Here is a 144,179-nt window from a genome sequence, read left to right as displayed (position 1 = left end):
ACCCTATTGTTAGAAGATGGTGAGCAGAGGTAAACCCACATAAATTTTTGCTCAAAGACCTAGAGTTTACACTCATCTCAACACAGCATGGCCTTCCAGATAGAGTCAGAGAATTCTGCACTAAGAACAGGCCTTTTTAAAAGCACAGGTAGGAGAGCAAGCAGGTGATTAGTGAGGTCTGTATCCTCAGCCCTGGCTTGTTCCACTGCGGTCAATTACCCAGCTGGTTACAAACGTGTATTTGCACCTGTTCAAGCCTTTAAGTGTGCTGATCTCACATTAATTAAACAACTCCTTAAAAGCAGCTTAAAAACAAATTAGACTCTGCCACCCTGTACCTAGTCCAGCCTTCCCTCTGTGGCCCTTCATCTACAAGGGATCATCTGCAGAGGGTAAAGAGCAGTGTTTCTTTGTAATTAGGGCGGGGCTCATTATTCCGCATCAATTAATGCTGCCACCACTTAGTGAAAACAGTTGTTGGTACACAGTGCAAATTAGTGACTAATTAATAAGGGTTTATTAGCTAAGCTCCCTCATAAGGTAGAACAGACAGCAACTACCGTCCACATGGGACCATTGATTGATTTATTAGAAAGAGGATATCAACAGTCTAAAATGAAAGGCAGGAATTAATATTGACCCTCATTTTTCTGAATAGGTTATGAGACAGCAGACTATAGCTAACCAGGAAGTACATCTTCCAAATGTAACATTTTCAAATGAGGTGAGCTGCCAAGGATCTCTGGCCTAGAATCAGCACGAGGGGAGAAACTGGAGCCCTGACAGATGATGGCAGGAGCTTGTCTCAGGAAGGCAGAAAAGGTGAGCCTGTACGTGTAAGATACACAATTAACAATAGAGCATAGGGTATTCCGCTTAGTAGTTTTAAATGATATTTCTACTAGGGGCAAGGAATAGTGGGTAAAAATAAGAGACTGAGATTTGGGATCTGATTAGTTACAGATCAAGGAAAATGTTCATGTGTCTGTTATAGCAGTGACTGGCATGTGTCACAACGACCTGCTATATATGAATACATCACTAATACACACGAGCACAGCTTTTCAGCTGATAGTCAATAAAGAAATGTAACGACTTGCACTTGTGTCTTAATAACCTCATAGATTGCTGTGACTAATTTTTAAGTTTTGAAACTGTGTGATAGTGGAAAGCAGAGGGATTGTAGCAGGTCTGTCATTCATTCTCTACCTTTACCAGTGGCACCCCCAGAAAATAAAATGAAAAATATATAGTCATAGAGCACATGCTATGTGCCAGCATTGTGTTAAACAGCTGACTGTCTCTTGGGTAGAGGATATACAGTAAGGTTAGTGTAAAAAAAAAACACAAAACACCAGACTTACATGTGTGTAGTTGCAAAGAGCAACTGAACATCAAGTACAGTACTCTAAATATTGCAATGTAAGTCTCTGTTCCTCCAGACTTCTAGTACCCAGGCTTCAATGTGGACTTTTTTCTACATTATATATAATTTGTACTTCTTTTTTTTTTTTTTTTTGTACCTCTTAATTCTCTCTTCTGTCCTCTCTTTCTTCATCAGTAATACCTTAATACAGCGATGTTCAACTTTTTTCATCTCATGGTACATATAAACTAATTACTAAAATTCTGCGGCAAACCAAAAAAATATTAATTTTTTTGCTGATCTAACAAAAAAAAAGGTATAATTTTGGTTCATTCATACCAGATGGCTATTGTTATGTAGGCTGTTGTCATTTTTTATTTGACAAGAGGTCAGTGCTCCAGACTAAATAGTCAGATATTATATGTTTTAGAAATTAAAGAGGAACATTGGTGCACCTCTTGTGACATACGGGTTAAAATCGCTGCCTTAGTAACATGCATATTGTGTTATTATTCTTTGCCTATTTGGTAAATTTTTAAATGTACAATGTCCAGTTGATAAGGGTATAAGGATACAGGTACACTAATACATTTCCAGAGAAGATGTATATTGGAGAACAATTTGAAAATATATTGAATCAGCATTTCTACCCCTAGGAATTCAGCCTTCAAAAGCACTCTCGTACTATGCAAAGTTTATGAGTGAAACTATGTAAAGAGCACAAATTTCCTTCAATACAAAAATGGTTAAATAAACCAGTTTATTCACACAGTGGAACTCTTGGACACAATGATGTACAATTAGATGTGCTCATATAAAAATATGTCCAAGACATATACAGGGTGGGCAAAAGTAGGTTTATAATTGTGAGTATGCAAAACACAGAGTTAATAAAGCTATTGTAATATTCATAACCTGCATGTCTTTTTTCTTTTTTTTCTATTTTATTTATTTTCTTTTTTTATGTTTAATAAATCTTTATTGTTCAGATTATTACAGTTGTTACTCTTTTTCCCCCCATAGCTCCCCTCCACCCGGTTCCCACCCCACCCTCTGCCCTTACCCGCCCCCACCACTGTCATCACCCATAGGTGTATGATTTTTGTCCAGTCTCTTCCCACACTCCCCACACCTCCTTCCCCCTGAGAATTGTCAGTCCACTCCCTTTCTATGCCCCTGATTCTATTATATTCACCAGTTTATTCTGTTCATCAGATTTTTTATTCACTTGATTTTTAGATTCACTTGTTGATAGATATGTATTTGTTGTTCATAATTTTTATCTTTACCTTTTTCTTTTTCTTCCTCTTCTTAAAGAATACCCTTCAGCATTTCATATAATACTGATTTGGCAGTGATGAACTCCTTTAGCTTTTTCTTACCTGTGAAGCTCTTTATCTGACCTTCAATTCTGAATGATAGCTTTGCTGGGTAGAGTAATCTTGGTTGTAGTTTCTTGCTATTCATCACTTTGAATATTTCTTGCCACTCCCATCTGGCCTGCATAGTTTCTGTTGAGAAATCAGCTGACAATCATATGGGTGCTCCCTTGTAGGTAACTAACTGTTTTTCTCTTGCTGCTTTTAATATTCTCTCCTTATCTTTTGCCCTTGGCATTTTAATTATGATGTGTCTTGGTGTGATCCTCTTTGGATTCCTTTTGTTTGGGGTTCTCTGCACTTCCTGGACTTGTAAGTCTATTTCTTTCACCAGGTGGGGGAAGTTTTCGGTCATTATTTCTTCAAATAGGTTTTCAATATCTTGCTCTCTCTCTTCTTCTGGCACCCCCATAATTTGGATGTTGGTACGCTTGAAGTTGTCCCAGAAGCTCCTTACACTATCTTCATATTTTTAGATTATTTTTTCTTTTTGCTTTTCCAGTTGGGTGTTTTTTGCTTCTTTGTATTTCAAATCTTTGACTTGATTCTTGTGATCCTCTAGTCTGCTGTTGGATCTCTGTATATTATTCTTTATTTCAGTCAGTGTATGCTTAATTTCTAGTTGGTCCTTTTTCATATCCTCGAGGGTCTCACTATATTTCTCAGAGGTTTCTAGAAGATTCTTGAATAACCTTATAACCATGGTTTTGAACTCTATATCCAGTAGTTTGCTTTCCTCCATTTCTTTCATTTGTGACCTCTATCTTTGTCTCCACATTTTGGCTGCTTCACTGTGTTGATAGAGTGGCTTTGTGTGCTAGGTGTCCTATAGGGCCCAGTGGCTCAGCCTCCCCATTTACCTGAGGTGGACACTCTTGGTGCACCCCTTTGTGGGCTGTGTGGACAGTCTTGTTGTAGTTAAGCCTTGATTGTTGTTGGTATCACTGGGAGGAATTGACCTCCAGGCCAATTGGCTGTGAGGACCAGTTGTGTCTACGCTGGGAGAACTGCTGTGCTGGAGACACCCTTATGGGGCAAGACTTGCTTCAGTGGGGCTTTGGTGCTCACTGAGTCTGCCTCCTGAGTGTGTCCCTTATGGATCTGAGGAGTTGTAATCTGGATGGTCCCACTCTGACCACTGGGTACACTGGCTCTTGGATCTCCAAGGAGGTGCAAATTTAGCCTCTGCCTGAGGCCACCCAGCAGGAGCTACAGAGAGATCTGCAGATTCCTCTTCTTTGTTTGGGGTTTGGAGGTGCCCAGATGAGGCCCAGCTGTGAAGCAATGCAAGCTGCTGTGGAGCCTTGGGCCTTCTTTTGGAAGTTCTGGGGCTCTCTGACCCAGCTGCAGTTTGTTAGGTAATTTTAGATTGCAAAGGGCCAGGCCATTCATATGCAAAAGCCTATGTGCACAGCTGGGGTGGAGTTGTAAATTGGGTGGGGCGGGGTCTCAGGAAGTCAACAGAGTGGAGCAAACAGCAATGGCTGACCATCAGCCCTGCCTTAAGAGGCCCCCAAGTCTCAGTGTCCTGCGGTAATTGCTGCAAGCACCTCTGAGAGAAAGCCGCCCTTGTGTTCCAGCCCGATGCCAGACAGTCGATTTTCCCCCTGTATGGGTCTGGGTCCCCAGAGTCTTGTCCGTGGAGTTCAGAGCAGTCAGGAGCTTGTGTCTCCCTCCCGATTGAAAAAGACAACCTTGTCCTCAGTTGCCAGTCCCTTTCTGCGCGCGCCTCCGTACCTCCACACTTTACTTCCACACTTCCTCTGAGTCTCAGTGTGCTTTTCTCTTTCCTTCTAGTTGTAGAATTTCCACTCAGCCAGCCTTCTTGTGGTTCTGGATGATGTTTGTTTTGTCTTTTAGTTGTAGTTTTGAAGTGGTTGTGCATGGTGGCAAGTTCAGGTGTTTACCTATATGGCCATCTTGGTTTCTCCCTCCTGCATGTCTTTTTTTCATATAAACAATTGTAAATCAACTTTTGCGCCATTCTGTATATGGCTAAGTGAAAAGATAAATTGCAAGAATGTTGTTCCATCCCTGGTTGGGTGGCTCAGTTGGTTGGAGCATCATTCCAAACAACAAAAGTTTATGGGTTCTATTCCCAATCAGGGCACATACCTAGGTTGTGAGTTTGATCCCTGTCGGGGCATGGATGGGAGGCAACTGATTGATGCTTGTCTCTCTCTCTATCTCTCCCTCTCCCTTCATCTCTTTAAAATCAATAAAAATGTCCTTGGGTGAGCACTTTTAAAAAGTGTTATTCTTCCATAGCTGGTTTGGCTCAGTGGATAGAGCATCAGCCTGTGGACTGAAGGGTCTCAGGCTCCATTCCAGTAAAGGGCACATGCCTGGGTTGTGGGCTCCATCCCCAGTAGGGGGCAAGCAGGAGGCAGCCGATCAGTGATTCTCTCTCATCATTGATGTTTCTATCTCTACCCCTCCCCTTCCTCTCTGAAATCAATAAAAATACATATATTTTAAAAAGTGTTATTCTGCTGTAATACAAATAAGGATACTAATTAGCAACAACATGAAACATTAATACATGTTCCAAAAAAAAGAAGATATATAAAAATATCTCAAATGATTAAGCATGATTATCTTTGGAGAATGGTAATATGAAGGACTTCCATTTTTTATGTTATTTACTAAATAAGTTACTATTTGTAAATTCCTAAAACAGAGATTAAACATACTAAGTGCTATATAAGGTTTGTTGAATAAAACAAAAAAATATAACAATATGAAAAATATATAATAATGTATTATGCTTGTACTAAAAATGAAAAATGTGTTGTTAGAGCTCATATTCCTTTGAGTGGTAGACTGACTCTTTTGAATGATTATTTTGAATCTTGCTAGAAATCCTAATTATTGTTTTCAGCTTACCTCTCCATGGGAAACACCACCAAAGTATTAAGAAGGCTTTTCACACCTATACTTTACCCAAGAAATAATAGAACTCCAAGAAATGTTGTGAAAGGCAGTTAACTTATTGTCCTAGGACGTTTGCCACTCACTACTTGAGCCAAATCAAGCAGAGACAGGGTTGAATCATATATGAGTGTTTATTCCAGTACTGCCAGCAGTATGGGGAGAGCAGTCGGTCACCCTGGAAATTCTGCTCTGACCCCCCTCGCCAGTTGGCTGATTATATATGGAGGAAGAGAAGACAGCTACGTGCAGCTGTGAGCTGCAAGTGTAACATGGAAAGGTGAAGGAACGGTCTGCAGTCCCACCTTCAGGAGCTCAAATTCTGATAACAAGGTGGCTAATCTTCTGTGATGTTACAAACAGCTCAGCTGTTCCTGGGGCCAGAGAATGGGCCAGTGTTCCTGAGAAAATTCTCAGAGGGCGTCAGGGTCCAGGCACAGCAACCAAATCAAAGTATGTCCTGTCCTTGTTCTGTTTTCAAAATGGATTTCTCTTCTGAGTAATGGACCCATCGAGGCATCTTATCTTTTTACAGCCTTGTTTCATCTTCCAGTTCCCCAGGGTCTGTAAGAAAACTTCTTACCTACAGTTAGTAAGGTGAACAATTATTAAACAGCTGTGGCTCTTTTCTTATTATGTGCCCTTCCCCACTATCAGTATCAGTGCAATCATCAGCAAAATCAAATATATGTGTATATATACATGAATACTTACATATATATATATATATGTAAGTATATATATATATATATATATATATATATATATATATATATATATATATATATATGGTGTGCCAAAACAATGTATACACACCTTAACAGCTGATAGCTCAATTTTGAAAATGAAATGTATTTTAATAAACACTGCCTTTATAATTATTCAAAGTGTGTGTATACATTTTTTGGGACACCTTATATATATACATATGTATACGTATATGTACATAACTCCATAACTCATTAAATTTTATACTTTAGATAGGTGTAGTTTATTGCTTGTCAACTATACCTCAAAGAAGCTGTAATAGTAATAATAATTTATATATATATATATATACATATATATATATATATAACCCTAATATGCAAATAGACCGAACAGCGGAACAACCAAACAACCAAACAACCAGTTGCTATGACATGCACTGACCACCAGGGGGCACATGCAGAACATGGCAGTCATGGGCAGCAGGCAGCAGGGTGTGGAACATGGCTGGCATCATCCGGGGTGAGATGGTGGAGCAGGTGAGCAGGGGTGCCAGACCAAGGCGGGACACAGGTCGCTGTCATCTGGGCAAGCCTCTGATGGTTACTGAAAATTCTTTGCTCCCACACACCGCAGTCCCACCTGGCATTTGTACCTGCTGCCGGCACCCGGCGCCGGTCCCGATTGCTCAGTGCCATCAGCGGATGCGAGTGGTGGCTGCCGGCCCAATCGCCCCTGAGGGCTTCTCCACCTCCCCCTGCTCCTGAGGGGCAATTGGGGCCGGCAGCTACCACTTGCACCCACTGATGGCGCCAGCACCGCTCGCACCCACTGACAGCGCTGGCCCCAATTGCTCCGCGCAGTCAATGGGTACAAGTGGGGCCAGCGCTGTCAGCACATAGGAGCAGCGGCAGCCAGGGTGAAGCTGCCGGCAGACAGGGGACCAGGGGCTGCAGCAGGAGGGGCCAGGCAAGGGCGCAGAGGATGGACTGAGACCCGCCCCTGTGCCCACCGCAGGCTCTCGGCCCACAGTTCCTTTCAAGGTGCACAAATTCGTGCACTGGGCCCCTAGTTAAATAAATAAAATCTATGGGGGGAAAGTGAGTAAGATAATGTTCCTGCCTTCAAGGGAGACTACAGGTAATGATTTCTCAATGTGCACACCTAAAATTAGAAGTCCTTTTACCCTGAGAGGGGAATGACCTGATTAATAAATAGAGACCTGAACTGGGCCAGAACAATTCACCTTCTTTCACTAACTTGGTATGTTATTTAGGTCTTAATTGTCGCTCTTTCTCAGTTACCTATAGATTTTAGAATTCTGGATGCTTTTATTTTATTTTTTATATTTTTGTTATGTTCCAAGTTTTCCAGAATGACCATATAATCTTTTTAGAATAAAGGTATCATTTTTAAAATAAATGTAAAATGAAAAGACTAATTTAAAAGATCTTACAAATACTATCCTATCTAATATGCAAATTGACTGTCACTCCAAGACACAAGATGGCTGCCCCCATGTGGTCAAAGACGGCTGCCACAAGATGGCCTGCAGAGGACGGCAGTTGTGGGCAGTTAGGGGTGACCAGGCCAGCAGAGGAGGGCAGTTAGGGGAGACCAGGACAGCAAGGGAGGGCAGTCGGGGGACCCAGGCCTGCAGGGGAGGGCAGTTAGGGGTGACCAGGATGGCAGAGCAGGGCAGTTGTGGGAGACCAGGTCAGCAGGGGAGGGCAGTTGGGGGGGCCAGACCTGCAGGGAAGAGCAGTTGGGGGGGACCAGGCCTGCAGGGGAGGGAAGTTGGGGGGGGGGACCAAGCCTGCAGTGGAGGGCAGTTGTGGGGGGACCAGGCCTGCAGTGGAGGGCAGTTGGGGGAGACCAGGCCAGCAGGGTAGGGCAGTTAGGGGGGACCAGGCCAGCAGGGTAGGGCAGTTAGGGGGGACCAGGCCTGCAGGGGAGGCCAGTTGGGGGGGTGCAGGCCTGCAGGGGAGAGCAGTTGGGGGGACCAGGCCTGCAGGGGAGGACAGTTGGGGATGATCAGGCCAGCAGGGGAGGGCAGTTAGGGGTGACTGGGCCAGCAGAGGAGGGCAGTTGGGGGAGACCAGGCCAGCAGGGAAGGGCAGTTGGGGGGACCAGGCCTGCAAGAGAGGGCAGTTGGGGGGGACCAAGCCTGCAGGGGAGGGCAGTTAGGGGTGACCGGGCCAGCAGGGGAGGGCAGTTGGGGGCAACCAGGCCTGCAGGGGAGGGCAGTCGCGGGGGGCCAGGCCTTCAGGGGAGGGCAGTTAGGGGTAACCAGGCCAGCAGGGGAGGGTAGTTAGGGGCAATCGGGCCAGCCGGGGAGCAGTTAGGCGTCGATCAGGCTGGCAGGGGAGTGGTTAGGGGTGATCAGGCTGGCAGGCAGAAGTGGTTAGGGGCAATCAGGTAGAGGCAGGCGAGCGGTTGGGAGCCAGCAGTCCTGGATTGTGAGAGGGATGTCCCAGATTGGAGAGGGTGCAGGCTGGGCTGAGGGACACCCCCACCCCCCGTGCATGAATTTCGTTCACCGGGCCTCTAGTAAAACTTATAAGTTTCAAATGCTTAATAGTTGAATATTGAGAAAAAGTTTGTGCCTAAATATTGACATGGCACTATAGAAAGATTTTAGAAGAAACCATGCTAATCTAGAGGAAAGGGAATGAAGGAGAGCTTAGCATATAATTAATTTTCTTTAATAATGCTCTCAATTCCGCTTTGATACTATTTACCACAAATCCTTGCCTTCTCCTAATATGGCATGATTACCAGGGAATGGAGGTAATGCTGCTGCACCAGAGAAAGTCAAAGCAGCCTCTTTACCAAAGAAACCCAGGGGGCAGCAGGGATTAGTCAAGCAACTGCAGTCTTGGTTATTTGTGCACTATTTTGATGGGCACTGAGGGATGGCAAGGACAGTCTGACCTTCACAGCAGCGGCAGGCAGGCTCTAAAAGCAAGCTGCAGTGCCCTGCTGCTCCCCAGCTCTGGAATGCATGAAAAATCCTCATTAACCTCTTGAAATAATATCACCCTTTGGAGACACTGCTGCTTTATTTTATACTTTCACTACCCAGGTACTGCCTGCAGACACAGCACAAACTTAATCACTCTGAATCAATTCACCTTTGAAGAAAGTTCTGGTTCCATGAGATCCCACAAACCCCTTAAGAAAAAGAGAGACACTTTATAGAAAAGAAACGAGGGCAACCTGCTCCCAGCACACAGAGTTGCAGATCCTGAACTGTTAAAGGTAGGTGGGATCCAGTCACAGCCTCTTGGATCCAGGGATTTCTTCTCTCATTTATATCTGCCTATTCTTCTGAGAATAGTGGGAGCAATACCACTGGCCTCAAGGTAACTAAATAGCCAATTCAAATTTTGAAGACTTAAAATTTTTTTCTCTTTCAAAGAAACACCCATGTTGAAAGTTAGTCTCACCTCTCAACAAATCATTTCATCAACCTTAGTTTGCCTCACCACTTCTAAAATTGAAAAAGAAATTGCACCCCTCAAAGTGCTAGAAATTAGGGGATCCATATGCCCTCCTCCCTCACTCTCACTCCTCACTAATTTAACCTAGCTAACAAAGTTCACTAACCCAAATGGCAAGCTTCATTAACGGCTAATATTTAATCTCCTTTCAAAACATCAAATAAAAGCAGAGCACTAAGGCCAATGTACTTCCTTGTTGCATCTTCTCCTTGACATGAAGACAGCCAGACCTGCAGTCAAGGTCACCTTGGTAATGATGGCAGGTACGGGTAATGAAGCTGGGTCTGATGGCGAATCTGCTAAAGAGTAGGTTCTGTTCAGTCTGCTTTGCTCATAGAGAAAGACAGTGCTAATCTTCTTTGCCCTTACAGATTTGTAAGAAAAGCTGAAAGAGAGATATAACAACTCTACATGGCTCAATAGATTTACATGCATCAATTAGCTATGTATCTTCCTTTTAGGAGGGTGAGCAAGCGATGGTCAGAGAGACAAGAACTATCAAGAACTGAGGTGGTCCTATAAATGACTGGAGGCCTGGTAGAATTGGATATCTTGACACATAAATCATAAAGACCTTGCCTTGCTAAAAGGCCCAAAGAAAACATTTTCAGCAAATGTTAACAGACAACATCAAGTTCAGAAGATGCTAGGGGAGGAGACTTCTCAACTCTCCTCAGTTTCTGATAGGAGATGGGCTCAGGCTGGTGACGATGGTATTCTGCCTGTCCAAGGAGAGATCCTGCCAGGGTGCCAGGAGGCCTGTGACTATGAAATTCTAAGTACTTGCTCTGTGTACCTGTGAGTCTAACATTGGTTAGCTACATCAGCTGAATCTACCATCCAGTTCTAAGTGCGCTGATTAATAACCCCGTTGGGGCCATATTGCTTTACTGCCCAGAGACATGACAATAATAGATGGGCAGAAGCATGGCAGGTATGACATGACCAGTCCATGTGATTGCCCAGGCATCTATGAAGTATAAGAAAAACTGAGCATAGTAGACCTAGCCCCAGTTTATTATCCCCATTTTACAGATGAAGGAATCAAGGCGGGGGCGGGGGGGGCGCGGAGTAAAAAATTATGCAACATCTTAGTGTGTTGTAGAGCCAAAAACTGAACCCAACTAATAGAGTTCCAAAGTTCCTATCAACCTTTGCACTATGCTGTATTGTAAAACTGCCTATATATGTTTCTAAGGAAAATTACCCAATGCAGATCAAAACAAAGAATGAGCTTTTCTCTGGTTAAAAATATATATATCTAGCCTCCATTCATATTGTTACCTAAAGCTATAGACTTAGAATTAAAAAGAGGCTTAACCATCACCTTGTCCAATTTCCAGTCCAGAGCATAAATCCTTTCTATAAAACTCCCTTTCCTAGAACTGCCACAAATACAACCAATAAAAGATGGTATTTATGGAGCATATACCCTGCGCATGACTATTCTTCATTTAAGGTATCACATTTAGTCCATATCAGGTAAGAAGCACAGAATTCCCATTTTCAGATTTTAAAAAATTTAAAGCTGAAAGGATAAGTGATTTGCCTAGGATCACACACCTTGTATTAGCAGAGTTAAGACTGGCTATTAGGAAGGGATGTATGGGTAGAGATCGGGGTTCAAGCCCTTGCTGGGAGAGGCAGGCGTGCACTGTGCAGGGAGCAGCTGTCACTGGAGCCCAGTGTTGTGACACGTGTGCTCAGCAGGGTTGCTGCTGACGTCCTCTGGGCCTTCAGTTTATTCTTTCTGTGAGCTGCCTTTTTGCCTCCTCTCATTATTTAATCTCTCATTATTTATCTTTCTTTTATTTAACAGATATTTAATGAACACACACCATGAGACAGAGACTAATATAAGCACTAAGGATAAAGCAGTAAGTAAAATAGAATTCTTTCTCTCGTGGAGCTTACAGTCCATTGGGGCAAGAGTAGAAATACATAAGAGAGGCGGGCAGGAGTATGAAGAGAGAGAGAGGGAGAGAGAGAGAGACAGAGGAGAGAGGAGAGAGGGAGAGCGCTAAATATTTCTATCTACCCATCCATCCATCCATCTATCTGTCAGATAGATAACTGATGATGATGATGATGATGATGATGATGATGATGATGATGATGAAGATAGATAGATGATGATAGATAGATAGATAGATAGATAGATAGATAGATAGATAGATAGACCCAGAGAGGAAGAGGAGAAGGGGGAAAGCTTTGGTGATGAGTGTTATGATAATAAAGCAGACTAAGAGGGATTGAGAGTAAAAGTATAGGGAGTGAGGTGGAATCTGATATCAGATGATAAGAAAAGGTTTTGTTAATAGAGTGAACTGCAAGCAGAGACTTTAAGTATATATGTTATGTGCTTTTGGTTCCTTATATCAGGGAGGGGATGGATTCAATATGTCTGATCTTAACATCCCCAGAGAAGTGCCTACATATCTTCATTCATTCATTCATTCATTCACTCATTCATTTATCTTGGGGTTTCATTATGCTAGACTTGATGGAAGACACAAAGATGAAGAACAATAATTAGTTGTCTTGAGTTGGGTTCTCTGGCAACTAGACTCTGAGACAGATTTGTGTGCAGAAAGAAGTTTTATTGGGGAGTGCTTGGAGAACAAGATTGTAAGAGAGGGAAGGAAGCAGCACTGGGCAGAGAGGCATATTGACTGGTCTTACAAGGAGTCCTGGAGCTGAGCTGGTTCCACCGAGGCCTCACCAGGACTTTGAATTCCTGTATCACCCAGGCATTGCAAGCAGCCTATCCTCAAGGATAGAGCAAACCTGGCTGGGCTGCTGCTCCCTTCAGCAAAGGGCAATTGAAGGTGAGGTACTCCAATAACAATAGCAGCCAACGCTCATAGCAACTGTGGAAATGAGTGAATGAGGCCTTGGCACCAGGAGGTCTGGGCAGTACACACAACATCTACTGCACCAACTTTGCCCAGTGCTTTCCCAGTAGGCAGTATCATAAGAGGGTTAGGAACATCTTGAGTTAGAGTGCCTGCCTGGGTGAATCTTGACTCCACCATTTATCAGTTATATGACTGTGAGCAAGTTATCTAATTTGTTCATGCCTGCATTCCTTGTCTTTAAAATGGTGTCCATTTTCTAGGGATCTCCTCCTCCTCCTCCTCCTCCTCCTCCTCCTCCTCCTCCTCCTCCTCCTCCTCCTTCTTCTTCTTCTTCTTCTTCTTCTTCTTCTTCTTCTTCTTCTTCCTCTTCTTCTTCTTTTTTCAGCCTCACCAGAGGACATGGTTTCATTGATGCTTTAAAGAGAGAGAAAGGGAGAGAGTGAGAGAAAAAAATCAATGTAAGAGAGAAACATCAACTGGTTGCCTCTTGTATATGCCTGACCAGAGATTGAACCCCCCAACCTACTGGTAGGTATGTGCCCTAACTGGAATCGAACCCATAACTTTTCAGTGTATAGGACAATGTTTCAACCAACTGAGCCACAGACCAGGGCTTAGGATTATTCTTAAGATTATATGAGTCAGTGAATGTAAAATACTTAGAAAAGCACCTTGGTAAGCATCAAACAAATAATAGAATGTACATTTTCTCTTTCACTCTCAAAACACTCCCTGTACATATTAGTGCTTCCATTTTAACAAAGAAGTTTAGCTCATTCACTAAAGGAGCCTATCTATACTTGCCTACTCAGCCTTTCTTTCTCTTCTCTACTTTATAATGGGTACAGTTTTTAATGGGGCTGGCCTCACCCCTCAAGCTCTGGATTAGCACATGACTTGGGGCCTGGCCAATCAGAGCAGTGCCTTCCAGGTGTGCATCCTGGACCAGCATCCAACCTAAACTGAAATAAGAAAGCTCTCCTGGGGCTTCTGTTCTTTCATGAAAGCTTTTTCACTGAAAATCCTACCTCTAGGATTCTGAAGTTTCTAGGAATCCTCTTTTCTAAAATTTGGAAAGAGCTGGCCTAAAAAATATGTAGCCAACCCAAAAGAAACAATGCCTAATGACGTGATTGAGTTCCTGGGTCGTGTTATGCACTGCAATCAATGTTGTGAGTTTTGTAAGAACATGAATCAAGAAATTCCTTTTTTAAGTTGGGTTTGAGATGGACTTTTTCACTGCCAATATTAAGCTAGGTGAGCACAGCTGAGAGCACAACCCCAAGAGAAAAATCAGCAGTACTTTCTCCATTCCTTTCACTCTCCTTCAGGTTGTGTTCAGTTTGAGGAAGATGGTCCTTAATGTTCCCTTCAAACTTCTTTCACCATCTATACTAATAAGAGAGTAACATGCTAATTAGCCCGGGAGACCTTCCGGACAAAGCCAGGACCTTGGCCAGCCTGCAAACCACCCCCAAATGGCCCTCAGCCCCTCACCCAGGCCAGCCACGCCCCCCCGCAGGGACCCTCACCCCAATGGGGGCATGACCAGCCTGCAAACCACCCCAGGCCCTCGCCCAGGCTGGCACCACCTCCAGTGGGGACCCCACCCCGATGGGGGCATGGCTGGCCTGCAAACTGCCCCAGGCCTCTCGCCCAGGCCAGCCCCACCCCCCAAGGGGACCCCCACCCTGATCCGGGACCCCCTTCAGGGCAGACCAGCCGGCCCCCACCAATGCACCAGGCCCTATCTATACTAATAAAAGGGTTATATTCTAATTAGACCGGAAGACCTTCCAAACGCCCTTCTGGACAAAGCCATGGTGGCAGAGCTGAGGCAGAGGCGGTTAGGGGCGAACAGGCCAGCGGGGGGGGGGGGTGGTTGGGGTCAAGCAGGCTGGCGGGAGGCAGTTGAGGGTGATCAGGCCAGCAAGGGGGGGGGCAGTTGGGGGTGAGCAGGCTGGCAGGCAGAGTGGTTAGGGGTGATCAGGCAGGCAGGCAGGTGAGCAGTTAGGAACCAGCAGTACTGGATTGCGAGAGGGATGTCCGAGGGGTCCCAGATTGGAGAGGGTGCAGGCCGGGCTGAGGGACAACCTCCTTCCCGTGCATGAATTTCGTGCACCAGGCCACTAGTATAATATCAGTGTTTCTAAAGGAGTTAGCCTGAACTGGTTTCTCTCCCTAGCCTAGTTCCTTAAGTTCCCCCAACCTCATCCACACATGACTGTAGTTCTTAAACTTGAGCATGCATCACAACCACCTGAAGGACTAATTAAAACAGACTACTGATTCCTGCATTCACCGTTTCCAATTCAGATGGTCTGGGGTGGAGCATGAGACCTTAATTTCTAACAAGTTCCCTGTGCATTACTTGTGAAGCAGGATAGTAAGAAGCTAGAAAAATTCCTGGGTAGTGGAATGGGGAAGCTGTTAAAAATAATTTAACAAGGCCAAACAATTTGAACAACTTACAGACAGCTAGTGAATTGCAAGACCTTATCTTCCCTAACCAAGGACACTTGAGAGCAAATGGTTTATACCTCTCCTCCCTAACCAGAGAATAAACAGGTTGGTCAGGGAGACAAAGAACAGAGGCCCATTTAATGCCATTTGTGCCAGCTAAACCCAAACATGGATGAAGTCAGAGAACAAATAGCAAAAACCCAACTAGAGCCATACAGACCCAGAAGCTGACCAGAGAAAATCCCAAACTTCTCAGTACCTAGGCTCATTTTGCTAAATCAACATATTAAAGGACACCCCTGGAAAACTAATGAATATTCTGTTAAGGCCCTCCCCTGAGACCTTCCCTAGAGTTCCTGCCCTCAGAAGAGAGATGAAAACCCTCAAGACAAAGGATACCAGGGCAGGCTCCCTCTGCAGCACGCCCATGCCTTCCCTTGGGCATGAACTTTTACTTCCCTTGTCCTAAACTCTAAGGGCTCCTATGAGACCTGCAACCAGGGGAGCAGCAGGCAGCAGCTGACCCCTGAACCTGTCTCCAAGGCCCCTTTTTCTCTGACTTCCCAGTGAGCTAACAGCAGCCCCACCTTGGCTCCACTTCTTTCCTATAACATTGCTAGAGAGCCCAAGCACAGCACAGCCTAAGCTCACTTCTGTTGCTTCTTTACCCTCAGTCCTTTCTTAGTTTCACTGCTCCAGTTCCAATAAACATACTCTCAAAATCACCTGGACTCCTCTTGTGAAATCCTTCCTGCAGGAAGTCAAGAGCTACAGGCTGGCCTGAGGCAGACCCGCTCCGGCAATCCCTGTCGGGCGACACTTGGATGCTGCTGGTCCAGAACGATACCTTAAGGACCCACTGCATTACTTAACAGAGCTTCTTCATTCCACACTGAAGTGAAGAAATCAATAACCACTCAAACTCATTTTTCAACTTTATAAAGATTATCTCCCAAATGACCCCAATGTGGATTTGATGATTCACAGTTGCCTGCCTGTTTGACACATATAGAGACAGAATGCCAGCTGGATACTTGGTGCAAAAAGCTTGGTTCCATGGGATTTTATGGAATGTCACCCTGAGAAACCCAAGCTGGGCCTTCACTGGTACAGAAATCAAAATAGCAATTCTATAGGGAGTGGGGAGAGAGGTGAGATATTGATTTTAAAGTAAATCCTTGAATTGAAATTCCTTTCCCAAGCACAGTATGATGTTGCTATGTGAAAGAAACAAACAAACAAAAAAAGAATCTTTGCAAATGCTTTTCAAATGTCATTAAACATGCGAAGTGCACTATTCTCCTTTTAACATACATAATTGTCCACCGCCGTGAAAACCAATGGACACAGATTCCTTTCCTTTGGAAACTGGAGAAGTTGTGCAAACTCTGTAGTTTTTCAATTTCTCTTCTTACAGGTCCGTTGCTAACTTCAAGATACCAACTCTATTCCTCCATCTTTATCTTCTACATCTTACCCACTAAGTCCAGAAAAATCACTCCTCTTCTTCCTCCCTCTGTTTGTTTTAATTCTTAGAGGAAAAATGTCCAAATCTGCTAAGTAAAAGCTAGTCTTCAAACAGAAGGAAGCTACACATTTTGATTAACTTAGATATACTAGTATGAATCAGTGCCACCAACATCTCAAATTCTTGGAGACCTTCAAGCTTTTTCTTCTTCATGTTTCTCTAACATTGCATCTGCTCAAACACCTTAGTGACAGCTAAAAATATATTTCTGTTGAATTTTTTATCACCTTTATAATTTTGAATATTTTGGCAGCATTCTTTTTAGTTATTTAAATGATACATTTTGTTATTTAATTAGATCATGGGTTTAATAGATTTCAGAGGATTTATCTGAAATGTATTCATGATTTATAATTTTGTAAAAAAGGACATGAATTTCTGTCTTAACACAGATCTACAAGCCAATCCATTTCTTGCTCAAGAACTAATTGAGCCCTAACCGGTTTGGCTCAGTGGATAGAGCGTCGGCCTGCAGACTAAAGGGTCCCAGGTTCGATTCTGGTCAAGAGCATGTACTTTGGTTGCCGGCACATCCCCAGTAGGGGGGTGCGCAGGAGGCAGGTCATCGATGTTTCTCTCTCATCAATGTTTCTAACTTTCTATCCATCTCTCTTCCTCTCTGTAAAAAATCAATAAAATATATATTTTTTTTAAAAAAAGAACTAATTGAATTTCTTAAACCTGTAACACATATTTAACAATAGAGGCCCTTCATCTTGGTCAACTCATAGATTATCAAGTAGAAACATGTGATTATTTACTTTACAAAATTATTCTTTGCTTTTCAAAAGAATCAACCATAGTTTCCTTTAAGCATTTACTTGTAAAAACATATTTTGACTCACACACATTTTCATGCACACAGCTGTCACTAAAAGCAAATGTAGAAATGAAGTATCATCACTCTTATTTTAGGCCTGTAGACTCAGCCTCATTAGATTGACTCCCATCTCCTAACAGAAAGTCTCAAAACATTTGCCTTCCCATGTGGATGTTAGATTGAGCATTAACAGACACTGCTACAATCCAAGTAGCCAGCTAAACAATGATTAGCCAGGCAAACTCTAGGGCTACAGATGTTTAGTGATCTCTTCTACATAAGGTTACCAAGAGCAAGAATTAAAATGTCTAAAGAGCAAACTGTTTGTTTCCAATGATCTCCTCTGTAGCTTATCCTTAGAAGTGAGAGTTGTGTCTCGGGACACTTTATCCCAGTGGAAAATTATTTTAAAATTAGGATGCATGCCTGCCCCAATTTTCACCAAGGGTCCTGACTCTAATCCTAATTCTAGATATTAAGAATGGGGCCTATAAATGGATTTTTAACATTCTCTCTGTTTTATGACTTAAATGATCTTATCTTTTCATATGTCCTAATTATTCTTTTTTTTTACTGTATGTAAATTTTATTTTTTTTATAAATCTTTATTGTTCATATTATTACAATTGTTCCTCTTTTTTCCCCCCATAGCTCCCCTCCACCAGGTTCCTACCCCACCCTCTGCCCTTACCTCCCCACCACTGTCCTCATCCATAGGTGTACGCTTTTTGTACAGTCTCTTCCCGCACCCCCCAATCCCCTTTTCCCCCAAGAATTGTCAGTCCACTCCCTTTCTATGCCCCTGATTCTATTATATTCACCAGTTTATTCTGTTCATCAGATTTTTTATTCCCTTGATTTTTAGATTTACTTGTTGATAGATATGTATTTGTTGTTCATAATTTTTATCTTTACCTTTTTCTTCTTCTTCCTCTTCTTAAAGAATACCTTTCAGCATTTCATATAATTATGGTTTGGTGATGATGAACTCCTTTAGCTTTTTCTTATCTGTAAAGCTCTTTATCTGACCTTCAATTCTGAATGATAGCTTTTCTGGGTAGAGTAATCTTGGTTGTAGTTCCTTGCTATTCATCACTTTGAATATTTCTTGCCATTCCCGTCTGGCCTGCATAGTTTCTGTTGAGAAATCAGCTGACAATCGTGCTGACAATGGATGCTCCCTTGTAGGTAACTAACTGTTTTTCTCTTGCTGCCTTTAATATTCTCTCTTTGTCTTTTGCTCTTGGCATTTTAATTATGATGTGTCTTGGTGTGGTTCTTTTTGTTTGGGGTTCTTTGGATTCCTTTTGTTTGGGGTTCTCTGCACTTCCTGGACTTGTAAGTCTATTTCTTTCACCAGGTGGGGGAAGTTTTCGGTCACTATTTCTTCAAATAGGTTTTCAGTATCTTGGTCTCTCTCTTCTTCTGGAGCCTCCATAATTCTGATGTTAGTACGCTTGAAATTGTCCCAGAGGCTTCTTACACTATCTTCACTTTTTGGATTCTTTTTTCTTTTTGCTTTTCCGGTTGAGTGTTTTTTGCTTCTTTGTATTCCAAATCTTTGACTTGGTTCCTGCAATCCTCTAGTATGCTTTTAGGTCTCTGTATAATATTTTTTATTTCAGTCAGTGTATGCTTAATTTCTAGTTGATCCTTTTTCATATCCTCAAGGGTCTCGCTAAATTTATCGGTCTTTTCTAGGAAATTCTTGAAAAACCTTATAACTGTGGTTTTGAACTTTATATCCAGTCATTTACTTTTCTCCATTTCCTTCCTTTGTGACCTGCCTCTTTGTCTCCACATTTTGGCTGCTTCCCTGAGTTGGTGGATTGGCTTTGTGTGCTAGGTGTCCTAGCAGGGCCCAGTGCTCAGCCTCCCCAGTTACCTGAGGTGGACACTCTTGGTGTGCCCCTTTGTGGGCTGTGTGTGCAGTCTTGTTGTAGTTAAGCCTAGATTGTTGTTAGTAAAACTGGGGGGAGTTGACCTCCAGGCCAATTGGCTATGAGGATCAGCTGTGTCTTCACTAGGAGAGCTTCTATGCTCAGCTTGGATGGGGCGGAGTCTCAGGGCTGAGCAGACAGCCTTGGTTTCCCATCATCCCCGCCCTACAAGGCCCCTGTGTCTCAGTGTCCCGTGGCAATGGCTACACGCACCTCTGAGAAAAGACTGCCCTCGAGTTTCACCTGCTGCCAGACAGTCCAGTTTCTCCCCGAATGAGTCTGGGTACCAAAAGTCTCACCCAGAACTGGATTTCAGTGCAGTCAGGAGGTTTTTTCCCCCTCCTGAACGAGACAGCTAGCCGCGCGCTTGCTGCCCGCCCTCTCCGCATGCTGCGAGTAAGCCAGCCGCATATTTAACCACACACTTTCCACGCGAGTGGGTCTCTGCACCTCTGTCCTCCACAGCTCCTCTGGGTCTCTGTGTCCTTTTATCTTTCCTTCTAGTTGTAGAATTTCCACTCAGCCAGCTTTCCAGTGGTTCTGGACGATGTCCACTCTGTCTTCCAGTTGCAGTTTTGAAATTGTTGTGCGAGGCAGCAGTATAGGTGTTTACCTATGCCACCATCTTGGTTTCTCCCCCATAATTATTCTTTTAAAACAAAATTCAGCCTTGTTTCTAGAAAATAACCAAATTGCTATTTGTCTCTTAAAGGTGTATGCTCCACCATGCTCAGGACACCTGCCTCCATGGAAACAAGAGAAGAATTTCAGAGCTCACTAGCTGAGAAGGCTGCTGGCCAGCAGAGTGTTCAGCTTCTTCATCCAGATGCCACTGTGCTGAAACTGCACCATTGGTGCTGGATTGAATGCGTATTTGTCTATGCCTTCTGGGCAGCAGGTGTTTGCTAGGCTAGTGGCCTGAAGATGGCCAATTGCGTACCATCCCCAAGGGACTCAGAGTTTGTTAGAGAGATCCCCTCTTTGGGGTTAATTATTGTTCTTTCTATGTAGCCCTGCTTAAAAATGCAACTTCTCCTAAAGTATCTTTGGGAGAAGACCAGTTTTAAAGAACACAATTCTCACAAACCTCTAGAAATAAATACAGTGACCCACAGACCCCAGTTTGAGAAAAGCTCAACTCTGATCACATTCAAGACAATTTGCTAACCAAGAGCCACTCACCCACCATCACTTCAATGAGACACTAGATGGCACCAGAAAACTGCCGCATAAGAGTAACTGCAGCAGCATCCCCAGCTTACCTCTCCTTCCTCATCAAGGAGTCAGCACTTCATATACAGAGCCTCCACTTTGCCTCATAGCTATCATTTTCCTCAAAGAAGAACAAAAGCGATAAAAATAAACTGATATTCTAACAAAAGAAGCACCTACCATTACCATTGTTAACTGTCTGATTGAATGCCGAGGACCGAGGACCGGCAATGTGGCTGGGGGGCAACTCCTTGATTTTCCAAGCAACTCCAAGTTCTCATTTCCTCCTGTACTAGAGTCAGAATTTCATCTCTCTTCCCTGAGAGGAAGGTGAGAGAACCAAATGTCATAATGGGTCGGAAAGCGTTTTGTAAATGGTGGTGGGTTTTTCATTAATTAGCACACATTTTTCCCTGAAATCAGAGCTTGTCCTCAGGCAACACAGACTGAGGAGGGGAAAGCTGTTTCTCTGGGAAGGCAGAAGGAGCTCTGCCCCGGAATGCAGTGTTTCCACTGAGCTGGGCCAACATACTCAATGGCATACAGTGAAGGAACAGAAGTGCTATTCAGTTTCTGGGCACCGGGGATTTGCTCTCCCCGCTCTCTGGTTAAATTATCACCCTGACTTAATTCCAGTCACAGGCAGAAGCCCACCCCCCTCTACACACACACACACACACACACACACACACACACACACACACTCGTTCCTGGTCCTCTCAGCAGCAAACTCCAAGTGAAATGAAGGCTAAGGAAAACGGCGAAATGAAGAGAATCTCTAAAGTCCCCCTCTTCTCCCATATCCTGATTTTAACTTTTCCTCGCTGTTAATCCTGTGCCATCACTTTTATCCAGACTGCCCCTGTCTGATAGGGGAATGAACAGAAAAAGGAATAGAGGGCTTAACATGTTTCCTGTTCCAGAAACATCTATATGTTAAATGAAAACGGTAACAAAAGGACAGTGGTTCATCCAAAGAAATAGATCTCTAATGGTTCTATGTGAGGCACTGTGGGGGAAGAGGCATTAAGTTACCAGAAAAGTCAACTCTTGTAGCTTTTAATAGAAGGCCCAGGTACATTTTTCTCCTTCTGCCCTCCCTCCCTACCACCACCCCACCCCCCCACCCCCCGCCAACTTCTTCCCTCTTTTTCTATGCAACTGACCACACTTGAAATGTGCCTACTGTTCTCTTTCCTTTGCTCTATGCACCTCAGCAACTACACTTTTAAATTTGCAATGTTAAGGTTGTCTTCCCATTCCTATACACACATACGCAACAGAAATCAAACTAACCACCATGTAAGCACCAGAACTTCGCAATAATACTTTAACTCTCTGTACTATTTTATAGTAGACAAGTGTTTCTATCTAACAGGTAAAAGGAAGAAAATGAGATGCAGTAAATTGCCTGAGGTCCCGGGGCTAATGCAGCAAGATTCATACCTAAATGTAGAACCCTGACTCCAGGCAGCCCAAGGAGTGTTCTGAAAGCTATGGAAGAGGAGCCTGAGGAATAGAATGATGTGCCATGGAAACAACCTAATGCTCCACACCTACACCTCCAGGCCCACAGACTTTCCATGGGACCAAAGGCAAATCATACCTGCAGCCTGCGCTGGTATCATCGTTATTATTGGGGATGGGAAAGGAGAGCAGAGATAGAAGTACTATCTCAGCACCTGGTCACTGTTACAACTCTCTGAGTCCCTTAAATACTTAAGACAAATTCTACCATGAGCTGCACGGGACCCAGAGTACCATTCCCACGTCCAAATTCAACCTTGTAGCTTGGATACCTTGAAAAACTGTGAGCTAAGGGAGAAAAGAAGAGCTTTACAAAGCAATCGGGGCAGTAAAACCATGTTCATGATTCCAGATTTCTTGATCCTCTCTGTGGAAAGTGCTGTCTAGGCTATTGTAAAATAGGGGAACCACCACAAACTTTTTGCATTTTTACTGAAACCTTCTACTGTGACTTCACCGTACACCCACCAACACCCTTTCTTCCCATTAGACGGTTCCTACCGAGGCTTCCTCTTTGGCTAACAGCTGAGCTGCGGGGCCCCTCCTGACACACACACAGTAAAGCCTTTGTGTGAGCTGGCGTCCTTCCATGTCTGGAGAGCCTGAGGCCTGGGAAGAGATTCCCAGCCCTAAAATCAGGAGAGAAGCGTCCAGAACCATTCAGTCCTGAGTGTTTCAGCACAGGGAAGGATGGGGATTAAGAAGAATCAAGAGAGCTACTGAGAAGGGCCTCCCATCTTCTGAGGGTGCACAGTAGCCCCTTTAATAACTCTTCACTATCATCTGAGAGTGGGGAAAATGGCCATGGCTCCCCAGGCACATCACTCCCCATGCTACCCTCGGTGATAAATCTCATACCACAGAAGGCATCCGAGGGCAGAAACAGAGAAGGCCTGAAGTGCAGTCAATCAACTTAAAAACATCTCAGGAAGCCTTGTCAGCGCAAAGGTGAGGCTGTGGTTGCTGCCACCCTGGGACTTATCAACAACTACGGTTGAGAGGTTTCTCTGCAGGGCCTAGCACGGCCCTCTACACCCTTGCTTCCAAAGGCCCAATGGGTACCGGATATACATAAGCATATTTGTGTATATGTGTGTATGTATATGAACAAGAGGGGTTTGGACTGCCCAGGTCCAGGCATATGGCAGTGTTTTCTCAATAAATACAGTCTGATCTTCCTATCCTCACATGTGGTATCCTCACATGTGGCATTCAACCAAGATGGGATCAAAAACAGTCTTTTTGCATTCCCAACTGCAGATTCCCAACTGTGGGTTAGAAATACTGTTTTTCATCCCAGGTTGGTTGAATCCATGGATACGAAGAACCAACTGTAGTTAAGTCAAAAGTTATATGTGGATTTTCAACATTGTAGGATCAGCACCTCTAAATCCCAAAACTGTTCAAGGGTTCACTGTATATGTTCTGTGTGTATACATACATATATACATATACATATAAAAATACACAGTCCTTCATGCATGTGACTAAATGGGACTACAAAGGAAAAAAATAATATTCTACACTTCTATAAAACTTTCTACCTTTATCAGAAACTTGCATTATTACTATATTGTTTCATTCCTAACTTATATGAGGTAGATTGGACAGATACTATTATTAGTCCTACTTGACAGATGAGAAAAGTAAATTTCCAATACATTGTGCTGGTTTAAATCAAAATTAGACTCTGTGTTTAATGACATATCTGTATCACCCTACCTAACAGATATTTCTTAATAATCTATAATAATAAAAGCATAATATGCTAATTAGACCAGACATCCTTCCAGACGACCTTCCTGATGAAGCCACGGCGGTGGGGGCCAAAGCAGAGGCTGCCGCCAAGGCAACAGGGGCCAAGCCCCTTGCATGAATTTTGTGCATTGGACCTCTAGTTGTAAAATAATTGTACAAAGTGTTCAGTTTGGGTTATAAACTTTCAATGTTTTATAAATTTAAGAATAATTTTTTTTTAACCATGCTCTCCCCACTCCAGGTTGTCTTTTATCTCTATAACTAAAATTAAAGTAGGAATGAAGAAAAATTATTTGGAAGCTGCTTATCTTAAAATAGCTATTTGTTCTATTATTCTCAATCCTACCTGCATATTAGGAATCAACTGAGTATCTTTTTAAAAATATCAATGCCTGGGCTTCACTCCTGATCAATTGCAAACTGTCTTGGGTTGACAGGGCCAAGTAGTTTTTTAAACTCCATGTAGGACTTTAATATGCAACCATGGACTTAGATGGTATGGAAGTATACAATGTCATCCAAGTACCACCTGATGCTAGATCACTTTGTACATTTTGTGCATGTACATACACCATTTCTTTAATCCAAATGGCCCCAAGTTTACCAGCTATTCAGGAGTCACCCTTTTCACTAATCCTATATAATAAAAGCCTAATATGCTAGGTGTCCAGTCGTCCAGTCGGCCTTCAGCCAATCAAAGCGTAATATGCTAATGATAAGCTAAGGCTGCTCAATCGCTCGCTATGATGTGCACTGACCAACAGGGGAAAGACAGTCGACTGGTCAACCAGTTGCTATGATGTGCACTGACCACAAGGGGGAAAACACTCTGACCAGTAGGTTAGCTTGCTGCTAAGGTCCAGCAGATTGGGACTGAGATATATGGGCTGGACACGCCCTAGAACCCTCCTGCAGTCCCTCTCTGGCTGGCCAACCTCCTGTGTCCCTCCCCAGCCCCAATCGTGCACCTGTGGGGTCCCTCTGCCTGGCCTGAGCCCTCTCGCAATCCAGGACCCCTCAGGAGATGTCGGAGAGCCAGTTTTGGCCCGATCCTGCAGTCCAGGCAGAGGGACCCCACTGGTGCACAAATTCATGCACTGAGCCTCTATTATTCAAATAACATGACTTGAGCCACCATCCAATGTATGGTGAGAATCCAACTACCTCCCAATATTTTTGAGGAGTCCAGGAAGCATGCTCTCACTCCAAATTCCTGCTGTTGCTGGTTTCTCAGCCCTACTTACCCTTGCTTCTTGCAGATGCTCATCCATTTCTTCATCCCAACTCCTCTCCTTTGGCCACCCAAAACAATTATATCACCACTACTTCAGGCAACAAATTTTGCTAAAGCTTAGGTTTAATTTAATATATAAGAGGACTACAGCTCACAAAGAAAAACATACCATTGGGTATTATGCACCACTATTCTTGAAGTTTCTCAGTCTTCCACAGGAGATTCCTACTGGCTGTTTTTTGTGTTTGTTTGTTTGTTTTTATATTAGTTGTCAACAATTTCTTATGTTGCTGTTTCCAACTAGACTTTTTCTACCATTCTCCCTCCTCTCAGTGTGCCAGGGGTCCTTCCCACCTACACCCCAAGAAAGCTCACATTCCCTCAATTTTAATACACAAAGCAATTTAACACTTCAGACCCCATCTTCTCTTCTAGATCATTCCAGGAGGCATAACCATTTTTTTTTCTTTTACCAAAATGGCCCATTCAGGATTTTCCTAAATAAAATATTATTCTTAGGATCTAGTGGAGGCTTTGAAGATACTGGTTTTCTTTGACTTAGCACAGACTGCCAAGTAGACAAGCTTGCAAAACAGAGAATAAAAGAATTCTTTGGGCAACATGCTTTTCAAACATCCCCTTCATCCCCAAATTACAAAATCTTTCTAATTAGTTTTTGGTAGAAGAAGGAAGGCAAACTCCTACTTATGACTTTCAGTGTGTTCATTAATAAAACCGGCAATTTTCAACTGTATGTATTAGCATTTCTTGTACTATTTGGCAGAGTATACAACCAAATAAGAATGATTTTAGGAACAGGGTCACTTGCCATGAGGGATGACCTAGAATTTGGGAGCTATAAGAGAACTCAATAAATCATCTGATTCACCTCTTCATGACACTGATAAGAAACCCAGACCCAAGAAGTTGGTATTACTTATTGGGGGATCTTGGCTTCTTAGTGGCACAGCTGAGGCTCCTTGGTCTCCTGTCTTCCTGTTGAAGGACCTTTGTAAACACACAACCTGTCATAAAATATAACCTTAATTAATCTTTATTTTCCCTATTAGAGGAAGAAACCTTATGATGTAAAATTGACTATATTTCAATAACAAGACCATGATGGAGAAGAAATAGGTTTCCTGACAAAATGCCATTTCCTTTCTGGCTACACTGCCCACTTCTCCCTTTCTCCCTAATACTGTGCCATCCTCCCAACCCCACCCAATGCATATCACAATGCCTGTAGACAGAGCATCTCTTCCTACAACTGCCTGTGAAAACTGCCTAGACAAAGGCAATGTTCCAATCTACCGCAGAATTAATTCATAACAAAATTCAGAGCCCTGAACAAAACATGACCTTAATTTTGTTGACTTAAGAGATTTTACCCCAGCATATTTTCTAAACTTTATCACCTTTAGATCTGCTACTTGATCTGCTACTTGCTCTGCTATATGAGGTGAAATTCTTGCCTACTTTGCCTATTAAACCATGAGCTTATAAAAGTCCCGGCATTTTGCTAAAATCAGGTAATCCTCAAAGGAAGTCTATCTGAAACCACACACAAAAGGCAAAGACTTTCCAAGCTGGGGCACAGTGGACAGGACAGTGAATGGAGTGGGAGTCAGGAGGTCTACATACAAGGCCAGCTCTTCCACTGGCTGATATAAGACACACCCAGTCAGTGGGCATTGCTTTCCTTTCCTGAAATCAAGAACTTTGGACTGCAATCCCTGAAGTTCCTCCATCCACAAGTTTCTATGACTCCATATAATCATATGGATACATTCTGTGATATCCTGAGGGGTGTGACTTAGGATGTAACTTGGGTCATCCAGAAGATTGACATACTTTAATGGGCAACCCAGACAACGCATTTTAAGAAACTGAATGTTGCTAAGAAAGATTCATGTTGGAAAAAATAGGGTCACCCTACCTGGAGCGTGCTTTACTTGGAAGAAAAGCCTCTGAAGCCCAGCGGCCATGGCTCATTTTTGAGGTTGTGGGATCTTTTTTACCCACAGCCCAAATGCCTTGCCCAGCACAACAGGGGCCTCTGCTGATACTGGCTCAGAGGGCACTCACCCCATCCAACAACCCACAATCTGTTTTCCTTGGAACTTTCTCTATAAACACTTAACTACAGACCAGCCCTGCTTATCTTAAATTGAGTGTAGCAGGCACAGCTCTTGTTAGTACAGAGCCGGGAAAACAAGGAGATAAACAATTCCCAGCTATTTTATTGATGTCTTTCTGGGTCAGGAAGAAGAAGAGAGGAGAAGGCTCTCATGGAAGCTATCATTGAAAATACTGGTGAAAGAACCAAAGGAGGGGAAAATGCCAATAAATGTTGGCTATCATTAAGTCAGGAATAGGCAGTCAGTTGGGAAGCAACTGAGCAGCTGCCTGTCTACTACCCATATGTTACATTAATTATGAAAGCCAATAGGTAAGTTTTATGATTTGCCTAACAGAGTGAATGTTTCTCAAGCTCATGCATTCAAGAGGCCTTAACACTCAGCACATAATTGGGTGCATGGCCCTATGGCCTCCTTCCAACTTTACTGTCAGAGCTGCCATTTCAAAAATGGCAGAAATGTTCAAATCAGTATGGCCTTGAAAGAAGCGAACACATCAAATGATAGGAATACAGTATTTAGCATGCATCCTCTCCGTTGCAAAGCTCAAAAGTGGCAGAGGAAATGGAAGCTCTCTTATGGTTTTCTCTTTCTCCCTCTCATCACAGAACTTGAGCATACCAAGTATTATGGACTAAATGTGTGTGTCCCCCAAAAGTTTATATGTTGAAGCCCTAACCATCAATGAGATGTTATTTGGAGGTGGGGTATTTGAGAGATAATTACGTTTAGGTGAAGTGATGAGGGTAGGCTCCCAGGATGGAAGTAGTGTCTTTATAAGAAGACGAAGAGAGACAAGAGCTCTCTCAAAGAAGAGGGCATGTGACGTGACAGTACCCTACAAGCCAAGAGAAGAAACCTCAGAAGGAAACCTACCTTGCTAGCACCTGGATCTTCAACTTCCCACCCTCCAAAACTGTGGGAAACATACATTTCTCTTGTGTGAGCCACCCAGCCTACAGTAATTTGTTATGGCAGCCCAAGCTGACTAATACACCCAGACTCAGAACTCACAGTCTTTCAATTAAGTTTCTTACCAAGGCCTTAGATGAGTGATGTAGTGCATGGGAAGTCTTAGAGCCTGAGTTTAATCAATATCACAAAGCAAATCAATAAATAATCACAAGGGTCTCAGGTTGCTGGGTAGAGTTTTCAGATAAACACACCTCTGCAGCCTCCTTGTTCCTCTCTAAGTTCCAACATAAAGGCTCCTTCATAGACCACAGGGCAGGTCTGACTCCTCTGACTAACCTGGCTTTTCTCTCATGATCTGCAGCACACCGTGTAACAATGAGTTATGGGCCATCAAGTACTTTTCACATTTTTGTTCCTTTTTTTTATTTTGCTTCTCCTTGAAGATCAATTTTAAGCACCTAGAGTGCAAAGACCTCATCTCATTTATTTTCAGCCTCCACAAAGCTTGGCACAATATGTATTACATAATAGGGAATCAATATGTATTTGATTTATTGGTCAAATAAAAAGCAACAATTTTTGTGATCAGATGAGCAACCATTTGTTACAGGTCCCACCTGTGTCACGGAAAGCTGTCCATGTTTTATGAACAGGATAAAGAGCAGTGCTCTTACTCAGCATCACACCTAATAACAATAATTGATCGTATGTGTCTAGCACTTTATAGCACACCTTCAAAAAGAGGATTCTGCCCTGGCTGAAGTTTCTCAGTGGTAAGAGCTTGCACTGAAGTGTCAGTTTCTATTCCTAGTCAGGATGCATACCCAGGTTGTGGGTTAGATCCCCAGTTGGGGCACTTGCAGAAGGCAACTGATATCTCTCTCTCTCTCTCTCTCTCTCTCTCTCTCTCTCTCTCTCTCTCTCTCCTCTCTCTTTCTCCCTTCCTCTCTGTCTGAAACAATGAAAAAATGGCCTCAGGTGAGGATTTCTTTGAAACCAATGCCTGCAGGTTTCTTCTCATAGATCTAGCCAGCATCCTCCTCAGGTGGGAACCGCCCACCTCATCAAAGACCACCTACCTCTTTCCAATCCTCTTACGTGTTTGAGACCACAAAGCTAGCAAAATTTCAATGGTTAATGTAAAAAAATGCTGTTTTAAAAGTTATATTTCCTCACAGGTGGAGTCATAAGGAAGAATCTCTATACATGACCCAGACAAAGAAATAATTTTTAAAAGCAGGCATGATCAGGTTTCTCCCATTTAAAACTCTCGTGAGTGAGGGCTGGCTCCTGGGGATGAGACTACACACAAGTTAGAGTGAAAGGCTCCTGGAGATAGGTGAATAGTTTCACCTATTTCTTTTATGAACAATAGAGCCAGACAGCCTTTATGGGGAAAATAAGTCATAAAAGGGCAACATCATGTCCTCAGTGAGGAGGGTTTATGCAAAAAAGAAAAGAGGTTGTCAAATTTCTGTCCAAAGCTGCCAACAAAATTTTTTGTCCTTGTTTTTTCTTTTTAAATTTGATTTAATTTTATTTTTTCCATAACCATTTATCCCCTCTTCCACCATCCTTCCTGCAATCACTACACAGTTGTCCGTGTCCATGAGTTCTCTCTCTTTTTTTTATTTTTTGCTCAATCCCTGCACACACACCTCACCCCAACCCCTCCACCAGAACTGTCTGCCTGCTCTATCTATGAATCTGTCTCTGTTTTGTTTGGTAGTTCAGTTTGTTCATTAAATTCCACAAATGAGTGAAATCATATGGTATTTGTTTTTCTCTTCTTTTTGTTTTTGTTACACCCAATGAGTGCTTTCACTGTGCAGGCCACCCACATGGGAGGATCAAGACCAGTATTTTTTTTAATTGAATGACTAGTACAGATTACTTCAGCAGAACAACAGAGCACTTCACACTTAGTAAATGCGAGAATTGCTTCATGAAACTTTTGAAGTTTTATGTATAAAACTGTACTGGGTCTTTCTGTCATATGTATTTCTTGCTACAGCGGTGGACGGAAAGTTGGAGCGTTTGGCCCTGGCAAGGGTGCAGGTGGAGAAGCAGTATTTGAACTTTCTCCTTTCCTGGTAGTCGCACAATGAAAGCGCAGCGTTGTTTTCTGATAGAGCAGCCGCCAGGAAGGGTGGCCCAGCCCTGGACTCTGGCTGTGAATCATGGCGGCATCATTGTGGAGTAGATGGGCCTGGGGCAAGTTCCTTAACCTGTCCGAGTCTTGGTTTCTTCATCACTCCTTAGGATGACTACCTACTTCATCCAGGACTCCTGAGGACTAAATAAGCTATTGCCTACAAAGTACCTGCAGTGCCCCGTGGATGGAGATAGTCAATAAATGTGCCATCCTGCACATTCCCCCCTCCCCCCTCCCCCCTCCCCCCACCAGCCCTTCTGTTGAGTTTGTGGGATCACTGCTGCATTTCCCCACTTTCCTTAGGCGGGGCTTTGTGGGCCCTGAAAATGTTACCTAACAATCCACAGAGGCAGCTCCCAGAGGCAGTAGGCCAGTGTACCTACTCAAGTTTTTATAAACACATATCTCAAAGAATATCTGAAATACAAGGACTGTTATTTCTCTTGGCTGGAACAGAGTAGAGGCGTAAGAAAAATGTTTTGTTAAGTGAATGGTTTTAGGACATTCAGGGTCTCAGAAATACCGGCTTCGTAGTTTAAGCAATAAAAGCAGCCTCTGTATCTCCTTCACCTGACTCCACATTCCTGTGATCAGGGCTTTCCACGGCATTCAGGAAGGATTCTCAATAAACATTAACTCAGAAAAAACAGACCAGGAACACCTCACCTTTTCTGGCTTACCTGTTGAATTCTGAAACGTCAGAGCCCTGTGTGTTTCACCTGTAAACTTTTCTAACTATGAAACAGCAACTGTCCCAAATTCCAATGCCCTGAGGGAAGCAAATTAATCATAGTGTCACCTACCCTGGCAGAGTTTGTACAAGGACATTTCCTCTCATAACATTCTAGTTCCTCATCGGAAACAATACTCTCTCTCTATTCTCGCTGTCTCTTTCTCTTTCTCTCCATGTCAGTTCTTTCCTGAAACCTTCCCCATGTTTGCTGGTTTTGACATCACCTGCCGTTTTGTTTTTACCTTTCCTGACACATGGGACAATTACTTGAAAAGATGCCCACCTTCCCCCGCAGACGGTGAGCAGCTGACAGCGTGGACACGGCGGCCCTGCCCTGACCTTCACCTGCTGCACGATGCCCGCCCATCACGAGCATTCAACACAGGTGGTTGAACCGGCTTGAGCAGAGTGCTCCTTGATATGTTGGAAGTCCCAGGGACTCCTTTCTTTGCCATAATATCAAGAGAGAGCATTTGAATAGACAGGAAAGAAACAGAGGGGCCAGAGAAGAAAGGCAGCTGGAGAGAAGCCTGAACAGCTTTGTCCTGAACCATCAGGGCTGTGCATCCATCTACACGCTGCGCTGCCTGCTCGCCTGGAGCTGCACAGCCCATTCAGTTGTGGCTGGGGGACCGGTTTTACCTGGAAAGCAGCTCACTCACGCGGAGCTCGCACAGGTTTCCTGGGTCTCTGAGAATGACACTGCATTTCCATTTAAAATCCTTTTTACCGTCATCTCAAACCATTTTCTATCTAAAGAATGCATCTTTATTGAGTCGTGTGTTCAATTGCCTCCCACGGTAATTCCTGCCTCCCTGGTCTTTGGGGGCAGGCTGAGCTGAGACCCTGAAGAAGGAGAGGGCGCTCTGCAAGGCCGTGACGCCCACCCTGCTATCTTGGTAGGCCCACCCTTCCTCTGGTCACTCGCGGGCTGGACCAGTGGCTGCTGCTGTCACCGGTGTAACACACGATGCTCCCCAGGAAGCACGGCTGGGAGCCCTTTTGCAATGGCCGGAACAACGTTTCTGACATGTGTTCCCATGGCCGTCACAATGATGAGGCTCCTGTCCATTCTCCTTTTTCTCCTAGCAGGTTTGGAGAATGCTCTCCGTGGGGCCTGGCTGATCACAGATGGACACAGGGCTCTGGGATGCCCCCTTCCTGTCCTTTACCATGAGGATGCCTCGGGCATTTGCAGGCAGTGAATCCTTCTGCCAGGCTCTTTACAAAAGCAAAAGAGGGCATGTGTCCCTTCTGGGCTGAGGGCTGATGGTGGCTTTAACCATGAGAACATGTTCCATTAGCAAGAGCAGCCAGAGGAGATGAGACATAAAGGCCAGTCTCCCTGGCAGCGATCCCACCCGTGGTTATTTGAACGGGCTGTGTAGCCACGGGCTCTGTGGCTGCTCCCGAGTTCCATCCAGTGCTCTGTGCTTCTCAGCAGCAATGGGAACCAGGGCTATAAACTGGTTACAGACCCTTGCAGAGACCTCACCCTGACAGGAGCAACTAGAAACTGTGTGGGCATTGTCACCTCTGTTCAGGTTCTCCTCATTCAATCTATATGGAAAATGCACAGCACACTTCACACTCCCACATACATGTCCTCAAAAACAAAGGCACGGGGATATCTTATTCACCCATTCTAGAGTGTGGCCCTCTATGCACCCAGCTGCTGAAATAGCCTTCTGGGTGCTTCACTTTCCCCATGTTCCCATAACCCATCACCCACAGTGGCTTGACTCCACCTAAATGGCTCTCTCGCTCTCTCCACTCCTCCATCCTGCCATTGCTGTACCACATCCACTGGGTATCAATTTTATCAATCCAGGCAATTGTGTTAGACTCGTTGCTTTTCTTCCTGCATCTCCCTGAACCCCTTTCCACAAAGCTGTCCGGGTAATTTTTGTAACATTCAGGTCTGATCTTATCACTCTCTTGCTCAACATTCTTCAGCAATGCCCTATCCATCTCAGAGTTAAAAACTGACTCCTCAAGGTGGCTTTGGATTTGGTCCTTCCCTCGCTGTCTATCCACCCTTATACCCCACCTTCTCTCTAGACTCCAGGGATCCTAAATGCCTGTGGACTCAACAAACCCACCAGGCTTCTGCCTGCCTCCAAAGGCGTTCCTTTCCCTAGAACGCATCTGACTCCCGGTTTTCAAGACCCCCAACCATTCAATTGACTTGCCTAATTGCTCTCTGCTTCCCATGCCCAAACCAGCATACATGTTAGTCCATCCTTATCTCTGTTCTGTTTCTTTACTCGGCCAAGTTCAGCAGAAGTTTGAGGAGAAGTTTATTTTCCCCACCACAGGATCCCCAAGCAAGAGAACCTTCAGGGGTGCCCCACAGGGTAGAATCTGATAGTGAAGCTAACCAAGTGGCAGTGAGAACAAAGAGGCAGAGAGGAACTGGGTCGTTAGTAACTTTGAGTGACTGAGTCAAGCCTGTCTGAAGGCCACTCTGCATCTAGACTTTTCAATTTCATCAGCCAAGAAGTACCCTGTATCTTTTAAACCTGTTTGAATTGGATTTTTCCATCTCTTGCTATAGAGAACCTTATCTGATGCAGCTGAAATTAATAGTATTCTCTCTGAAAGAAGCAGTTTTATCATTTAAAGTAAATGATAAAATAATTTTAGAAACCAAAAGGGTTCAGTGAATTCAATATTGAATAGAATGAAGAAGCTTGAATTCTAAATGAAAATTTGCCTGCATATTTTTCTATCTATGCATTGAGTCTATTCCTACCAACTCTTTTTTTTTGTTGTTGTTGTTGTTAAGCCTCACCTGAGGATATTTTTTCCATTAATTTTTAGAGAGAGTGGAAGAGAGGGAGAGAGACCGAGAGAGAGAAACATTGATGTGAGAGAGACACATCGATAGGTTGCCTCCTGCACAGGCCCCAACCATGGCCGGGGATCAAGTCTGCAACTGAGGCATATGCCCTTGTCCAGAATCGAATCCAGGACTCTTCAGTCTGAGGGCCGATGCTCTATCCACTGAGCAAAACCAGCCAGAGCCAACTTCTTTCTTAATTTAATTTATAACATCATTGATAGTAATAACTTCTGAAAGGATGTCTTAATCTGTTCAGGCTGTTATAACAAAACTAGAGGCACGATGCACGAAATTCATGCAAGGGGCTTGGCCCTCGCAGCCCCAGCTTGGTCCGGAAGGTCGTCCAGAAGGTCGTTCGGCTGTCGGTCTAATTAGCATATTACACTGTTATTATTATAGATACCACAGACTGGGTGGCTTATAAGTGAAGAAATTCATTTCTCACTGTTCTGGAGACTAGAGATCTGAGATCAGGGTTCAGCATGGTTGGGTTCTGGTGAAAGCTCTCTTCCAGGTTGCTGAGCTCCAACTTCTCCCTGTGTCCTCCCATGGTGGAAGGGGGAAGTTAGCTCTCCAGGGTCACTTTCATAAGGGTACTAATTCCAGTCATGAGCACAGAGCTCTCAAAGGCCGGGCTTCCTAATACCATCACATTAAGCACTCGTTTTCCAACATACAAATTCCAACGCATGTACTCACACCATAACAAAAGAGTTCTGCTGTTCCTTCATGATGTGTTCAGCTTTAAAAAAGTATTGAGCACTTACTATGTGTTTGGCAGTGACTATCATATACATTGAAAAACCTGAGACATCTTCTAGGCTAGGGTTTGGCAAAGTATAGCTCACTGACCAAATCTGGCCCCATCCCTATGTTTATAAATAAAGTTTTATTGGAACACAGCTGCACACAGTTTTTTGCATACTGTCTGTGGCTGCTTTCACAGCAGAGCTGAGTAGCTGCCATAGAGACCATATGGCCTGCAAAGCCCAAAATATTTACTATCTGGCATTTTACAGAAAAAGTTTGCCAACCTCTGCTCCAGGCTACTCACCACATCTAAAAATTCTGGTTGCAATAAACCTCCTTCCCTGAAGAGCTGCAGTGAAGTATACTTCACCAACTTTTGTGCAATACAGTCCCAGATATCAAATTACACTCCCTGAAAATAAACATGGGGAAGAAAAAAATACTTTTAAACATACACTAAATTGAATACATTTTGAGTTCCCAGAATTAACCGGTACCAAATATGACATGCAGGCCCGGCGAACCACCCTTAGGGTCCTCCTTGGGAGATGGTCAGAATCCTCCACAGCTGGTGTCAATGAAAACCCAAGTGCAGACAATATGACTCCTTAACAAAGAAGAAAGGTTTATTTTTTATCTCCTCCATTCTTTCCCCAGGTGCAGTTTACTTCTCAAACAATAATCTGCTTTCAAGGAACTCTAGCCTAAAACTAGAAGTGAAAAATAAACATAGGCCCATTTCTAAATATGAATGCAAAGCTGAAATCAGGTCCCAGGTCTTATTTTTCTACATTGGTTTATGGTGACTCACAGGTAAGCTTCTACCTACCAGCCCCATTTCCACTGTGCACTAGAGGCTTCCCCCCCCCACCCCCACCCCCGCTCTGTCAGGTACTAGAAGAATCAGCACCGTAGTCACTATTGTACAGTGGAGTAGAATAGCACAGACTGTTAAATCCAACAGCTACCTGTGTGAATTTGTTTTGCCACTTATGTACACAATAGAGAACGTATTCATCATCTCTGAACCGGATGCAGAATGCTAACTCTTATTTTCTAATTGTTGGACAGCCGAGTGAGGTGCCATGTGAAAGCATCTAATACCATCGCAGGCACAGAGCTGTTTTTCTTTTTTTTTCTTTTTTTTAGGAGTATTTTTATTTTTATTTTTTTAAATTTCTTTATTGATTAAGTTATTACATATGTGTCCTTATCCCTCCATTACCCCCCCTCCTCCCTCACTCATGCCCTCACCCTCCTATTGTCTGTGTCCATTGGTTAGGCCTATATGCATGCATACAAGTCCTTTGGTTGATCTCTCTCCCTTAACCTCCCCCCCCACCACAACCTTCCCTACCTTCCCTCTGAGGTTTGACGGTCTGATCGATGTTTCTCTGTCTCTGGGTCTGTTTTTGTTCATCAGTTTATGTTGTTCATTATATGCGGCATTCTTTCCTCCTCCCTTCATCCTCTATACCTGAGAAGATGACAAGCACACCCTAGTCTGAACAAGAGAATCATCACCTCCTACAATTTTAAGTCTTTCCTGTGTTAAAAGAAAAACAAAAGTTAAAAGTTGAGAGATACAAAGAGATTTAATTGTGTTCTGGGACGTTCTCCTGTCCCCATTACCTCAACTCCCAACCCCAAGATTAAAGATGAGAATAGGTTTCTATTTGTAAATGAACAGAATGCTGCAGGCATCAATCAGTAGTAACCACTAATGGAAACTTGGCCACTAGTACCCTCTCTGAGGCTGTCTGACACATTTGGATCTAATTGGCAGTCTGCTTCAGAGCAGCCAAAAAATATAGTGTCATACACATTCCAGATCAAAGCGGAGGCAAACTTGCTGGCGGCCCTGGGGCTTTGGTTCCCAAAATTAAACAGGCAGGTCTGTGGGTTTTGTTTGGAAACAGGTAAGTACTCACTAGCTTATTTGGAGAAAACCTCTATAAGACCCTGATTTACCTAGTTTGGACCCCAAATATGAAGGAATAAGGAAAGCTTTCAGGCTAGCTAGCATCTTGGGTGGTCAGAAGGAGAGACCAACTTATTTTAATCCTGCCTCCAAATACGATGGAAATTAATTAATATTCTCTTCTGGGCTTTGATGTAATGAGTGACATGGACTTTTCGGTAAGAGATGTGCCCCAGCCCTAGGCTCAGAAATGTCAACTATACCTAAAACCACTCTTAAATCCATTACTTGCAAGAGAAAACAAACTTTTTTCTTTTAATAAAAACCAACAAAAAAGATGCTCTTTTCTAAGTCCAACACTAACCACCAGAATTTAAATGATCCATGTTCCATTGAACACTGTTCATCTTTTTAGTGTCACCAACCCCTGAAAATGGTGGAAACATCTTTCCAGAAAAATACATACACAACACAATTTTGCATACAATTTCCGTGTTGACAAACTTCCTGAGGACCTCCCAGGGAACCCGTTGGGCTCTATACTTCCTAGGTTAAAGAGTCTTGTATTAAATCTATTAAGTGGAAGGATGAATCATTTACTAAGTGACAGTTTACTTCTATGGGTACATCATTATTTATATCTAACGTATATCAGTCATAGCCAATTGCCCATCCTACAAGGACCTCCAGCTCACCAGTCAAAGATTACTATAGTCATCTAATACCTTCCAGATCTCTGAACCCCTTGGGATTTCTGCTATAGAGAACTAGAAGGGCCATGGTACAAATTCCTAATTAATCTTAATATGAAATGATAAGAAGATAATGGAAAGTATTCAGATATGGGACTTATTCATTCACTCAACAAATATTTAATGCACACTTATTATGTGAAAAACACCATTTCAAGGCGGCAGAGTTACCAAATGAACAAAACAGTTATGACATCTGCCTTCACAGAGCTTACACCTAGGTTCAGAACTCGGCATGTATTTACCATAGCAAATTATCTGAACTTTGTAAGACTCCCTTCTTTCATTAAAAATTATTGTACTTTACACCATGTAAGTAGTGGCAAATACTGTTTTAAATGGTAATGCCAAAGCACCTAGTACATAGTGGACATTCAAATACTATCCATTATAATTTTTATTATCACACTACGGGAAAAATAAAAGTATGTGGCCAGTATTAATTCTTCAGATTATGTATCACTGCTACAAGATCTTTCAATATCCCTGCTGCTACTGGATTCACACATATTACCAGAGAATTCCATAAGCATTGGAGAGAATGCCTAAGAGAAAGTTTGGGCTCAATTCTATGGTTCTGAACCCTCTCCTGCCAGCCTCGGTTGGGTTACTGTTTCTTGAATGTGCTTTCATTATTAGCATTGGTCATTGTTTAATTGCTCCTTGGTTACAATGGTTCTTTCAGCACCAATGCCACACTGTTTCTTCTCTAAAGCTGCCATTTTTCCTCTTCTAAGACATCAATAGTTTAGCCCCTGTATTTGTTAAAGAAAATCCCTTTAATCAAGTTGCCAGCTGCAGATTCTCCACTTCCATCTCTCCATCACTGATGTTAATAGAAGTAAGGACATTACAAAGATTAGCGCAGAAATAAATGAAATAGAGACTAAGAAGACAAGAGAAAAGGTTAGTGAAATTGAGCTATTTAAAAAAAAAAGATAAGAAAAATGGACAAATCTTTAGCTACACTTACCAAGAAACAAAGAGAGAGAATACTAATAAATAAAATTAGAAATGAAAGCCAAAACATTACAACTGATAGCACACAAATATAAGGGATTGTGAGAGACAACTACAAATAATTACACACCAAAAAATTGGACAACCTAGAAAAAAATGGATACATTTCTAGAAACATACAACTACTAAGACTGAATAATGAAGAAGTACAAAAATCTGAATCAGTAATCATAACCTCCCAATAAAAGGAAGTGCAGGATCAGATGGCTTCACTGGTGAATGCTACCAAACTTTTAAAGAAGAATTAATACAATCCTACTCAAACTCTTCCAAAAAAAATCAAAGAGGAGGAAAACTTGCCAATTCGTATTATATGACTAGAATTACCTAGATACCAAAACCAGACAAAGAGAACACTATAAGAAAATAAAATTACAACCAATATGACTGATGGACATAAATGTAAAAGTCTTTAAAAACATATTAGCAAACTGAATACAACAATACATTAAAAGGATCATACACCATGATCATGAGATTTATTCCAAGGGTGCAAAGATAGTTAAACATCCATAAATCAATCAAAATGATACACCACATTAACAAAATGAAGGACAAAAATCATATGATTTATCTCAGAAAAAGCATTTGACAAAATCCAACATGAATTCATAATACAACAAAGTGGGAAAGGAGAAAACATGCCTCAACATAATAAAGGCCATATATGACATACCCATGTTTAGCATTATATTCAATGATTAAAAGCTAAAAGATTTTTCTTTAAGATCAGGAATAAGACAACACAGTATTGGAAGTCCTAGCCAGAGCAATTGGGCAAGAAAATGAAATAAAAGGTATCCAAGTTAGAAGGAAAAAAGTAAAACTGTCTCTATTTGCAAGTGACTTATTATTTATTTTTTTAAAACCCTGCCAACTCCATCAAAAGCTGTTACAAATAGTCAACACATTCCATAAAGTTACAAGATACAAAATCAACATGCAGAAATCAGTTGTACTTTTATACACTAATGATTAAATATCTCAAAAAGAAATGAACAATCCCATTCACAATATCATCAAAAGAACAAAATACCTAGGAACCAATTTAACCAAGGAGGTGAAAGATCTGTATACTAAAATCCATAAGACTTTAATAAAAGAAATTGATGAAGACAAATAAATGTCCATGATTATAAGAATTAATATTATTAAAATGTCCACTACCCAAAGCAACTTACAGATTCATGCAATCTCTATTAAAATGCCAATAGCATTTTAAAGAGAAATAAAGAAAAAAATGTAAAATTTGTATGGAACCACAAGTCTCCAAATAGCCAAAGCAATCTTGAGAAGGAAAAACAAAGCTAGAGGCATTATACTTCCTGATCAAACTATATATAGCTTTAATAATGAAAACAGTACACTGGCAAAAAAACAGACACATAGATCAATGGAACAGAATAGAGAGCCCAGAAATAAACCTATGCACAATATACACTTTAAAACTGTACAATTTGCCCAGACAGTGTGGTCAGTGGTTAAGTGTCGACCTATGAACCAGGAGGTCACAGTTCAACTCCTGGTCAGGGCACATGCCCGGGTTGTGGGCTCAGTCCCCAGTATAATTTTCTCTCATCATTGATATTTCTATCTCTCTCTTCCTCTCCCTTCCTCTCTAAAATCAATAAAAATATATTTTAAAAGAATAAAATGAAATTGTATGATTTTATTTGTCTATTATACCTCAATAAAGCTGAAAAATAAATAAATAAATAAATAAATAAATAAATAAATAAAATTTGTACCCTTCAGAGAAAATACTTGTTGATGGACTACCTTCAATTTTTTCCCCACAAAGTAATTTCTCAGTACATTCTCAAAAGTAGAGATTGTATGGGCTACATATGACCCCAATGCAAAAATAAACCCACCTAGAAATTTGTCAGATTTTTAAGGAAAAAGAAAATACACCTATCTAACCACATCAATTGAGTGAAAGTAAAAATCAATATGGTGATTATTTTGTAGAAAAACTAACAATGACAACATTATATATTAAAATTATTTGGATTCTATCGGTTATACTGAAAGGAAAAGTCATAGTTTTAAATGCTTTTATAACTAAACAAGAAAGAATAAAAATCAGTGAAGCATTCAACCCAAGAAGTAAAAAAGGACAATTTTAAAAATACTAAGAAAAGCAGAAGAAAAAGTTAATATTTTTTAAATTAATGAATTGCAAAGAAAGCAAAATGAGATTATTAAATCCAAGAGCTCACTCTTCGAAAAGACTAAGAAAACTGACAAATATCTGGCTATTAAGAAACAACTGAGGGAAAACCAGGTAAAAGCATTATTCTGAGAATCAGAGATTGTTTTTAATTTTAAAAGACTTCTTTATATGACTCAATTCTTCACCCTCTCAATACAACAAAAGTATTAACAAAATCAATAAAGAAATATTTGCATATACCAATATTTATGGAAGAATTTAGGAAAAATCTCCAAGCTCTTCTTCAAGTTTCACTTTTCCTCCCCAAGTATCAAGTTCAAGCATGCAAGATCATGGGGGTGCTGAGCTCTCCTTCCACTGTTTGTTACAAGGAGGGTCTTGTTGGTTTCTGATCATTACATGCAGCTATTCCTTTTTGTCTCCTAAAATAATGGGTATTGATTAACAGGAGGCCAAATTACCCAGAATTCTGTATTTCTCCTCTCTCGTCCCTGGTGTCTGTGTTCAGCTGTATTCAGCAGGCCTCCAACAAGTATTGTGTCAGACTTACAGAGAGCAAATGGTTTCCATGGGCAAAGGGCAGAATGGGCTAATCATCAGTTATTAAATAGAATCACCGAGTTAAGTGGTATCACTACAAGCTTTAGTTCTTCATATACAAAATGGAAGTATATAACGTAAGATTACATCAGTTTATCTTATTAAAAGACAGAGTGGCAGCTAAGTAAGGGGAAAGACACACCTCGTTTTGCTTTCAAAGGGAATTCCTTTCCAAGCAAATGAAAACAACACGGTCAATTAACTTCCTCAAAGCACTTTCAGAATTCAACTCCTTTTCCGGTCTTTGTTAAGTTGGTTGTGTACTTCAGTGCTCCTGACTCTCTCTCCCCAAAAAAGAAGGTGATTGAGTCAAACGCATTTCTTAAACACTAATGACTTCATTAATGTAAGAAACTCTCCTGTGCCCTCTATTTTCATAAGAATTAACTAAAGTTATAAAACCAAGTAGAAATACATCTCCCATACAATTTTTCTGCATTCAATCTGCTTCTTTCATCATGCCCTATGAGTAATTGTATTTATTCTCTGCTTTGTTCCAAAAATGTTCTAAGGGTAAGTCCTATAAGTAAGCCTCATAGTAACAAAACCCTTTCTAAGCTGGCTTTGGGTAGACGCTGATCTCAATATGTTTAAGTAAGAAAATAATTGTATAATGGAATACTTTTAGAAAGCACTTATTCTATAACCACCAAAATGCTATCAAATTATATACATGTATGTATGTATGCATGTATGTATGTATGTATTCTTTCTCATTTGCTTCTGCACTCCTCACCCCTCCCCCCACCTCCCACCGCCTTTCTCTGCAGACAGTACTCTGGACCAGGCCTTCATTAAATAATTCACTAGTCCCCTAACTGGTCATACTACTTCAAGCTTTCTCCCTTACAGTTCAGCCAACACACTGCTGTCAGACTAACCTCCTAACATGTGTCTTTGCACATAACACCCCTCAGACTCAGAACCTTAAATGGCTCCCTCCCAGCTCCTGAGCCTGGCAGTCAGGAGTCTTTTTCCTCAACCTTTCCTGGTTCTCCTGTGCCCTGAAGGACTTGGTTTCAGCTCAGTTTGGCTATTCCTCACTCCCCAAGCTACCTTGCTCTCATCATGCCCCCTCTCAGTAATGCCTTTGTCTTCTTTGTAATCCCAATCCTAATTATTTTTCTAAGCCCTGATCCAGTTACCATCTCTGTAAACCCATGACCAAAAAGTTCTAGCCATGTCTATCCTCCTCCACATCCCACATCCTGGCATGCATCAGGCAGGACCTATAGCCCAGTGTGTTCTTTTTCCTAAACCCAACTAAGCCACTCACTTTAGGCAACTCATTGCCACACGTTTGTTTATACAAAGAGGGCGCTGAATACGTACTTCGTAATGAGACTGGAAACCTAATAGACTTGCCTTCCTCAGTGTGTGCAGCTATAGGCCCATGCTTCTTAAACAGGCTTAGGTGCACCCCAGGGATCCACTGTAGGTACTAGAGGAAATAAAATGAATCTTAAGAAACTAAATTTATTTATGTAATTTACAATGTTATCTTTAAAATGAAATGCCCTATAGACTGTGAATGGGTAATATGAAAGGAATACAATCATTTCTGTTTTTTTCATCATTTCCATATTAAGATGCAATAACATAGTTTTTTTATTTACTTATTTATTTATATTTCAGCTTTATTGAGGTATAATTGACAAATAAAATTGTATGATTTTATTTTATTTTTTTAAATATATTTAAATCTATAGATTGCTTTGAGTAGTATGGACCTTTTAATGATGTTGATTCTATCAATCCATGAACATGGTATATTCTTCCACTTGTGTATATATTCCCTGTCTCTTTTTTCAACGTCCTGTAGTTTTCTGAGTATAGGTCTTTAGATGAGTGGATTTAAAAAACTGTGGTACATCTATACAATGGAATACTATACAGCTGTAAAAAAGAAAGAACTCTTAACATTTGCAACAGCTGTTGGATGAACCTGGAGAGCATTATACTACATGAAATAAGTCAGTCAGAGAAAGATAACTATCACATAATCTCACTCATATGTGGAATCTAATGAACAACATAAACTGATGAACAAAATAGATCCAGAGACATAGAAGCAATGAATAGACTGTCAAACCTCAGAGGGAAGGCAAGGGAGGGGAGGGGTGGGAAGTGATCAATGAATTCATATGCATATATGTACAACCCATGGACACAGACAATAGGGTGGTGAAGGTCTCAGATCGGGGGCTGGGAGAGGGGTGAGAGAGGTCAATGGGGGGAAAAGGGGACATATGTAATACTTTCAACAATAAATATTTTTTAAAATGTTTAATGGGTAATAGGAATTAAGACTGAAGATTTTTTTTCAAGTCTTTGTTTTATTTCCTTGGTTATGATATATTTGTGACATTAGACAGGGATACTAGAAGTGAATTTTAGTATGACCACTGAAAATGAAATGCTTCTTCTCTCAAATGTTAAAAGCCCTAAATGGAAACATTTTGTCACAAGTGGAAGCAATTATCTGTAAGTACAATTTATTGTAGGTTTCAAGTAATACATGGAAAAGTAAACACATTTTAGTTCCAAAATCAAATTTTTTTAATATTTAACCTTTACTTTTTATTTTGCTGTTTTGAAATCCAATAATTTTGTGTTCTACTTTTGAAAATAAAATTTATTAAGTCTGATAATTTCTTTGTACCTAAGTAGATATGCCTATCCATACACTCAACTATTCACACACACAGAGTTATATATGCAAACCCCCTCAACAACAGGCAGCAACTGGTTAATCAAATCCATTGCTTTATTGGTCAACTTGAGTGTGTGTGTGTCTATATATATATAGATATATATATATATATCATACTATATACCATCTATTAACACATATGCATATTACCTTAATTATTACCTTAACTTTGTTTCAACTCACAGAACATGCAATGTGTACCAGAAAAATTAATCAAGAACAAGTAACTGAATGTTAAAAAGACTCCTTAGACTGACACATTCAGAATAGTCCATTGTGTGCTTCAAATAAGGATGCTGAGGTTCTGATGTTTTTAATATAAGTACTAGAGGACATGTCCCTGGAAATTTCCCAAGCAACTTTTGTTGTAAATTTTTTTCAACCATCGAGAACTATAAATAAACCATGAAGTTCAACTATTGTTCTTGGGATTTGTTTATTTTAAGTAAACCGGTAATATATTTCACATGCTTCTGGAATTATCCATAATTTAGCAAATGGAAGCTTCTTCTGGCAATTACCAATTTCTCACCTAATAAGAATTTCCCTTGTGCTAACTATTCTTATGGACTGGGTCACATTGTGGGTGCTGGTTATCTTTGCCATCTTACACAAAAAGTTAGATTTGCATTGGACCCAGAAAAGAATCACTTCCAATTTTCTAGATGAGAAAACTGAGACAGAGATTAATTGTCCAAAGCCACGAGGGACTAGTAGAGTTCTCACACTACCTCTGGTCTTCCATTTCTAGTCAGAGGAATAGCCATTCTAGTCCCAAACCACTAAAGCATCGGTGAGGGTCTGTATTCCTGCACTGGGGCAGGAAAGGGGAGGAGGTGATGACCTTGACTTTTGGTGCAGGTCCCTCATAACAGGCAGCAACTGGTTCACTCCATTGCTTTATTGGTCAGACATAAGTGGAAACACCATCCTGTACTTTATTTTTATTTAGTTATTTTTAAATATATTTTTTATTGATTTCAGAGAGGAATAAAGAGATAGAAACATCAATGATGAGAGAGAACCATTGATTGGCTGCCTCCTGCATGCCCCACGCTGGGGACCCAGCCCACAACCTAGGCATGTGCCCTGACTGGGAATTGAACTGTGACTTCCTGGTTCATAGGTCCACACTCAACCACTGAGCCATGCTGGCTGGGCCACCTTGTACTTTTAAAAAGCTATTGAAAAGAGTTGTCCTTCCTGAAATCACCACGAGATTCAATCTGATTCTCAATCTTCTTAAAGTTTGTTTTTTAAAAAAAAGAGATCAGCGCTTCATAAAGTATATAATCATCCAATCACTAGGTTGTACATGTGAAATTAATGTTGTATGTCAACTACAATTGAAAAATAAATTTTAAAAAATACTAGAACGTTTTTAAATTTAAAAAATGAGATCAGGCTTTCTTCTAAGTCCATTTGGGAAAATCTGTCTCCTATGAAGACCAAGCGGATCTCCCATGAACGCCAGCCAGAAGCAGGGTTGCTGCTAACACCTTGGCCATGCCAGGTTCAACTGAAACTTTATATCAAAGGTTCCCTTGTAGGAAGCTCAATATTGCTCTTCCTTCTTCCCCGAGTTTGTGATTTCTTCTACATGATACTATCATGTCTGCAAACTGTTAGTTTCACAGGGCAAGGAAACAGAACAGCAAAAAGTTACATTTCCTGTTGAAATGACAAACATAAACATGTTCCCATTAGCCACTATAAATCCTACATAATAAAATGGTAATATGTAAATTACCATCACTCCGCTACGCCCACGATTGGGCCAGCAGGAGGCGCAGGGGGCGGGACTCAGGGTGGCCGGGGTAGCTGATTGGGCCAGCAGGACGCTGAGCTCGCGGCGCCAGTGGCGCCGGGAGCTCAGCGTCTGTGTCATGGCTGCCCCGGAGGCTTTCGGAAGGCCTGGGGCACCAGCGGACAGACAGACAGCCGGCTCCCCCGCGATCAAAAGCCAAAGCGGGGGAGCTGTCTGTCTGTCTGCGCCGGCACAAGGCCTTTCGAAAGCCTCCGCGGAGCTGGAGGCGCGGAGGCTTTCGGAAGGCCTGGGGCACCGGCGGACAGACAGACAGCCGGCTCCCCCGCGATCAAAAGCCAAAGCGGGGGAGCTGTCTGTCTGTCTGCGCCGGCGCAAGGCCTTTCGAAAGCCTCCGCCGCGCTGGAGGCTTTCGGAAGGCCTGGGGCACCAGCGGACAGACAGCCAGCTGGTGCACCAGGTGCATGATTAAATCATGCACTGGGCCTCTAGTTTAAAATAATAGAGGTCAGAGAGATGTGGCAGAAGAGGAAGTCAAAGATATCTTAAGTATGAGAAGGACTTGACATGGCTTAAGGATGTAGGGGGCCACATGGAGGGTGGAAGAAGGAATTAAATTCTGCCCACAACCAGTGAGCTTGGATGAGAACCTGAGCCCAAATGAGAATATACCTGGCCAACCCCTGGATCTTTAGCCCAGTGAGACCCTGAGCAGAGAGCCCAGCCAAATGATGCCAAACTTCCGATGTACTGAAGCTGAGGCTAATATAAATGTTTTGTTTTAAGTCACTTCAAAAAATTTTAAAACAATGCTCAGAGGTCCTGAGCTGGCTCAGGCATCACGTAGGTTCAAATTCTAGCTTTGCCGCCAACCCACTGTATGACCTGATGCCATGTCACCTACCCCTGAATGTTACCTCCCATCGTAAAATGGGGAAAGGGCACATTAACATCTACTCTCTAGAGTAATATGAAGAGCAAAATGAAAGTAAATGGCATCATGTAAATCCAAGTTTTATGTAAACCTCTGCCTCCCTCCAAATACTGTGTTGATATGAATTCTGCATTTTTCTCTCCATTTATCCTCCATTTTAATTGAGCATAAACTTAGCTAAATGTTTACTTCTTCATGAAAAAGGCAACGTAAACCTAGAAAGGTAACTTACTTATTGAGGTCATTCCTGCCTCAACACACTTTTACTAGTTTGAAATCTATTAACCTCCTCATCTCCTTTGGGATTGGTGTCTGGCTGAAAACTCAGCACCCACACTCACAGCCATAGCATGCACAGTACAATACCCTACAGTACTGCAATGGCTCCCTCTCCTCCCACTTCCTAACAAACAACACTTAGAAGTACTTTGACATTCATGATCTCATCCACTACTCCTAAGCCAGAGCTAAGATGGATGAAATGATTCTGTATGATAAATGGTTGGCCCTGGATCACACACCAGTCAAGAGCAAAGGCAGGCCTGGAACTTGTTGCAAGCTGGGTGTCTATCACCCCTACCCCACCCCACCTGTATTAACAGAGGGCAGAGCGAACAGAAGACGCTGCCTACTTGTTCTGTACCCAGGACACCAGATTTGCCAACCCTCCCCCAACACTCCGTTCACGTGCCCTTGTGGTGCCAAAGTCCCAGGGCCTGGCTAGAATTCAGGACACATGATGCAGGGTGGTGTGTGGATTTCTGGACTTATTTGCTTTCAGTTAAACAAACTGACTTAGATACAAAAAATAAGTCCAGGTTGATCAATCATCAGAAGTCTCACAACTCACCTCAAGAAAACCTTCATGTTCATTTTATGTGAATGTGTTCAATAGCATGAAAGTTAACTACCCATCCACTCCTCCAAAAAGGACATATATCCTTGAATCATGCCAGGTCACTAAGGAACTACAAAATAAAATGGCTATTAGAATTAATTTCCTTCTCATAAAGCCTAAACTCTAGTTTTAATATACAAAATAGGAAAACTGATAAACTTGTAATGATAAACTGAAAAACATAAAAGCAGAAAATGGAACTCAAAGTACAACCTCTTTTTGCGTATCAGAATTTCATTATTTAGAGCCTCATTTCTTGCTGTTGAAACTGTCAGTCGATTGATGTGATGATAGGCTAGAAATACACTTTAGAGTACAAGCTGGTAACATTAATAGGAGACTTTGGATCTGCATTAACAATTGCTGCATTGTAAACATTAAAAGGAACCTGTGAGAGTGTATTTTGTATTTGTGTGGAAGAGGCAAACATTTTGGCATTTGAAGTAAGTAGAATTCTATTTTCAATATTGGCAAGTCAGATACACACCATGTAGTCATTTAATGAATCACCTTCCATCTCCTGCCCTTCTCCAGCTGAACCCCAGGGAGTGACTGGGCTTGATCTCAGGGGGTGGCCATCTGCCCTAGGCACTTTGTCAGATACATCAAAACACAAAGTGACTATTCAAAATAATAAATTATTCTCTTACATATACCTCCACGGATGCAAATAATTGAGAGGGAAGTACATTCTCTTGGGATTCATAGATAAGCGAGTGAAGGCCAGCTCAGAATTACTGACGAATGAAAGAGCATTACAGTACTGTCAAGGAGTCTGGCATTCTTTTTCTGGCTGCCACTCATCATAGTGTGACCCTTGGCAAGACATGAACACAAAACCATTGCTTTCTCTCTGAAATGGGCCTGCTCCATTTATCTCATAGGATTGTTCTCCAAGTTCTTTACAAAGCATATGTAAAATATATTTAAAGCATTACCATTAGTATTAAATTATTTAAAGACCATTTTTTTCATAATGTAAATTTGTAAACTATCTTTAGGGTCTAAAAAAAACCTCTTAGATCTATTATCTAACAAGTAGAAATAACAGAATGACAGAAAATCCTAATTATAATTTTTCAGATTCATTAGATTCATAATTTGCATTGCAATGAGTCTGCTGGTTAGATGTTGATTAAAATCACTGCTGTATAAAGTGATTCATTCAATAATTCTTTGGGAATGAAAAATTCAAGTTTAGGAAACAATAAGCACACTTTAAAAATGAAATAATGTTGACATTCTAGGAGATGATTAAGCAAATTAAAAAACCATAACCCAAAATGTTTTCAAGTGATGTTACTGATTCCCTCAAAACTAAAGGATTAGAAAATAGAATTTCAATTTATAAGTCAATTATAAACCTTTGTACTCAGGTATATTAGAAGCATAGACTATTCAATAAAAAGGCATTGAGGCCGTATACGAATGTGAGCTTTCAGTTTTATAAGAACACAAGTTCTAGTTGTTAACCAACTCCTGGCACTCAACTTTCGGGGAGTCCTGCCTTGAATACTAATCAAAGGGAAATAACCTTAAATTAACAATATAATGTAAATCCTTTTTAAAAAAAACCATAACAAGGAAACACATTCCTCTAATAAACTTGTGGAAGATTAGAACTGACTGTAGAGAGCATGTAGTCCAACCCTTGTTTTACAGAACTAATGACTTTGATGCCTGGCAGCACTTTTTACTAGAATGATCAAAGACCTCAATTATTGCTTATTTCTCTGGATAATGATTAATGCTTGTGCACTGGCAGTGTGGAATATCACACATACTAGCACAACAAGTCTGCAGCAAGTGAAGGTGTTACATTTGCTCCCATTTCTCCTAAGAAACAGGGCTGCAAGAGTCACTTTCGTAAATGGTATTGCAGAGCCTAGGATTTAATAGTGACGTGGCTGGCATTTTAGATGATAAAATTAAACATGTCTAAAAACATGCAGCACAACAAGAGTTAACACACTTGATTTCCTGCTCCATATTTATTGGGGCTAGAGAGACTAAAACAGCTATTTTCCTCTCAAATCATTGGGAAAATATAATATGACAGCAATTTCTTTAATACATAACAAAACTTTCTGGGTTATGAATCAACATGAGATGTAATAGCCTATAGATATCAATTGTGATAGCGTTTTAAAATATCATTTATCTAAGGCGTTCTGAAATTGTCTCTGAAGCTACACATATATACATGATTCTATACACATAAAGGCATCCATTCATGAACAGAAAGTCTTTTAGAAGCACTGTGTAGGAAAGGTTAAAATAATATACATGTTTAGATTCCGAATAATTTATAAGAGTCAATTTTGGGTTCCAAGAAGCAGTGATTTACATTTAAATAAGCACTTAGATTTTTCAGACTTGGATAGGTAAAATTTTTGTGATGCAGGCTACAAGAAAATTCAAAATCATTCCTTTTTCAAAGACCTCCTTCAAAAGAGAGACTTCAAGTCCAGAACAAACATGAACCAGTAGGATGCCTAAGATTCTAAAATGTCCTTCCATATGAATTTCCTCCTCATCTCCCTACCTAAGAAAAAGAAGAATTCCTAGAAGGGGCAATGGCTAGATGTTATGCCATTACAACCAATAGTGTTTCTGGATGGGTAAGTTCTTGCATCCAATTTTGGTGAAGGATTTTTAAATTTCTATTTCAAATGGACTCTACAACTCCAAACACAAAAATATTTTGCTACAACATCCAAGCATGATCATGCAAATCCAGATTTCTTCCTAATACAGAATGAGAACCACTAGGGAAGGATAAAGCTGACAAAGGGAGGAGACAAGGTTGAACCCTTACACTGGCAATTATCCAAAATGACATCAGTCTAGGTTATCAAAGTTGTCAGCTCTCTCTTTTATAAACAAACTAGACGCCCGGTGCATGAAATTCGTGCATGGGGGGTGAAGGGGGGAGGTGTCCCTCAGCCCAGCCTGCACCCTCTCCAATCTGGGATTCCTCAAAGGATGTCTGACTGCCCTCCTCTGCTGGCCTGGTCACCCCTAACTGCCCTCCCCTGCTGGCCTGATTGCCCACAACTGCCCTCCCCTGCTGGCCTGATCACCCACAACTGCCTTTCCCTGCAGTCCATCTTGTGGTGGCCATCTTGTGTCCACATGGGGGCAGCCATCTTTGAACACATGGGGGTGGCCATCTTGCATGTTGGAGTGATGATCAATTTGCATATTACTCTTTTATTAAATATGATTCTCTTGATTGGCTTACATCTCAACCCTGATGCACCAGATATACTTAGATTTCACCTACCAATCTGTTCCTGTTGATCCTGACAATCTCACACGGGCTAATTCTCTTAGCTATTAAGGGAAGAAGTCACCGTTTCCCAAGGACTTTTCAACATTTAAAAACTTAAGTCCAGTTATTTCAAGTCTGTTTGACAAACAACCCCATTCCTTATTCCCGCCTCACCTACACACACAAAAGAGCGAATTCTGCTATAATAGTATCTCTGTGAGAAGACCATTTCTTCCATTTTTTCCAAGGAAATAACACAGATATTTTCTTCCACTTTCACTCCAAATTCAGGAGCTCCACCTTTAATAACAGTCTTTTGGGTTACTTAAAATCAGCCCATTTTAAGATTCTTTGTGGAAACAAGCCTGAAGAGTTTACTGAGTAGTACCCTGCCACTACTGACATTCTTGACACAAAAATTCAATTTCAGTTGAGTCCCTGTGATTCCCCTGAGCAGTTATAAATGCCTTTTACTATAATGAGGCAGTGTAAAACAAAGCAAATTATTCAAATATATATATATATATATATATATACATTTATACTAATATGAAATACATTGATAGAAGAGACCATTGATTTTTTTCTGAAGTGTTTTGAGTTTTAAAGGAAAATAAAGACACTTAATATTGAGAAATTTCTAATAAATGATTAAAAATGTTTTTGGTTGGCTGCCATTCAAAAGTTTTCCCAGCGTTCTCATTGATGTTCTATACAAACTGTAAATAAAAATATACATGACCAAAAGTACTATATATATATATACATACATATATACATAGTATTGTGAATTAAAGTTCCTTAAATATACATATCCCCACTTGGGATACATTCCATTACATAGGCAATAATAGGTCCAGAATAGCAGCAATTTAATAATGTAGTTACCCAGTTACTCAGAACATATCAGAGGTCCTGATAGTTCCTGACATGGCTTCAAAGAGAGCTCTCCACTGTCATTAATACAGTTCTCATGAGGCACCAGGCTACATTGCTGATGGCAATTATGTCATCCTGTCACTGGAGAAAAAGTTATTGTCCTTTCAAAACCCGTTTATTCAAAATCTGACTATGGTATAATGGGAAAAACAAGTCATTTTATTTCTTACATATTTGGGTTGTTTTATCAGTGCCTTGTACATACAGAAAAGTATTCAGATTGCCTTAACAGATACTAAACCCAGCTGAGAAGACAGCTGTTCTGAACTGTGTTTGAAAATACAGAAATAACCTGGCCAGTGTGGCTCAATTGGTTCGAGCATCATCCCATACACCTAAAGGTCACAGGTTCGATTCCCAATCAGGGTACATATCTAGGTTGTGGGTTCGATCCCTGGTCAGGGTGAATACTGGAGGCAACTGATGGATGTTTCTTTCTCTCTCAAAAAACAAAAAAGGTAAATAACATGATTATCAATCAGTATTTTTACAAACTGAGATTGCATGATGTCATATTGTTTTTAAAAGAGTTATGTTTATGAGTCTATACTTGAGTAAGTTAAGAACTTGCAACCAAAATTTACATATATAATATGCAAAAAATCTTTAGGTTGCTTTATATTAAATAATATTATCACAGAAGAAAATACAGAATGGCTTTTACATACACATTTGTGTGTTGTACTATTGTGTGTAATAATACACACCATTATTTTATGTATCTATCCAGGCATGCCCAGTGGACAGAAATTCTAGGTGGGAAGCAAGTTATATGGGTTCTAGATACATATGGACTTTAATACTCATATTTGGTGTGTACTTTTAGGTCTAATTCTAAATTTTTGGGTGTATGAACACAGAGCTCAAGAAAGGGCTCTACTATCTATGATGCAGGTTTTGAATCTCTGCCACTCCACCCAAATACTTCATGTAAAACAAGCTTGTAGACAGCAGCCACTGGCTCTATGAGAAGAGTTTATCACCTTAAAAAAGTTATACTTGCCAAGAAGGAGAGACTAAATTAGACCATATTGTTTTATAGGCTGAAACCCTTTTACTGGGAAGGGACAACTTCCTCTGCACAGCAGTTTCTCCTGCTTGAAGCTGAGATCACACAGGGAGAAACCTATTGTGTTTCTGCCAAGTGACTGTGGGAATGCTGGGAAAGCACGCCCAGTAGCTGGCAGAGGCAGAGCCACCTTATCACCTCCTGAGATAAGCAGCCTGCTTTATCACTCTTATGAGAATTTCCCCTGAAATAGTCTCATCCACGGGTTTTCCCCCATGTTTCCCTGGGTAGTCAAATCAACACAGAACAGACTCTAGCTTCTCAATTATCATGTATGTTGCCAACCAGGACAACACCTTTATTATATGGAATTGTTCATTCAGGCTCCTTGAATTTGGCTGGAAGTTGAACAGTCCCATGGGATCCTTCAGGTGATAAAACGATGCTGTGTTAGTTCCTTCCCAAGAACCCGAAGCTTCTGACATGCTCCACAGATACAACCTGGACTGCAGAACCCGATTCTCTTTACACAGGAACACACACACCAGTGCTTGGCCTTTTCTGACGCCACAGGTGGGCAGGCAAGTTCAAAGTCTGGACACAGAGGCACTTCCAAAATTTGGCAAGAAAAAGGAGGCGAGTTCACCATGTGGGGCTTTCTCACTGTGCTATGTGGCACGCGGACACAAACAGAGATCTTTAGGTTGTGGATGGGTCATGCTTTTTCTTCTTGCCCCGGCAGCACTTGCAGACACAACAGATTATACAGGGGGAAGCCAGGAGTAGCAAGGGTGAAGTCACCAAGGCAATGATGCCTAACCCCACAAGAATCCCAACCACCTGGAAATTTAAAGAAAGAAAAATATTTTAGCAGTTGAATCTTCCTATATGTATACTATACCATCAGCTATGGATTCAAAATTCTGATTGAAACCCTAATCCCCAATATAATGATGTTTGGAAATGGGGTTCGTTGGGAGGAAATTAGGACATGAGGGTGGAGCCCTCATGAAGGGATTAGTGCCCTGAGAAGAAGGGACACCAGACAGCTGGCTTCCTCTCTCTTCACCCTCTGCCATGTGAGAACACAATGAGAAGATGGCCATCTGTAAACCAACAGGAGAGTCCTCACCAGAACCCAACCCGAACCCTGCTGGCACCCTGACCTTGAACTTCCAGTCTCCAGACCCATGAGAAATAAATTCCCGTTGTTTAAGCCACCCAGTCTATAGTAATTTGTTATAGCAGCCTGAACTGACTAAGATGCCAACTCAGACACATAAAACAGTCACAATTTTGAAACATTTTAGCCAGTCCCCAGCATTGGTCTGAACTGAATAATTCAGGAAGATACCAGACACTAAATCAAAGGTGAGAAGAACAAACCAAATGCTAAGTCAGGCTCTGGCACGAGCTCAGTATAATCATGAAATGTTGGTGTTGGCTCTCTCTCTACCTGAGTTTCCTCAACAGCCTCCTAAGGATGTTAATAATGATTACTAGCCTATTAACACTGGCTCCTTCAAAAGAAGCATAGCCTTTAATAAATATGAAACACTATTAAAAATAAACCAGGGCTCCTTTTGAACCTATCACATAATCACACCATGGCATGTACAGAGGGATCTAAGCCCCTGCAGGGGCTCGTCAGGTTTAGAGCACTGCCTTTCATAGCAAATGCCCCATGAAGGGCTGTGGGAAAGTCATCCCACCATCTTTTTCAGGAGGAAAGAGCATCTGCCCTCATTCCACAAGTCACTGTTATTTACTTGGCTGCTCTGGTGCCCTGCTGCTCCACTTATCTTTAAGAGTATTGTGCTCATGAATTAACTCCAGGCAGTTGGTCCATTACTTTTCCCTAACCCTGCCCCAGAATTCCCCAGACACTCCTGGGCTAGAATGGGTAAGCAGCAGTAAAGTGGGGAGGATGAGCAGGCAGGTTTTCTAAGCCACTGAGAGTCTGGTGTATCTCATGCTCCTTTTAAGGTCAGGGTACCTGTGTTCGGTTCCATATCACTGAGGCTCTTGAATGGCCAAGCTTATTCCTACATGGCCCTTTGTCGTAATGTCTGAGGAAAATGTCATTCTGTAAAACAAAGAGAAAGGTTTCAGTAAGCATGTAATTTTGAATTGAGAGATGGATACTAACCACATCAGATCACCTTAGTGGAAGCAAAGGCTCTTTCTGGTACTATTAATAATGGCTTCTAGGAATTCCAAGCCCATGATTTTTAGACTCTATTTCAGTAGTTTTATATATCACCAACAGAAAACAGAGGATAATCAATGAGACTCTTGACTGAGTCTAATAGAGATTAATGGCCCGACCAATTATCATCAAAAGGTAGCTCTATCAGAGGTGTGATAGGAAATGAGAGGACCATGAGTGAGGCAGCTCAAAGATGGTTGTAGTAAACAAGGTGATAAAATGCCAGTGGTTGAGATGGAGAAGAGGAAAATACAATCATGAGATATTAAGATGGGTAACTAACTAGTGGGGAAATAGAAATCGCAGATGAGGGGAAAGTCACTGGGTAGAAGGTAGTGGCTTTGTTGAGAGAAACACCATAAAGATGGATTTTGTTGGGAGGCGATGACCACAGTTTGGACATGTTGAACTTGAGAGATACTTGAGACATCCATCCAAGCAGCACTGATGAAAAGGCAGTTGGTTACATAGATGTAAATTTGGGGGTGAAGACTTGGGAATCCGTGTACATGGGGTAGGAAAAACCACAGAAGTAAATGAGATTACCCAGGGAGAGTGCAGACTGAGAGGCAAGCAGGCTGTTGAACACAACCATATAAGAATGGATCAAGATATATCCTAAGAAACTGGGAACTGAGGACTGAAGTGTTCCTTGGATTTTACCCAAAAGCAGTCACTCGAAGCCTCGGAAGAACACAGTCGGGGTGTGGCTAAGTGGCAATCTGAGCTCGGCAATGACTGGAGGTATTTGTGTCAACAGCTTGAGGTGAGTGTGCTTTATTGGCTGCCGAAGGGACAAGAGAAATAGAATGGCTGTAAGGGAAAGATGCAGACTTGGCAATCTGAGCTCGGCAATGACTGGAGGTATCAGTGTCAACAGCTTGAGGTGAGTGTGCTTTATTGGCTGCCGAAGGGACAAGAGAAATAGAATGGCTGCAAGGGAAAGATGCAGACTTGAGAAGAGTGTTACATACCCATTTTTAAATGGGACACAGTTGAGTGCATGGATAATTTAGAGACTAGAGAGTGGAGAGTGGATGCTGAAGTTGGGAGGAGAGAGAAAACATAACTGAAGGGGACAAGTCGCCAAGGTACCCAAAGCAGATTAGGAATACCGCATCCTCCCACTGTGGACTGGAACTATCTCAACTAAATTTTTTAGATCTAATTCATACATATTTGAGTACAAGACTTTTTTTTCACATTCTCTTGATGTTAAAATGTAACCAGCATCAACAACATGCTAGAATAGAAGAGCGAGTATGTTCAAAGATCAATAGACTATAACTTTTAAACACTATCTCAAAGCCAGCATAATTAAGAGCTTTGATTGTGAATTTATCTTTTTTAAGCAATTAGATATTTTTAATAAAGTAATCCACTATACATCTTCCTCTCACTGTGTTTTCTTTTCTTTTTCTTTTTTTGCCTCTTTTCTCTTCATTAGCTGCCAAAATGTGCTTTCATAAAGGCTCAGTAGTGGCAAAAGACAGAAAATTCATCTGGGATTTAACTACTGTGACTGACACATTCTTCTGATTAATAACACTTGTCTGATGCTTTTTGTTAGTTTCCTTTAAGCTTCACAGATCCCCTGAGAGGGAGCCACTATTATTCCTCTATTTCTATTTTTTGTTAATCCTCACCCAAGGATACTGTTTTCATTGATTTTTTTCCATTACTTTTTTTTTTATTGTCTAAAGTTTTACATATGTCTCCTTTTCCCCCAATTGACCCCCTCCCCCTCCAGCCATTCCCACCCCAGGCAAGCCCCCACCACCCCAGGGTCTGTGTCCATTGGTTATGCTAATATGCATGCATACAAGTCCTTTGGTTGCTCTCTAACCACCCCATCCCCCCCCCTCCGTCCTCTACCATTTGTCTCTGGATCTATTCTTGTTCATCAAATTATGTTGATCATTATATCCCACATATGAGTGAGATCATGTGATATTTATCTTTCATTGATTTTTAGAGAGTAAAAGGGAGGAAGGGACGAAGAGAGAAATATGGATGTGAGAGAGACACATCAATTGGTTGCTTCCCACATGTGCCCCAATCGGAGCCAGGGATTGAACCTGCAACCCAGGTATGTGCTGTTGACCGGGAAATGAAATGGTGATCCCCTGGCGGGCAGGCCGATACTCCAACCACTGAATCACACTGGCCAGGGCTATTATTCCTCTTTTAAGATGCAGTCATTGTGCCTAGTCACCTGGTGGGAAGGGGTCAAGTAAAGTGCTCCTCTACCCCACCAAGGTGCCCCAGACCTTCTAAGACGTCAGTGGGCTGATCTGACGAGCTAATTGATAGTGGCAAATGCCATACGCAACCTTTCCTGAGGCCATAGGAGAGCTTCCTGCAGCTGAGGTTTGTGTGGGGTGTTGTCTAGGTGGACACCACTCCAAGTGTGGTCCTCACTCCATCAGCTTCACTGTCTTAGAAACACAGGTTCCCCGGGCCCACTGCAGACTTCTGAAGTGGGGCATGGTATCTATGCTTTAACATACCTTCCATGTGTTTCTGATGTTCACTGTAATTTTAGAGCCATTGCTTTATACAATATAGTTTAGAATGGCATTTCTCAACCTGTGTTCCCTAGGAAAGTAGTGTCCTGAGATCCAGTGGTGGTTCTGGGTGTTCCCTGGCAAGGTCAAGTAAATTTTGGGGAAAGCTGCATCGAGAAGGGGTAGAGTGTATGTTAGTGTGTCTGTGGAACCTGTTTATTTAACCTAGCCAGTCCCAAACACATTAGATTATAGATATTTGGGGGGCAAGTTCCCTTGTGAAAGTTTCCAGGAGCTACTGGTCTAGGCTGAAGTGACCTTAGGGACAGCTCAAGGATACCCTTCCCTCCCTCTGAGCAATTAGAAGGCGGCAGTGTTAGTGCTCAACTTTTACAGTTCGCGTCTGCCATGCAGCTTTGATGAAGTTTTAAGGTGATACCAGCAAGTACAACCTAGTAGATACTAAACTCGCTGAAACACATATTATATGAAACTAGAGGCCCAGCGCACGATTCAATCGTGCGGGTAGGGTCCCTAGGCCTAGCCTCCTGCGATCAGGGCCATCTTCTGCCTGTTCGCCAGTCCCCAGGCCCAATGCTGCCTCCGCCGCCGCCACTGAGCTGCCAGGCTGTTGGGATCACCAGCTCATCCCCAGCCGCTGCCGCTGCTGCTGGGGCTTGAGGCGCTGACGAAGGGGAGCACGGCAGGGGATCCGGGTGCGGACAACCGGCTCCCCGCCTCCGATGGCAGCGGAGCTGGGCAGGGGATCCGGGTGCAGACAACCGGCTCCCCGCCTCCGATGGCAGCGGAGCTGGGTGTCCAGGGTGTCCGAGGCAGCCCCCCTCAGCGGCCGCCAATCCAGCCGTTGAGAGGCGGGGGCGGGAGTCTCACGCCTCTCAATGGCCGGATATGCCACCCCGAGTCCCACCCCCCAGCCTCCCACCGCCCAATCGTGGGCGTAGCGGAGTGATGGTTATTTGCATATTGCCTTTTTATTATGAAGGATAAGTACTTTTAATTCTAGAGTTAGAATAAAAATTACTGTGTCTTCTTAAATGAGATTGTTTTCAGAATAGCATTACAATTACCTTACAGAGCACTTGATAAAGTGTTAAGGGCACATAAGAATGACACGTATATTCATGGATTTTCAGTCACTGTGAGAGATTTTGACCTTTTTCATTTTCCAGTTTGGGACTTCCCCCCCGCCCCCCCCCCATATCTGAAATGATTGTAAAACAGTTTTTTGTGGGAGTTTTAAAAACTCTAACAAAATATTTTTGGTGCATTATAAAGCCCCATCCACAGAAGTATATATGAAAGCACACAAAACGCTACAGGTTTCACTGATTTTAGTGCTACTATTAAGTTATTCAATTTTTGCTTGTCTCATGATTAACCATTTTTAAAGTTTGTACATAAGTAACAAAGTATTCCTTTTAAGATTCATAAAGGGAAAATTGTAGGACATTCAGAGGTGAAGAATTAGGATTCTGTCTTTTGTATGTTTCTCATCTGTATTCACTTCCTGCACTGGCTTTTGTACTTGAGCGTTTTTTTCTTTACCAATGCTCTCTCACCACTCTGAAGTCTGCTGACTGTACCTCTTGAACGTGCTTATGATATTTTGCTAATTATGGAAAAAGGAAAATTTTGTAAGTTCGTGCTCTGCTAACTGTAGATATTTATTACTCTATGAGTTATCTATTTTTGTAACCACTGTGGTCTATCATATCTTACTAATGGTAAAAGGAAGGGAGCTACCAGAAGAGGAGCTTAATTTGCACAATTTCAGCCAATCTGTGAATGTAAAAACTACACTGTTGCTCTGCTATAACCCAATCTACTATAATGTGGAGAAATTATCTATCTTGAAATTCATCCTAACAGGTGGAGTTGAGCTAAACTCCTGGTTTTCCTTTGAACTCTTTAACTATAACAAGGCCCCATGGCATCGGCCCAAGGAGTGGTGAAATGCCAATGTTTTTCCATTAATTCTAATATAAGAGTTTAGTTTTTTCCATTAATTCTAATATAAAAGGTTTTTTTACTTACATGTACATTTGTTTACACACTATAGGTGGGTATCATTGAAAAGCTTGGTTTAATACACATTTAAACCGTCCCCCAAAAGAAGGAACACCGAGCTTTATGCAGTTACAGGAATACTTCATCCTCTGAAACAGCAGGGATGAGGATCAAGGCAGGAACACTCTCAATGCCTGAGAAAAACTCAAAATCACTTTGTTTGGTGTCTGTCTAGGGACTGGATTTTGGACAATCACCCTTCTCCTAAACCTATGCTCTACAACTTCCCTATAAACAAGGATCAACACCACATCTGACATGGAACACTTGTCTACAGAAAAACATCGTTACCAACAAGGCAATGCCGCTGGCTAAAACAGAGAAAATGAGGTCACAGAGAACAATGACCAGAAAACAATGCTGTGTATCCAGCCACCTGGCATCTGGGCCGTTTAGTCTCTGAGTCCTGGGACAGTCAAGTGATGGAACAGTGTGTTCTTGCAACTCCATGCCACAAACACATTTCGGCCAAAGGATGGAGAGATCTGGCGCACACATTTACTCCCTTATATTCTGGCTTCCTAAAGAGAACCTCATGGGCTCAGCCTGCTTGTGGATCTGAACCCAATTAATATTCTGGTGAAACATGGAGGGAAAAAAAAAAGACTTCTCCCATTTGTAAAGCATCAAATCTTCTTCTAGAATAGCACACCTCTGGATTTATAAGAGGTCTCCACTATCAAATTTAATGGTAATCCAAGGAGTATAATAGAATTTTTTTAAAAGAATGAAAACATTTCTCTCAACCTGAACTGCTAAGCTTCTAGAGACTAAGATGTCAATTTTCTTCTCCCCAATTTATACCTCTTCTTGAAACACTGACATAAAACTAATTAAGATTCTTATTCATAGATGTCATCCTAAACAACTTAACAAATTTTCAGTTAAAAACCAGGCACATGGGGTCCAGCATGCATCCTGTATCAACTGCACACTCACTCTGCAACTGCGTATGATACTAAAGCACTACACGACTCACTTGTTGAATTGAAGCAAACTGAACAATTAATATGGACAACTGATAAAAGAATGGCCACCCACCCATGACTGAGGGCTTACACTGATAGGGACATATTTTATAGGTCCAAATTGCCCAAATTGGGAATACCTGTAAACAACTTAGGCTTTAAAACACTATAATTGAAAACAGTAGAATGAATTCTCAGCAATCCTTTACACCATCTTTTAACTCTGAGGTTACCATTAGCCTTAGCACAGAACTGAATGAAACTCCACCTGAATTTGAGAAGACATGCTTCATGTATGGTTAGGAAAAAGAACAATGAGACCAAACCTCTTTGTCTAGAAGGGAACCATGACAAAACAGTAGCAATACCTCTGTCATGCCAATGAATGAGACGGTTACTTGAGAGGCACCATTGATTTGAATGGCTTTTTTCTTTAAATTCAAAAAGAGGAAAACAACCTAATGGCAGTAGGCAGCACAAGGGCGCCCCTAAAGATGCCTATGGCATTTCCCCAAAACTTGTGAAAACATTACCTTACATGGCAAAAGGGATCTTTCAAGTGTGTTTAAATTAACACCTTGACATAGGGGAGATTATCCTGTATTGTCCAGATGGACCCAATCTAGTCTCACTGGTCCTTAACGGTAGAGAAGCTCTCCCAGCTGTGGTCAAAGGGAATGACTCTGAGAGCTATGACTATAAAATAAGGGTCAGAGGGATGTGATGTTGCAGCCCGGGAAGATAGAGAAAGAGGCCGCGAGCCAAGGAATGCAGGCAGCCTCGAGGAGCTGGACAAGGCCAAGAGATGGATTCTCCCCTACAGCCTACAGAAGGAATGCAGCCCCGAGGACGCCTTGATCTTAACCCAGTGAGACCCACATTCGACTTCTAATGTTCAGAGCTAAAGATAAGAAATTTGTGTCATTTTCAGCCAAAATTTTGTGGTAATTTTTTTAAAATAGCAACATAAAACTAATACACGAACAGTCCTTTACATAATAGAATGAAACCATGCCCCCAAAGCAGGAAATGTCCCTAAAACAAAAGCTTGCCTTTTAAAGCAAAGGTGACATACCCAAGGTAATCAAAGAGAGGTGTTATGGATATCTAAAGTAGCAGGCTCAGGAAGTCTCATTAAGAAAAAATAAATTTGGGGGCAGGACAAAAGCAGGCTCAATATTTTGAAAGGAAAGGCTGTAGGACACTGGCTGTTGCACAGGTACAGTATGGAGAGAGATGCTGGGAGAGAGTCTTCCATGTGGAACTTACATCCAGGTTCTGCAGACAGTACCAGCAAAACGTGTGCTTGCAGTTCTTGCACATCATCTGAGCACAGCCTTCGTTGCGTTCGATATAAACCCGGCAAAATGGGCACTGCTTAATGGGGGCGTCTGCATCTGTCCCAAAGAGGGCCCTAGAAACACAGCGGATGAGAAATTATTGGGTGGGAATGGAGAATGCTGCCTGATTTTTTAAAAAGTCAGTACCACAGGGTGTACAGTAACCAGACCCATGGTAAGAATAAGCTAAATATAATCCTACCTAATAATAGACAAATATGCAAATTGACCGTACCTTCGCTATGCTTGCAATTGGCCAGGAGGCGCAGGGGGGGCGGGACTCGGGGTGGCTGGGGTGGCCGATTGGGCCGGCGGGACGCTGAGCTCGCGCGCTGGCGACTCGAGCTCAGCGTCTGTGCCATGGCTGTGCTGCGGCACAGAAGGGGCCTCTGGGGCAGTGAGCTCACGTCTCACTGCGGACCATCAAAAGTGGGGGAGCTGGGTGCCTGTCCACTCAGGCACCAGGCCTTTCAGAAGCCTCCGGCGGGGTGGAGGCTTCTGAAAGGCCTGGTGCACCAGCGGACAGGCACCCAGCTCCCCTGTGATCGAAAGCGAAAGCGTATAGGGGACCCTACACGTGCATGATTCAATCATGCACTGGGCCTCTAGTGGATAAATAATGCCCTTCTAACTCAATTTTATGGCCAGCAATTGGATCTCCTAAGGCTCCTGATGTTTAGGTAGTGAACTCTTTGTTATCTGTGCTTAATTCACCCCCAAGGAAAAGGGTGGGGGTAAAAATAGGTGTGACAGAAATTATTAGTTGTTCAGATAACCCAAAACAAAACAAAAATACCTTAATTCATTTACTAGTATCTTTGGCTTTGAGTGGATTATATCGTCGTATTTTCCACAACTGATTTAATTCATTGTTTTTGCTCAATTAGTATTTCATTCTCTGAGCACACACTGAATAAAAAGTGCAAGAAGTCTGCTACACAGCAGAAAAACTAGCTCAAGATCTGACGGGGCATAGATAATCCATCTAATAAGCTGTTTAAATAAACAAATGAAAGAGACTGTGGGGAGTCAATAATCAATACTTTAAAGTAAATGCCCAATGTCATTGAAAAGACCTGCTCCAAACAGACGGATAGGCCAATACAGGGTCACAGCTCAGAGGGACATAGAAAAGAAGCGGGGGGGGGGGGGGGGGGTGGTGGCAGGAAAGGCTAGATGAGCCATAGCACTGGGCAGCACTTCAGCTACTGTTCAACAAAACCCACACCCAGCCCAGAGACACCCACTTCACAGTGTTATAAAAACTATGACAGAATTTGGTACTCACAATAACCTCATAGAGCAGTGAGACAGTTACTATTTTAATTATCTCCCCCTTTTTTTTCAAATAGAGAAACATCCCATAGGGTCTGAGTGTTTTGCAAGAGGTCACACGAATGCCAAGTGACAATGTCAGAACTCAGTCCTTCTCCCTCTGGGATCTTTACATTGTCCTGTGACACCCGGGACCTTACGGTGGTGGCAGTGAAAATGGAGGAGGCACCGGCTGAAAGGGCACATGCCTTCTCTGTGTACAGGATCTGTTTTCCCTCTTGATTTGTTTGGTCTGAGATTCAAGCACAGTATCACAGCCAGGTAGCACTGCTGTCCCTGAAGAATGGCTCCACACATTCTCAGGGCGCCGAGGGCTAAGCCAACTGGACTGCAACACTGGCATTTCTGTTCTTGCTGGTGCAGAACAGCCATAGCCTCGAGCAAAGCAAGGGATCAAATACAAAGGCCTCTCACTCCGGGCCCTGTGGCTGCCATAAAACCCTCCCTACTGAAAGGCATAGATTTAATTGCGTCTCATCATAGCAGAATCTCAACCTTGGTGCCACCTTTTCAAAGCATCAAGTATTGAGAGATAAGCTCTTTTCCTCTAGCACCTACGAATTGAGCACGGTACTATACTGACAGCTGTTTCTGCCGCTGTATTCTCCCGGATATGATTGGCACACCTCAGGAGCTGGCAATTTAGTTAGGGGAGAAGATAATTTCTGCACACTTTGCAATCAGGAAGAATGAGGTATGCCCATCGCTGGCGGCTCTGATATCAAGCAAATGGCTGTGGACAAGCGAATACTTCCAACTGAGAACCAGTGGACCATCTGACTCTCTAACTACAGGGAAATCAAAACTCAAACAAACTCTAATTTCAGCAGTATCTGAAAGATGCTCCGGGGTAAATAACTAAAATCCCTCTAGAAATGCTTTTGTGGGTTAGTCTTTGTTAACAACTTACCAGTCTTGAGACACTTCTCAGAAAGTGTTGCAGGCAAATAATGAATCTCTAAATTCCATCACAAGATAACTCCTTCTCCAAGCAACATATTTTGTGTTTCTGAGAAAACTAGTGAATAATCCCAAATACCACTTTTTTTTTTTTTCCTTACCCGTGCTCTGTTGGCAAGACGACAGGCTGACTGTCTCTACAGGAGACCTCGGCGTGCCAAGCATCCTTGCAACATGAGCAGAACTTCAGGTGGCAGGAAGGGCACTCCACCAGCACAGGCTGTCCTGGGTCACCTGACACAACGGGGCACACAGTCTGACAGTCTGCGACGGGGCACCACGTTCGGTAGGGGTCCAGGTGAACTTCTGAAGCATAAAGAAAGGGAATGTGATGGTCTATCTGTCTTGCATTCAAACTCAAAGCTTTCTCCCCTTCACTTATTCTCTCCTACAAGCTCACATTTATGGAAGCTTCGTACAGCCAAGGGCAGTGATTTCTTCACAGTGGATCCAAACCTAAAAGGTCAGTCAGCCTTGCCACAATTCCCAGAGTCGGTGCTAATGAAATAGGTCACCATCGCCCTTATCTATATATATAAAAGCCTAAGCGACCATTACAACAGAATGACCAGAACAACCGGTCGCTATGATGCGCACTGACCACCAGGGAACAGACGCTCAACGCAGGAGCTGCCTCCAGCCTGCAGGCCCCGATCACCGATGGGGCCTGCCAGCCAGCCTCCCAGTCTCTCCCGATAGCCAGCAGGTACCAACCACCCGATTGGGGACAGGCCCCGGGCTGGGACAGGGAACCAGGGGTGGGTGGAGGCAGACACGGGCAGCAAGAGAAGGAGGGCGGGGGGAGAGGCAGGTAACCTGATTGGTCCTGATCACCAGCCAGGCCTAGGGACCCCACCCATGCAGGAATTTTGTGCACTGGGCCTCTAGTAAACAGATAAATAGTGTTGTCATTAACCAAAATTTGCAACTGTTGGACTATTTCCCACCTTTCAGCACTCAAAATAATAAAAACTCTCAAGTATCATCTACAATTAATTTGGGTACTATCTTGGAGGAAATTGGACATGAAGAACCTACCAAAGCAAAAGAAAAAAATTCATAAAAGATTCTGTCATTTCAGGCACTCAGAATAGGTAGTGAGGTTTCCTCTGCTGTTTAGAGAGAAATTAAAGAATAAGGAGTAATCACATAATTTAGGGACCAAATGATGACTTAGCCAAAAGGTCTGATTGGCTGTCAACTTGAAACTTCTTGCTGCCCTACCAATATATCACTTAGAGAAAATCTGTAAAAGTCCCCCACATACTCTAAAAACCAAAAGTAGGGACTTTCACAGACTAAAAACTGACAGTTTTGTCAGGCACCTCATGGGTTAGATCCATAAGTCATGCAGGAAAGAAGACTGGGTTGGGGGATGGATGACTGTCTCTCTATTCAAATGTTTACAAACATTTGTTCAGTTTTTCATTTTTTATACAATAACAGATTTCATGTTCTTGTTATATAACATGAACTTCAGGGAACATACCACATGAAAAATTATGTTATTTGAAGGGTAGAATAGCCTCTTTTTTTTCTGAACCAGTGTACAAGGTGGGACACAAAAGTAGGTTTATAGTTGTGAGTATGAGGACCACAGAGTTTATTCTTGTATTATTTGCTATTATATGATTTTCCATATGAACAATTATAAATCTACTTTTGCCCCATCCTGTATTTTGCAAATTTTGAACTTAAGAGATTCTAGTTTTAAATCTCCTAAGGACTGTGATTCTTGAAAATTTCTACCCAGGAGGCAAAGAAACCCAAAGGGAGATGCAAAAAGAAAATGAAACTATTAAGTATGAGCTTGGCTTTAAAGGTAATAATTTTACAAATTCAGTATCAGAGGGAAAAAGTCCAGTCAACACTGTCACCATTAATGTCTCGCCTAGAAAATGCAACAATTGGATCTATGCTTATTACAGGTTTTCATCAAAAAGAGCATCCTTAAACGTATTTTCTTATTTAATTCTGGGGGACAGGGATTGGAGCTTGATGGGCCAAATATAATCAGAAATGGGAAACCTATGATTCATAGATCCTCAGACCCCAAGAGAGATGGCCCGTCTAAGATCCCTAAAATTTTGGGACAGGCTGGTTAGAAAACCAAGGGGATAATGACACACAGACATTCCAACGTCTTACCTTGTATTTCCATACCATTTATATTTTCATCCAAACTCTTATAACTGTTTCATAAACACTAAGCCCAAAGAAATGTAGGCTGGTATATAACTTAGAGCTAAGGACTCCCAGATCAAATATCCACTCACCATCCATTTTAAATAATAGGTCTTTTCAAGTCTGATGACAGAACCATGAATAAGCAGCCAACCTACACATGGTTTTGATCTGAAAGCTTTCCAATTTTTACCCAAATAATATACACAAAAAAGAGATTTACATATGTAATAAAGCATCCCAACTTGACAAGGAGCTAAGTGAGCAGAGGGAGAGTCACAGTTGATTACTTGGGAATAGTAGATAAGGGCCTGATCACAGATTATGATGATAAGGGCTAAGCACGATGAGGAGCCCTTGAAGGGAGAGCCATGATAAGATTCCCATTTGTAGAAGATTACTCTGGCTACTGTAGGAAGAATAGGTGCTAATGGCACAAAGTGGCAACAGAGAGATCTATTATGAGGCTATAGTAGTCATATAACCTAAGGTAATACACTGGATTATATAAAACACTCTTTATTACTATTAGGATAAATTCAATTCTACCTCCTGGCTTTTGGCCTAGGAAGCAGTAATCATGCAGAGAAACAAAATGCACCCTATCCAAAATATTGAAGGTCTAGTTTCTTCCCCCTTCAAATTTCTTTTCCAGAGCTGGCAAAAAAAAAAAAAAAAAAAAAAAAGTGAACTAATGAATATTCAACTAATTTCTTCTGCACTGGCAGTGATGAACACTTCATGTTGCTCTGAGAAGGAGAAATGTTCGGAAATCTAGAAAGAGAGAAACCAGGAGTCTGCGTAAATCAGCCCCTAACTAACAGTGCCCCAAACACTTTAATACGAACACGATTTCAAAGCGATTAGTTGTAACACATTTACCGTCAGAGATGGACAAATTCACAGACTTGCACTGGCGTGCACTTAGGAAAATGACAATGGATTACTGAAGTAAAGCCCCATGACTGTTTGATCTTAAGACTCGGCTTGTTCATGCAATTTTTGCAAGGCAGGAAATGCTATTTAAACTGCTTTCTACTTCTGTATTCTGACAATTATTGGGAAGTAGAAACAGTCTAAGAAAATAAAACTGCCATGAGACCTAAAGACCATATCTGACATCAATAACCATTTTCACTTTTCAAAAATTGAACTCAGGGCCCTTCGGTTTTCCCACCCGAACTATACCACATATGTAGTTTGTTTCTTACTCTGTAGTATATTCTCTCAATTCACATGAGTAGTTTCTCTGCCATCCTCTACATTTGTGAGGCTGTGCCCATAAAGACATCACATGAGTTCTTATTATTGTGGGGAACACCATGCCCCCAAGCTAATTTAATTACCAGCTGAAATAAATAAAACTGTTTTAATTTTATGACCCACTGCATTTTTAATTATGCCAAAGTTAATTTGCTTTCTGATATCTCATAGAAAAAGGTTTTCTGAAGATAGTTAAAATGCAATTGAATTAAACTGATCAGAATTAACATCTGCTCCAGGAAATACACTCAAGCAGAGGTGGCCATCAGCACAGGGGTTGCTCTCAAGATAGTTGAAGACAACCACAGAATTTCAAACCTGGAAACAACTTTTTAGGTTACCTAGTACCCACAGAAGTTAGGAGTTTGTGTAATGGGGTTAATGAGTATATGATGGGGTCAGGCCTTATTTAACTCCTAGAATACCATTAACTATAATCATGCTACTAAATAGATTTTCATTTCCACTATCACCATGGGAACATTTTCCCTTCTAAGCAGCAACTTTGAATGCTTCCTCTCAAGTCATGATCTCCTTGGAGGTGGTCAGGGAAAGGGAATTCATGATTATATTAAGTGTATACTGTAAGGAGAAAATGAATATGATAAGGTAGTGTAAAGGAATTAGCACTGATTATCAAATTTCTATACAACTCTCTAGAACCTAGGACGACGAGAATGGAAACAGGCTGGAAAAAAATTGGGACTAAGTTGAAAAGAAAACAGAAGTAAAGTTATTAATTATATTATACACTCAGCCTAAGGTATGATTCTGGAAGATGCTTTCTTATTTTAGTTCAGAAAATTGGGGGAAAGGGAAGATTTAGTGGTGGTAGTGATTAATAACGACAACAATAACAATAGCTGTGATAATTTACTGAATGCACACTGTGACCCACACACAATATTTACTTATTATCTACAACAGCCCTAGGGTAATCATTCCCTTTTATCCCCATCGTATAGGTGAGGAGATACAAGTGTGCACAGGAAGTGGCACTTAACCATGTGCCTCTCCTTCGAGACCCCTTTAGAAACCTCATCCTACATGCAGATAAATGTCTTTGCTGGAGATAATTTAGATTTTTCCAAAGAAAACTGAAACATCGAGAGGGTGCTATTTTAGACTTACAACTGATCAACAAGGAAGAGCTGGATGGTAAAGTAGAGGAAGCGTGAAGCAGAGAAAGTGTTATCACCAGAAAGCACAAAATAGCTGAGGAAGGAAACTCTAGACTTAATCATTCACTTACCACAAAACACCAGAAAGGCAGGCTCAGAAAGAAAACACACACACACACACACAATAAGAACAGGCTTGTGATCAGAAACTATAAAAATGAAGATGACTAATGAGAGATGGGAGGTGTTAAAAAAACAAAACACTGAACTAATGATAAGGTCATTAAGTGTCATAGTCTTTAAAAAAAAAAAAAAAAACCCTAGAAGACATCAAATAACCACACAGGGACCTCTGGTAAGACAAAACCTTACTGCTCAGGCACAAAAGATGGGGTGGGAGCATTTCACCAAGGACAAATAAAAGAGTGAGATGAAACCTGAAGAGCCATATCATAAATGTTATGACTTAAAATGAAAGGAGGCTTGTGAAAAAATGCTGAGAACAAGAGGGCTTTCAAGGAACGATGAAAGCAGCCTCTGGAACTGCACTTAGTACTTAGTGCATAATAGATGCTCCCTACATAAAAATGTAGGTGACTATGTGAGTGAATATGATAGGATTAGCAGATAACAGGAAAACAAATTCTTATTTTACTTCACTTTTTTTATAAAGAAGAACAATCTGGCGCTTAAAATACTTGTTTCTAACCTCTATATGAAAATACAACTAGCCAAGAATAGACACCTTAACCTATCAGGGAACTAAAGGAACTTGCAGTTATAGTAAGTAAAACAGGGTCACAAAAATAGAAACAGTCCTTAAGGACTAGAGATGGATAATGGATAATCAACCCAATTTCTGAAAAAAAAAATTATTTTGAAAGGGTAGATTCTGTAGGCAAGAGTAAAGCAAACTTCTAGCATTAATCATAAGACATGTGCTTTGAGAAGCAGTAGAAAGTAAAGTAGTAAAAAAAAAAAAAAAAAAAAAAAAAGTAAAGCAGTAATCACTAGCACATGCCAAATTCAGTCCCTAATATTGGAAGACTGATACAGAAAGGGAAAGCTACAAACACAGCAACAGCCAATGGAAAGTCACGGATGGATACAAAGTAGATTCACAGAATAACCAATCAGTTCCGAATGGTGTTTCTCTGCTTTGTATAAACAGAGGTGATTTGGACCCATTCAACAGACTTTCTTCCTCACAAAGACTTAGTCAAGTGTAAAGTAAAGTAGAGGACAGTTAAAACACCGGATGATGCCTGGCGGTGTAGCTCAGTGGTTGAGTGTTGACCTATGAACAGGAGGTCAGTTTTGATTCTGGGTTCAGGCACATGCCTGGGTTGTGGGCTTGCTCCCCAGTAAGGGGCATGTAGGAGGCAGCCAATCAATGATTTTCTTTTATCACTGATGTTTCTATCTCTCTCTCTCCCTCTCCCCACCTCTCTGAAATTAATAAAAATATATTTTTTAAAAAAGAAACAGGATGACAAACTAAAAACTAAGAAAAGAACTTGGTATGCAATACAGGTGGCCCTCGCACCCTCGCGCAATGCCCTCATTTCATCACAAGATGGCCGCCCCCAAGTCATCACAAGATGGCTGCCATGAGATAGCTGCCACAAGATGGCTGGCAGGGGAGGGCAGTTGGGGGCGATCGGGCTGGCAGGGGAGTGGTTAGGCATCAATCAGGCCGGCAGGGGAACGGTTAGGGGGCAATCAGGCTGGCAGGCAGAAGTGGTTAGGGGCAATCAGGCAGGCAGGCAGGCAAGTGGTTAGGAGCCAGCAGTCCTGGATTGTGAGAGGGATGTCCAACTGCCGGTTTAGGCCCGATTCCCAAGCCTAAACCGGCAGTCGGACATCCCCTGAGGGGTCCCGGATTGGAGAGGGTGCAGGATGGGCTCAGGAACAAACCCCCCACCCCCGTACATGAATTTCATGCAACGGGCCTCTAGTAATGTTTATAATCAAGACCTCAAAATTGCCTAGCTGATAAATCTTGCATTTGAGGTGAATATGAAGTATATTATGTAACAATGACACATGTACAACTTAGAAAGAGTACCCCAATCAAATAAACTTCATTGTGTAGCACTGAATTAACTTAAATTTACTTAAAATGTCTATTTTCTAACATAATTATTCCTCCTTGCTTACATTTTAGGGACATACTAATTAGCTAAAATGATTTCTTATAAATACACAAATGGGTGAAATAGTAAATTTTATGTTAGACATATTTTACCTCAATAAAAAACTATAGAATTTTTTAAAGTTTTATAGGTGAGGAAGCTTAGACACCATCTATGTGATCCTAGGCAAATTTCAGCCTCTTCAATTGTAAGTTTCTGTATCTATAAAATAGGAATAATAAAATCAATTGTCAATTCATGGGAATCTCTAATGGGGCATCTGCCTAGAACTTGTGAGAAAAAATAAATTCCATGTATGAGTAAAACTATGTGATCCTCTTAAAATGCCTCAAAGCAGAGATCTGCAAGAGCACCTATAAAAGACAGTCTGGCTACAAAGCCTGCCCAACTTGATTGTAACCAGACTGAATACATTATCATATCTAATGAAGAAATAAGCCAATCACAAGTAGGGATGAACACTACAAGAGCATCCAAAAGTCCCAGTCACTAAGCAAAGTCTGTTGACACCTATCCATGCACTTTCTGGGGAAAAGTGAGTCTTGGCCAATGATTCTTCATGTGTGCCTCACGTATGGGAAGGTTATTACTGCTGTAAAGATGGATATGGCTGTGAAATGCATATTACCCCCTCTCCTTTCATCTCTCTCTAAAATCAATAAAAACATATCTTTAAAAACCAATATAAGGAAAGTTCTATTTCCTGCTGGTCTGTATTTTCTCTGGCTGTGGCTGAGAAAGTTGAAGTTGTACATTGCAATTACAGTTTTCCCCTTTCCAAGTACCCTAGTGGCTTGGTTGACAGCCCGCAGCTGCCTTAGCCCTCCATGCAGGTTAGCGGAAAGATGACAGGCGTAAAACCACATTTACCATCGGGATGAAAAGAAGAGTGCATACATACCTCGTTCAAATTTTAACCGCTGATAAAGCTGAAATTGATCCACAGGTACCAAACAGGCAATCTGAAACCAGACACATTACAAAGATGAGATTTCAGTCATCGCAGAGACCCAAATTACCAGCCTTATGATTTCTCCTTGTTTGGCTTACTGTATCATCTCTATACAAGTTGTTTGCAAATGTCTTTGGCGCAGTAACACAAGCAGCAATCCCTGAATCATCCCCAACCATCTGCCATGGCTAGGAGTCGCTCAAGGCACCAGTTACAGAACTGACTGATCACCTTCCATTCTTCAGTCAGCAGCTACTAAGACCAAACAACGAAATCTTTAGACTTCCCAAATTATTTGTGTGCATATGTGAAAGGTGCTCTTTTTCTCTCTAGATTCATTTAAGAAATTTTTAAAAGATTATAGTTCTAGCTTTAGAATCCTTAAATACTAAAGTCAGGTAGATAGTGCCTCAGGAAGACAAACTTCATTTGTTGCCTAAGGAATAGTGCCTTCTCAGCAACGTACAAAGCGCTTCTCCTGACAAAAATCATCTCAAGAGGCCCTTGATTATCACGCACTGCCACCATGCCCTGGTAGAAAAGAAAAGCCTAAGGTGTTTCTTGTGGCTAGGCTCCCATTACCACTTCCGACAGCAACGTGGACCAAAGGTTCATAAGTGAGGATTCATAGCTAACCAAATGGCATTGCAGATTAGTCACTTTTAAGTTGTATTTCAAAGTCAGATGCAGGCAAAGCTAACCGCTCTTAATCTGGCATTCTAAAAAATAATAATACCATTGATGTCAACACGTCAATATTCTGATATGGCTTAAAATATTTATAACTGAAAAAAATCCAAGAACTTGATACAGGACACACCTTGGCAATTCTGACTCTAAAGCACTGCCTATTTTTGGTATAAAACATATGTTGGTGAAAGGTGTTGCAACTAATGGAAAGAAGTGTGCTTTGAGAAAACTGGAGTAAAAAAATGAGGCAGCTAAAACTGTACTTAACCAATATAATGCATTTTAAAAGGCATTCAAAGTTGAATTCTCCTCCTCACAAAAATAAACAGCACATTTGTTTATTTTGTAAATGAATCAACCTTAGTTAAATATATGAAGAGACACAAAACAGGTAAGTTCTGTCTTCTCCATTTTAAGTAAAGCAAAGTAAAACATAAATTTAATTTCATTATAACCTTTTGCTCCATTCGGGGGCGGGGGGGAATGTTGCATTTTCATCTGGCACCTTAAGTAAAACCTCCTTAGCAATCACTAAAAAATTATGGTTAACTTTATGTTATGAGTATTTTATCATATATTTTGTTAAAGTATGGTTACATGTTTATTCTACTGAAAGCCTGTTTTGTTTCAACTGTTTTAATACTACCTGGACATCTTTCCTAAAAGACAAAGGCACCTCAAATAAAATGCATTTGGAGACAGAAGTTGCAAGCAAGTGAAAGCGTGGGAGGCATTAAGGAGTGAGAGTTTAGTTACTGACTTAGTCAATGATTCATTTTAGGTGGAGGACAAATAATCTAACACTACTTTAACTTTTGAGCCAAGGTAACTTGGGAGATGATATCATCTGGGCCCAAGAGACCTTAGTCTATAAGTCTATTTTTAAACCCCTTCTCCCCGCTCCCACAAAAAAAAAGTGATTTGAGGTTTTTGATTCTATGGGACAGAGAATCTATCTACACTCTTCTTACACCTTCTAAAACTGTTTCTGGACTGATGAAGACTTTCTTCAAACCCCTCAAAATCAACCCTTAAAAATGCTTATTTTTTCAATGACAAGCAATTTATATAACAACTAAGTCAAATACAGTTTATAAAAGACAAAGCAAATAGGAGGAGATAAATATTTTAAATACAGAAGGAATGCTAATGGGAACAATGACCGAAATCAATGCAGTAAAAAGTCAACAATAGTAGAGCTGGATGTTTAATGTTATGTTAGAAAGGCAAATTTCACCAGAGGATGTATTACTGCCAGCAGGAAAGTCAGAGGTCTCTAATATTTTTTTGTCTTTCACTCTACTTTGAATCTCCTATTTATTATTTTTTAGGTTCAAGGTTTGTATGGAATTAAGCCTTAATAAGGTAAATCAATTTTTCTATTGACATCTGTGATCACAAAAAGTCAGGCCTATCACTTTTCACTATGTTTGATACTTCTGGAATAAAGATAAGCCCCAACACACACCATTCTCTCCCCACCCCTGCCACTTAGACTTGCATCTTCTCCCGGGACTTGTTGACAGTCTATTATGGGTAAAACACTGGCTGGAAGCCTGGGGATGCAAATGAACAAGCCACATAGAAGCTGTCCTCAAAGGACTTAAATTACTGGAGGGGGGGGGGGGATAAATAAGTTTTAAGAAAGATCTACTCCTTGATCTTATCATTTATTATATTTCACAAATAAGAGCTAATTTTCTGAAATGTTTCTATCACACTTTTGGCTTTAGATGAGAGAAAGCTGGATTAGATTTAAAAAAGAAAAAAAAAAAAAGATGATGATCCAAAGTATTGAATTCCCATTCCCTTGCCATTTGGAACGAAGCTGCTATTACTCAAGGTCTGTCACAATTATAAAACTGAAATAAATGTTTTAGTATGGCTCTTGAAGGCTCCATCAGGCAACAGGTTAAAGGGCTACTCCTTTTTAAAAAGAAAAATATTTTTTTATTGATTTCAGAGAGAAAGGGAGAGGGAGAGAGAGACAGAAACATCAATGATAAGAGAGAGAATCATTGATCGGCTGCCTCCTGCGCGCCCCCTACTGGGGATAGAGCCCACAACCGGGCATGTGCCCTTGACTGGAATCAAACCTTCAGTCCACAGGCCGAAGCTCTATCCACTGAGCCAAACTGGCTAGGGTGGGCTACTCCTTTAAAAAAAATTTTTTAAAGGAATCACAAAGCCTCTAAAATTAATTGTAAAAGTGAAAATCCTAGCGAATGAGAGATTATAAAAGGTATCTTATGGTATAGAATTATTCTTTTCCTGCCAACCAAGAAATTCTAAATCACTCAAAAATCATACCAGGACATTCCTTTTTAACTTTTTATTTTAAAATAATTTTCGGCTCACAAAAAGTTGTGACAACTATATGGAGTTCCAAAGGCCATCCCCCCAACTTCTCCTAATGTTAACACCTTACATAACCATGGTTAATTATTAAAATAATAAAATTTTCATTGATACAAAATAATTAAACAATCTGCAGGCCTTATTCAAATTTCACAAACTGACCCACAATGTCTTTTTTTCTTTTTCAGTCCAGATCCAATTCAAAATATCACCTTGCATTCGGTTCCCTTGTCTCCTCAGCCTTCTCTAATCTGGGGCAGTTCCTCAGTCTGTATGTCTGTATTTGTCTTTCATGACCTTGACATGTTTAAAGAGTCCAGGCCAGTTATTTTGTACACTGCTCTCCAATTTGGCTTTGTCTGATGTTTTCTCATGATTAAGTCAAGACTGTGCATTTTTGGAAGAACATCACAGAAGTAATATTGGGCCATCAGGAGGTAAATGAGGACAACCTGTCTCATTACTGGTGATATTAACTTTCTAACTTGGTCAAGGTAGCATCTGCCAGGTTGCTCCACTCTTTGTAACCTTATAGGGAGACTAGAGGCCCTCGTCCTGGCCTGTAATGATCGGGCCGAAACCGGCTCCCCGACATCCCCTGAGGAGTCCCAGATTGTGAGAGGGTGGTTCTCGGGTGATGCACCCCAGAATCAGGCTCCCTCCTCTCTGGTTCCAGGTGTGTCACCCAAGAACCGCCGCTGCCAAGTGACTGCAGCTCAGCAGCTCCTGCATTGAGCATCTGCCCCCTGGTTGACAGTGCACATCATAGCTACTGGCCGGTCGCTTAGGCTTTTATATATATAGATATTTTGAGATGCTGCAAATATCATGTTTCTCATCATACCTCTGCCCACTAATTTTGTATCTATCAAAAAGTCTTACCTACTATATAACACGTTAAGCGCCCAGCCTGTTTTGTCTTCCAGATGGAAAGTATAGTGTCAGTCACCAGTGACTGCCTGGGCGCTTAATGTGATAATTTTTACTGTGCTTATTTACTTCATGATGATTTCTATATCCATCTCTATTTATTCATTAGAATTCTGCTGTAAGGAAGAAATATTTGTAAATACAACATATATTTTCTTTTAATGAAATGGTTAAAACACAGAAGCTATGGAAAGCCAGGAGAAGGTAAGAAAGCCCAGACTTTACTTAGGTTTGACCCTTTAAATCATACCCCTGCTACAGTTGCTTTTAAAAATTAAAAAACCAGGCTGAACATGAAACACAACGGATCACTATATCTGGAGATGGAATTGACCTCTTGTAGATCATTACCAATCTTGAGGTGCTATGACTTGCAAAAATACTGGCAAGAGAAACAGCACTAGTCTAAAGGATAAGGGTCTTATCTCAATAATGCAGAAACTAAGAATGTTTCCTATCTCAACCCAGAAAATAACTATTTCCTAACAGAAAAACGGCCCATTTACCATTCACCTGAGTAAACCAAGCTCATCTCTTTACCTATATATCAGTACTATGTTTCAAATCCTGGGTGAAGAAACAAGAGGCATCATTGAGAGCCAGATGGCAGGGCCCAGAGGAAAAGTGAAGGATGGGGAAGTCCTGGAATTCCAGGGCCAGGAATTTTTTTCAGTTTCCTGAAGAGGGTGGGTTTGCTGCTCTTTTTTCACCCCTTCTGCTGAGGCTTCAGTCCCGCTTCCCACATCACTGCCTGCCTTTTCCCTCAGCTCATCTAGGCTGAAAGGGACATGCCCATGTGCACATCCATGGACACATTCGACCCATTGATGCTTATCTTCTTACATTTGCCCTTAGTTAAAGAAGAAGCTTAGAAACACTATTCTCCACTTATATGCAGCTTTTAAACAAAATTTTTTAAATGTTCTAGAACAAATTTCAACTAAGATCCCAAAGCTATCTATTGATTCTGGCACTGCAGATTCCTCTATCCTTCTCCACTTCAAAGTTTTACTCTTCTCCAGCCAACGTGTACTGCAGCCAAAGGTCATTATTACAGACAGACTTAACCCCATCCCCTTCAGATCCTGAACCTCAGTAACAGGGATATGGCCACTTGCCTGGGCACCCTCCTCTTTCCTCCGCCCCAGTTCTACACTGTGATAATAAGAGATGGCAAGTGCAGGCAGTGCCAATGGGTGATTTGGGGGGACCATTTGGATCTCTAATTCCAGCAGCCACCCTCAATGAGCATGCAATATGAGTAAAAACTGTGTTTAATTTACAAATGTAGCCTTAAATGTAGCACTGTACCCCCACCCCAACCATCTCCTATCCTAGCCTTCCAGAGTGCCCCACCCTAAGTCCCTTCCTACAGAATTCTGGAGCCCCCATTCTTGGCGAGAGCAGCTTTCCTTCCTCTGGTGCCTGCTGTGCCACCAGCAGTAAAAGGCAGGCTGGTCACTCAGGGGCCTGAGCTTGAAAGGAGGATTGGTGGGTGAGAAGCTGTTCCCAGCCATCCACTGCCGGCTGACAGTGAGGAGTTCTATCCTTCAGGCCATGCCATGGTAGGTACTACTCAAATGAGTTATGTGCTCGCCGCTCAAATTCACATGGTCCAGACCCATGGCCCAGGCTCTCCCGGCAAGTGATGATACGTTACTTTCCTAAGACTGTAAGGGAACTGCTTGAAGTAGTCATTGCCTCTTTCACAAGGCTACTGACTTCGAGCAAGGGTCTTGCGTGAATGCAGTGATGCTGTCGGAGCAATCTGTGTCCTGCCTTTCATAATTCCACGTTGGACAAGATCCCTGGATCAAGTATATCAGAAATGCCCCGCAGAGCTACAGCTGAATGTGCCGGATGACACGAGGAAGGCAGGCTTTACTTTTCCCTGCGTCCCGTGGAGCCGCTCCAGGGGCACGAGTCCTCCAGTGGCAGGACCTCCCCGCAGCTCCCAACACATTGAAGAGGAAGCTGCCTTTTCTACCATTTCCTCCATAAGCAAGGAGTTCTGCAACTGGGCATTAAACGCTTTGCTGATGAAGCTGTTCCTGATAAATGAGGCAGAGCCCCAGCTGAGCCAATTTGAAAGTATTAAGAAGGCAGGCAGGACCTAAAGCCTGCAGGAGGCAGACCGACCGAGCACAGCCAATGGTGTGAACTAGATCCATGCAGGGAAGCATTTGAAGGAAAGAGCTTAAATTCCTGTGTCCTTTGGAGATCAAGAAATGTTATACTTACAAGCATTTTCTAAGACAATAAATAATGAAGAACCATGTCTTGTAATATAAATAGCAGCAGGATAAAGGGAGCTTAAGCCTTAGCCAGAATTATTTTTAACAAGCAAAGTATATTTACGTATTACCTGGATAATTCAACATTTTTTAAAGGCAGAACATGTAGTCATGGAGGTACAATCCAGTCAAGCATAATGTGGATTTGCCCCCTTGTGATGTATTCAATAATATTTATATTAATACATTAAGCGCCCAGCCTGTTTTGTCTTCCAGACGGAAAGTATAGTGTCAGTCACCAGTGACTGGGTGCTTAACGTGTTAAGAGCTCTATCCTATATAATAAAAGCCTAATATGCTAAGTGTCCGGTCATCCGTTCAACCAATCAAAGCATAATATGCTAATGATATGCTAAGGCTGCTCAACCACTTGCTATGACGTGCACTGACCACCAGGGGGCAGACAGTCGACTGGTCAACCAGTCACTATGATATGCACTGACCACCAGGGGGCAGACGCTCCAACCAGTAGGTTAGCTTGCTGCTGAGGTCCAGCAGATTGGGACTGAGCTAGATGGGCCAGACACACCCTGGAGCCCTCCCACAGTCCTTTCCCAGCTGGCCAACCTCCTGCATCCCTCCCCAGCCCCGATCATGCACCAGTGGGGTCCCTTGGCCTGGCCTGCGCCCTCCACAATCCAGGACCCCTTGGGGGATGTCGGAGAGCCGGTTTTGGCCCAATCCTACAGGCCAGGCCGAGGGATCCCTACTGGTGCACGAATTCGTGCACCAGGCCTCTAGTATTATAATAATAACTATATATGAGGAAAGGATCTAAAGGAAGTCAGAAAGGAAGGTGGTACCGTCCAAGTTCATGTGTGCATGTGGTATTTGCTTTGAAAGGAGTAGTCCCATATAAACTAATGAAGCTACCAATATCTCCAACATAACTTTCTATTCATTTCTCAATTCAAAATCAAAGACAATCACCACCACCACCATCACTCTTTTTTTTTTTTTTTTTTTTTTTTTTTTTACTCTGAAAATACAATTGTGGCAAGTTAACCCTACCAGACCGCTGTACCGATTTTTCGGTAATTTCCGAATCTGCCGCTATACCGCTATACCTAATTTTCGGTACTTTGTCTAGTACGTGAAAAAAATGCGTCACAAACTAAAAATAACCAACCAATCGTGGTCAAACCTCATGGTTAGCCATTGCAAATGTCTGCCCCCATGTGTTTGAATTGACTTTGTGTGGTTTAACATGAAAAAATTCTGAAAATTCAACATTTGAGCCTAGATGAGGGGATGATCCCGACAAAAAACCGCTTGGCCATCAAGCAGTATATCAAGGATAAGCCCACAAAGTGGGGCATTAAGTCTTTCCTTCTCTGAGAAGGTGAGACTGGCTACATTTTGAATGCAGAAATCTACATTGGTGCTGCATTAATGCCTATAAAAGACTTGGGCGCAGTAGGAAATACAGTCGTTCGTCTCCTGACCTCATGTGCAATGGAAAATAAATCTCATGTGCTTGTCATGGACCGGTTCTAGAACTCTGTAGCCCTTGCTAAATATGCACCGTCAGAATTACACACAGGAATTGTGGGAACCCTGCAGCAAAACAGGAAGCAGCTTCCTAAGTCGCTGAAAAGTGTAAAAAAACTTGCTAGGGGTGACAGTCGCTATCTATGTCAAGAAAGTGTAACATGTTTAGTTTGGCAGGATAGAATGCCCATCACATTTATTTTGAACTACCACGATCCAGCCCAAAATGTAGTAATAAACAGAAGAAATAAAGATGGCAGTGTGCAAGAAATACAGATGCCACAGCTGGTGAAGGACTATAATAAATATATGGGTGGCTGTGACAAAAATGACCAGATGACTCGCCTTCACCGGTCTCGTCGTCATTACCACTGGCCCCGGCGGCTTTTCATAAATTTTTTTATGTGGGCCAGTTATAATTCTTATATCTTGTATGCTTCAAAGCAGCAAGCTGCTTCAAAAAAGCCAGTTTATTTCACCAGATATATTCAGAAACTGTGCCTGCAACTTATTGGTGGATACAGGACATCAGCCTACCGCCACCCACAAAAGGAACCCTGCCCTCAACGGATGACCCCAGGCAATCATTTTCCAGAGATTTCCCCCTGGGACATCGTCTAATCATATCTGTGTTGTGTGCATGGAAAAGCACTCCAGGTACAATAAGCAAAATCCTGGAGTGTCTTACAAAGACAATCCATGCAAGAAGGTGAAGAGCAACATCTGGTGCTCACTTTGCAAGAAGTACCTCTGTGTGAAACAAGGCTCATCCTGCTGGGTGGATTGGCACACAAAGGTGGAATACTGGCACTAGATGAAAGGTAGACCTATTTTCTACAATGTCTCCAAGTTCCATCTTATTCTAACCACTTGTTTGCATGTAACTAACATTTTTCTATATCATGTTGTTTTTTTTTCTCTTTAATGCTCAGGAGCCCAGGTATAGGGGACAGTTAGGTTCAGGGCCTCAGGTCTGGTAGGGTTAATTAAGAACATGATTACCGTACATTCCTGCCCATCTTCAGCCATGCTCTTAGCAAGACCAATAAGTACAGAAAGGTCAATTCACACCCTCAGGTCCATGTTACTAATCGAATGGGAAACAGACTTTGGAGACTTTAATAAATACCATACTTTCATTTGCAATGTTTTTGTTTTGTGTTTTTTTTCCAAATATCCTTTTGTAATTTTTAAGAGCCACCATGGATGGGTTTGTTTGGTTTTAACACAGCTTAAAAGTAAAATTGTTTTTAGAGTAAAACTGGGTAAATGGAATCAGAACTAGGAAAGCGTGAATGAGAACGGGTCCAGTGGGGAAAGGGTAAGGATTAAAAAGTAGAAGACAACCGCAGGGAAACGTGGAAGAAAATGTCTATACTAAGAAAATCAGAAAAGTGACTAAGCTTTGTTCTAGAGAACTGTGAGATAAATGATGGCCTTTATTCACATTAGCCCTGACATTTGATATCCAAAGTGTTGATGGTTAATGGTTATTAGTCATATAAAAATCTAGAACAACACTATGCAATTGAACTTTCTGCTATGATGAAAATGTTCTGTTCTTTGCTGTCCAATCTGGTAGTCACGAGCCGCATGTGGCTACTGAGCTCTTGGAATGTGATTAGTACAACCAAAAGAATGCATTTTTTATGTTATCTAATTTTAATTAATTTCATTGTAAATAGCCACTTGAAGCCAGTGGATCAGACAGCACAGGTGTAGAATATAAGACTGTGAGTCATTTCAAAGGCTTGTTTTGAAGCTTCACCAAACCATTCATTTCATTTATATTTAATAGATTTTGCATGCATGAATTAAGTAAAATTTCATATGAAACACAGCTCTTGCTGCCTGCTCCATGTCATGCTTTTCACTTTTATAATCAGTTAAACATCTCTCTGCTGGGTCAGAAGCTACCATGAGCATAAATGGCACTGGGCCTGTCTCATTCACCTCTCTGTCCTGGCATGTACCAGGCACACTGTGCAAGCTTAATAAACACTTGCTCACTACTGGCCAAACATCAGAGAAGTCAAAAAGGAAGCATCTTTCTTGGAAGGATTAGGCATAGAAAGATGATCTGGAATACCTGGATCTCATTTTAAAAACTATTTGAAGGTTGCATACTAGTGTACTCTTGGTAACTAACCTAATCTTTCTCCACTTTAACTTTGTTCTGCCCATTATTCACACAAAAGTAAGCAATATTTCTCACTAGAGTTTTACATATTCAATATTACATTTTTATTTTTAAAAAATGATTATTTCATGATTTTCTTAAAATAAATCACTTCTAAACCATTATGTATTCTTTTTATTCTTCCCTAAAAAACACTTCAAGCTCGCTTGTACCACTTTGCTGATATTCCATAAGCTGAACACAGGACCTCCAGAGGTAAACTGATTAGAAGTGGTCTATAACATCTTTCTGACTGCTATTCTTACAAAGCAAAAAAATTATATGTAAGAGTATATGTATTTGTAAACAAAACATGTATATACACACATGCACATATACACACTCACACATCCATTCATATATACATATATAGCAACACACACACATGCACTATTCAGCTTCCAATGATCAAGTCCTTTATCATATACCAGAGGCCTGGTGCATGAAAATTCATGCACTGGAAGAGGGATCCCTCAGCCCAGCCTGCCCCCTCTCACAGTCCGGGAGTCCTCAGGGGCAGGAGGTGACCTGGCAATCAGGGGAAGGTGATGCCCCCATCACACCTCTGCTGCTGCCACTGCCAGCAGTGTGAGCCTCGGCCGGCCCTGGTTACCTGAGCCTTGGGTGGCTGGGCAGCCACCATCCAAGACTTGCCTGCACCTCGGGCCAGCCCTGGGTGGCTGGAGGTCTGAGGAGACTGGGGGACTCCGGAGGCAGGCGCGAGGAGTGGCCAGACCCGCCTGGAGGCGGGCCTGGCCGTGCTGCATGCCTGCGGCCCCAGCAGGGCTGAGGGGACTGGGCGCCACCATCTTGTGGCTGTGGGCGCCACCATCTTTGAGGGTGTGGCAGTTAATTAACATATCCCCTCCTTATTGGCTGTGGGTGCTGCCATCTTTGTGAGGGAGTGATGTTCAATTAGCATAGTCCCTCTTTATTAGATAGGATTCTATTATCTACCTAGCTCTACTCTTAGAGCCCTATAATTGTGGTGGTCAGAAGAACTGCATTAGATTTCTAGCTCTTCTACTTTTTTGGATATGTATGCACTTTTGGGCAAATTACTTAAACCCTCTGGGCCTAAGTTCCACCAGTTTGTTGAAAAGATTAGATAGTATACTGGCTATGAAAGCACCAGAAGAGTCCCTACTGAACAGCAGGTGTGCCGTGTTTACTGAATGAATAACTTATTTCATCGGTTTCTTGGGACCTCTTTGAGATGTTACCAACTCCCTACAATGGATAAGAGTTGGTTATCTTCTCACTTACAGTGAACAGGCTATGGAGATTAAAGGCAGATTTAATGGCAAGTTATTTATCAGGGCCTGAAGAAACAAAGGAAAGGGATCTATCACAGTCTTAAGAAAATGGTGGGAGAACTCACAGAAAAAAAGAAGAAAGTCTGATGCCTGATAAAGATGAAATGAAAGGCCTTTCTCTGCTCTTTAAAAATGGTTCAGCTCAGGCTACCTTCCAGTTTATTGTCTGTGACTGTGGCTAACCCGCTGTCCGTTTATCTTCCAAGTATGAAAGATCACAAGACCACTCACTATTCAGCCTCCGAACCTCACATTTGGTAAATTTGATTTCTACACCTTTGCCTACCTGTTCTAGAGCTTCTTAAACTCTCAGAGAGCATTTATAAATAGAATTGAGGTAAATAGCAGCTTTAACAGTTTGTACAAAGAATCCAACGGTGTGTAGCAATGAAGTACTTCTTTAAAAAGTTCACCTCTGTCATTTGTTTCTAGACTCTCTGTTAGGGAAGTACATAGAGTCAAGATCCTAGGAAATAAAGTCAAGATGAAAGAGGGGAAAATCATGGCACTCATCCATACCTCAGCTTCCTGCAGGATCCCATGGTTTAGGCACACCATGTCAGGGCAAGTGATGGGAGACCCACATCCGTCTCGGATTGCCAGCTGCATGTACTGTTTCAGGCACTGGAAGTTAAGAAGAAAAAAAGACAGACAATTACCTGCCGCATTACAGTAGCACAAAGGTTACAAAACCACCACGGCCTCTCTTCTTCCTTACTTGGCAGTCCTGGGGCTCTTGTACTCAGAAAACATAAGTTATCACAAGTGTGAATGCTAAGAGCCATCACTTTGGAAAGAATGCAGAGACAGGCAATTTGGTGTGACTTCATCCTAAGAAAATTGAGTTTATTCAAGGCAGCAAATTCCTGTAGGCTCACATTTTACCCACCATAGATAGGGAAAAGCCTTCCTTCTTTCTTTTTCTTTTTTTTTTTTTTTAACTTATTTGACTTCCCAGTTTAATTTTTACCTAGTGGTCCTCTCCCTCAAAGTTTGCCCAGAAATAGAACTGTGACCCTTGTGCTGAGCTAGCCAAACAGAAACAAAATGAAATTAAGTCAATGACTTATCCAGAACACCCTTAACAGCAAATACACCTGAAAAAGATCGTGTAAAAGACAATTTGGGAGACAACTATGGGTCATGGTGAATACTATGGTGAGGAGGTTTGAGTACAACCTGGTTAAGGAAGAGTTTAATAGGAAAACAGAAACCCAGAGGAGAAGGGAAGGGAGGGAAAGGGAGGGGAGGGGAGAGGAGGGGTGGGGAGAGGAAGGGAGAAGGGAGAGAAGAGAAGGGAAGAGGAAGAATACCAAGGACAACTTGATCTACTCATTGCCTGTTGCACCTGGATCTTGGGCAGTGGATGGAGATGTGAGTCAGACTAAGAAGGTAGGAGAGGGACTGATATAGCATTGTGGAAATCTCAATAACTCCTCCCTGCTCCCTCTCAACCCACCCTACATGCCCACAGGAAATTGAAGGCCATAGTTTCAGAAGATAATGTTCTTAAGAAATCTGTAAGTTGGCTTCTCAATTTCTAGTAATTTGCTCATAATTGGTCAGCTCTTTGATATAAGCATGATGGGAAAAGACACCCCCAAAATACATAAGCTACTCAATGAATTAAGACTCTTACAAAGTGATCATCTATACATATAAAAGCCTAAGCGGACAACCAAGCGACCGGTAGACCAGTCAACTGGCTGGTAGCTATGACGCACACTGACCACCAGGGGGCAGACGCTCAATGAAGGAGCTGCTCCCTGGTGGTCAGTGTGCTCCCACAGTGGGAGCGCCGCTCAGCTAACAGACAGGCGCCAGACGCTGGGCTCACGGCTGGTGAGCACAGCTGCAGTGGTGCAAGCCTCTCCCGCAGCCACCCCCCCTGCACACCCAAGCAGCTGCAGGCACAGCAGGACCCGGATGAGCAGAAGCAGTGCGGCACCCAGCCTGGGCTCAGGCTCCTCCCCAGCCAGCTGCCTGACACTTCACGCACTACTTCGTGCTGTGTGGGATCAATGCAGACAGCGGGCTGGAGCCTACGAGCTGGCGGGGAAGGCCGGGCTGCAGAGATGTGGAGGTGCACTGATCCCCGCAGGCCAGGTCGAGGGACCCCACTGGTGCACAAATCCATGCACTGGGACTCTAGTTATTTAAAATTCAACTTGGATCTTTCAAAATTACACATTTATCTATCAACCTGTTACATTAAAATATTGTTATTGCACCAACCTTTTATAAAAGCTTAACTACTAAATAAATTTTATAGTTAGAATGCTGATGACATAATTATGAAACCTAATCCTTTCATTGACAATCTCTATTCATTTTCTCCATCTGAAATTAAAACTCACATCACGATTGTATTTCAGAAAAATAATCATGTATTTATCTGACTGAAATTACTGTTTACAATGTACTGATGAATCAATGACCAGGACAAATCATTTAAACCAGATTTGCATCTCTTTTAGTAGTTAATAACTCCCTTCTCCAAGGAGTCAAGTTTTTTCTATGATGCTCATCACTGGAAAAAAAAAAAAAAAAAAAAAACCTCACTGGAAAATAACCTAAATATCCAAAATAATCTAAATAGCCAAGAACACATAAATAAATTATGCTAAATTCATACAAGGAAAGCTGAAGAATCACAAAAAAATATTTTCAAATTCATTTCTACTTATATTACAAATTTGTGAAGTTGAATCTAAGCTTTCCCAAGAGTTTACAATGAATGTTCTATTTGCTAATATAATGTTCTTAGGTGCACTGTAACCACAATACATAAAACCAATGAATTTTTAAGGTTCCCACAAGTACTCTCCTGGCCACAATATTACATGACCCATGATTTTAGGAGAGAGGTTAGAGCTGTATACAACCAATGACAGGATATAATTATATGAATTCCATTTACCCTGTTGTTAAATGCTAAGAAACAGTGGTTCGAGAAAGAGATTTGTTAAGTACTGGTTGCTAAGTAATGCTCTAGTGCAGGCACTTGACACTCCATCACTAGGGGCCTGCATTTCTATTCTAAGGCAAAGAGGGAAAACAACCAACTCTAGTTATTGCTTCTTATTAAATTTTCAAGTACCTTAGGTTCATGATATATCTTCTATTAGCTTGCACTAAAAATTTAATCTTGAACTCCCCCTTTCTTCTTCAAAACCTCTGGCTAAAGCACAAAACAACTGAAAACATACCCATGAACCCCTATGCATGTTACACAAACCAAACAATTCCAGAAGAGACTGGCATCTAGCTTGTAAATAAACACAGAGGAACACAGAAAGAGAAAAGGAAAAACAATCATCATTTAGTTGCATTGAAAAAAAAATATTCCAATAAACAATAGCATTAAACAAATGTCTAAATATGTAATTTTCATAACAGCTAACAAATTCTACGAGAAGTGTTTCAAATAGAACATCTCAAATATCCTGATGACCAAAAAAAGAAAGAAAAAAACTTGTCTTTTAGATTGTCAACATTTCACTTAATTAGTTTGATAGAACATAACATTATTTAGCCAGGCGTCCTCAAACTACGGCCCGCGGGCCACATGCGGGTGTTTTTGCCGTTTTGTTTTTTTACTTCAAAATAAGATATGTGCAGTGTGCATAGGAATTTGTTCATTGTTTTTTTTAAACTATAGTCCGGCCCTCCAACGGTCTGAGGGACAGTGAACTGGCCCCCTGTTTAAAAAGTTTGAGGACCCCTGATTTAGGCCATGAGGTGCCATGTATAATAAAGATTATTCCTCAAAATCATTCCACAACCCTCAAGGATTCAAAGGAGATCTAACCAAGAATTTAACATCAAATACCCGGTGAGCCAGATGACTTGTATTATCTCTTCCAGCCCTGAGAGCCTATGAATTATGTACAGTGGGACCTTCCCAAAAAGAGGTTTCTCCTAGACCCCTTTCAGGGGCATATTTTTCAATGTACCAAAAAGCATTCTTTTTTTAAAAAATAATATGTTTTTATTGATTTGAGAGAGAGAGGAAGGGAGAGGGAGAGAGAGAAAAACATCGATGTGAGAGAGAAACCTCAATCGACTGCCTTCCAAACGCACCCCGAAGGAAGAATGAACCCACAACCTGGGCATGTGTCCTGACTGGGAATCAAACCAGCAACTTTTCAGTACATAAGACAATGCTCCATCAACTGAGCCACACCAGTTAGAGCCCAAAGAGCTTTCTTCATAGGTGAACTCATCTATTAGCTGGACAAGGCAAAAAGGGCTACAACATTTAGACAAAGAGATTCACCCAAAGTAATATACGTAGGTACATATATAGTTACTCTAAAGTTGCTCATTCTCTGTCACTAGATTTCATACCTTTCTTTAAAATTTTCTCTAAGGAAAAAAGCATTACAATGAATAGTGAAGGGAAGTGGAGTCTAACAATTAAGATGGAAGTACAAACTCTAAAGTTTTCTTCAGCATCTTGGGCAAGTCATTAACATCTCTAGCTACAACATTTTCTATTATAAAATGGGACAATACCACTTGCCGGGACTACTCTTACAGAAATAGTCCTTCGTGAGGGTAAATAAATGAAAACAGCATGAAAAGTAAAAAGAGGTATGCAAACATCCTACATAATAAAAGGGTAGTATGCAAATTGTCCCCTTGACCAGCGTTCTTCCAGGCGTTTGATCAGGGAGCAGGCCAGCCATGGGAAGGGAGGGAGGCCCCAGCCAGCAGCTGCTAGGGACCCTTCCAGTGCACGAATTTCATGCACTGGGTCTCTAGTAAAGTATAATTGGAGAATAGAATAGATGTATCTGAATTACAGGTAGGCATCCTATATAATAAAGAGGTCATATGCAAATTGACCCTCACACCCTCATATCACAAGATGGCCGCCCCCACATCACCACAAGATGGGCGCCCCCAGGACATCACAAGATGGCCACCACTTGCCCCCACATTGTCACAAGATGGCTGGCAGGGGAGGGCGGTTGGGGGCAATCAGGCCTGCAGGGGAGGGCAGTTGGGGGCAACCAGGCCTGCAAGGGAGGGCAGTTGGGGGTGATCGGGCCGGCAGGGGAGCAGTTAGGTGTCAATCATGCCGGCCGGGGAACGGTTAGGGGACTATCAGCCTGGAAGACAGAGTGGTTAGGGGCTTTCGGGCAGTCAGGCAGGCAAGTGGTTGGGAGCCAGCAGTCCCGGATTGTGAGAGGGATGTCTGACTGTCAGTTTAGGCCCGATCCCAAAACCGGCAGTCGGACATCCCCTGAGGGTCCCAGATTGGAGAGGGTGCAGCCTGGGCTGAGGGACAACACCCCACCCTGCAGTGCACGAATTTTGTGCACCAGGCATCTAGTGCAGAAATAAAAGTCCCCAAATAATGCCACCCCCAGAAGTTAGTTTCATGATGGTGGGGTGGGGAGGTGAGAGGAGAATATCTATTGATGGAAGGAAGGAGGTAATGTATACTATTAGCTGAAAGTTTAAATTGATCTTGGATCCTTCTAGATGCAGATGCTAGGGTTCTGAGGTCCAAGAAGGACTGGCAGACCACCTGGATTGAAGCTGAGTTGGCGCACTACTGACCTTGGGTTTCTCATGCCTCACTCAGCCATAGATGGGAAGGAAGGTGGTGAGGGGAAAAGTACCTTGGGTATAAAAGTTCACTTTTTATCATTCCTGGAACAATGCTATACACTAAAATAAATATTTAACAAAACGCATACTAACATTTCTCTGCTTCAGTACACAATTACATCATAATGTCTCAAGAGTGTTCTAAATAACATCTTATATTTAGGCCAATACTCTGTTTATTCCAGTTCAGACTATTATCTCTACACATGATCCAAAAATAAAGTCTTTGTTGGATGCTGTTGAGTTAAATTATTAATAAACTCAAGATGGTGTATCTCTCACAATTCAAAAGCCTTTTAACAAAGCAATCCGGTTTGAAATGTATAAAAGTTTGAAAATTTTCAAAGAAATCAATAATCTATAGCTAGACAACTTGTTTCCTGGTATAGTATTGTCCTAAAAAATTTTATAAAACCACTTGCAGAAACCTTGGCTTTTCACAAATCTATTAACTAGTGACAGGCATCACCTTCCTACTTTTTTGCCAACCACATAGGACATCAGAGGACTGACAAGAAAACCTGGCACCGGATGATTACAGAGAAGTCCCAAATCAAACAACAAGCCATAAGTACAGTTAAAAAAAAAGACCAGAATTTTACAATCTTCATCCTTAAGCATCTCGTCGTATTCAGAAAACCTTCCTTGTCTCGTTCCTCAGTCTGGCACAATGCCCAGCCCATCGGCTCTCAGAGCACTCTGACACCCAGCTAGCACAGTACTTTTCAAACTGGGTGCAAAGGTGTATTCTTGGGAGCCCGTGAGCTCTCCATCACAAGGTTTTTATCCATTGTATGTTTGTTTAATAATATTAATAAAAGCATACTTTGAACCATCTCAAGAAAAACACCATTTCTATTCCATTTCAATGCTCTTACTTCTTCAAGTCCTCACTGCTTTGCCAGATAAGAATGCTCTCATTGTCACGGGCAGATGAAAAAGCTATGGAAGTATCTGGACCCAGTGAAAGCTGTACACATCAAGATTCTTAGTGATTCCAACATAGAAGAGTGGCCAGATCATTGAATTACCCTTTGTTCATTGGGACACACCAAACACAGAGCTTAACTGTAAAAAGTGCTTTAGTGGAAACTACTAGTAAACATCATCTGTCACCTTAATGTTAACTTAAATTTTGTTGGTCTATAATTTTAGTTAATATGCAGCTTATATATTTATTCTGATGTTCTCATTTAAAAGACGTAAGTCTAAATGTGCTTGTACCTTGTATTATGTTTGTATAAGTTTAAGTGAGACTATAACAAAAGTCATTTATAGCAGCTCAGTATTGGAGTTTCAGTTCTTTTTCCCTTCAAAAGGAAACCCTGTAAATCCATCAAAAGGAGGAGAACACTGTGATTCTCAGTGGCAATACAGCTTGTTATATGACATTTTCCCTTAGGGACTTATCAGAATATCAGACTACCCTACGAGAATTTTATCAACAGTACAAACACACACCCCTCTCCCTCTTCTCCAGAGAATTGGCTCTTCCTCCCTACTTCCCAATATTTCCGTCCCCAACTTAGGTAGTAACACCAGATGTTAACAATTGAATGATGTCATACATGTCAACAATGCAGCGCTTATCAGCCTGCCCTGCAGGGGACTGTGGAACTAGGCTGTCTCCCCAATAGCCCAGGGGTTCAGGGTCTGGATCATATCTCACTCCTCTTTATATTCCCTAGAAACATCTATCACAGGATCTGGCACACGGCAGACACTCAGACGTCTGTGGGAGTTGGAAGGCTGACTTTACCACCTACCAGCTCTGTGGAAAACTTCTTCAGCTCCAGTCTCTGAGACATCTAAACCCAAACCACCTGCATCCTTCCTCCCTTTCCTCTTGACACACAGGAGCCAACTCTGCCTTCGAGGGCCAACTCCACTATTCTCTAGTTCCTATTTCTTCCTGCCTTCCAGAATATTTACCCTATTGATTATCCATTTTCTTTCTTATGTATTGAAATTTCCCCATCTCTATCGGTCCTTCTTCAGCAGTTAAACAAGTCCAAAACTATTCTAGTCTAAGAAAAATAATAAAACAGCCCTCCCTTACTCCTTTTCCTGGCTAGATACTGACTTTTCCTTACTCTCCTCTTCACATTTAAAACAGCTGTCTGCCCTCACTTCCCTCACTCCTTCACCAACGCCATCACAACTTAACTGATGTGGCTGTCCAAAGCTGCCAGTGACCTCCATGCCACTGAATCCAATACACATGTTCTTCCTTCCTGACCGCTCAGCCATAAGACACACTTACTCCACTTTCTTGAAATTGTCTCTTCCCTCCCCTTCAGAATTCCACACTTCTCTGATTTTCATTCTATGCTTCCTCTCTGCCATTCCTTCTCAACCTTTTTCATTTTTCTCTACAAGGTTTTTCAATGCCGAAATGGCAGGATGGTATCTAAACTCTCTTCTCCCTTTGCATTTTTTGGTCACCTCATTAACCAGACATAACCACTTCCCTGCTCTGCTCTATAATCCAGAGACTATATTTCCCTGATTCCAGGGAGACTTGGCCAATGGGAAGCACAAATTGAACCAATTACCTAGTTGCTTAGCAAAAGAAAACACACACACACACACACACACACACACACACACACACACAAAACAAAACAAAAACTTAACTGAATTAATATCTTTAATTCTTATTTTCCTCAACAAAAGCTCCACAACCAAAACATGCCCCAAATCTAACCACTCCTCACCACTCCCACTGCAATTCAAATCATCACCACCTATTTCAAGGACCCCTACAATAGCTTCCTCACTGGTCTCTTGGCTTCTATTCCACACAGGAGCCAGGGTGCTCTTTATATATATCTTTTAAAAAATATAAAGCATGTACAGTCAGTGTGGCTCAGTTGGTTGAGAATCGTCCTATGGATGAGGAGGTCATGGTTTGATTCCCCAACAAGGCACATGCCTGGGTTGCAGGCTCGATCCCCAGTGGGGGGACGTGCAGGAAGCAGCAAATTGATGTTACTCTCTCATCGATGTTTCTATCTCTTTCTCCCACTCCCTTCCTCTCTCTGAAATCAATAAAAACATATTAAATATATATGTAAATCATATCTTATTCTTCTGCTCAAAACCTCCAATAAATGTGCATCTCATTTATTTTTTTAAAAGCTTTTTTTTTGTAATGTATTTTTATTGATTTCAGAGAAGAGAGAGGGAGAGAGGGAGAGAAACATCAATGATGAGAGGGAATCATTGATTGGCTGCCTCCTGCATGCCCCTTATAGGGGACTGAGGCCGCAACCCGGGCATGTGCCCTTGGCCAGAATCGAACCTGGGGCCCTTCAGTTCACAGGCTGACGCTCTATCCACTGAGCCAAACCAGCTAGGGCAAATGTGCATCTCATTTAGATTGCCTCTCAGACTCCTTTATCATGGCTCATAAGGTCCTAAATTTTCTACCAGCTACTGCTGTGAGTTCATTTCTACCACATTCTTTCTTACTCTGGGAATACGAGCCTTCTTACTATTTCTTCAATATGTCAGACTTGCTCCTGTCGCAAGGCCTCTCTTGTGCCATTTCCCTTCCCGGGAATGCTCTTTCCCTAGATGACTCAATCCCACTTTATTCAGGGCTCTATTCAATGACCTCCTTAGATAGGCCTTCCCTGGCTAAACAGGCCAGCCTTCCCTCCCCTATCAGGCCTCCTTACCTGGTTGTATTTTTCTTCATAGCACTTATCACTACCTAATATTACTTATATATTGCCTGCTGCCACAATAAGGTTCAGCTATAAGCACAGGGATCTTGCCTGTGCCCTCTCACAGTCCGGGATCCCAGAAAACCATGTAGAAAGTTCTACAAAATGTATTATTGTTAGTACTAGAGGCCCAGTGCAAGGGGGGGGAGGGGTCCCCTCAGCCTGGCCTGCACCCTCTCGCAGTCCAGAACCCCTCGGGAGATGTAGCAGTGCGCTAAGCAGCAGGAGGCCTTGGAGGAGCTAGAATCGGGGCTGGGCGCCGTGCCGCTCACACTCATCCTGACCCGCTGCGCCTGCTGCCACAGAGTCAGGAGAGGGTCCCACCATGGCAGCTGCGCTCACCAGCCATGAGCCCGGCTTCTGGCTGAGCAGCGCGCCCACTGTGGGATCGTACTGATCACTAGGGGGCAGCTCCTGCATTGAGCGTCTGCCCCCTGGTGGTAAGTGCACATCAAAGCAACCGGTCATTCTAGTCATACTGCCATAACGGTTGTTTAGGCTTTTATTATATAGACTAGAGGCCTGGTGCACGAAATTCGTGCACTTTGGGGGGTCCCTCAGCCCGGCCTGTGCCCTCTCACAGTCCTGGACCCCTCAGGGGATGTCCACCTGCTGGCTTAGGCCTGATTCCCCCAGGGATCAGGCCTAAGCCAGCAGTCGGACATCCCTCTTGCAGTCCAGGGCTCTCTCAATCCAGGACCCCTCGCTCCTTACCACCTGCCTGCAGCGGAGGCAGGAGAGGCTCCTGCCACCACTGCACTCACCAGCCATGAGCCCGGTTTCTGGCTGAGCAGCGCTCCCCCTGTGTGAGCACACTGACCACCAGAGGGCAGCTCCTGAGTTGAGCATCTGCCCCCTGTTGGTCAGTGCGCATCACAGTGACCAGTTGTTCTGCCGGTTGTTCTGCCAGGGTTTTATTATATAGGATAGGTAGCTAGTTAGTATTAATAAAGGGAGTAAGTGAAATCAGATATTAAGCCTGACTCACTAGGAAGTTATACGGTTCCCTAGGGGACTGCCTAGGAGACTTAATCCCCGAAACTGGCTCCCCAAGGGACAACCCACCAATATCCACGATTACAGAGGGACAGGTAAAACAATAAAGGGGAAATTCCTCTGCTGGGCACATATGCAATAGGAGCCAAGATGGTGACCATAAAGGGATGGTATTTAGCCTGGGAAAAAGACCAAATTGTACTGGGGGTGGGCCCAGTACAAACCTGGGAAGAATTGGGAATGAGACTGGTCAGTTTGAAAGCCCCGGGTAATATAATCAAAGCCTAACAAAGGCCTCTTGCTGGGTAGCCTGGGTTTGCCTGTTTGTTAGCTGCAGCCACGCTGGCTCCCAGCGCAGGCCCAAGCGTGAGCCTCGGTACAGAAGCGCAGCACCAGGCGGAGTGCAGCCAGGAACAGAGACTAAGCTAGCCAGATGGGAACAGAGACTGAACTGGACTAAGCTTTGGCACCAACACCCAGGGACAGGGAGTCTGAGATTTTACAGGACTCCAGGCCGGTTTTTTCTGGGCAGAGAATTCTCTGGGCAGGTCTGTATTCTGGGAAAGTCCAAAGGGGAGAGATAACGGCCTTAGCAAATGGAATGTGGTCTAAGCGAAAGGGAACATCTGTTGTGAAGTGGCCTAAAGGCCAGTTCCCAGGAGAGGGGTATCATTTCAACTATTTGATCAGACCTAACAACTGGCTCTTCTTCTGGGCTTGGTGAAGGCAAGGCTGGGCTTCTTCCACAGTGGGTCAGAGCTGAGCCACCTGGCCGTGATGAGACACAGGGAACCTGGGGGCAGTCAAATATAAAGCTTACCACTACATCTTATCCTCCATGTGTGGGCCCCTGGAAATGCTTCTCTCGTGACTCTGTGGACGAACCCCATTTCTAGGGGCAACATTACTGAATGACTTAATAAACCCCCAAGTCCTATCAATCCCTTTCCTAGTGATCAGGACTGTTCATCTCCATCTCTTCTGCCATGACTCTAGGCTTCCTGCCATTACATACACCTGGGGTTCTGCCTTAGCCCATCACTGGTCTTCCTATATGTGTTTTTCCTCTTTCTAATTAATTCTGCCCACTGCAGGCAAAAGAAATTTTTAAAAATCTAAGTCTGATCCCTACTCTCACCTGCTTAAAACCATTCCATAATTGTAAGCACTCTTTATTTCTCCTTTGTAGTACTTATTATAATTAAGGATTAAAAAACTAGGTGCATATAATTACGTGCTCCCCAAAATTTCACTGTTCACTCATTCCACCTGTCAACATTACCAGAAATTTCAACCTTTAGATTTAATTAAAACCTTGTCACTGGAATGCTCCAGTCTCCATTCACATGTAATTATAGCACGAGGATTTTAATACAGGTTAGATAGGCCAGTTCCCTAGCAGAGGGCAGTGTTTAAAAAAAAATAAATGGCAGACAGATGTTTTTATGAGAAGAAACACTGGAAACTATGGGACACTATTAGGAAGGGCAACTGTGATATTGTGAGTTATAATTAGAAATACATATTTGGTCTTTGTCCCATTTTTAGCATGAAGTTTCTAAAAACGCTCGGAATTTCCTAAGTGGTGAAAGATATAGAGTGTCTTTTGTTATGTTAATGAAGTTACTTTCGAAATGCCCCAGGTCACCAAAATAAGGGCTGGTTGCCAGGGGAACCAACCTTATCATTAGAGGGTTAGAATTTTCAGTCCCATCCTTGGAATGCCTGGGAGGGGAGAAGGGCTGGAGGTTGACCTGTTCACCATTAGACACTGATTTAATCATTCGTGTCTCTGTAATAAAACCTCCTTAAAAACCCGAAGGGATGGGGCTCAGTGAGCTTCCTAGTTGGTGAATACATGGAAATTTCAGGAGAGTGACTCATCTGGAGAGGGAATAGAAGCTCCATACCCTTCCTCATACCTTGCCCTATGTATCTCTTCCATTTGGATATTCCTGAGTTATATACTTTTATAATAAACCAATAATCTAGTATGTGAAATGTTTCTCTGAGTTCTGTGAGCTGCTCTAGCAAATTAATTGAACCCAAAAAGGGGATCATTGGAGCCTCTGATTTATAGCCCATTGATCAGAAGCTCAGGCAACAATCTGGGCTTGTGACTGGTATTGGAAGCGGGGAGGGAGCAGAGTCTTGAAGGACTGAACCCTTAACCTGTGGAGTCTAATGCTATCTCCAGACAGATGATGTCAAAATTGAGTTGAATTCTTGGACATACTACTGAAAGGAATTTTAGAGACAGGACAGGCAATTAGAAAATAAGGGGGAGTGCAGGTGGGGGGGGGGGGCCATGAGAGAGGAATGCATAGGTGATGGGAGGAGACAGCTCCAAGCCAGATGGCTTATCTTACATTCACTAAGGATGGAGGAATCTTACAAGATAAGGGGAGGAAAAAGAGGAAGTACCAGGTGAGCTTTGAACTTTGAAACTGATACCCAGCAGCAAAGTAGCCAATTAGGAGAGCATGTGGGACATAAATTAAGCAAGGGTCCAATTAGAAAGTGAGATGGACAAAGAACTCCCAGCATTTATAAACTGGTAGACAAAGATACTCAAGGGACAGGACAGGTGTGTGTGTGTGTGTGTGTGTGTGTGTGTGTGTGTGTGTGTGTGTGTGTGTGTGTGTTTTTCCTATTAGAGAGAGAGAGAGAGAGAGAGAGCAGATTTTTACTGATTTGGGGGCGTTTGTATATGCTTACAATAAATTTTTATACTTCTGCCTACAAATCTTTTAGTCCAAGGAATTTTATTCTTCAAACTTCATAGGACAAGAACCCACAAGGAGAATCCGAGAGCTTGCCATTCCACGTTAACACTACTGGTGTCTGAGAATTGCTTGGTGGTATGAGGGGAAGCTCCCCTCCACAGACACACGTGTTTGAAGAGTACAGAAACCCAACAGAGAAACCTTAAGGGAAGGCCCTGGGCAAAAGGAAGAGGGGTATTTCAACAAGGGAGTAGTGAACTTCAACGATAACATTCATTTGCCTTACCTACAATTCTTAAATTTTAAAGTCCATTCAACTCACTTTAGGATCCTGTTAAAAATGCAGATTCTAATTCAGTAGATCTGAGTAGGGGCTGAGATCTTGACGTCCTCTTAAGCTCCCAGTTCTTGTTCATGCTGCTGGTACACTGACCATACTTTTCAGTAGCAAGGTCTAGGACAAAGACTCTCAACACTGGATAATTAATAGAGTCATCTGGGGAGCTTTCCCAAAGCCCAATGCCTAGGTGACACCACAGATCAATTAATTCGGAATTTCTGCCCCCTGGCCTCTGTAGCTCAGTGGTTGGAGCACTGGCCTGCACACCAAAGGAGTCTCGGGTTCAATTCCGGGTCAAGGGCATGTACCTCAGTTGCAGATTCATTCCCCAGCCCCACTCGGGGTACGTGTGGGAGGCAACCAATTGATATATTCTCTTACATCAATGTTTCTCTCTCTCTCTCTCCCTTCCTCCTCTTCCTCCCCCTCCAATGGGAAAAAATATCCTGGGGTGAGGATAAAAAGGCCAGGCATCAGTATTTTATATACATGTGTATGTATATAAATATATATATAACAGTTTTATTGAGCTATAATTCACATACTATATAATTCACCCATTTAAAGTATACATGTCAATTATTTTTAGTATATTTACCGAGCTATGCTACTATCACACACATCAATTTTAGAACATTTCATAATCCCCAAAGAAACCCCATGCTCAATAATAGTTACTCCCTATTTCCCCTTCAAACCTTCCCTCCTCCCCAAGATCTAGGCAACCACCAGTCTACTTTCTGTCTCTATGGATTTGCCTATTCTGGACATTTCATATAACTGAATTATACAATATGTGGTCCTTTGTGACTGGCCTCTTTCATTAAGTATAATGTTTTCAAGGTTTATTCATGTTACAGCATGTATAAGTATTTCTTTTTATTGCTGAATAATATATTTATTTATACATTTTATTTATCCATTCATCAGTTAATGAACATTTGAGTTATTTCCAGTTTTGTTATTATATTTCATGTAGATATGTTTTCATTTCTCTTAGGTATATACTTATACTTGGAGTTGATGTGGTATATAACTATTTGTCTTTTGAAGAACTGCTAGACTATTTTCCAAAGCAGCTGCAGCATTTTACATTCCCACCAGCAGTGTATGAGGGTTCCAATTTCTTCAGATCCTCACCAAAACATGTTATTGTCTGTCTTTTTTATTTTAGCCAATCCTAATGGTATCTCACTAGGGTTTTGCTTTGTATTTTCCTGATGGTTAAGTATTTTGAGCATCTTTTCATGTATTTATGGGTCACTTATATATCTTCTTTGGAGAAATGTATATTCAGATCCTTTGCCCATTTTTAATTGGGTTATGTTTTTATTATTGTAAAAGCTCAGACTTATAAGAGCTCTTTATATATTCTAGATATGTCCCTTATCAGATAATAATGCACAAATATTCTCTCATTCTGTGGATTATCTTTTCACTTTCTTAATGATGTCCATTGAAGTATAAAGGTTTTTAATTTTGATGATGTCCAATTTATTTTTTTGTTATTGTTGTTCATGCTTTGTGTAAGCCAAGGTCATGAAGTTTTTTTCTATTTCTTATATTTTCTTCTAAGAGTTTTATAGTTTTAGCTCTCACAGGTAGGTCTATAATCCATTTTGAGTTAATGTTCCATGGTGTGAGTAATCAGTCCAACTTCATTCTTTTGCAAATGGATATCCATTTGTCCCAGAACCATTTATTGAAAAAATATTTTTTCTCCTTTGAATTGTCTTAGCATCCTTGATAAAAATTAAGTGACAATAAACATGGGAATTTATTTCTGGACTCTCAATTCTACTTCACTGATCTACCTGTCTATCCTTATGATAGTATCACACAGGTTTTATTATTATAGTGCTATGGTAAGTTTGAAATCAGAAAGCAAGTTCTCCAACTTTGTTCTTTTTCAAGATTGCTTTGGCTTTTCTAGGTCCCTCAAATTTCCATATGAATTTTAGGACCAGTTTGTCAATTCCTACAAAAATGATAGTTGAAATTTTCATAGAAATTGTGTTAAATCTATACATCCATTTGGGAAACACTGTCATTTAAACAACATTAAATCTTATAATCCATAAATATGAGGTATCTTTCTAGTTAGTCCTCTTGAATTTCTTTCAACAATGTTTTATAGTTCTCAGAGTTTAAGCTTCGCACTTCTTTTGTTAAATTTATTCATAAGTATTTTATTCTTTTTTATATTACTATAAATGGAATTGTCTTAATGGTATTACCATGTTACTCTTTGCTAGTGTACAGAAATTTAATTGATTTTTGTATATTGATTTTGTATTCTGCAACCTCGTTGAACTAACATCAGTATTTTTAAACTCTCAAAATGATTTCAAAGTGCAACCAAGTCTGAGAATCATTAGTTCTATACCATTAGTTCGCTCAAGTCTCATCAAGGGAAATATGTCCATCATCACTGCCCTTAAGTCATTTTGTAATATTCAGAGGTATAATGTCCATAGGAACAAAATAGGGCTGTTACTTTTTCTGGATAAGGGTAGCAGATCCATCCACCTTGTAAGTTTGAGATTAGTCAGTCAATATGGGAAATTAAATCTGGGCCCCACTCAAAAGTACTCCAGTTCCCACCAAGCAAGAGTTATCAAACACTTTTATCTTTATCTCAAGTGATCATGAAACATCTAAATTAAGAAATTCAGTGACAGAAATAGTTGTGAAGAGAAACCCACTGGAAATGTTGCAGCCGTGTCCAGTCCTCACAATGAAGCCAATTAAATCTGCTACACTGGAAGGACACTTCAATCATAGCAGGGAGCAGGCATTAGCATTGGAAAGATCTGCTTCCAACACAAGAGTTATTGAATTCAATCACTCCTCAACTGACCTTTCAGAGGCTTTTCCTTTTGTCCCTCCTCTGCTGCCTTTCACGGACTCTGCAATTCTTAATTCTTATACAATTCCAAAGAGATCCAACTGTTCCAGATGCTATCTTACAACACAGTATACCCAGAAAAACAACTGATGGTTCCAGAAGAAAAAAAAAAACACAAGAAGGCTTGCCAAGTTTACATCCTTCCATTTCCTCCAAAGAAACATTAGACCTCAGAACTGCCAGCCTTCAGTTGGCCCCCAGACCCCATCCAACAGGCCCAGGATAGGCAATGAGAGTAAGCACACACCAGATTAAATGTCGGCAAATCCCACTAAGCTCATTTGTCACTTTCTTCCTCCTCCTCCTCCTGTGTACCTAAGGAGTCCTTATTTGAACTTTCAGGCAGCTCTTCTGATTCTTAGAACACACATAAGGTTTCAGCAATAAGAAAGGAACAAACCACAAACACCAAATTAATAAAGGGTCAAGAAACTCCTTCAGCCATGACATAGGATTATACAAATTATCTGCATAAAATATGATCATTCGACCAATCCGAGGAAACACACTGGAGAACGTAGTACTTAACATTTTACTATAGAAATCACAGTGAGTATTAAAACTATACCATTTAAAGGATAAAAGGAGAAATGGATGGGCAGATGTGTGATAAGGCAAGTAGAGTAAAAATTAATGTTAGAGCCCTAACCAGTTTGGCTCAGTGGATAGAGCGTCAGCCTGCAGACTGAAGGGTCCCAGGTTCGATTCTGGTCAAGGGCATGTACCTGGGTTGCAGGCACATCACCAGTGGGAGGTGTGCAGGAAACAGCTGATCAATATTTCTCTCTCATCGATATTTGTAACTCTCTATCCCTCTCCTTTCCTCTCTGTAAAAAATCAGTAGAATATATTTAAATAAAAAATATTAATGTTAGAATCTAAGAGGAGGTAAAAATATAGTCATTGTTAAAATTCTTTCACCTTTGTTGTATTTTGAAAAAAATGTCATAACAAATGGTTGTACAATTTTTTAAAGCTAAAAAGAAAAAAATTACACCATTCACCAAATCTCAGATTTTAATGTTTCTTAAAGCAGGAATTATCTGCATTATAATTTATATAAAACCCCAATATCTGTATTACTATATAAACTAGAGTTTAAATAAATTATATTGAAATAAAATCTTATTAATAAAACCTTATTAATTAAAATTAATGGTAGCAATATTTATAGATGATTAAATTTTTGAAACTGTAAAGAATATGTACACTGTATAAATGAGAGAATGAAGCTAACTCATCATTAATTGCCTTGTTTTCTACAGAATATAACCTATAAAGCCAGCATGAAAAATAGCACACATCAATAACAACTGACAATAGTGATGCTGTTTGTTTCCTCAGGAGGATATTGTCTTCATGGATGATGGTTAAGAACCAAGTATTATCAGTTTAGAATAGATGTAAGCCTTAAGCAAACTTCCTCCTTGGCTATATTTATAAAAGAGAACTTACTACATTTAAGAAATGTGAGCCCAGCCAGTGTGGCCCAGTGATTGAGCATCAATCTATGAACCAAGAGGTCATAGTTCGATTCCCAGTCCAGGCATATGCCTGGATTGTGGGCTCGATCCCCAGGGGGGCGTGTAGGAAGCAGCTGATCAATGATTCTCTCTCATCATTGATGTTTCTATTTCTCTCTCTCTCTCTCTCTCCTTTCCTCTCTGAAATCAATTAAAAAATATTTTTTAAAAGAAATGTGAACTCTGAAAAAGTGGAAAGGGTTAAATAATAATGAACAGTGAGTACAATGAATATGAGCAATCTTGTTCTATTCCAAATTAATTTGAAATTATTTTATTTGATTATTCCATAGCAAAATCAGAATATCTTCCTATTTATAATTTAGATGGAACACAATTCCTCACCTCATAATTTCCCCCCAACACTTTATACTGAAAAAATGTAAATGTTTTTGAAATTTTCTAAAAAAGCAAGTTTCTAGACTGCTCTTAATTTCCTTGTTAAAATCTAACCTAACTACTGCCCTTGAACTTCCACTTTCCAAATGTTTAGAGTTAGCACCATACTCTAGAAAATTAGACTATCAAGGCAAAGATCTTAAGTCAAAGCCACAGGACCAACTGCTACAGAAATGTGTGCCGGTGGTCACTGAAGAGACAGAAGGGGCATATGTATTTCAAAGCACGTGGTAGTGAATAATTGGCATGTGCTTCACCAATACAGTTCTCTGCAAATACTTTAAACCAGTGCATCTCCTGAAAGGTTAACTGAAACAGAGTTTCTAATTCAGTAGGTCTAGGGTGGGCTGGTTTGAGGACCACACTTTCAGAGCCATTATATTAGAGGCAGGGGAAAGGAGGAGATGACGGAGAGAGAATATTTGTCAAGCTCCTATGATAGCTATGGTGTGTGTCTTAAAATTATCTCATTTAATCCTCATAGCAATTCTGAGGCAGGTATTATCCTCATTTCATATTAAGCAGTTCAGTAATTTATCCTAAATTCCCACAACTAGCAAACATAGGAGTTTTAGACCAAGGTCTCATTGAGACACAACCTTTGCTTGCTTTCTCACTACTTCAGAATGATTTCCATGTTACCAGAACTAAAGCATGACAAAATACTGGAATCTTTCAACTTGAAAATGCTACTTTTTTTTTTCCTTCTTAAGGCTATCAACACCATAAACCATAAAGTTTTTCAAAGACTAGACACCATTCCAAAATAAAACAGTCTGTGTTTATCACACTACCTAGGAAAAGCAGATACTACAGCTATAAAATACTCTTTTTCAGTTGCAGTAACAATCTGTGTGCTTTAGAGTCAGCCATTCAGTAATTACCCTCAGCACACAAGACTCCTTGAAAACAACTTTCAGAGTGAGGTCCTCACCAGTAACTCACACCCATGATGCATGTAGGGGGTGGGAGAATACCAGTCTTTAGACCAGGAGGTCTTGGCTTGAACCTTGACTTCAGTTTCAACATCTGAATATATGTAAGTACACTGGGAGTTTCCCGGTGTGGACAGCTGACCTCTTAATCTCTCAGCCCTTGGTTTTATAAGTAACCTGCCAGAAGTCACACAGTTGAAAGTTCAAAGCACACTGCTCAGTCCCTTCTTGGGGCTATAATTACCAGTATTCAGGTAACATACTCTCTGGTCTCTGGAAAAACCCTTGGATTTTTTAATCAGTTGTTCCTTACATCTTCTTTGTATTGACTAAATGTTTATGCAATTACAAAACAGTTGTCAACCCTGGCCAGTATGGCTCAGTTGGTTGGTCGCTGCTTCAATTCCTGATCAGGGCCCATGCCCAGGTTACAGGCTCAATTGATGTTTCTCTCTCACATCGATAATCTCTCTCTTTCTCTCTCTCTCAAAATCAATAAATAAATATATTTTAAAAAATGAACAGTTGTCAGTTTGTATTACTAGTATATAGGCTATTTTCAAGCTTTAGAAACTACAGGTAGGATTATAAGAACCTAATATGAGGTTCATCCATTGTTCATGCTAACAAATGAAATATAGGGAACACACACTATTTATCATGCAGTACATTATGTATTTTCACGGAGGTTGTTCTTATTTCATCCAAACAACCCTATGATCCAGGAATTAAGAGTATGAATCTTGGCAAGTAACTTAATTCTGCATTGGCTTTTTTGTCTGTAAACTGGAGGGTAAGAGTAAAAGAAAAAATAAGTAGTACTTTTGCATAATACCCATTACATAGTCGGTACTCAAATGCCTTATTTGTCCTTCAATTTTTTTTAGTAGATGAACAAACTGAGGATCAAAGAAATTCAATAAAAACCCTGCATTCATGTGTCTAATAACTCACACTTTCCAGAAGTGTCCAACCAAAAGGACCTCCTTATTGGGGATGGGAAATAATGTAAAAATCATTGAGGCTTTTAGTTAACACAGATCTATTTATTTCCACGGAAATGAGGCACTGATTCTGTCCAGCCTGATTCCAAGAGGTGTTGTGCATATCTGAATTCCACAACATAACCAATTCTTGATTAACTTAATATTCAAAAAAATGGGGTTTTGGAGTTAACTGAATTTTCTAGTCAGCTCACAACCTTTCAGGCTTCCACTTACCTAAATGTTTTTAAGTTCCTTTTCCTATCTGTCATTGAACATAAACTTTGTGACAACACATGTCACACAGCCTTAGGACCACCATTATGAGCATTATTTTTCATTCATTCACTCTCCTATGTATGATATACTTTTCTAGATGGGGCCCATTTTTCTAACTTGACAGTACTGTGAATACCAAGGTGTAAAACCAGCTGAAACTATGCTGGCACTGCACGGAGTATATACTGAGTTAGATATAGGTTCATGAGATGAGTTTATTTTGCTACAATTTGCTTCCTCCTTAAAAGAGGAAGTCTGGATTAAGCAACGAGATCTGTTCTATTCACATATCAGATTAGAGAAGATGAAAAATTTGCAATTACCCAGAGTGTCCAAGAAGGGGGCTTTCCTACACTGTTGGTGAGGATGCTAACCTGCCACAACAGTGTGGAAAGGCAAACTGGCAACACATACTGATTTAAAATGCACCTACCTTTTGATTAAACAATTCCACTTCTAGAAATTTATCCTAGAGAGATATATTTTCACATTTATAGAAGTATAAACATTTTCATCTATAACAGCAAAAACTGGAAACAACCTTAAAGTCCATTTTATTAGGAGGGGCCTAGTTACATAAATGTTGATACAGCCGTACCATAGAATACTATACAACACTGAAAAAGAAAGGTAGGGAAAGTAGGTCTGTATATGCTTACATAGAAACATGTCCACAATACACTAAGTTAAGTTTGTAAAACTCAAGTTAAAAACTGGTCTCTATACATAAAGATCTCATTTCTCTCTTAAGTGTTGCGTATGAATACATATCCATCCATATATTTGTATGTTTATTTATACACAGAGGAAGAGTCTGGAAGAGGGTACAGGTGAACTGTTTATATCATCAATCATTTGGAGATTTTTGTTTTATTTTATTTTGTTTTAAAACCGGCATGTATTACAATTATAATTTAAAAAAATAGTCTTTAAAAGGAAGACAGCAAGGAAAAAAGGGATAGGAGGAAGGAAAACAAGTGGGTTTCCCTATATTTCTAATTGAATTCTCTACTCCCATCAGTGAACATGATGTTGGTCACCAAATACTTTGTAGTGAGCTACAGTGTCGGTCTAGGTTGGTGGTTAAAGGGAAGAGAGGACTGAGCCATGTAGCCTTTCCTTCCGATGCTTCTGGTGGGAACCTTCATTTGCCTGTTGTCTTCCTTTTTTTGCCGAGATTAACAGAGGAACTAAAACCCTATGCATCCCACCCTTAAATTACCACACACTTAATAGAAGTAGCTGAAGCTAACTAGAATAGCTATCTGGTTGTGGCACGGCTGTCCCTGACTGTCCCAAGTACTCTTGGAAACTGGCAATTAGATGAATGATTTGCTTGGGATGGCTGAGTGGGCCTCAGAACATGAACACACAAGGCTAGAAATTGTTACATTAGTAAAAGAGTAACTACCTATGTCCACTACATTATCTTTAAAATAAGGATATTCTTTAAAGACTACTTTGGGTCATTACATGGATGAAATGAGTTAAAACACTTAGAATAATACCTCCCACTAAATAAGGTGAATAAATGCTTGTTGCTATTATTTATGACAACAATGATTAGTGATGCCTAACTGTTTTCCTGGGCTTTTCCCTCAGTGAACTTCAAGTCTACGTGAGAAAATAAAATGACTTGATGTCAAAACAAGTAGAATATAAGGCAATACAGATATTTGTATAAAATCTATTCAATTAGATTTTAAATGCTAATACTTTCAGAGAAGAGATCACTTTACGGTAGGGTAGCCAATGCCACCAGGGTAAGAACGATGTTTGACTTGCTCACCAATAACCCCCTCCCAATTAGTATTCTGCCTGTCAAAATAAGTTCTTGATGAATAATGAGTGGTGGCTTGCCTTGACCAGGCAATGAGACATCATCAGGAATTGTGTAGGTGGAGTAAAAAGGAAAGAAAACAGGAGCTTTCTAGGAAGAAGGAAAGAAATGGAGGTCTGAGATGCCTCATATAAGAAGTAGCAGAAGATGACCTGGTTAGACATTGTGTGACAGACAATTCATAGAGGAACTTGAATGCCAGCACTAAGGAATATGATTCAAACAGGAACACATGAATCTTTAATAATAGTAGTGGCATTTTGACAAAAATATTTTAAGAAATCTGACGTTAGTATCTAAATGGGAAGGAATGAGAAATTGGAGTCATGAAAATAATTTAAATACTCCAGATCTCAAGATTGCAATCTACCATAACAAATATAGTATATGTTGATGAAGGTACTGTTCTTAGAGCTCTCATCACCCCCCTTCCTTCATCCTACTCCAGTTTTCCCCATTTTCAGATCATTCTCCACCCTATGCCAAAGCCATGCTCCTACCCACTCCCAAATAAAGCCTTCCAGTGGCTCCATAATACTATTTAACATGGCATACAAGACCCTCCATCTAGTCTCTGCCAGACTCTTCAGCCTCATGCCCAAGCACACCCATACTTCCACCAATATGTTCCAGGGATGTCCTCAGTGGGCCTTGGTTACGTGCCTTCACATGTGGCTACCCTTCCTCCCTGTTGCCCTCTTCCTATACATAGCCCACCAACGCCACCATCAAGCAATCTCTATTCATCTTTTGGCCTCAGCCCCTCAGGAAATTTTCCCTGACCTCCTCGAGTCTAATTTAGGTGGGTTCCCATATGCTCCCACAGCACCCACTGCCTCCTCCATCAGAGGGTCTGCTTCCCACATGAGAGCCAGTCTGACTATATGCTATACACACATAGCACAGTGGCTGGTACATAGTGGTACCAAATGGAAGAGCAAAATCACGACTAAGATGAGAATAGACTTGGAGGGAATTGGAATAAAAGTGCAACTTCAAAAGAATAAGTAGCTAAACCTTGGTGATTCAGTGGATGTAAGGGGAAGTTCTCTCATTGTATGCCCACTTTCCTGCTCTCTGGCTGTGGCTTGCATGCTTGGCCAGCCTATGGCATTCTGATTCATGGTTTCAAGAATTAAAAGTAAGGTATGCTTCCAAAAGAAAAGTCTTCACAATACACAAACACAGTTTACCAACATACCATCTTTTTATAACCTTCTTTGAAAAAAATAAAGTCTTGTTCCTTATTATAGAATCATACCCCTTAGCCTGATACTGAATGCTTTTCTAAGAGAATATAGAAAAGCCTGAAGTACTTGTTCAACCTATAATCAAAGTCAAGAATGTCATGCAAATGAATCTCATTCCAAAAGAATTGTGTCAACAGAAGGGGTGAAGGGGAGAGGAATCAAGTTCTGTTTATTAATATTCCCACACTGGATGGAGCACTGTGGGAGAATATTTAATAGTAACCTTCTCCTTGCCCTCTAACAATAAGATAATCTCAGTTCAAACAATACAGAGCTAATGGGTAGAAAAAATTAGATTTCAACCAATTTTGTTCTAGAGACCAGAAGTAGTACTAATGGGTAGAACTTATAAAGAAATGTTTCAAATGAATGTAGAAGAAAAGATAGCTTAGAATTAGAGTTTCTAATAACTGAATAGCCAGTGTTATGGTATGTCCCAATCCTGGAAGTTTTCAAGCAAAATCTAGATTATTGCACAACTAGTAGAGTGACACATGCTAGCTGTATTCTAGGCACTAAGTGCTTTATATAGATTATCTACTGCAATCTTCTCCATAACCTTATGGAATGATTTATTATCCTTGTATTACATAGAAGAAAATGAAAACTTAAGACTACCCGAAGACATTAACAGCTACCACGTTCTGGTCCAATCCACTATCATCTCTGGCCTGAATTACTATATTTACCTTCTAACCAGTCTCCTTGCTTTCATGCTTTTCCCCTTAGTTCACTGGCTATGCAGCAGACAGGGTGTTGTGATGGTTTAATTTTAGATGTCACCTTGACCAAGGCACAGGGCACCCAGATATTTGGTTTCACATTATATCTAGTTATGTCTGTGAGGGTGTTTCCAGATGAGATTAGCACTTGAATCAACAGGCTGAGTAAAGCAGATTTCTCCCACCCCTCCCCATGTAAGTGCGCCTCACCCAATCAGTTGAGGATATGAATAGAACAAAAAGGCAGAGGAAGCGAGAAGAGAATTCACTCTCTCTGCCTGACTCAATGCATGAGCTGGGACACCGGTCTTCTCCTGCCTTCAGACTGGAACTTACACCCGTGGTTCTCATCCTCAGGCCTTAGGACTCAGACTGGAACTACACCATGAGTTCTCCAGAGCCTCCAACTTGCAGACGGCAGACTGTGAGCCCTCACCTCCATAACTGTGACCCAACTCCTTTGATTATATCTCTGTTGGAAATACATATCCTATTGAATCTGTTTCTCTGCAGAATCCATACTAATACAGTGATCCACTTAAAGCAATGTGAGGTCATGTCACTCTGTGGGTCAAAACTCTCCAACGGCTTCTGTTCTCACATCAAACTAAAGCCCGAATCCAAGCCAGAGCCCACAAGGTCCTACACTCCAACACCACTACCTCTCTGATATCATTTTTCCTACTGCTAACCATGTCCCCGACACCCCCACACCCCTGACACACACACACACACACGCACACACACACACACTCATTCACACTGGCCTCTTTGCTGTATCTGAACACTGAGCACACTCTCAGCTTAGGACCACCTACTGCTGCCCCCTGCCTAAAACTCTCTGCTCCCAGATATCTATACAGCTTACTCTCCATGTCTTTCATGTCTCTGCTTAAATAATACCTTATCAGTGAGACATTCCTGACCATCTAACATAAAGTGGAAACCACCTCTCCTATAGCACTCCTTATGCCCCTCCCTCGTTTTGTTTTTCTTTAGAGCACACGTTGTCTGACTTCTATATTTACTTGTTAATATCTGTGCCTTGCACCAAAATTTGAACTATCTAAAAACCAGGCCTTGATCTAATTGTTCACCACTATATCTTAAGCATTAGAACTATACACTGCCTGATAAATATTTGTTGACTAAATGAAGCCAGGCAACCAGATTTGAGACCCATTCTCTTAAATGCCAAACCATACTGGCATCCAGAAAAATGCCTTCTTTCATTAGGAGGGTGGGGAGACTAGAAGAGTTAAGGCCCCTTCCAAATCTAGGACTGTGATGCAATGACAAAGTCACTGGCCTTGAGAGCATGGTTTTCTTTTGCTGCTCTTTCCTCTCTTACCACATTTTACCACTTTCCTTGAATAAGTGGTGAGCATTAGGCATGGGTGAGATCATAGGTCCAGGAAGCCAGCTCCTCCTTGAGTCATCTCTAATCCACTTCTCATGCTGTTATAACATGCTCCTATTTCTCAATGCTATCTGACCTGCAGCAGCTCAATCATCAATAAAAAAAAATATAGTGTCTAAATTTGTATTTTAAACCAGTGACTCAACTAATAAACAAAAGCTATAATAGCATTATATTAAAACTTTTAACAAGTATGATCACTGGTTAATAAAAGTATATAGGTTTCAGGGGTACAATTCAATAATACATCATCTGTATATTGTATTGTATTGTGTGCTTACCACCTCAAGTGGATAAATTTAATTTAAAAAAAAAACAAGTATGATGAGTGATTATAATGAAGTCATTTACACATAAACAAAGAGAAAGAAGTTCACTGACTCAAGGTTAAACACCCAAGAAGAGCACAAGGGTAACCTTGCAAGCCAGTATATTTTATTACCAGAAACCAACAGAATAAGAGAGGGCTTTAAACTGGCAGAATTTACTTCTGTCCACTTAATGATACTAGAAGACATGGGAATGAAGACAGCTGGAGAACTTTAAAGCTTCAGGCAAGACTGGCAGGTCACATGACCAGAAGAGGAGACAAAAACTTGTTCTGTGACATTGCGGGAGTAAAATGTTTCATTGTTTCCTGCAGTTACAGGGAGTTATCAATAAAAAAAACATACACACAATGATACTAGAATAAACATATCAAGCCAACAAGTAATTATTATATTTTTATTGGGGGTAAACAGCTCTTAAATAAATGGTAGCATTCCATCCAAATCTTTTACATTCATCGGAAATGTGCTCATCCATTCATTTTCAAAGTTATATTTTTCTCCTGTAAATCTTGTTTCAAGATCTTCAATTAAAATACACAACCATTAGTCTCTCTTTGGACAAATCCAACAGAGAAATTTCTCTCTAACTTAATTGCTAGCCTGTAGGTATTTCAGAATAGTAGTAAGGTTGAAATCACCTATATAACTTCCTTTTTATAAAAGTCTAACGAGGAAGCCAGACAAGTTTTTATAGGATTTTCTCTAAAACATTTTGAGCCCAGTTGGTGTGGCTCAGTGGTTGAGCGTTGACCTATGAACCAGGATGTCATGGTTCAATTCCCAGTCAGGGCACATGACCGTGTTACGGGTTCCATCCCCAGTAGGGGGTGTGCAGGAAGCAGCTGGTCAATGATTCTCTCTTGTCATTGATGTTTCTATCTCTCCCTTTCCCTTCCTCACTGAAATCAATATTGAAAAACAGCACAGTCTAGTATCCTGATAGAACATAGGAAAGAAAATAATAACAAAGCCATTTACTAGGGGCTTGGCACTGTGCTAGTTGCTTTACTGGAATTCTTATTTGATGCCTCCTACAACACTCTGAGATAAGTATTATCATTGCCTCCCTCCCTCTATCCTACAGGTGATAAAACTAAGGTTCAGAAAAGCCAGAGATTTTACCTAAAGTCACACACCATTAAATGGCCAAGCCTGAACTTGAGCCTGGGTCTTCCTAGCTCTGTATCTGCACTCTTAATCACCATGCTACACTGGGAGAGAAGATGGAGGGCGAAACAGAAAAGTGGCATTCCTTTCTCCTAAAACAGATCAGAATCCAGAAATGAACCATTACAGATTCTCTGCTTCACTTGAAAGTTACCAACCATGTTGGTGCACAGGTATGCACATGGACACACAAATATGTACATGCACGTGCACACACATGTGCACACACACGTGTGTGCACGCACATGCACATACTGCTAATCTTCCCAAACTGAAATGTCTCCCAGGCCATACGTGGGCTTTGCTTAAAGGGCACCCAACAGGCCCAAAGGAAAAGAAGGGCTTAGTCTGAAAACTTTTATATTTCCTCTCACTTTTTTAGACATTGGAAAATCCATTTGGCTCAGAGAAATGAATAGTAAAAGGAGTTCTAACTACTTCGAGCCAACAAAACGTAATGGAAAAAAAGGCGAGAATACGGCTGGACTTTATTTTCTTTTTGCTCAGCACATCCTGTCTCTAATCTGAAAGGTAAATAGGCCATGCCCAACATACCAACTCTTTTCAGGTGAAATTATCTAGGTTATAAAAACAAGCAACAACTGTGTTTTCATTATTCTTTAATTCATGGCTGACAAAAATAGCTTCCAAAATAAATCAACGGGGCAAATATTGCTCACAAGGGAGCAAACCCACAAATTTGCCCTCCTTTGATAATTGACTTTTGTGAATTTTTCTTCTTTCACTTGAATTATAATTGTGTGATGTTACCTGAAAAAGTGTGTTGCAGATGCCAGAAGAGGAATTTTTTGAATTTTCATATTTGGGTTATTTAAATCCACAGGGGTGAGAAAGAGAGAGTGTATGTGTTGTGGGTGTGTGAGGGGGAGAGAGAGAGAGAGATGTTTTGCATATCATTAGTTAGTACACTAACATACCTCAGAAATTACAAAAACCTTCAATCATAGAAACAAGTGATTTTGCAACACCTCTCTCCATAACTCCCAAATATCAATTTCTTTGGCTTCGTAATACACCTATGCCCGGTAACGTCAGTCAGTCATGCTAGTGAGAGCTACGCCCATTTTTGTCCTGTAAATTCAGCTTCCCCCGTTTTATACTACACCATCTTCTGTATATTAAAGCTGAGCAAACAGTTTAACAAAAACCATCTTCACAAATAGAACATGGTAAGTTTCCTTTAAAAAGAAACTCGATATATTGATGGATTACTTAAATGTTTGTCAGATTCCTTTCTCTAGATGTCATTTAAATCAAGAATAATTTAAAGCAGCATTCTTCAGAGCTCTAGTGGTAGGGAAGTTAATAGGTATTCCACTAAAAAAGGTGGTATGATCAAATGGAAATGCTCTGAAAGAAGTTAAACAGGGTCCCCTAGCTTTCCTCTTAACCACAAGATTTCAGAGCCTCTAAAAATGCAAATATACAGTAGGTCCCTCCAAGGGAGGTGTAGAGCACATACCATTTTCCAAGTTAATTTGAATATGAAACACTTTCTTCAAGAAGCACCTCAATTTCACAGAGCTGGAGGTCCATGGAACACTCGGGTTAGGGATGCCTGTTTAAAGGCCAGATCTCCCTAAAGAAAGGGAATGAGCTGGCTGGCATCCCGTAGTCAAGTCAGACACTCCACATCTGTCCATTCTGCACTCCCACAGCACAATGATCTTGGAAACAGAAAGAATTTAACCTCACAACAAATGTCCAGGGATACATCTTAGGGAAAACAGGACTAGCATAGAATATATAAAGAGCTTGATTAAATCTATGAAAATATCCTACCTAATAATAGACAAATATGCAAATTGACCGCACCTTCGCTACACCCAAGCCACGCCCACCAGCCAAGCCATGCCCACCAACCAATCAGGACGAGTATGCAAATTACCCCAACAAAGATGGCGGCTAATTTGCATATGAAGACAGCGCAGAAAGAAGCCAAGAGCTGCAGAAGGGAGCAAAGCTGCGGAGAAGCAAGCAAACCGGGGGGAGGAGGAGGGAGGAGCGGAGGCAGGGCCGGGGGAGAAGGGAGAAAAGCAGGCGGGCTGGCAGAGAAGGCGGGGCGGGGGAGAAGGGAGGAGGGCAGGCTGGCGGAGAAGGCGGGGCGGGGGAGAAGGGAGGAGCGGAGGCGGGGCCGGGGGCAAAGGAAGGAGAGCAGGCGGGCTGGTGGAGAAGGCGGGGCGGGAGAGAAGGGAGGAGCGCAGGCGGGGCCGGGGGAGAAGGAAGAAGAGCGGGCAGGCTGGTGGAGAAGGGAGAAAAGCAGGCGGGCTGGCAGAGAAGGCGGGGCGGGGGAGAAGGGAGGAGAGCAGGCAGGGCGGGGTAGAGTGCAGCAGGAAACCCTATTGCAGGATTTTTCCTGCAACGGGAATGCTAGTATAAGTATAATACCATATCTAGCAGGAGGACCATTACATTCAGACATTTCCCTGATGAGGGGGATAGAGGGCCTCTCTTAGCAAAACCTTTTTAAATACATGGTCTTTCTCAGCCAGTATTTGGGAGATGTCATCCAATCATGTTTAAAGTTGGAAATTAGTAGTATATGGCATAAGAAAAAAGTCACAAATTTCTTTTCAGCCCTGAAAATACAAAACACACTTGATAGCTTTAATTTGAGTGCAAATTAATATCTGGGAGGATTAGACACATTTTTAAATATTTTTTTAAAAAAGAAAAAGAAAAGCTCCAACAATAAAAAGTTGGAGTTAGTATTTCAGGTGGGTTTGGCATCAATTGCAAATTTACAGACTCTAATGTAGTCAAACACATGCAGCTTACTATTTCGGCAGATCATAGGAAATGGGGTATCAGGAAGCCAGGCAAGGTTAATGTTTATAGGTACAAGAAGTTCCAACGTTGGAGGGATACCAAAAATACCAAGCCACTGACTTTCTGCTTTTGAGCACTCCCCAACAATAAGGAAGTATGAACCTAGATGACATAATCTAATTGTACTAACTCCTACCTCTAAATTGCTGAAGGAGAAATGGGAAGTGGTTGTGCTGTTCTTAACTAGGAACTAAGACCTACTGAAACAATATGTCAGTGTCAGCTTCTGGTGAATATGACATAACAACCTTTGCTTGTTTATGCTTTACCCAATGTTGATATACAATCTCAAATTCCGCACTATTACATCTCACAGCAAAAACTGAATTCCATATCCTGCTCTTAAACATCAGTAGTACTTGGTCAAAATTTTCCATCCTGCCTTGAACCAAATGTTGCTTCTGACTCATTTGTTTCAAGGATTAGCAAGGGTCTGAAACATATGTGAAAAAGTCAGAGAAACAATCATTCTGAGGCACAGCATTCAGAAACAAAGCAATACCAAAGGAAACTAAATCTGCCCTGAGATGACAAGGTCATTTCCTCACTTCCTATAAAGCAATGCTCATTGACAAGATCAGAGAGAACCAGCACAAACATCACTTAGTCAGGCCTGCTCCTGCCCCTACCTGAACTGTAACATCCCCTCACCCCGCACTCCTCACCTCTTGCTCAAATTTTTTTCTAAGTCCTTATCACCCAACACTGTAACTTACCTATTCATGATGTTTATTGTTTATTGTACATCTTGCTTTGATAAGAGCAAGGATCAATGCCAGGTTTTGTTTCTTTAACTGATAAATCCTGGTGCCTAGAAGAGTTCCTGGCATCCAGGATGCTGCTCACTAAATTTCTGTTGAATAAATGAACAAACAATACCATTCTTAGCCATCTTTGGATTCTGGAGTTCAAAACGTAAGAAAAGGATTTCAGTACCTTTCCTTTTTACTAAAGGTCATGCTGAGGCTTCTTCTCCCTACTGTAATCCTCAATTTAAAAAATGTTTTAAGAAAATTAATATGAACTAGCTTGAAAATGTGCCTTGTTGATTACATTAACAAAGAAATGTGGAATAAATTTTATTTTACCATAACTTGTCTGTTAAAAAAAGAATGCTTAGTAAACATTAATAATAAACATGCCTCTTTTAAAATGATTCTACTTCCTCAACGATTCCTTTCTTTTATTTCCCTTGATTAAACCACTGATCACTGTAACTAACCAATTCAATTCCCTTCACAAGTCAGGACATTAAACCCTCATTTGTTGGGTGATTACTGTACTGACTGTGTAATAAATATTAACAGCCTGACCATACAAGGCCTACCAAAGCAAAGACAAAGGCAAATCCTGACTTTAGGCATCAGACCCTCCCCTGTGCCATGCTGAGATGCCAGCACGCTTCTCATGTGACTCTTCACCAACCCATCCTTAGTTTGAAAATACAGTTAATTCAAATACATACTAAAGAGAGACGTGTACATAAATGGAGGAAATATCATCTATTTCTGGACCTATGAACACAGGCCCAGAGTAGCTATATCTTACTACTTTTTCATGAAAAATTTATAAAATTTGTTGTCCTAAATTTCCCAATCAAAAAAAAAAAAAAAATAGAGTATTGAGGCCAGACATGGTCCATGGGCATCAGGTTTATCAGGTTTGCAATCTCATGTTAAAGCCTCTGCTTGAAGATCACTGCTACCCGGAAGCCCCTCCATACACCATGCCCCGAGGGGGTGAGATGGAGTGTCATGTTCAACCATCCCTGATCTCACCAGACTCTAGCAGAGTTCCTTCAATGTGTCCGTCATCCCTGTGGAAAGTATCTTATTCATGCCCTAACCAGTTTGGCTCAGTGGGTAGAGCGTCGGCCTGGGGACTGAAGGGTCCCAGGTTCCATTCCGGTCAAGGGCATGTACCTTGGTTGCAGGCACATCCCCAGTAGGGGGTGTGCAGGAGGCAGCTGATCAATGTTTCTCTCTCATCAATGTTTCTAACTCTATCCCTCTCTCTTTCTCTCTGTAAAAAATCAATAAAATATATAATTTTTTTTAAAAGTATCTTATTCATTTTTATATTCCCAACATTCAGCAGAGTGCCTGGCACACAGCAGAAACTCAAAAAAATTTTTGAATAAATGAAAATTTGAGTAAACCACCTGGGCTCATACTTCTAATAGTCACTTTGAACTCATCAGTCTGTTTCCTAGCTTTATACCTTAACCAACCAACCTTCAGGGAAACGTACAATAAAGGTCACGGGCATTGACACCAAGTGTCAGACTGAAAGGGACAAGCCCACGCCTGGACATTTATAGCGTTTCTCTATTATGATACACAGCCTTTGGCAAATGGTGAAAATAGAAAATAAAAAAAAGAGTAGATATGACAAAGTAAAACAGTGCATACCATGTGCTTTGTAGGAGATGCTCAAGCAAGTATATGAAAGAAAATTCAGTAAATTACTACCTGATTTCTCCATCATTCAAAACACCCCATGAGCTTCTTCCAGATGATCGTTAGCTGAGGCATGTTAAAAATGCCTCTATTTTGTTTCTTAGCCAGAATTTTAAGAACAGAAAAACTCTGCCTACTCAACAAATAATTAAATTTCACACACCCATTACATACTTCCTAAAAACCAGTAAATACAGAATTTACCATTCAAGGTACTATTTGGAAACAGATCCAAATGTGGAGTTCCTCTCCAAAGTAGGACCATATTGTAGCCATCCTGGCTTCTCAGTAAGCCACAGAAATGCATCCTATAACTTTACAGTTCTTCCCTTTGTATATCCTCATGATGAAAGCATCAAGGAAAACTTACAGCTGTGCAAAAGATGCACTGGCATTCCTGGAGTGTGGTCATCTTGTCCAAAGACTGTTCACACAGGCAGAGTTTGCAAGTGACAAGAGGAGCCAGAGCCAGGTCTCCAGGCGTCGGGTTTTCGGCAGTCATGGTGAGATAATGCAGCCTACCAACTGAGCCCATCAGCCTCTCGTCAGCCTCTTCCGTCTCCACAAATCCCTGCAGAAAGGTGCAAAGCAGAAAATATATCCACTGATACAGCTATCATTTAACCAACACATTTGGGCACCAACAGAGCAAATCTTCACCCTCAATGATCTCTAAGCGTACAGTGAATACATTTCTGAGAACCATGGGCTAGAAAGCTTGCCACCTTGGCAAGGTGCTCCTGAAGTCCTGAAATTTAAGGTGACCTCACGGTCCTGACTCACATCACATAAACTATGGGCATTAAATGACCACTCTGAGCAAACACTCCATTTAGGAGTCACATCACTACAATCAATTCAATGGATTTCAAAAATACTTAAAAGTAGAATGTCACCCAAAAAGTTAAACAAAGAATTACCATATGATCCAGCAATTCTGCTCCTAGGTGTAAACCCAAAAGAACTGAAAAAGGGGATTCAAACAGATACTTGCACACAAATGTTCACAGCAGCATTTTTCACATTAGCTAAAAGATGGAAATAATCCAAATGTCCACCAATGAATAAATGGAAAACCCAAATACGATCCTATATAATAAAAGCCTAATATGCTAAGTGTCTGGTCGTCCAGTCATCCGTTCAACCAATCAAAGCATAATATGCTAACGATATACTAAGGCTGCTCAACCACTCGTTATGACGTGCACTGACCACCAGGGGGCAGACAGTCAACCAGTTGACCAGTCACTATGACATTCACTGACCACCAGGGGACAGATGCTGTGACTGGTAGGTTAGCTTGCTGCTGGGGTCCGGCCGATCGGAACTGAGCGGGACAGGCCGGACATGCCCTGGAGCCCTCCCGCAGTCCCTCCCCAGCTGACCAACCTCCTGCATCCCTCTCCGGCCCCGATCGTGCACCAGTGGGGTCCCTCGGCCTGGCCTGTGCCCTCTCGCAATCCAGGACCCCTCGGGGGATGTTGGAGAGCCCGTTTCAGCCCGATCCCACAGGCCAAGCTGAGGGACCCCACTGGTGCACAAATTCGTGCACTGGGCCTCTAGTATAAACATAAAATGGAATATTATTCAATCTTGAAAAGCACTGAAATTCTGACACATTAATGAACTTTGAAGACATTATGCTAAGTGAAATTAGCCAGAGACAAAAGAGCAAATATTATATGACTCCATTTATAGGAAGTACCTAAAACAATCAAATTCATAGAAATAGAAAGTAGAACGGTGGTTACCAACAACTGTGGGGAGGAAGAAGTAGAGTTATTATTAAGTGAATACAGAGTTTCTGTCTGTTTAAGATGATAAAAAGTTCTGGAGATGGAGAGTGTGATGATTGCACAACACTGTAAATATACTTAATGCTACAACATGGTATACTTAAAATGGTTGAAATGGTAACTCTTATGTTATGTATAAGAGTTTTATTCCAATAAAAAAATTTCAATAAGGTGTTAGTATTAGTTATGTTTCTTCATGTACAATATTTCATTTATCCTTTTGCAACCATGATGATTATTTCCTTCATTTTATAGATGAATTAAGGTCCTAAGAAGTTAAGTAATCTGTCAAAGTCCTCAGAGCTTGTATATGGCAGAGCAAAACTCAAACTTACATCTCTGAGACCAGGCCCAGTGCCTAGTCCATTACACCAGAGCTGCCTCAGAAGTGAATAGCATGTGGTAGAATGGAGCAGGGAGAGAGAGAAGTAGAAAGCAGGGGGGTTGGGGGGGTGGGGAGGGAGGAAGAGAGGGAGAGAGGGAGAGAGGGAAAGAGAGAGACATGAAGTTCATGACTACAGCCATCAGAAGTTCATGAAATTGTACAAAAATAAAATTTGTCTCCACACATAGCATAAGTATAGGAAATTATCATTTCCTATACTTATGCTATGTGTGGAGACAAATTTTATTTTTGTACAATTTCTACACTGAAAAGTAAAAGATAACTAAAGTCCTTCCACTAGATTGTTTTATTCAGAATATCTTTTAAAGAGGTAAAATAATTGTAAAAAATAATCTTCCTGCACATTCATGTTTATATCATATCAAGAAATTTCATGTTCTGATTAAATAAAAGCAAAACCCTAAAGTTCTTACTATTTTAAGAGTACAACGAATTATAATAAACTAGAGGCCCGTTGCACAGATTCATTCACATTGAAAGGACATTAATTAGAAGATGGCCAGTGGGGTGCGACTGGGCGAGACAGGCCGGATATGCCCTGGAGCCAACCTCCCACGTCCCTCCCCAGCTGGCTACACCTGGGGCAGTGCCGGGGCTCGAAGGGCATGTGCAGAGTGAGCAGGGTCCCTCTGGTAGGTGGGGGTCTCTCAGCCTGGCCTACAAGGATCGGGCCAAAACCAGCAGTCCGACATCCCCCGAGGGGTCCCGAAGTGTGAGAGGGCACTCTGCAAAGTTTCTGGAACTTGGCAGCTCCTGCGTTGAGTGTCTGTCCCCTGGTGGTCAGTGTGCATCATAGCTACTGGTCGGACAGTTGAAAGATTAGGCGTGTATATATATATATATATATATATATATATATATATATATATATATGTATATACTAAAGGCCTGGTGCACAAAATTCGTGCACTGGGGGGGGCGGGAGGTTGTCCCTCAGCCCAGCTTGCACCCACTTCAATCTGGGACCTCTCAGGGGGTGTCCGACTGCTTGTTTAGGCCCGATCCCACAGGCTGGCAGTCGGACATCCCTCTCATAATCCGGGACTGCTGGCTCCCAACCGCTCGCCCACCTGCCTGCCTGCCTGATTGCCCCAAACTGCTTCTGCCTGCCAGCCTGATCACCCCCTAACCACTCCACTGCCAGCCTGATCAACACCTAACTGCTCCCTTGCCAACCCGATTGCCCCTAACTGCCCACCCCTGCTGACCTGGTCACCCCCAACTTCCCTCCCTGCCGGCTCATTCACCCCTAACTGCCCTCCCCTGCTGGCCTGGTCACCCCTAACTGTCCTCCCCTGCTGGCCTGATCGCCCACAATTACCCTTCCCTGCCGGCCATCTTGTGGCAGCCATCTTATGACCACATGGGGGCAGCCATTTGTGCAAGGGCGTGACAGTCAATTTGTATATTACCTCTTTGTTATAAAGGATATACAGATTCTGCCATAGAAATAATTGTAAATACACTCTCCCCTACGAGAACCAGACTTTTTCCTCCCAATGTTTTGGCAAAACAAATTACATGTTCAGCATTTACTACATAGCCCTACAGTGCCTTATGTCTCAGTATCCTCTCTAATAAAATGGTAATATGCAAATTAACCACCACTCCGCTACATAAGCCACGCCCACCAGCCAAGCCACGCCCACCAGTCAATCAGGGAGAGTATGCAAATTAACCCAAACCAAGATGGCTACAGCCACAGAGAGCAAGGTTTCCTAGGTAACAGAGCAAGCCAAGCTTTCCATAGCCGTTGCAGGCCTAAGCCTCCACTCAAGCTACAAAGTTTCAGTTATAGAAGGTAAACAAATTCAAACAAATGGCGGCAGAATGGAGCTTGAGAGAGCAGGCCAGGGTTGCCGGCGGCAACAGGGGAAGCAAAGCTTTCCGCACACCCTGGCCGGGCTCACCCGCTTAAGGCTACAAAGTTTCAATTGTAGAAGGTGAATTAACTGCCACAGAAATGGCTGCCGCCCCGGAGGGAGCAGCAGGCTTGGCTCTGCTCCAGGCTACAAAGTTTCAATTGTAGAAGGAAAATAAATTCCAGATACCAAGGCCTCCACTTGGGTTGCCAGGGGGCGTGGCCGGCCTGCAAACCACCACAGGCCCCTCGCTCAGGCCACCCCACACCCCAAGTGAACCCCACCCTGATCCGGGACACCCTTCAGGGCAAACCAGCTGGCCCCCACCCGTGCACCAGGCCTCTATCCTATCTAATAAAAGAGTACTATGCAGATTGACCATCACTCCAATACACAATATGTCTGCCCCCATGTGGTCAAAGATCCTGCCCCCATGTGGACACAAGATGGCCACCACAAGATGGCCAGCAGGAGAGGGCAGTTGGGAGGCACCCGGCCTGCAAGGGAGGGCAGTTGTGAGGGACCAGGCCTGCAAGGGAGGGCAGTTGAGAGGGACCAGGCCTGCAAGGGAGGGCAGTTGAGAGGGACCAGGCTTGCAAGGAAGGGCAGTTGGAGGTGATCAACCCTGCAGGAGAGGGCAGTTAGGGGTGACCAGGCTGGCAGAGGAGGGAAGTTGGGGGCAAACAGGCTGGCAGGGGAGCAGTTAAGCATCAACCAGGCTGGCAGCGGAGTGGTTAGGGGGTGATCAGGCTGGCAGGCAGAAGCGGTTAGGGGCAATCAGGAAGGCAGGCAGGCAAGCAGTTGGAGCCAGCAGTCCTGGATTGTGAGAGGGATGTCCGACTGCCCGTTTAGGCCCAATCCCGGTAGGATCGGGCCTAAACGGGCAGTCGGACATCCCTCCAGGAGTCCCAGATTGGAGAGGGTACAGGCTGGGCTGAGGGACAACCCCCCGCTGTGCACGAATTTTGTGCACCGGGCTTCTAGTCTATATAATAAAAACCCAGTGGTCGTTATGCCATAACAACCAAAGACCAGTCACCAGGGGGTGCATGGAGCACCTCTCAGTCGCAGCAAGGCGGGCAGCAGGTGGGCAGGGCCGCACAGCGAAGAGGGCGCTGGGCATGGGTGCCGGGCGGGCAGGGGCAGGGAGCACGGCGCGGGTCCCCAGATGGTGAGCAGAGGTGCTCCTGCTGCAGGGCGAGGAGCAGGGGTGCATGCAGCAGGCAGCAGAGGGGAGGCGGCACGCAGGGGAAGGGCACAAGCTGGGAGAGGAATTGAGGCAGAAGGTAAAAGCTGTTACTAAGGGAAAGAGCCAAACGGTTTGGAGCAGCCAATGGCTCAGACACCAACACTGGGGAGAGAGGAATGGGGACCAGCCAGGCACAAATGAGCTCGCAAGGTCCGTGGCGGTGGCAATGGGGTCTGGGGTCCCGCCCTTCCCCCACCTCCCCACCCCTGGGACGCCAGCAGCATCAGCGGAGCGTCGTGGGGCGCCAGCAGCGTCCACGGAGCATGCGAGGCTTCGCGGGGCAGCAGACATGGCCCTGATGGCAGGCTAGGCCTAGGGGGCCCTACATGCACACAATTTAACTGTGCGCTGGGCCTCTATATAGGTATAACATATTAAAACAATGAAAGGGAAAACAAATTGGATCAGTTGGAAATACATAATCTAGGATATCTAACTGTACTGACTCTCTTAATGTCATACCAGAAATAGTTAACAATTACTAACTCTAGTACTCAAGGTTTTTCCCCTATTCCCTGAGTGGCAATAGATGTCTTGATTAAAAATAAACAGGATGCTAATCAATGATTGGGAAAGACCCAATAAGGTTCAGGACACAGTGTTCTTATTAGATTAACTATGAAAGGGTTATCACCTAAGGGCAAACAAAATTCAAATCAACCTGTATATCAAACTCAGGATTTTGAAGTTTAAAAAAAATCTCTCTTTAGGGTCAGTTAGGGGTTAAAATGAATGATGTTATCTCTTCCCGGTCTATGCTTAGAAAACTATCACCCATTTGTTTCTCCAAGACTCCCCACAGCACACAGAGGCTCATGAGTCTCCCTCAACTGCTGTTTTCTCATCTGTTTCCCTAACACTGTTCACACAAAATATTCTAAATTATCTTCCCCCCCAAAAAAGGACAAATCCCAAGTCAAACAACAAGAAATGTAGCCTGTAAATGCTTCCTGAGGGGAAGATGGGAAATGACACAGGCCGGAACCATCCCACACTACAATGCCAATTACACTTCTTCGCCCATCTGAGGAAAGCTGTTGTGAAGAGATAAGTCCTGTTGTTTCGGTCTAACAAGAGATGAAGGTATTCTTTAAGAAAACCAATTATTTCTCAGTCTCAACCTACATTATTTTTTTAGAACGAGACATTAAACAGGCCAAATTTTTAATGTTCTCAAAAAACAAAGACATAATTTTAGAAGATATAACTTAGAAATAGTTTTCTTTGGAAGGCAGAACTAGAAATTGTGTTAATCGAGGTCATCTGAAACATAATCTTATCTCTTACTATATACTTAAGTTGTTACTCCTTAGTTTGTGAGTTACATGCCTATAGCATAAAATCAAAGTTATAAAAATATAAATATATCCATCATCTCCAAAAGTTACCTCCTGCCCTTTTTATTTATCATTAGTGTGTGTGTGTGTGTGTGTGTGTGTGTGTGTGTCTGTGTGATGAGAACACAGAACATCAGATCTACTCCCTTCATAAATTTTTCAGTATACAATACAGTATTCTTAACTACAGGCATCATGATGTTCCACAGATGAATACTTATCTCCAAACTCATCAAGTTGCATACATTAATATGTATAGCTTTTTGTCTGTCAATCAGACCTCAATAAAATGGTTTAAAATATATATAAATTTAAAAAATATTTGTATACATAAAAATATTTTTGACAAAAACTTCTTATAGAGACCTGTTTTGTTTAAAAATAGGAAAAGAGGAGGGGAGGGGAGGGAAGGGGAGGGAAGGGAAGGGAAGGGATTCAAAGCATTCCAGTCTGGGCAGTACCTGTGACTCAGTGAGAGAGAAGAAAGAATCACACACTTCAACTTTTTAAGATGCGAACAATCCAAAATAATTCTTCAAAAAGAAGTGATTTATTTTACTGTGTACAATAACACAAATTCCCTAAAATGGTGGCTTTCAAATGTCTTTAAAGAGGTGGAATTTTATGACAACAAAATCATAAGTGAACCACCACTGTATAAAAGAGATAAGGGAGACGCGTGCTGGTTGCAGCAATGCTGGGAGGCCAGGCCAGGTCCCTTTGACCTTTCCCTCAGCAGCCCCCAGGCACCATCGCAGAAGCTGAAGGCTTCACCATGCAGTTTGAAAAACAGACTTTTGGTTTTCACTTTGGGTAAAACCAATAGTGAACATGTTAAAAATGAATGACACAGGGTGGGTACTTCATAAAAAAAAAAAAAAAAGAGTATCAAATAAGAAACCCTTCCACCATTGATTTATTAGAAAGCAAGCTCTTCAAGCAATACTCAGGAGAATCCTGATTTCTCTAATGAATTATCCCGCACTTAAGATGTTTGAGAATGGCTGGCTCCACAGTGTCCTAGTGTTTCTTCATTTACTGGTATATCCTGTTGGATTCACCAGTCTCCACAACAGGAAACCACCAATAGTAGAAACTCACCAGTAGTAGAAACACTACTAGTAAATGGCATGAGATTCAGAGGAGGTGCCCACAGGAAGACTGGCAACACACTCACAATCCCTCCTGACCCTTTCATTAGACCACATGCTCATAGATACACTGACAATTCACCACTGCCCTCCAGTTTGCAAGAAAAGTCTTCTTTCTAGAGAGCCCACAACTCATTCTTGTTCAACTTATTTTGCTTTATACTTCACGTTTTACTTACAATAAGAAAGTCACTTGAATGTTCTATTCTCCTGCTTGATTTAAAACAGTAACTATTATAACTATTTTTACCATTATTACTAACTAGAGGCCCGGTGCACGAATTCTGCACAGGTGGGGTCCCTCTGGGTGGCCTGCAGGGACCGGGCGAAACCCACAGTCCAACACCACCTGCAGCTCCTACCTGCCACTCCTGCTCATCCAGGGCCTACTGTGCCTGCTGTGGGCTCACACCCAGTCAGTCAGCTAGGGAGAGGCTGGCACTGCCACAGCAGCGCTTGCCAGCCATTAGCCCTGCATCTGGTGCCCTCCCAAAGGGAGTGGCCTGCGGGATGGGGCCAAAACCGGCTCTCCAACATCCCCCAAGGGGACCCGGATTGCGAGAGGGTAAAGGCCAGGCTGAGGGACCTCACCGGTGCACGATCGTGCCAGGGAGGAACCATGGGAGGGCTCCAGGGCGTGTCTGGACCATCTCCCTCAGTCCTGATCGGCCAGACCCCAGCAGCAAGCTAACCTACCGGTTGCAGAATCTGCCCCCTGATGGTCAGTGCACGTCATAGCAACTGATCAACTGTCTGCCCCCTGGTGGTCAGTGCACAGCATAGCAACTGGTTGACCAGTTGACTGTCTGCCACTTGGTGGTCAGTGCACTTCATAGCAAGTGGTTGAGCAGTCTTAGCATATCATTAGCATATTATGCTTTGATTGGTTGTTCGGTTGTTCTGTCATTTGGTCTATTTGCATATTACCCTTTTATTATATAGGATGTGATTGAACCTCTTACTGGGTATGACAAACCCAATGAAAAAGAATTTCAGCGGGGAGGGGAGGGGAGGGGGAAAGAAAGATGACAGCTACCTTCAGATTTAAACTTTCTAAAATCAATGATAAGATGGGGGTGGGGTGGTGAGGGGTGGTAAAATTATCACTTGCTTAACTGTAACTAATCACAGAATAGGATAATGGCTGGTGTGTGCATGGAAGGAAAACCACCCTAAAGCATCTGATTTTGCACTAAATTACCAGGCAAGGGGAGACAGCACTTCCATCTACTCTATGAGTGTCTCTTGCTCTAAAGTGTTCATTATATGAGCAGCAAGTACTATCTTGTGGAAAGAACAGGAAAGCCACTTTTTCCCTCATGTATTTTCATTGGAATTGCCAAAGAAAGGAATACTTCAGAAGCGGTGTTGGAAGCATAGGGTGTATAAGAACTTTGCCTGAAAAAGCAATCTGCTCCAAAAATGCAAAGGATGGGAGAGCCAACATTTAAAACATTTTTAACTAATGTATTTATGACTGTATAACCACCTAAAATCATAGTAGTTATTCCACTGCACAAAAAAATAATTGCAAAGGATAATGTTTTACTAGGATACTTATCTAGTTATTTAGGAAATTTTAAAATATGTTTTTATTGATTTTAGAGAGAGAGGAAGGGAGAGGGAGAAACACTGATCAGCTACCACCTGCATACCCCCTACTGGGGATCAAGCCCACATGCATGTGCATGGGACCACACCCAACCAACTGAGTCACACCAGCCAGGGCTAGTTATTTAGGAATTTTTACACCCTTCTGCAAAACTTAAAAACTTAGATAAATTGATAAAGCATGATTAAAGAGTCTAAGAGAAATAGAAAGCTACCAAAATGAATCAATTAGATATTACTGATGTAACAGAATATTAATGTATGTAAAAATCCAGTAGATCTGTGCTCAAATCTTAGTTCCAGACTATGCTATGAAAACCTAAGAGTTATTCAAGAACAAGGGACAAAACAGAAGGGGAGATACACAAGTACTCTCAAAATGTGTACATGTTCATGCAAGATGGAGTCAACCCTGTGAGGTAGCTGGAATAAAATATATGAATGCATGCCTACAAGAGGGAGCTAACAAAGGGAAGTGTTTTCAGGAAGGGTAGGTGGTGGGAAGGTACAGTTAAAGAGCTGCCTTCTATCATGAGATTCTCAGGAAGCCAGTATTCTAATAGAGCAATCTAAAGGCCTTGTTAGGAAAGCTCTCCCAATACCAACTAAAAATGACATGCCAGGCAACCAGCTTCCACTCAACACAATCTGAAAATTAGCATTGCATTGACCTTGGCGCTTCTGCCAAATACAGTGATTTATTTAGCTGCTGATTTATGTTCTTAATAGAAGCTATTGGTGACTCAAAAACTCACTAGTAGAATGCTGACATTCATCAGCCATTTGCTGGAGTGCTACCCTAAATACAATCTGGAATGGAGGGTAGACCAGCAGGCTGGTAGAGTAGCCAGGGCTATAAGTAGTATTGGTATTAAGTGAGACAAGGACTTATGATGGCCTCCATCGTGGCCAGTGTTATGGTTCTACCCCTGGCTTACATCTTTGACCCACTCTCTGGTTATTCAAGGACTAGATGAACCAGTGCACATCCAATAATATCAGAAAAACAGTTCTAATATGTGCCCTGAAAGGGCAAGAACAAAAGGGGACATAGCCTCACTAGTAACTAGAGAAATGCAATTATTCAAGTATATTTTATATCTATTTAATTGTTTTTAAAAGAATAATGCTCAAGGCCAATGAGTCGATATATGGCATCACACATAAGACACTTCATCATTATTTAACAAAAAATAGACCAGAAATTATTCTCTAGACTAAACAAACCCAAGAAATGCTTAATTCTTAGATGTGAAAGAAGTAAATATTCACCTACTCAGGCTTTGTGAGGTAGCAGCACTGTTAAGAAACACTGTTTATCACCATGCCTCATGTAATAGAAGGGAAATTCTGTTCTCTGCCCCACTGTTTCAAAACTTCGTATAGAGGAAATAAAAAATAAAAAATACTTCAGTCTTTAATTCCTTAGTTTTAACATCTTTGTCTCATCAGTTTTCAGGATGGCAATAAGATTTCACTTTGTAACTTGAAGAGCATTACCTCCTAAAATGGAACTGATATGATAATATATCTCTATTAACTTGTTTTGTGGGTGGAAATGACAGACACTCCATTAGGATAGGCATCTTAAATATTAGCAATACCTGTTTTCTAGACCAGCAGTTGCCAATGGGTGGTCCATGGAGGTGGTCTGTGAGGTCTGAAAGCTTGGAGACCACTGTTCTAGACAGTCACTTTGCTATTTGAAATCAGGGTATGAATAAAGTCTGTTACAACCATTTTAACCCTTTGCACTCACTTGCTTTTTTCTCTATTCCTTTATTCTAATGCTAACCATGTCGAGTCACACTCGACATCCGAGTGCAAAAGGTTAATAAGATCTAATTTTTTTCCAGCTTTATTGAGATATAATCTATATATATAAAAGGCTAATATGCAAAGTGTCCCCTTGGGAGTTCGACCAGGAGACTGGGAATTCAATCGCTCACTATGACGTGCACTGACCACCAGGGGGCAGCATGGAACAAGGGAAGGCCCTGGCCAGCAGCCAGCAGCACGGGAAGGAAGGCCCTGGCTGGCAGCTAGAAGGAAGGCCCTGGCTGGCAGCCGGAAGGCCCCCATCGGCCCTGATTGCTGGCCAGGCCTAGGGACCCTACCTGTGCAAGAATTTCGTGCACCAGGCCTCTAGTTGATACATAACATTGTGTAATTTGAAGGTGTGCAATGTAATGATTTAATATGTATATTTTGTGAAATGACTACCATAATAAAGTTAGTTAACACATCTATCATCACATACTGTTACAATTTTTTAATGGTGAGAATAATAAGATCCAATTTTTTTCCCTACAAAATATACAGGTGAAATATGTGGAAAGAGATATTAGATGATGGACAACAAAGAGCATGACACTGTGATAAGCTAACTCTAAACCCTATAACGTACATAGCATCTGAGATGTCAAGTTTTAACAATGGCAAAATGCTGATCCTTTTTCTGAAAAGCACATTTCTTTTTTCTTGCCTTCTTTTCATGTTCTCATTATCACTACAGAGTAAGGCCCAAGAGGAGGAAATCCGTTCTGAGGTTTCCTAACAATAAAAACATATCAAAGGAGGTAGGAATGAATTTGAAAATCACAAGTCAATGATATTTTTGGCATTGCAATTTTACATCCATCGTGGTAGCTCCCTCCTTGACACCACCATGTGCCCTGCCCACCCCTTTTTCAATCCATGGCTCCCTGGCCGCCCACAATTATTCATACAGCCCTGCTGAATAATTTTCTTCCCCCTGCCTGGCATAACAACAAAGCTCAGGAGCAGGAAGGAATGCCGCTTAAAGGCAGGTCAGACAGTGATGTAATTAACAGATCAAGGAGAAACGTTATTTCAGGCAGGCCCATAGAGCAAGAGAAGGGTTGACGTCTTGGGTCATGACATTACCAGCAAATTACAGTCCCCACAGCACAAATCTCTAAATCAAGTTTTTTTCTCCAAGTGAATAAAAGCATATGTAAATATTAACCTCTCCTGTGAAAGCTGCATATAGAAATTTTAATTAGAAAGAAATTTTAAACCAGTTTGGGAAAGGAATCTCCTCCAACCCACACTAAGTAAAGTGCAGGGTGTGTATTTTTGTATGTCTTTGCCAAATAGGATTCTTAAGGAACCAATAATACAGGAAATAAAGTCAACCCACAAAGAATTGAATTCCGAGAAAAAGATGGCGACCGGCAGGAAGGTAGGGAGAGAGTGTGAGTGAGGAACCCATAGAGGAGAGTGTAGATGTGTGTGGTGTGGGTGTGTGTGTATGAGATAGGGTCAGTTAGATTCTGCAGGTCTTCCAAGGGGCTCCCGAACAGGGCAGCCCTAGACGGCGGAGCCCCGCGCACAAAGCGGACACTTCTCGGCGGCTGGTGCGGACGCAGAGACCACGCCATCTTGGGAAACAGAGCTGCCCGAGACTCGGATCCTGGCTTCTGACACAAACCAGGACCCTGCAGCCACTGGGGACAGAGAACTGCTATCACAGCTTCAGACAAACAAACAAGAATCCAGACTTCCCGGCAGATTTCCGTGAGTCAAAGAGCCTATCCCCCTCCTCGCAGGCGCTGATAGCGCCATAGTAACTGATAGACCCGCCCCTCCCCCAAGCTGCTGAGCGCCCACAGGCGTGCGGAAAGCGCCATAGTAACTGATAGACGCGCCCTTCGCCCAAGCTGCTCACAGGCGCGCGCGCACAGACAGCGCCATAGTAACTGATAGACCCGCCCCTGGCCCAAGCCGCCGAGCTTTGCGCAGGGACGCGCTCCCTCTTAGGGAATTTGGCGTGCGCTCGCGCACGGGACAGAAGCAGCTCCCCGTCGGGGAAATCTGTCAGTGCGCACAGAGGGCTCCCCTTCGGGGAATTTGGGGGAATTTGGCTCGCGGGGCACAGCTCCCCCTTCGGAGATTCTTAAAAGCTTGCACAGAGGGGCTTCCCTTTGGGGAATTTGGCGCGCAGGACGGACTCCGCCCCCCTTCTGGGACTTTGGGAGAGTGCACTGAGCCGGCTCACCTTCAGGTTTTTAAGAATGTGCGCTCTAGCCGGTTTGGCTCAGTAGAGAGAGCACACACAGGACGCAGCCCCACTTCAGGGAATTTGGCACGCCGGACACAGCTGCCTGGGATCCCTGACTCACAGCGCATTCACACTAAGAGCCAGCGACCCCAATTGTTGGTGCGTGCACACACAGGGACCCTGATTCTCAACGAGAAACCGCACAAGGCAACAGAGACTTTGACACTCGAGTCTTGGTGCAGACACAGGGAAACTCTGACTCCTGGCACATGCTAAGGATCTCATTCTCGGCACATACCAACAGTGTGGTGCAGACAGGGCCCCTGATTCTAAATGTGCACACGAGACCACACGGAACACTGGGGACACTGATCCTGGGCAAGTTTGGTTCCCATCAACCAAAGACAGTCACACGTCCTAGTGTCAGAGCACTTCAGTGAAACTAGGGTGGAGCGAAGTCCCCACAGCACACGGCCCAGGTCCACGCAAACAGAAGCTTGAGCTTTCTGGTAATAGCCAGAATGGGGAAACGAAATAACTCACAGAGGAAAGAAAATGTGGAGTCGCCAAGAAAGGAAATTAGTGAAAATGAAGCTTGCAACATGTCCGAAAAGGAGTTCAGAGTAATGGTCATGGAATTTATACATCGGATGGATGAGAAAATCAACAACTTATGCAAGAATCAGGAAGAAATGAAAAGTGATATAGCTACAATCAAAAACACCATGGAAAGTTTCAACAGTAGATTACAAGAAGCAGAGGACCGAATTAGTGAGTTAGAAGATCAGGTACAGAAACAAGCTCAAGCTGAACAGCAATTGGAGAAAAAAATTAAAAAGCAGGAGGAAAGCCTAAGGGAGCTTCGGGACAACATGAAACGAAGTAACATGCGTATAATAGGGCTGCCAGAAGGACAAGAAGAGCAGCAGGGATTAGAAAATCTATTTGAAGAAATAATGACAGAAAACTTCCCGGATATGGGAAAGATAAAAGTTACGCAAGTAAAGAGAGTCCCAAGCAGGATCAACCCCAAAAGACCCACACCAAGACATGTCATAATTTCAATGGCAAATATAAATGATAAAGAGAGAATCCTAAAGGCGGCAAGAGAGAGACAGAGAGTTACCTACAAAGGAACACCCATCAGATTGTCAAATGATTACTCATCAGAAACACAACAAGCTAGAAGTGAATGGAAGGAGGTATACAAAGTGTTGCAAAGCAAAGGACTGAATCCAAGAATACTATATCCAGCAAGACTATCAATCAAAATTGAAGGGGAAATCAGGAGCTTTGCAGACAAAAAAAGCCTCAGGGAGTTTATCACCACCAAACCAGCAATGCAAGAATTGCTAAAGGGAATACTGTAAAAAGAAGAAATAAACAGGTAAGAAGGAATACAGACACAAAAATAGATATGACTGCAAACAAATACCTTTCAGTAATAACTTTAAATGTAAACGGACTAAATGCTCCAATCAAAAGACATCGAGTAGCTGAATGGATAAAAAAACACGACCCATATATATGCTGTCTACAAGAGACCCACCTCAGAACAAGAGACTCACACAGATTGAAAGTGAAGGGATGGAAAAATATCTTTCAGGCAAATGGAAATGAAAAAAAAGCTGGGGTAGCAATACTTATATCTGACAAAATAGACCTCAAAGTAAATGCCATAACAAGAGATAAGGAAGGCCACTTCATAATACTAAAGGGAGAAATCCAACAAGAAGAAATAATTCTGGTAAACATATACGCTCCCAATATAGGAGCACCCAAATACATAAAAAAACTCCTGGAGGATATCAAGGGAGAGATTAATAGCAACACAATCATAGTAGGAGACTTTAATACCCCACTATCACCACAGGACAAATCCTCTAAACAAAAAATCAGCAAAGAAACAGCAATCCTAAATGACTCACTAGACCAGATGGAATTAATTGACATCTTCAGAACATTTCACCCCAAAGCCACAGAATATACATTCTTCTCAAGTGCACATGGGTCATTTTCAAAGATAGACCATATGCTGGGTCACAGGCAAAGTCTCTTCAAATTCAAGAAGATAGAAATTATATCAAGCATCTTCTCAGATCACAGTGGCATAAAACTGGAAATCAACTACAATAAAAACAATCCAAAGAAATCAAACACATGGAGACTAAACAGCATGCTACTAAACAAGGACTGGGTCACCAGAGAGATCAAGGAAGAAATAAAAAACATCATGGCAACAAATGACAATGAAAACACAACAATCCAAAATCTATGGGACACAGCGAAAGCAGTCTTGAGAGGGAAGTTCATAGCTCTACAGGCCTATTGCAAAAAACAAGAAACAATGGTAATAAATTACTTAACCCTACAACTCAAAGAGCTAGAAAAAGAGCAGCAAGAAAAGCCCAGTGTAACCAGAAGGAAGGAAATAACAAAGATCAGAGCGGAGATAAATGACATAGAGACCAAAGAAACAATACATAAGATCAATAAAACCAAGAGCTGGTTCTTTGAAAGGATAAACAAGATTGATGGACCTCTAGCCAGGCTCACCAAGAAGCAAAGAGAGAGGACCCAAATAAACAAAATCAGAAATGAAAGAGGTGAAATAACAACAGACCCCGCTGAGATACAAAGGATTGTTACAAAATACTACGAACAACTCTATTCCAACAAACTGGACAATCTGGAGGAAATGGACATATTCCTAGAAAAATATAACCTTCCAAAAATCAATCAAGAAGAATCTAAACAGCTCAATAGGCCAATAACTATGGACGAAATTGAAGCAGTCATCAAAAAGCTTCCAGCAAACAAAAGCCCGGGGCCTGATGGCTTCACAGGAGAGTTTTACCAAACATTCAAGGAAGAACTAAAACCTATCCTCCTCAGACTATTCCAAAAAATTCAAGTGGAAGGAACACTTCCAAGCTCCTTCTATGAAGCCAGCATCACCCTAATACCAAAACCAGATAAAGACAACACAATGAAAGAGAATTACAGACCAATATCCCTCATGAACATAGATGCCAAAATCCTCAACAAAATTCTAGCAAATCGGCTCCAGCAGTACATCAGAAAGATCATACACCATGACCAAGTAGGATTTATCCCAGGAATGCAAGGATGGTACAATATCCGCAAATCAATAAACGTGATACATCACATAAACAAATTGAAAGATAAAAATCACATAGTCATATCAATTGATGCAGAAAAAGCATTTGACAAAATCCAACACCCTTTCTTGATAAAAACTCTCAACAAGGTGGGAATAGATGGCTCATACCTCAACATAATAAAAGCTATATATGATAAACCCACAGCAAACATCATACTCAATGGACAAAAACTAAAGACATTTCCCCTAAGAACAGGAACAAGACAGGGATGCCCACTCTCACCACTCCTGTTTGACATAGTACTGGAAGTATTAGCCATTGCAATTAGACAAGAAGAAGAAATAAAAGGCATCCAGATTGGAAAAGAACAAGTAAAGCTGTCTTTATTTGCAGACGACATGATATTGTACATAAAAAATCCGAAAGACTCCGTCAAAAAACTCATAGACTTAATAAATGAATTCGGCAATGTAGCAGGATACAAAATTAACGCCAAGAAATCTATGGCCTTTCTATACACCAGTGAACTTACAGACAGAGAGACTAAAAAGGCAATCCCATTTACCATCGCACCAAAAAAATTAAGATACCTAGGAATAAACTTAACTAAGGAGGTAAAAGACCTATACACGGAAAACTACAGGACACTGAAAAAAGAGATAGAGGAAGACGTAAACAGATGGAAGAACATACCATGTTCATGGATTGGTAGAATCAACATCATTAAAATGTCCATACTACCCAAAGCAATCTATAGATTCAATGCACTCCCCATTAAAATACCAACGGCATATTTCACAGACCTTGAAAGAACTCTCCAAAAATTCATCTGGAATAAAAAAAGACCCCGAATAGCCACAGCAATCCTGAGAAAGAAGAATAAAGTAGGAGGGATCTCAATACCAGATTTCAAGCTGTATTACAAAGCCACTGTTCTCAAAACAGCCTGGTACTGGCACAAGAACAGACATATAGATCAATGGAACAGAATAGAGAATCCAGATATTGACCCAAACCACTATGCTCAATTAATATTTGACAAAGGAGGCATGAACATACAATGGAATAAAGACAGTCTCTTCAATAAATGGTGTTGGGAAAATTGGACAGATACATGCAAAAAAATGAAGCTTGATCACCAACTTACGCCATACACAAAAATAAACTCAAAATGGATACAGGACTTAAACATAAGACGGGAAACCATAAAAATACTAGAGCAATCCACAGGCAGCAAAATGTCAGACATATGCCAAAAGAAATTCTTCACTGACACTGCCCCTAGGGCAATGGAAGCTAAAGAGAAAATTAACAAATGGGACTACATAAAAATAAAAAGCTTTTTCACAGCAAAAGAAACCATCAACAAAACCACAAGAAGGCCCACTGCATGGGAGAACATATTTGCAAATGGCATCACTGATAAAGGTTTAATCTCCAACATCTACAGGCAGCTTATACAACTTAATAAAAGGAAGATAAATGATCCAATAAAAAAATGGGCAACAGACCTAAATAGAATCTTTTCAAAAGAAGACAGAAGGAAGGCCAAGAGACACATGAAAACATGCTCAACGTCACTAATTATCCGAGAGATGCAAATCAAAACAACAATGCGGTACCATCTCACACCTGTCAGAATGGCTATCATCAACAAATCAACAAACGACAAGTGTTGGCGAGGATGCGGAGAAAAAGGAACCCTCGTGCACTGCTGGTGGGAATGCAGACTGGTGCAGCCACTGTGGAGAACAGTATGGAGTTTCCTCAAAAAACTGAAAATGGAACTCCCATTTGACCCAGTAATTCCACTCCTGGGAACATATCCGAAGAAACTAGAAACACCAATTAGAAAAGATATATGCACCCCTATGTTCATAGCAGCGCAATTCACCATAGCTAAGATTTGGAAACAGCCTAGGTGCCCGTCAGCAGATGACTGGATCAGAAAACTGTGGTACATCTACACAATGGAATACTATGCTGCCATAAAAAAGAAGGAATTCTCATCATTTGCAGCAACCTGGGAGGAATTGGAGAACATTATGTTAAGTGAAATAAGTCAGTCAATGAAAGAAAAATACCACATGATCTCACTCATTTATGGATAATAAAGAACATTATAAACTTGAACAAAAAGATAGATACAGAGACAGTAAAGCATCAAACAGACTGTCAAATTACAAGGGGAAGGTTAGGGAGAGGTGGGGGAGATAAGAGATCAATCAAAGGACTTGTATGCATGCATATAAGCATAACCAATGGATGCAAAACTCTGGGGGGTGGGGGCATATATGGGAGTGGGGTGTGGGGAGGGCAATGGTAAGATATGTACACATATAATACCTTAATAAAAAAATTGGAAAAAAAAAAAAGAATTGAATTCCATAGATGTTAGGTGCTGGGGGCATAGAGGTGATTAAACCCACTCCCCACTTATAAAGAGTAAGCTTGTTGAGGAGGTTGTCAACAGTTTTATGTAATCATACAGAGGACAATTTGTGGATTTATTGCTTCAGCCACAAGTCCAGCAAAGAGAGAAATGAGATGTCTAGTTCTATCTTTCCAATAAAGACAAAAATCCAGTTGACTAAAGGTCTGGGACTCAAACTCATGATTACAGAGGAATTAGAAACCAATGAGACATGGCTTTACAAGTATGTTCTTTAATAGATACTACAAGTCATGTGATCAGGTAGTTCTAGCCATGAATAAGAGAAGTGCTTCTCACTTAGGTTGTGGTGCTTTCAATTCAAGGAAGGGATCTGATCGTAAATGAGAAGTTTCTCATTCCGTGTTGCAAAAGCACTGGCTACTTTTACTCTCTTTAATGCATTGTTTTCCATTTTTAAATAACTACTACAGTATGACTCATTGGATTTAGAAGTAATAGTTGACCAAGTAAATAGCAAATGCCAAAGTTAATAAAAATAAAAGTTAGTACAAGACACCCCCCCCCATATATATCTAAAAATGAAAAAAAAAACAAATGAAAATAAAAATAAATAGATGTTGTTATGACTCTTCAAATTACCGAATGCTCAGGTAATATCAGAGAAACCATGGTTGAGATGACAAACATCAAAGTATTTTTCACGCTCGGGTAAAACAACATGAACTGAGAACTACCACTCTAGTTCAAAGTCACTTCCAAGCTTATGTGAATTCCTTCAGGCCAGAGGCCACGTCTTACACATCTTTATATCCTCAGCACCTAGCATACACCTGGCAAGCAGTAGGCACTCGATACTACAGCAGGTAAGTGTTCTGAATGTACATGGGAGAAAGAAAATATTAAAGACCTGGTTCTCATCTCTACTCACTTCCAGCAATTCAAACACTGAAAATATTGATAATCTACTGTAGCTAAGGGACTTCTGTATATTCAGGCAGGCATCCCTGAGAGAGAGTCTGAGCACTCGGGAGCCGTGACTGCAGATACCCACTCAGCACAGCCCAAAGTGGAAAGCGTGACTGGCCCGGCAGCTTGGCCTCTTTCCCATCTCCAAAATAATCAATTGCACAAAGTAAGGTTAGCCCCAAAACCATTTGGACTTTGTCTCTCCATCAACATCTGGGTTCAGCATGATTCCTGACCTCTGCTTCAAACTGGAGATTTCAAACACTGCACACCTCACTTATCAAGAAAGTAATGTCATTAGTCAAGGCCAGGGGCAACACACAAGCCAGAATTAGTAGAAACACTACCTAGACATGATTCTGGTGCCCTCGGAAATGTTCCTAAACATCTAAAATATTGACGCTACTTTTCAGGAGGAAAAACGTAAATATACTTTCTCAGATTAAATGTATTCATATTATTAGAGAGAAGGCTAGTTTCCAGGAAGCTAAATGGTCTTACTATAAAGACAAAATAAGCTTTTTTTTTTTTCTTTCCAGATAGAGCATAACTTCTCTCTCCGCTGTAGAGTTTGGCTGAGAAAACGTGGCCATAATCTGGGAGACACAAAAACTAATTTTTTTTTTTAAAGACATGTCTTAAACTGACCTAGTTTGGAAGCCTGGATGCCTTTAAATTGCCAATGAACTGAAGCCATTCATGAGAATGAGGCTTTTGAGTGCTGAGAATGTTCTTGGGGCTCGGCACAAAGATATTTGGCAGAGATGACTGTAAATATTTGTAAAACTCTGGGTTTAGACAGAGTTTGACCACATTTAAGCCTCACTTCCAGCACAGTAGTAGTGTAGGAGCAAGTTATCTGGGGTGATTGGTTTGGGGGACTTTTTGGTTGAGTTTTTTATTTGTTTGTTTTAAAATAAAAAGCCAAGCAACCCAATTCAGCAACTCAATACTTTTTTTTACATTCTCTATACAAGTTTGCCGTTCAATTAGTCAGAGGCTACTTTTTAAAACAGGCTTCTCTCTTCCCCCCCCCCCTTTCCTATTGTTCGCAGGTTATGCCACTACAAAGAATAAAATACCAGTCACAGGTGTGCAAGAGGAAGGAGGAGTTGGGAGAAAATGTGGCCTTGGATTTCCTAATACAATTCTCTCCAAATGGCTTTGTGGATCGGCTATAGCTATCATTCTTTTTCTCCCTCCCGCCCCCTTCTCCTCATGAAGGTAGGGCTGGGAAGGGAGGACAGAGGAAGGAGGAGGAGGAACCAGCAGAGGAATCTGAGGTGAAAAGCACCAGGGATCAAGAGGCTCAGCGCAGTGAAAGCTGCAGCAGCCTGATACTCTAATTAGCCAGCAACTCAGTGAAGACTGGCTGGGTTTCTTCATCCTCTTACCCACACCCTAAAAACTGAGTCACCTCCAAGTTCACGTATTTCGCTTCTGCTTAGACACCCCCAATCTGCTGCTTCAGAAATGTTAAGATACATTTTTCTTTAATTCATACCTGGCTAAATTCAAACACACATCCAGACGGGCCAAGTGAGAAGAACCGGGAGAGTCCTGGTAGGAGCCCCAGTTAATGTTTTGATAAGATCCATGTGGGGCAGAAAAGAAGACAGTGAGTGACTCTAGTGGATGCATGAAGACGGAGAACATTTTCCCCGAAAGAATTCATTTCTGAGAAATCTGAATGTGAGAAGTATATGCATCAGGAGTAGACTTAACAGCAGAATCACTGAAACTCACAACAAAAGCAAAAGGTACCCTGGAAAAAGCTAAGCTAAAATACCTTTTCTCTGCTGAAACAGAGAAACCAGGAGCTGGTTTCATTTTAACTTAAATTTGAGCACAGCAGTATAAGATCGGAGTTTCGCTTTGTTTTATCAGCAATTACCTGACAAAACAACCAGCATGATGTATGGCCAAGAACCCATAGATAATATAACAGCTTATGAATATCTATGTGTGTCAACATATTGCTGTGCATTTCCAAGTAACAGAAGGTAAACAGCTGAGGTTATGTATGCCAACTTTTGGTCTCCCTTTTAAGACATTGGGAGGTCTGATCTAACCTTGAATTTTCCAATACATTCGGTGGACTGTTTCAGTACAAATTAAACTAGCTTCTTTTTACCTTTACAACGGCATCTATTTTTAAAAGTTAACAGGTGTTTAAAGGCATTCAGAATGCATTCAATTCCGTACGGTTGAAGCACGAGACCCGGGACAGAAAGCTAAAACCCGTGGTATCACAGTGTCTTGCCCTTTTCCCTTTTCTTAGCCCACCACCACCCGGGTCTGGTAACGCCTGCAGCTTTTGAAAAGCCTGCTCAGCCTACCTGGCCGAAGAGCTCGGGTCCTCCGCCGCCGGGCTTCTCCGCAGCCTCCAGCTCGCACACCCGGAGGAGGAGCCGTTTCGTTCTCTCCCTCGTCCTCGGGGCTCTGCAGCTGACAGCTTTGCGCTCTGCAGGACTGTAACCGGACTCGGCTCCCGGACCTACGGGGCCGGAGGAGGAGGACCTATCACCAAGCGCCTCCTGCCTGGGGAGCTGCAGCGGCGCCCCGGAGCCTTGCAGAGCGTGGGGCGCAGCTCGCCAGCAGCAGCAGCAGCAGCAGCGCCGGGAGCCGGGCGTTTATTTATACAGGAAGCTCAGGCGCGGCACTTCCTACTTCCCATCAGAGCCGCACTTCAACGGCAGGTGATGGTCTTAACCCTGTCCCAACCGCCCCGGAGCTGCGCGGCCATCCCGTCTCCCGCCGCTGGCTCCCCCAGACAGGACCTCCCTCCTGCCGTCTGGGACGGCTGCCGCGGAGACCCGGAGCTGGGCGCCGCGCAGCAGCCCCTGGTGTCCTTCATCCTGCCCAGACAGGCCACCTTTGGCCTTGAGAGCTTGCTGCTTCTCTACAGTGGGTCCTCCACGGGCACCTTTGTCTCCCTGCTTCCCAGCTCTTGTTAAATGTTTTTCTCCTACTTCCAACAGCCCAGACCTGCCTTCCCACCTTGCCAGAAAACTGTTTTTAGAAATACTTTCCATGCACATCTCATCAAGTATACCTTGTACCCAGTTATTAAAATAGTATTGACTGTATTCCCAATGCTGTGCTTTACATCCCCATGAATGTTCGGTAACAATCAATTTGTACCCCTAAGCCCTTCACCTTTTTCACCCATCCCCCCAAACCACCTCCCATCTGGCAACCTTCAAAATGTTCTTTGCATCTGAGTCTGTTTATGTGCTGCCTGTTTGCTTTGTTTGTTTTTTAGATTCAATGGTTGATAGATATGTATTTATTGCCATTTTATTGTCCATATATTTTTTTTTATCTTTTTGTCTTCTTTTCCTTAAAGAAGACCCTTTAACATTTCATGTAATACTGGTTGGTGGTGATGAACTCCTTGAACCTGATTTGCCCTTTTGTGTCGAATGGTAAAATGAAAACGCAGGCAAATGAAATCAAGACCGTCTTAGTTTACCTCATAAAATACTGGCACACTTTTATAAAACAATGATTTTGCTTTGTCAACAAATTATGTGGGAACACTTAGTAACCTAACAGGTTGTACTCTCAACCAAAGAAAATGTAACCAAGTGATCTGGAAGCTGTGGGGAACTATGACGTGCCTTCCTTACTCTGAAACCTTAGACGCTTAATTTGTCGACTGTTTACAACAGATTATACCCTTGCTCCCCACACCCTCCAGGGGTCGAAATCACAGTCCCAAATCTGTGGCAGTTTAGAAAAATCTTTACTCTGATACAAGAATCATTCTGTGCTCACTCTGCAACCTCCTTTTGCAACTGCACTCAGGAATGCGCTTCCTGCAAGGAAGGGACTCTCGAACCCTCGTGGGAAGGGATCCGAGCGTGCCTGTGAAGGAAGAGCACATAGCAAATTGCTTCCCAACTTCCTCCACGTTGAAGAAAACCTCCAGGTCAAAGCCAGGTGCTGAAGAACACAGTGTATCTACGGGTGCGATGGGAGGACCGGCGGGAGGACCCCTCCACTAGTGGGGGAGGGAAGGGAACGTGGACAAGGGAAATAAGACAGTAAGAGAATTCACAATGGGGACACAAAGTAATAGAACCAGAGGACATTTGAGTTTGAAAAGTTCCCCTAGCTAGTTTAGTCCAAATGCTTAATTTTAATAATGAGGAAACTGAGGTCCAGGGAGATTTAAGTTGTTGGCCTGAACCAGATAGGGCAGTGGTCGGCAAACTCATTAGTCAACAGAGCCAAATATCAACAGGACAACGATTGAAATTTCTTTTGAGAGCCAAATTTTTTAAACTTAAACTTCTTCTAACGCCACTTCTTCAAAATACACTCGCCCAGGCCGTGGTATTTTGTGGAAGAGCCACACTCAAGGGGCCAAAGAGCCGCATGTGGCTCGCGAGCCGCAGTTTGCCGACCACGGAGATAGGGAGCAGGGCTGGAACGAGACTAAGTCTGTCTTAGATGAAAAAGGTACATGCTAAATGAAAACCACCCCCACATATGTCTACCTTCAAATTTAGCAGTAGCAGGTTCTGAGATAACCAACCTCCGCGCATTTTCTTGGTGTAGTGAACATCGTTGAAGGGATCAAGAAAGGTAATAAAGCACCTTCTAAGACGTAGGTTTATTCATTAGTGTTGATGCAAAAAGTTTGGCACCTTAAGCCAAAGTTCAACACAGAGTCCACTTTTGAAATTACCATGCAATTGAGTTATAATCTCTTATCAGCAGGATAAGGGAAGAAGCTGCTGCCAATATGAATGAAAACATAGGTTAAGCAACAATCAGGCTGCCTGCTGTTGTCAATAGCGGGAGAAAAAATTATACTGTATAATTAAAAGAACATCAGCATTATTATCAAACATGCAAGTGAATAAAAACTGCACTCAACTTTTAGTTGGACTGTCTAAGCATGTAGAACACTACAGTACTGTGTGGACAATGCTTTCCTATCCACCTAACGAGTCCACTGTGTGCATCATTCATTCCCTCCAGCATTTTTTTTTTATCTCCTCCCAGAAAAGCTGCTAGAAGCTTGGGAAACAAAGATAAGTTGGATATACAGTCCTATCCTCAGAGAGCTCTTAGTCCTGGAAAGGAGTCAGACGAGCAAATCAATTCTCAGGGTATTCTGATGAGTGATATGATAGACTTAGACATGACGTGCCCAGGGAACTCAGAGAAAAATAATTTAACTTAAGGAAAGGGATGGATGAAAAGGATGAAGGGAGGTATCCCCGAGAAAGCAACTTAAAGCTGAGTCCTCAAGTGGCTGATTGGGGAAGGTGGAGAAAGGTGCAGCAGTCAGAGGGAGCAGCCAACGCCAAGGCCTGGAGATGTGAGACTTAAGGCGATGCTTTTTATAATTCAGACAGAATGGGTGCGCTCGGAATAAGAGAATAAGAGAATGAGGGCCTCAACTAACAGAAGTGACAACTGGCATGGAAAAGAAGGGAACAGATGGAGAGAGAGTTCAGAAACCGGATTCATAGGACCTGATAGATCTAACTGGATGTGGGAGATAGGGGAGAGAGGAGAGCCCAGGCCGCTGGTGCCACGAATTGGGATTGGGAATAAAGGCAGAGCAGTAAGGAAGATGATGGCGATTCCATTTTAATTGTCCAGATCCTGAGGTGCCTTCGGGACATAGTGGGAGATCTGTCTAGTAGGCTGGCAGCAGGGAGAGATCGGGGGGGGGGGGGGGGGGGAGGTAGAGAATCTTTTAGAAATCACCATCATTTCGGTTGTGGCCATGGATGAGATGACCAAGAGCTGAAATCAAAAGGTGGCATGCTGTTGAGAGAACAGACTCTGAGCCCATACAAACTCTATTCATTATCATATAAGTTTAAACAAGTTTTAACATACCCCAAATTCAGTTTTCTCATCTATAAAATAGGAATGATGATATTCATCTCACAGGTTATTGTGAGGTTAAATGAGAGGTTGTACATTAGCTAGCACAGGGCCGATGGCACTAAGTCTGGAATTGTACAGTACACAACCTGCTCAGCTGTACAGCATGGCCCTGACCTGCTACACAATATGAACTCAGTCAATGTTAGTCATATAAGGAAGGAAGGAAAAGAAATGGATCATAAAAGAGAACCAAAGGAGTACCAGTGTTTAAAGGGTAAATAAAGAGGAGCCCTCAAATAAATCTAAGAAGGAACTGCTTCTTTTAGACTGGAAACATAAATGTAACATTTGATATCCCAGACTGAGAAGTGGATTCCAACCACTGCAATCCATAAAAGTGTTTTTTATATTTCTAAGCAATGAGATATAATATTACAAATTTTCACCAGAGATTACAGTCACATTGACCATTGTAATAGAGAATAATTTCCTAATTAGAATTACAGAGCTTCCTAAAGAAAAGGCAAACAAAATCTTGACATGAATGGTAAGTAATCCAAACTGTAGGAATTATATTAACTTGTAATGTACCTAAATTTATATAGAGCAAAACCAAAATAAACCCAAAGCATACTTAAATTTTTTCCTGCATTTGAGGCAAAACTATACAGAAATATATTTACTAGATTGCTAGGTATCTATGTATAAAATACTTATATAATAATAAATGCCATAGTAGATAACAGGTAATAGATATATACTATAAAATGCACTCTAGTCCTACATAAGAAGAGAATCAAGAAGTGAAATTTCTTCTTTGGAAAAGTTTTCTCTTTAACAAAGAAAATTCAAGGTTCATTCTTGTGCTATTAAAACTAACCTTCTAATCTACCTTGATATGTAAGCTATGTAACTTAGATGCGACACCTCAGTTTTATCCCATGTTAAAAAACTTATGATTTTTTTTGATGATTTTAATGATTTGTTCAGTTTCAAGAAATCATATGACAGAACACAAGTATTGGGAAACCTGCTCTGCAATAGGTGCAATTCTCTCTTTACTGGAAAAAAATGTAAGGCAAAGGTCGTGGTGCTCTGCCACTGACAGTGTGGTGATTTCTCATTTCCAAACAGCTGCATTTTAATTTGCTTTTTTCTGTTGCATCTTATACATTCAATTCAACCTTTATCGAGCATACTGAGTATAGAACTCAGAGAAAGACATAACACAAAACGAGACTAAGAACATTGTACAATAATGTGATAGCAACTATGCCAGAGATACGCTCAGGCTGGCATGGGAGGCAAACTACATGGAAAGTCAAAATATGACTCAAAAATTATCACCCTGTTACCTCAGACTTGATAACAAAAGCCTTCGAAAAGCTGGGGACATGTCATTTGGTTCTATTTCATACATACAAGAGCATCTCCACATTTCACAGAGCGAGTCAAAACCAGCTGGACCTCCGCAGGAAAAACCCGACCAGAATACAGTCACGGGCCACACCAGATGTTTTGGTCAACAACAGACCATATAGGGGACTGTGGTCTCATCGATTATAATGGGGCTGAATTGAAAACAATAAATGAACAAAAAAGACAAAGAAACAAACAAAAAATAGACACAAACAACAGTATGAGTGTTACCAAGGAAAAAGGGGTTGGGAGAGGTAGTAAAAGGCTAAAGGGGGTCACATATATGGTAAGGGAAGGAGAACTGACTTTGGGTGGTAAAGACACAATGCAATATACAGAGGATGTATTATAGAATGGTAAAATTAGAACCTATAGAATTTCATTAACCAGTGTCACCCCCAATAAATTTAATTTTTAAAAAGCACATCTGTTAAATGCTACATTAGGAAAAACTGAAATGCATGTAATACTTATTTTAAGTGACCTTTATTTTAACTGGTGACAAATAAGTTTAAAGGAAAATTGAAATCAAGAAACTCTACAGTATATATGCTTCAAAAAAATAATGGAGCTAAAAAATTCCTATTGCCTTGTAACATCATAGCACAACATAGTTCTTGTGTTTGTGGTGATGCTGGTGTAAACACACCTACTGCACTGCCAGTTGTATAAAAGCATAATACATACAATGATGTACAGTACATACTTTAATAATGATAACAAATGACTATGTTACTGCTTTATGTATTTACTATACTATACTTTTTATTTTATTTTTTTGTATTTTTATTGATTTCAGAGAGGAAGGGAGAAAGAGAGAGAGATAGAAACATCAATGATGAGAGAAAATCATTGACTGGCTGCCTCCTGCATGCCCCCTACTGGGGATCAAGCCCGCAACCCAGGCATGTGCCCTTGGCCGGAATCAAATCTGGGACCCTTCAGTCCACAGGCTGATGCTCTATCTACTGAGCCAAACCAGCTAGGGCTATACTTTTTTATTGTTATCTTAGAGTGCACTCTTTCTGCTTATTAAAAAAAAAAGGCTGCTGTAAAATTATGTCATGTTATAACGGCAGCAGCCTCATACCTCTTGAGCTTACCCCATCTCTTGATTGCAACGTTTTCTCTTGTGCTTGATTTAATCTCATGCTGTTTTTTACAGTCACATGCTGTACAGGCTTGTAGCCTCAGACAAAGGTGTGCAGTAGGCTATACCATCTAGGTTTAAGTGAACTCTGTGGTGTTGGCACAACAATGAAATCACCTAAAGACACTTTTCTCGGATGCCCATCATTGAGCAGCGCATGGCTGTAATCTCAAACTGCCATTGCCATTCTGCCACATGAGAACCCATCATGACCCCGGAGGAGGAGCTGAACGAGAGAGCAA

At 41.7% G+C, this 144,179-nt stretch overlaps 1 protein-coding gene across 1 annotated transcript; it reads right to left on the bottom strand.

The window, feature by feature from the left end:
* Positions 1 to 48,945: 48,945 nt before the first annotated feature.
* Positions 48,946 to 138,132, bottom strand: RNF144B (ring finger protein 144B). Its single transcript, XM_079776445.1, has 8 exons — positions 137,852 to 138,132; positions 115,961 to 116,161; positions 83,628 to 83,732; positions 71,800 to 71,860; positions 64,276 to 64,480; positions 61,809 to 61,953; positions 54,764 to 54,853; positions 48,946 to 53,607 (listed from the first exon to the last, which is right to left on the bottom strand). Exons 2-8 carry the CDS (start codon positions 116,123 to 116,125, stop codon positions 53,467 to 53,469), a joined length of 912 nt encoding a protein of 303 aa, XP_079632571.1. The 5' UTR covers positions 116,126 to 116,161; positions 137,852 to 138,132; the 3' UTR covers positions 48,946 to 53,466.
* Positions 138,133 to 144,179: the final 6,047 nt, after the last annotated feature.

The sequence above is a fragment of the Cnephaeus nilssonii genome (assembly GCF_951640355.1).
Source record: "Cnephaeus nilssonii genome assembly, chromosome: 7".
Taxonomy (NCBI): Eukaryota; Metazoa; Chordata; class Mammalia; order Chiroptera; family Vespertilionidae; genus Cnephaeus; species Cnephaeus nilssonii.
The sequence above is the reverse complement of the archived record's forward strand: the minus strand, read 5'-3'. Positions and strand labels throughout refer to the sequence as shown.

What these genes read in the sequence shown, in the direction of transcription:
- RNF144B (XM_079776445.1), bottom strand. Translation starts at nt 116,125, where the DNA reads ATGGGCTCAGTTGGTAGGCTGCATTATCTCACCATGACTGCCGAAAAC. An exon ending in ACTGTCTGCAGAACCTGGAT is followed by an intron (nt 54,854 to 61,808) that starts GTAAGTTCCACA and finishes TTTGTTTTACAG; the next exon opens with AATGACATTTTCCTCAGACA. An exon ending in TGATATGGAACCGAACACAG is followed by an intron (nt 53,608 to 54,763) that starts GTACCCTGACCT and finishes TTAAATTTCCAG; the next exon opens with GTGGTTGGGATTCTTGTGGG.